The 122,969-nt window shown below is 42.2% G+C and overlaps 5 protein-coding genes across 6 annotated transcripts; all 5 read right to left on the bottom strand.

The window, feature by feature from the left end:
• Window positions 1-10,537: 10,537 nt before the first annotated feature.
• LOC308428034 (granzyme E-like) lies at window positions 10,538-13,269 on the bottom strand (the record flags this gene model as incomplete). The annotated part of the gene is made up of 5 exons (XM_080926322.1): window positions 10,538-10,678; window positions 11,060-11,320; window positions 11,534-11,669; window positions 12,114-12,264; window positions 13,215-13,269. 5 exons carry the CDS (start codon window positions 13,267-13,269, stop codon window positions 10,538-10,540), a joined length of 744 nt encoding a protein of 247 aa, XP_080782448.1.
• A 10,560-nt stretch (window positions 13,270-23,829) lies between these two features.
• LOC308428033 (granzyme E-like) lies at window positions 23,830-45,752 on the bottom strand (the record flags this gene model as incomplete). Its single annotated transcript, XM_080926321.1, has 5 exons — window positions 23,830-23,976; window positions 24,346-24,606; window positions 24,811-24,946; window positions 25,385-25,535; window positions 45,698-45,752. The coding sequence occupies 5 exons, from the start codon at window positions 45,750-45,752 to the stop codon at window positions 23,830-23,832; spliced, it is 750 nt and encodes a 249-aa protein (XP_080782447.1).
• A 12,339-nt stretch (window positions 45,753-58,091) lies between these two features.
• LOC308428031 (granzyme E-like) lies at window positions 58,092-60,908 on the bottom strand (the record flags this gene model as incomplete). The annotated part of the gene is made up of 5 exons (XM_080926319.1): window positions 58,092-58,235; window positions 58,611-58,871; window positions 59,068-59,203; window positions 59,649-59,799; window positions 60,854-60,908. The coding sequence occupies 5 exons, from the start codon at window positions 60,906-60,908 to the stop codon at window positions 58,092-58,094; spliced, it is 747 nt and encodes a 248-aa protein (XP_080782445.1).
• An 8,161-nt stretch (window positions 60,909-69,069) lies between these two features.
• On the bottom strand, window positions 69,070-100,016 carry LOC308428248 (granzyme F-like; the record flags this gene model as incomplete). 2 transcript variants are annotated; one of them, XM_080926660.1, is made up of 5 exons in its annotated part: window positions 69,070-69,213; window positions 69,561-69,821; window positions 98,728-98,863; window positions 99,311-99,461; window positions 99,962-100,016. In XM_080926660.1, 5 exons carry the CDS (start codon window positions 100,014-100,016, stop codon window positions 69,070-69,072), a joined length of 747 nt encoding a protein of 248 aa, XP_080782786.1. The 2 variants fall into 2 exon arrangements, with proteins under 2 accessions (XP_080782786.1, XP_080782787.1); XM_080926661.1 differs by lacking the exons at window positions 98,728-98,863; window positions 99,311-99,461; window positions 99,962-100,016 and adding exons at window positions 70,028-70,163; window positions 70,789-70,939; window positions 76,284-76,338.
• An 11,772-nt stretch (window positions 100,017-111,788) lies between these two features.
• LOC308428486 (granzyme B) lies at window positions 111,789-114,501 on the bottom strand (the record flags this gene model as incomplete). Its single annotated transcript, XM_080926960.1, has 5 exons — window positions 111,789-111,932; window positions 112,569-112,829; window positions 112,968-113,103; window positions 113,478-113,625; window positions 114,447-114,501. The coding sequence occupies 5 exons, from the start codon at window positions 114,499-114,501 to the stop codon at window positions 111,789-111,791; spliced, it is 744 nt and encodes a 247-aa protein (XP_080783086.1).
• Window positions 114,502-122,969: the final 8,468 nt, after the last annotated feature.

Genomic DNA, 122,969 nt, shown 5'->3' with positions numbered 1-122,969 from the left:
CAGGGAGATCCAAGCACAAGAATCTCTAGTCTGGACCACACTGCTGGATGTATCAGTGTCAGGTCAGGAACACAGGCCCAATACAGCTTCCCTGTCACCATTGTCAGGGCACTCAGCAAGCTCACGGTCAACATTATGTTTTGTCCCATAATCATGTATCACCAATCACTCTGGCAGCTACCACACTTCTTCAGCATCCTGCAGAGAAAACACAAGCATGTCCTCCTTCCCACATTAATATCTGATCTGAATCATGCTATATGCTCATAAATAGGTCCTTCCATTTCACCTTGGTATAAGTATGTCCAGTTGTAGGGTGCCATTGACATTCAGAAGAGGGTTCCTTGATATCCAAATTTTTTAAAGATTTAAATAAATTTGTGGTGTAACAGGGACATAAATGTCTCTTCATTTTATAAGGATATTGTAATTTTGGGAAGCAAAACCAATTTTAACAGTGTAAACAATCTATTCTTTCTAAAATCAATATAAAATTTATTACTTTTATGTTAGAAAGTTTGGCTGCCAGTTTTTATATATGAATGGATGATGGGGCAGCTTTTAACACATCATTAGAAAACATTGTTTTAAATCCTATCTCTTAGATGTCTGATTTCTAGGACAAAAAATATCCCAATTTAGAGATATCTTCAAAGACCTGTTTCCCTGGGATGATTCATACCATGTGTTGTGTCTAGAATTACTCCAAACCCAAGTTACCAGTTTTAAGCCAACTTTTTTGTTACCAATGCTACAATTTTTTAACCACATTCAATAACTTATAAGACAATAATCTATTACCAAGACATGCAGAACATATTTACATATTTAAACAAACATAAAGTGGCCACACATTTACTTATTTAGACTAGAGAAAATTTTCTTACTAGCTGTAATTCCAAGGGAAGAGCACCTTGTCACCTGCTGAACCCAATAGTCATAGTCACAGAGATTTTCTAGGAGACACAACTATCAGCTCCCTTACCACAGAAGCTGAGAAGCTGATGGCTCCTTTAAGAGCAGCAGATGCAGACAATCAGCCCCTGGCAGGGCATGCCCAGCTGCGCTAGGCTCCTAGGTGCAGGGTTCCAAAGTTAATCAGTTTTTGTCGTGCTGAATGAGACTTAAAAAAATGCGTTAAAACTAGAACTTCTGTTCCCACCCGGAGAGGACTTCAGGACGCAGAGCAGAGCCTGGCCCAACCACCAGCCGGAAAGGCGGCTCGTACAGGCTGAGCAACTGTGACTGGGAACAGATCTTAGGAACTTCTGTTCCCACCCGGAGAGGACTTCAGGACGCAGAGCAGAGCCTGGCCCAACCACCAGCCGGAAAGGCGGCTCGTACAGGCTGAGCAACTGGTGAGTGGGAGACCTAGGCTGCGGGGGAGCAGAGGGATCTCTGCGGAGTGCACACGGAAAGGGCACCCCCTGCCCTGACCTGCCCTGTCCTCCCCGATCCAGTGACCGGGAACAGATCTTAGGAACTTCTGTTCCCACCCGGAGAGGACTTCAGGACGCAGAGCAGAGCCTGGCCCAACCACCAGCCGGAAAGGCGGCTCGTACAGGCTGAGCTACTGTGACCTGGAACAGATCTTAGGAACTTCTGTTCCCACCCGGAGAGGACTTCAGGACACAGAGCAGAGCCTGGCCCAACCACCAGCCGGAAAGACGGCTTGTACAGGCTGAGCAACTGGTGAGTGGGAGACCTAGGCTGCGGGGGAGCAGAGGGATCTCTGCGGAGTGCACACAGAAAGGGCACCCCCTGCCCTGACCTGCCCTGTCCTCCCAGATCCAGTGACCGGGAACAGATCTTAGGAACTTCTGTTCCCACCCGGAGACGACTTCAGGACGCAGAGCAGAGCCTGGCCCAACCACCAGCCGGAAAGGCGGCTCGTACAGGCTGAGCTACTGTGACCAGGAACAGATCTTAGGAATATCTGTTCCCACCCGGGGGCGACTTCAGGACGCAGAGCAGAGCCTGTCCCAGCTGCCACCCGGAACCTGGGCTGCTGGGGAGTAGAGAGATCTCTGAGGAGTGCACACGGAAAGTGTACCAGGGACACAGACCAGATACAAGGGAAAGGCAAGAACATATCACTGACAACAAAATGGCAAGAGGAAAGAGAAAGAGTATATCCCAAGGAAACCAAGACAATCTAGCAACACCAGAACCCAGCTCTCCGATAGTAGCAAACATAGGAATTCCAAACACTCCAGAGAAAGAAGACACAGACCTGAAAACATGCCTCAAGACGCTGATAGAGTTACTTAAACAAGAAAGGAAGGAAAAGCAAAAAGATTCAGAAGCTTTTAAAGAAGAAACAAGAAAAACACTCAAAGAACTCAAAGAACGAGACGAAAACAGAACCAAAGAAATAAAGGAATGGAAGAGGGAAATTAAAACAGAAATTGACACAATAAAGAAAGCGCTAAAAGAGATAACCCTAGAGTCAGAACACCAAAAAAAGAAATCAGGAGTCACAGAAGCAAGCATTTCCAACAGATTACAAGAGATCAAGGAGAGAATCTCGGGGGCAGAAGACAACATTGCAAACATAGACAAACCAGCCAGAGAAGATGCAAAAAACAAAAAGCTCCTAACCCAAAATGTCCAGGTAATACAAGACACAATGAGAAGACCGAACCTAAGGATAATAGGAATAGAAGAGGAAGAAGAGTATCAACTAAGAGGCACAGTAAATATCTTCAACAAAATCATAGAAGAAAACTTCCCTACCCTCAAGAATGAGATGACCACGAGCATAAAAGAAGCCTTCAGAACTCCAAATAGGTTGGATCAGAAAAGAAATACCTCCCGACACATAATAGTAAAAACATCAAGTGCCCAAAGTAAAGAAAGAATACTAAAAGCAGTAAGGGAAAAAGGTCAGGTAACATATAAGGGCAGACCAATCAGACTCACACCCGATTTCTCAACAGAGACTATGAAAGCTAGAAGAGCCTGGACAGACATCATGCACTCCTTAAGAGAGCACAAGTGCCAGCCCAAGCTGCTATACCCAGCAAAACTATCAATCACCATCGATGGAGAGACAAAGATATTTCAAGACAAATCAAAATTCACACAATATCTGACCACAAACCCAGCACTACAACAAATTATAGGTGGAAAACCCAATACAAGGAGGGAAAATACAGCCTAGTAAAAACAAGAAAACTCCTAAACAAGAAAACTAAAGAAAAAAACACAGACACAACTCAACCCAAAAAAGCAAAAATGGCAGGAAACAGAAACAATTATTCCTTGATATCTATTAACATAAATGGTCTCAACTCCCCAATAAAGAGACATAGACTATCAGACTGGATACATAAAGAAAATCCAGCCTTTTGCTGCATACAGGAAACTCATCTCAGAGACAGAGACAGACACTATCTCAGAGTAAAAGGGTGGGAAAAAACTTCCAAGCAAACAGCTCCAAGAAGCAAGCTGGAGTGGCTATTCTAATATCGAATAAAGTAAATTTCCAACCAAAAGGTATCAAAAAAGATAAAGAAGGACACTTTTTACTCATTACCGGGGAAATCTGTCAGGAGGAACTCTCAATCCTTAACATATATGCTCCAAATAAAAAATCACCCACATTCATAAAAGAAACTCTACTAAAGCTCAAAAAATACATTTCACCCCACACAATAATAGTGGGAGACTTTAACACCCCACTCTCACCAATGGACAGATCAGGGAAACAGAAACTGAACAAGGACACTGCAAAACTAGCAGAGACTTTGAACCAACTAGAATTAATAGATATATACAGAACATACTATCCTAAAGTAAAAGAATACACCTTCTTCTCACCACCCCATGGCACCTTCTCGAAAATTGACCACATAATTGGACACAGAACGAGCCTTCATCGATATAAGAAGATTGAAATACTCCCATGCATCCTCTCAGATCACCATGGTCTACGGCTGGTCTTTAACAACAACAAAGACAACAAAATGCCCACATACACATGGAAACTAAACAACACTCTGTTAAAGATAGCAGGGTCAAAGAAGAAATAAAGAAAGAAATTAAGGATTTTCTAGAATTCAACGAAAACGAAAACACAACATACCCAAACCTATGGGATGCAATGAAAGCAGTATTGAGAGGAAAACTCATTGCCCTAAGTGCTTCCAAGAAGAAACTGGAGAGAGCTCACATCAGCAACCTGACAGCACAGCTAAAAGCACTAGAACAAAAGGAAGCAGATATACCCAAAAAGAGTAGACGGCAAGAAATAATCAAAATTAGGGCAGAAATAGACCAAATAGAAACAAAAAAAAAAACCATTGAAAAAATCAACAAAACAAAGAGTTGGTTCTTTGAGAAAATCAACAAGATTGATAAACCCCTAGCCAGACTAACTAAAGGGCAAAGAGAGAGTATCCAAATTAACAAAATCAGAAAGGAAAGTGGTGACATAACAACTGAAACTAAGGAAATTCAAGAAATCATCAGATCCTACTACAAAAACTTATACTCCACAAAATTGGAAAATCTGGAGGAAATGGACGAATTCCTAGACAGATACAAGGTCCCAAAGTTAAACCAGGACTAAGTAAATTATCTAAATAACCCTATAACACCTAAAGAAATAGAAGAAGTCATCAAAAGCCTCCCAACCAAAAAAAGCCCAGGTCCAGACGGGTTCAGTGCAGAATTTTATCAGACATTTATTGGGGATATAACACCAATATTCGCCAAACTATTCCAAAAGATAGAATCAGATGGAATATTACCCAACTCATTTTTTGAGGCTACAATAACCCTCGTACCTAAGCCACACAAAGACCCTACAAGGAAAGAGAACTTCAGACCAATCTCACTTATGAACATTGATGCAAAAATACTCAACAAAATCCTTGCAAACCGAATCCAAGAACACATCAAAACCATCATTCATCATGACCAAGTAGGCTTCATCCCTGAGATGCAGGGATGGTTTAACATAAGGAAATCCATCAATGTAATCCACCATATAAACAAACTTAAAGACCAAAATCACATGGTCATCTCACTAGATGCTGAGAAAGCATTCGACAAAATCCAACACCCCTTCATGTTAAAAGTCCTGATAAGAACAGGAATCCAAGGCCCATATTTAAACATAATAAAAGCAATATACAGCAAACCAACAGCCAACATCAAACTTAATGGCGAGAAACTTGAAGCAATCCCACTAAAATCAGGGACTCGACAAGGCTGCCCACTCTCTCCCTACCTATTCAACAGAGTACTGGAAGTCCTGGCTGGAGCAATTAGACAGCAAAAGGAGATCAAGGGGATACAAATCGGAAAGGAAGAGATAAAAACATCACTCTTTGCCGATGACATGATAGTGTACTTGAGTGACCCCAAAAATTCCACCAGAGAACTCCTACAGCTGATAAACAAGTTCAGCAAAGTGGCCGGATACAAAATTAACTCAAACAAATCAGTAGCCTTCCTATACTCAAAGGACAAACATGTGGCGAAAGAAATTAGGGAAAAGGTAACCTTCACAATAGTTACAAAAACTATGAAATACCTTGGTGTGACTCTAACTAAGGAAGTAAAGGACCTGTATGACAAGAACTTCAAACCTCTAAAGAAAGAAATTGAGGAGGATCTCAGAAAATGGAAAGATCTCCCATGCTCATGGATTGGAAAGATCAACATCTTAAAAATGGCCATCCTACCAAAAGCAATCTACAGATTCAATGCAATCCCCATCAAAATTCCAACCCAGTTCTTCATGGAATTGGAAAGATCAATGTGCAATTTCATATGGAATAACAAAAGACCTAGAATAGCGAAATCCATCCTCAACAACAAAAAAACATCTGCGGGAATCACTATCCCTGACCTCAAGCTATATTACAAGGCAATTGTGCTGAAAACTGCATGGTACTGGTACAGAAATAGGCAAGTGGATCAATGGAATAGAATAGAAGATCCAGAAATGAGCCCTCATGTATATGGTCACCTGATTTTTGACAAAGGAGTAGTAAACATTCAATGGAAAAAGGACAGCCTATTCAACAAATGGTGCTGGTCCAACTGGCACTCAACATGCAAAAGAATGAAAATAGACCCGTTCTTATCTCCTTGTACAAAGCTCAAGTGTAAGTGGATTAAAGATCTCCACATTAAACCAGATACACTGGAACTATTAGATGAGAAAGTAGGGAAAACCTTAGAACACATAGGCACAGGAGAAAATTTCCTGAACAAAACACCAATGGCTCAAGCTCTAAGGTCAAAGATTAACAAATGGGACTTAATGAGATTGCAAAGTTTCTGTAAGGCTAAGGACATAGTCAAGAAAACAAAACGGCAACCAACAGAATGGGAAAAGATCTTTACCAACACCACATCAGATAGAGGCCTAATATCCAAGGTGTACAAGGAACTCAAAAAGCTAGACACCAGAGAATCAAATAACCCTATTAAAAATGGGGTACAGAGCTAAACAAATCATTTTCAGTTGAGGAACACCGAATGGCCGAGAAACATCTGAGGAAGTGCTCGACATCCTTAGCCATCAGGGAAATGCAAATCAAAACAACCCTAAGATTCCACCTCACACCAGTCAGATTGGCCAAGATCCAAAACTCAGATGACAGCAGATGCTGGCGAGGCTGCGGAGAAATAGGAACACTTCTTCACTGTTGGTGGGGTTGCAAGCTAATACAACCACTCTGAAAATCTGTCTGGCGATACCTCAGAAAATTGGATATAGTACTACCTGAAGACCCAGCTATTCCACTTCTGGGCATATACCCCAGAGACACTTTAATACACAACAAAGATATATGCACCACAATGTTCATAGCGGCTCTATTTATAATAGCCATAAGCTGGAAGGAACCCAGATGTCCTTCAGAAGACGAATGGATACAAAAATTGTGGTACATATACACAATGGAATACTACTCAGCCACCAGAAACAATGACTTAACCAAATTCTTAAGAAAATGGCTGCATCTAGAGAAGATCATCCTGAGTGAGATAACCCAGTCACAAAAGAACAGACATAATATGCAGTCACTGATAGTGGGATGCTAACCTCAGAGGCTTGCACTCCCCCAGAAACAACTCACAGACTGTATGAAGTCCAAGAAATAAAGAAAACAAAAACTATACATATATTCACAAAACAAGAAGACTTTGATTATTTCCATGTTGCGTTTTGTTTTGCATGTACTTTACGCTTATTGCAACTAGTACGTTTTCAATGCATACTGTCAAGCCCTTGAAAAAAATCAAGTACTGACTAAAAAAAAAAAAAAAAAAAACTAAATCAAGAGGTGTATAGGCAGAGATAACGTTTTAACCATTTTTTCTTCTGAACACAAAACACAGAGAAACAACCATGCAGCAAAGCAGAACACAGACATAAACCAACAGACATGGGCAGACTGGCACCAAGGACAGACAGTAGACAGGGAGGGAAGAGAAGATGTGCCAAAGGGACCTAGAACCATAACTAAGCATTCCCCCAGTAGGAGCCACAGAGGAAGCAGGAAGTCTCCTGACCTCCTTCTGTCTCTAGGAGAGCTCAGAAGCAGCTTACGTTCATTTTTCTTCTCTTTCACCAAAATGTCCCGGACATAGGGGACAGCTGCTCTTCTGAAACCCATTCTCTCTGTCATGGAAACTATTTCTAACCAGGATCCAACAACTAAGAGCATCTATGAAAATTATCTTTGCTCCTCTGTATTCTTACACAGCTTTAAACACACACAGAATATGTTCTACCATTACTTTGTCCTGTTCTTACAAAGTTTCTTCAAAATCTGCTTGATTTATCTTTTTCTTTCATTTACATTCTCCCATTATCTTGTCTCTTTTTACAAAGTTCATTACTGCTGGCCCAAATGTTTCATTTTCCCGTACCTTTGATTTTTGTTTGTGAGTGCTCCTCTCTCGGGGTTGTCCTACACTGTACCCTGCTTACTTGAGCCCAACACTCAGGTACCATCTGACCAAGCCAGCTCAGTCAGTCACAGCGTCTCAAGCCAGGGAGTGAGGATTGAAAAAGAAAAACAATCACACAAAATTAGAACATGACCCCAGCCAGTTCTGAAGCTGGCTTATCCTTCTCCAGCCTGCTTTTATACCATTCTAGGTACATTCAAAAAACATGGCCAGTTCTCAGATCAAAGATGAAGTAATCGAAGTAGTAAACAAGAAGATTACATAAGATAGTAATTAAGTAGAGTAGAAAGCAAAGAGATCACATAAGGTGTGATTCAGCAAAGCTGTAAACAAATCCCCATGGTCTGTGCTTCTGATATTCTTGTCTGAATCATCTCCCCTGTCTGAGCCCAGTGACAAATGCCAAATCCCCCAAAGCTATACCAAAAGCTCTCAACAGATATCTATATGTAGAAGAATGAAAATCAGTCCATATCTATCACCCTTCCCAAAACATGAGAGCAAGGGGACCAAAGACCTCAGCAGGAATTCACGCACACTGAACCTGATAGAAAATGAAGTGGGAGCAGTCTTGAGCGCATTGGCTCAGGAGACAAATTTCTGCACAGAGCACGGACAGTGCAGGCTCTAAGACCAACAGTTTACAATTGGGACTTGATGAGAGTGATGAGCTCCTGTAAGGCAAAGGAAGCTGTCAGACAAAAATGGCAACCTGGGAAAAGATTTTCCTCAACTTCAAAAATGGCTCTCAACAAACACAAGTCCTCGCATGGCAAACATGGTGCCCACAGACTTTGACTTTTACCCTAACCTCCTTGCTAAAAACTGTTGGATTTCATTTTAAAGATAGTCCCCATGGTCCCTTACCCCATTTGTCCACTGACTCACTCTGAACGGCAATGGGGTAAAAGTGGATCTGAGGGAGATGAAAGGTTAGAGGTACTTTGAGAAATGGAGGGAGGGTAGACTGTAGTCAGGAAGTAATGCATGACAGAAGAAGAAAAACTAGAATTCACCAGTGCTGCTGTGGGCAGAACTTGAATAGGGTCCCCTGGGTTATCATGAGCTGTCTTATTCTTCAGCTGGAGCAGCTGAATTTATGATTCGAATGTCAAAGAAGTTAAACCTCTCTGTTTGCCTTTCTCCTGTTCAAGTGTTATGGTAGAGGGTCTGCAAGAGGTACATTGAAAACCACAGGGCTGGAGAGTTTCCAGCTTCCTACCAATTCCACACACTGCATTCTGAACTCAAGGAGGCCATGCACATGGAACTGCTAGAAGACAGAGAATTGAAGCATTCTTAAACATATTTTTTGTGCATTTCAGATACAGATCCATGTGTATCCATTGTCCTGTCTAGACAAACACGAGTATGAAGATGAACAAAGGATCTACTGTGTGCCTGATACAAACCAGAGTCTTACAACTGTTGATTCATGATGCCAAGAGATTCTGATAGCCTAGTACACAAACTGCCATATCCCCATGTGGCCAGCAGGGGGAGGCCGAGGTTCCAGGCTGAGCCAGGGTAGATGACAAACTGGAGGTCTTGGCTGAGCCTCTGTCTGTGGAACTCATTAGCCTGGCATAGGTGGGAGTGGTGCCTGGTGACTGGAATTTGAAGTGGAGGAGACTCCACACTTCTGGAACTTATAGGTAGAGGAGTGTAAGACTGGTGTAAACCAAGCCTGGGTGAGGTAGGGATGCAGTAGGAAGTTCTGGTAGCTAGATGAGTTCAGGTGGAAAACATTAGAATGCCAACGAGGGGGACAGAAGTGACTGAGTTCTGCTGTACTGAGAAATGAGACCCAGGTTTGTCTGGGTCCATCAATGGGATGTGTCCATACTGGAGACTGCAGACAGTTGAGGTGGTGAGAGTCCCCTGCCCTGGGACTGGGGACAGGAAACTGACTGGGTAGCATGACCTATGGCCTTTTGAATTCGCAAAGACAAATCTCCTTCCACCCAAATGCCTTGTTTCACTATCTTACATAGTTGAGCTGGATGAGGAGGCTCAGCAGTGTAGGAATTTCCTAGGCCCAGAAGACCCATGTCTGGAGGACTGAGTATGAACGAGTGACTGAGCACAGGGCACCGCAGTACTGCTGCAACTCCTGACGACTGTGCTGTGAGAAAGCCGACCTTGCAGACTTGAACATTAAACATGGGCATGGCTGGAGGCCATGGCACACACCTTCAGTCCTAGCACTGGGGAAGCAGAGAGGGGCAGATCTCTGTGAGTTGAAGGCCAGGCAGGTTTCCATAGCAACTCCATGCAGCCAGAGGTACTCAGTGAGGGCCTGTCTCAAAAATGAAAACAAGAAAACAACTCCTTACCACCACCATGTAAACGTGTGGGATCTGTGTAGCCTGAATTTCCAGTAGGAGGAAGGGAGAGGAGGAGGAAGCAAAGCCAGAAGTGCCCGGGGAGGTCTGCCTGGGCCAGCGAGGTGCACATACAATGAAGGGGCTCAAACAGCAAAGAACTCAGTTATATGCACACTGGAGGTCATTTATTATGAATTTTCAGCCTTTGCTGCTGACTCCACGTGGTTCTTGTCTGAGGTCAGACAGGCTGGTTGGCACAGGTGCTTTAACACCTCTTAGGGGAGCTTCAGGTTTCTCTTTATCCAGGGCAGGAAATGCACAACCTTGGTGAAGACTCCTGAAGAGATCTTGGATTTTACATAAGACAAGATTCCATAAACCTTGTTGTTACACATGAGGGGTCCCCCAGAGCCACCCTGTGGGCAGAGAAAGAAAGAACTGAGCCTGATTCACCCTGGTTCTATTCTACACTTTCCTCTGGCAATGCTAACTCTTAGATCAGGGCAAGGACAGGTTCCAGCCTCCCTCAGTACCAGAACTCCAGGGAGGCCCAACTTTCTTCTAGACCCTTCCTAGGCTTTTCTTGCAGTCCTCAGGGAGACTCAGATAATTTATCCTTTTCTGAATGACAGGTTTTCTAGGCTTACAGTCTTGCTACACCCACATAGGATACCAACCCTGGATTTTTAGGCTTTTCCTTCTCTGTGCTGAGGCTTGAGGGTTTTTTCTTCTCATACGTTGTCTTCTCTCAGTTGCCCCTTACCCTGATTTTTGTCTGTAAAATGCTGGAACCCTACCTCGGAAGGAGCCTCTATTTGGTTTGGGTCTCTAGCACAAATCTCCGTGGTCTTGGAATAGTGTCGGAAGAGTTGTTTGCATTTATGATCCTCCTGAACGATCAGCTCAGCCTCTTCTAAGAGAGCAGATCCTTCACTGGCATCAATGGACGTTATCCTCCAGCCAGCCACACCACAAACATCCCCTGAATTCACCTGGTCCTTGGGTCCAGGCAACTTGAGGGGCCTCACAGCTCTAGTCCTTTTGGCCTTACTAGCCAGCTTGTAGGAAAGAGGGAGGAGAGTCCAGTTCAGCTAGGATCCTGTTAGCCTGAGACTCCTTGAAAGGCAGGATGGCAGAGAGGGAAGAAGCAGGATCAGAGCAGGAGCGAGGGGCTAGCCTTGAACCAAGCAGAGCACAGGAACACTCTGAGAGATGGGGGTTGGGTTGAGGGGTAGGCAGAGGAATGTGGATGAGAAGGTGGCAGGCTTCACCTTTAATAGCATGATGTCACTGAAGTGGTACAGAGGATTATAGTCTGGGTGAGGGATGACTCTTTCCACAGGGATGATCTGCTGAGTCTGCTCCTGTGCATGGAGGTTGTGGGCCCCCAGTGTGACTGTCATTGAGCTGTGGAGAGAGCAGAGTGGAGAGGAGAGATGTGGAGTCAGAGAGGATGCAGTTCAGGAGCTGTGAGAGGCAGGGCAGGGTGGGGCTCTAGCTGAGGGGACTTGACACAGGAGAGTCTCAGGGTCAGACCTCATGCTCTCTGCTTCTCAAGGATGCGGAGCTTCTGGGGGCTCCTTCTTGTATCTAGGCAGTATTCCATAGCTTGCACCGACTTTTAATGTGAATGTTAAACCTCATCCACTGCTTTAGTTTGTCTAGTGCAGTTGATCAACTCAAGTGTGCTGCTGGCTCTGACCTCTTACAGTTTGATCTCAAATTTACCTCTCATCCGAGTCCCATTTTCACAGTCCTTCCTTCAAGAGAGCTCACAGGGGAACATCCACAACAGAAGACAGTAGGTCCTGTGGGATTCTCAGAAGATGTGGGTTAGCTGCTTCTCCTCACCTTCCAGTGCAGTGAGCAGCGGTCAGCACAAAGTAGTCTTGAACCAGGAAGCCTCCGCAGAAACTTCTATTCCCATTAACTGTCAGAAATGCAACTAATGCCATGTAGGGCCGGGAGTGGGGCTTGGCCTCATGGCCCCCGATGACGTCCACTGGGGAAAAAAAGCAAGAATATTGGGTGTCTGGGAGCAGAAGGTAAGGTCCTCTGGGAAGGTCAAGGAATGGAATGATTACAGGTCAGATCTGTATTTTCCCAATCCTCTTGCAGACAGGATACTTCACATATGGAGTAACACACTGACTCTGATGTCTGAGACTCATGTTCTGGGAAATACTACAACCCTTGAAGTATTGGCTGGTGTAATTTTCTCACACTTTACCCCCAAGCCCTATAGAGATAGATTGTCTAATGTTATCCTTGTTTTGTGCCTAACACATCTTGGGGTCTCAGTAAATACTTTTTGGTGCATCAATGGGTGACTTCTAGTTATCGGGGGGGTCTGGTGGGGTCTAGTTATCAGTGCTGGTGGAATTCAGGGACATACTGGTGTAGTTAATGTGCTGCCCCAAATGGGGATAGCTTGGACCTTCAGAAAGCATTGGAGAGTCCAACTAACACTAGACTGCAAAGTTACTGGAGTGTGCAGTGCAGGATCTGTCAGCCTGGGCCTCTTTCTTCTGCAGGGATAAGGGTGGACTTAACCAGTGACGCTAATATTCTTGAGCTGGTGGATTCGCTTCCTTGCAGTCTGGACATTAAAGCTGCCTTTCCCTCAGCAGAAGTCAAGCTAATGATGTACTCTTGTATCTTTGCATTATCTGCTGCATCTCTTTCTATGGATGATTTACAGTCTCCAGTTGATTTAAAAAAAAAAAAAAACTGGGAGAAGCTAGTGCTTACTAATTTTTCTGAGAATACCTCCCTTCCTGAGACCTTGTTGAGCGTGTAGCTAGTGTCCGATTTTCAAGTCTGGTTTGGTATGGGACCCGATGTTCAGAAAGCTTCTGGTTTAAGTGCCAGGAAAATTCCTGACTATTGCTGGTCAGAAAGTCAGCTGAAGTGTAATGGAACAGCACCTCTGCCATAGGGGTGGTCACTCACCTGCTCCAGCTCCAAGAGGCAGAAGTAGGGTCAGGAGAATCAGGACTGGTGACATCTTTTCAGTAAGGCTGCTCAGGAAGGAGGAGGGCAGAGTAGACACAGCCCTTGGAAGGGGAGGAAGGATGTGTGAGCTCAGGGGCCTCACAGGCATTTTAAACCTAGGGCACCTCTGCTTCTGATTGATGTCACATTACTTAAGGAAGTTTTTTACTTTAGGTAAAAATGACACTGTTATCACATTGACATCCCATGAGCTAAGCTGGTAAATGTCCAAAAATGTAGATGGCTCGAGGCTGCCGATGAGGAGGTCTGAGACCCCAGGAAGTCCACAGTGACTGCACCGAGACACAAGTGTGTCCTTTACACTTTGCATCCTGGCTAGATGTGTTTGGACTTTTTCTTCTTCTTCTTCCTCCTCCTCCTTTCTTCTTTTCAAAATAATACTGAGAGCCAGTTTATCCTAACAACAATTACAGCACACACACACACACACACACACACACACACACACACACACAGTGTTATACAGTACTCAGTTAGCCTTGACGCCAAGGCCTGACAGTATTGCAATACTTCATCTCACTAACCTTTGGGACAACTGACCAGATTATGGAACAATCTGTTTAAATATTCTGATGTGCTAATCAAAGCTCACTCTGACTCTCCTGAAGCTGTTAGAAGTCAGAGAGAAACCACAAAAGCAGGTGTTTGCCCTGATAGTCATGAGCAATGTCATACACAGTTAAATGTAGTATGGGATGACAGATGACAGGTTTACTGTTTACCTGTTTACTACAGACAAACTAGGACTGTGAATAGATCTTGAATGATTACTGAACTGGTGCATCCAGGAGTGAGAGCGACAGGGCTGCAGCTCTTGAAGTGTCTGATCTTGACTGGAGGGAGCGGAGAGCCTGGGCTTAGAGCAGTAGATGGTGAGGGCTTGTGAGATCACAGTGGGAGTGTAGACAGGCTGTTCTTGCCCTGAGCACGGGTGTGTGTGTGTGTGTGTGTGTGTGTGTGTGTGACTGTGTGTATGTGTGTGAGTGAGTGTGTGTTTGAGTGTGTGTGTATGAGTGTGTGTATGAGTATGTGTGAGTGTGTATATGTATGTTTGTGTGTGTGTGTGTGTGTGTGTGTGTGTGTGTGTGTGTATTTGCACACATCCAGAAAACCCTCAGAGCTACCTGGATCCTGCTTTTCCATTATTACTTCGTGGACTTCAAATACTTAAATTTTTTATTTTATTTTGGGACCATAGGAGGCTTTCTTGTCTTAGTTGTGAACTAAAGTCCAGATATTAATTGGTTAAAATTAGTTATATAGTCCATGGGACTGCAACCTTTTAGCTTCTATTGGCTACCTCGAAGGGATAACTCTTTCTGGTTACATATTATTTATACAAGCTAGAATGAGCAAAAATAATCTCCCCTGAAATGGACTATGCATAATGTGTGCACAGACAGATCAGCAACCAAGTCTCTACAGAACAGGAGAATCCTCATTGTATGGGTGACCACATAGAGATAACCTATTAAAAAGCTACCACGTTTGTTTTGCCATCAGTCAGTGGGATGCAATAAGCCACTGAGTGTTTGTGTGTGGGAGCTGGCCCTGTACTCCATTTCCCAAGGGTTGTCATGGGAGAGATCCCGTTCCTCACTATCTCCTCACCTCCTGAGGCAGGCACATGAGCTGGCCTGAGGTCCTGAGACCTGGAGAACCGGCCCCATCCAGCCAAGGCTCAGCACTGGGGAGAGAGAGCAGGCCCTACACTGGCCGGGACAGCACAGTAGAGCTGGTCCTCATGTTGAAGGCACCAAGGAGCCAGCTAAAGGATGTGATAACCGAACAGCTAACCCTGCTCCTTGGTGTGTGCACCATTGGATGAGCTAGCCAGGGAAGTGCTGGAGTGCTAGCCCTGGTAGACTGGGTATAGGACTCCTGGTGGGCTGACCATCCCAGAACCAGATGCAAGGCTTTGAGTTGGCCCGTCCCAACATATACCCCATCTACAAACTGCTGGAGCTTGTGAAGAGGCCCAGTCTTACAGATCCATACCCACAGGATGTCCATGACCCAGGGCAACAACACAATATCTGAGAGGAGTTCCTGTGAGAATTCAGTATGGATTGTGCAGCAGAAGTCAGAAGCCTTGACACAGGCCAATGATTCATCTCAACGAACATTGCAAGTAAAGACATGTGGACAAAAGGGCAGAGTGTGTGACACACTGTGACACGCTACTGCTTCCATGACAAGATTTTAAAAATCCTATCTTATTTTATCTTATTTTCCTGGAAGGAGGTTGCATGGCAGAAGGAAGGTAGGGAGGGCTGAAGAGGTGAGTGGAATTGAGGTCATAGTCAGTAAGGTTAAAAACGAGAAATAACAATTAGTTTAACATCCTCTTTCATATCTCATGTCCCTCACCATCTTCAACCTCCCACAGTGCCTTATGTTTACCTTTTCTTCCTCTTTCCTTACATTATTGTTAATTATTATAATAAATATATTATACCATATTCTCATGTTTACTTGTTCATGTATATGTCATATTATTATATTCACTCTGTTGTTGTTTACTTCTCTCCAAAGTTTTAAGTTACTACAAAAGGGAATCACAGTAAATGACTCATGGTGGAAAAAATATTTCCTATCCCTGCACAGGCAGAACCAATATTGTGAAAGAAAACCAATACTGGGAAATTAACATGCAGAATCAATGCAAAGCACATCAAAATCCTCCTGTTATATTTCACAGGCTTTGCCAAGAGTCAAAGAAAGGTGTAAAATTGCCAAAAGTAAGCAATTTTTGTCACCCCACCAATCCCTGCACTCCCCGATGACACACTTTCTTGCCTGCCTCAGTTTACCTTGTGTTGGCAGGCTGGGTACCGGAAGTAGATATTAGCTAAGTAAATGACAATCATGCTATAATCCACAGACCCAGAGATGAGAAATGAAAAGGAGTGATCTAGGGAATCATGGGAAAGGGAAATAGAATAGATTTGCTGATGGACTTGAGTGGATGGGATGTGAAAAGGAAGAATCAGGCAGAGAGAGGGCAGAATGAAGGGAGGGTGTACTGTGAAGAATATTGTAACTGGAGTATTTGTGGGGTGATGTGGAAACCCAGTGCACTAGAAACCTCCTGGCATCTATGAGGGTCACTCTAGAGAAGAATCCAAGATATGGAATCTGAACCCGGCATCTTCTGTAGCCAAGCAAGTCTTCCACTGGTAGGACTTGAGCACCAACACAGCCACAAAACCTTTGATGGACAACTTGTCCTGACTACAAAATGTGCTAGAGTAAAGTGGTACAGAAATTGTCCAGTGCCCAACAAAGACTTGTCCGCCATGAGGCTCATACCATGAGAGGACACCAATGCCTTATGCTGCCTGGATGGTTAGGAGCCAGAGGTGAGAATGCCCAGAGAACTAGGTTAGAACCAAACACAACTGGTCACATGGAGAAGTCAGTGGGTGATTCCTAATGATATTCTGCCATATGGATATTTGGATGCCTAGCCCAGTTATCATCAGAGAGGCTTCACCCAGCAACTGATGGGAACAGTTGCATAGACTCACAGTCAAACATTAGGTGGAACATAGGGGAATACCCTCTGAAAGGGGGCAGGGAGGATTTTTTCTTTTATTGGATATTTTTTATATTTACATTTCAAATTTTATCCCCCTTTCCAGTTTCCCCTCCAGAACGACCCTTCCCAACCCCCCTCCTCCTGCTTCTATGAGGGTGCCCCCACATACCAACTCCCTCCCACCTCCCTACACTAACATTCCCCTACTCTGGGGCATTGAGCCTTGACAGGACTAAGGGTCTCTCCTTCCATTGATACCTGACAATTCTCTGCTACATATGTGGCTGGAGCCATGGGTTTCCTCATGTGTACTCTTTGGATGGTGGTTTTGTTCCTGGAAGTTTTGGGTGGGTGGGTGGGTTCTGGTTGTATGATATTGTTGTTCTTCCTATGGGGTTGCAAACTTTTTCAACTAGGCAGGAAAGATTCTAGGAGCCCAAGGGGTCAAGAACATCAGGAGAACATGGCCCAAAGAAACATCTAAGCAGGGCTCACAGTGACTGAAATGACAACCGGGGGGCATGGATGGATAGATCTGAGCTAGGTTCTGAGTATGTGTTATGGGTGTGCAGTGTTGTGTTTTCATAGGACTCCTAATAGTAGGAATAGACATTTTTTTCTGACATTTTCACCTGCTCATGGATCCGTTTCTTTCTACTGGTTTGCCTTGTCTAGTCTTGATATGAAGGTTTGTGCCCAGTCTTATTGTAACTTGTTAAACTGTGTTCAGTTGATATCCTTGGCAAGCTTGCCTTTTTCTGAAAGGAAATAGGAGATCTAGAGAGATGGGGTGGGCACCGTGAAACATGGAGAGAGGGAAACTGTGATTGGGATGTAATGTATGGGAGGGAGAAGGAAAAAAGTATAATTTACCAGTAGTGCTGTGTGAGGGACTTTACAGGGTCACACTGGTCACCATGTACTGTCTTATACTTCAACAGGGTCAGCAGGGTCTGTGGTTTGAATGTCAAGCAAGATAAAACCTCTCTGCTTGTCTTTCTCCTGCTCACCTCTTTTAATAAAGGCTCCACATGAGGTGCATTGAGAAACTCAGAGTTGGAGAGTTTCTAACTTTCTCCCAATTCTACACTCTGCATTCTGAACCAGAGACCGTGCATGTGGCACTGTTGGAGTACAGTAAATTCAATCACATTTTATTTTTGTGCATTCCAAATATAGAGCCATTTGTGCTATGCTGACATGTCTAGAGAAACAAGAGTATGAGGGTGAAGAAGGAATCTATTGTGTACCTGATAAAAAATCAGAGACCTACAACTGTTGGTTAATGATTTCAAGAGATACTTCTAGCCTAGCATCCCTTGGATCTCTAAATACACAAACTGCCATATCCCCATGTGGTCAGCAGGGGGAGACCGAGGTTCCAGGCTGAGCCAGGGTTGTTGAGAGACTGCAGGTCGTGGATCACCCTCTATCTGTATGAAAGACTTGGGCTGAAAAAGGGCTCAACCAGCCAGGCTTACTTGGAAGCGGTGAGCATCAGGTGACTCGCAGCACAGGACTATCTTGAATATAAGGCAGAGCCGACTCTACAGTCCTTCGGACTTATAGATAGAGGAGTGAAAGGCTGGCTTAAGTCAGGCCTTGGGAGGTGGAACTGAATGTGAGACTGGTGTCTAGTGGAAGTTGGATAGAAAATACAGGAAGGCAAACAAGGGGTACAGAAGTTGACGAGCTCTGAGCTGCGCTGGGAAACAGGACCGAGTTGGTCCTGGGGCCATCCGAAGGATGTCTCAGCCTTCTAGACTGCAGACTGCAGAGGGAGTCTCTTGTGTAATGTATGAAAGCTTCATTTGTCAATAATAAAGCTTATGGGCCATGAACTTGGGCAGTAAACGGGAGGTGGGAATTCAGGTATATTTCTGGGTTAGAGAGAGAGGCACGGGAAGGATTCATGCAGGAAGGCTGAGGAAGAGATTCGTGAACCTGGGAGGAGGTAACAAGCCACGTGGTAGGACCTAGAATAACCTGGGAGGTTCTCCTAGGTTCCAGGCCAGAAGTCAGGTAGTTGTGAGCTATCTGGACAGGAGGCCTGGCCTTTTAAGAAAACAAAGCCGCAGAGCCAGCAGAGGGTACAGGAAGGGGCTTCACTCTGCAGTCTCTCTTGGAGTTGAGAGCCCGAGGTCACACAGTGTCTGTGGCTCTCCTAAGCCTGGCATGGTTTCAGAGAAAGATCGATAAATGGGATAAAGAGAGGTAGTGACCCAGTTTGGATCTACTTAGGAAAAGCCCAGAGAAATGGACCAACCCAAGGGGGGAGAAGCTTTAGGAAACCAGCAATGGCAGCTTCATTAGAACGAGGTGAGGGGGGCAGAGTTAGCCACCACAGACACATGCTGGCCTGAGGAGCCTGCGGATTTTATTGGAGCTGCAATGGGTCTAAAAAGCCCCAAACTTCTGAAGTGGTTTGAAAACAATAAGAGAGAAACTAAACTGGGGATAAAAATTCATAGGAAAAGTTCTTTAAAAATAAGAAAGCAAAGTCTCTCTAAAGAAAAGAGTTTTCAAAAGAAAACTATTTGTTGAGCTGAATATGGAGAGATCCACAAAGACACGATGCATCTGGATCCCTTATGACTTTGTTTCTCTTATAAGCATCGAATAATTGTGTTTTCAATAATAATTGCAATTTTGTATATCATCTCTAAGAGAGATCAGAATAAACAGACTTACATTAGGAGAACATTGAAAGAAGGAATCCTAGATGGGAAATCATAGAGCAGAGGTTAGAGGATCCTTTAAATCAGAATAAAGAACCTTCAGAAGAATCCAATATGGAACCTGAAATAACAGCAAAAAATGTAGTTCCAAATTAAAAAAAAAAAAAAAAAACCTCACAAAGGCTTGAGGGACTAGAATGGCAACTCAGAGATACAGTATTTTGAGTTAAGAATCTAGAGCCTACTTTGCGATACTGTCTTAGAGCAGTATCATACAACAGATATATATTTCATTCTATAATGGAGAATTAGGATATGTACACATGCTGATATACCATACTATTAACACACATTCAGAATCTCAAGGGCTTTTGCCCTTGAGAAGAATGATTCTGAGACTACATATATGAGAGATGATGTTATCTTAGAGATGCCTTTACAGATTGGAGCTGGTGATGCCCAGGCATATGTACCCAACAGGATACAACAATATTTTAAACATTATGTTATGAAACACGTTACAGATTTATATTACAATCCTACAGGTCAAGCAATTGCAGAGAGAGGTCTAAGAGGACTTTAAAAGCAGTGCTCGCAGAACAGAAGGGGGATTTGAAATTTTCCAGAGGTAGGTTGAACAGTGTTTTATTGACTTTTAGTTTTTTTTTTTTAATCAATGAGACAGATAACACAGCTGCTAAGAAGCACTGGGATTTGGAAGAAATTAGTGAATTAGATCAGCCCATATATAGGATAGTCCTGGAGTGGAGGGCAAGACATATGTTGCATTAGGGAGGAGAGCTTGCCTTTATTTCAACAGGAGAGAAAGGTTGTTGAGTCATCCAAACTGAGGAAAATCAGATCCGAGTATGGGAGAACCTCAGAAGATCTTGACTACAAAAAGGAAGAAAGAAGAAAAAAAAGAGAAAGAGACAAAATCAATATAATCTGACCCCTCCACATGGGAATAGCTCTGAGACTGGCTGACAGTGTCCCAGCCAGAACTTCACCTATGTATAGCCAATAAGTCATGTTGGCTACAAAGTCTTTAGGTCTTATCATAGCATCCTTTCAAATAGCATAGATAAAAATCTAGATTTCAGTTTGTTTATATAATCTAAACTAACTTATGAGAGCAAGACATGTACTGTGCCTGCTCAAACAGAGAATCTTCTTAATTCTTTACACTGAACATTTCATACCTATATCAATGAGGAAATGTTTAATAGCTTTGAAAGTTTATATGAACCAGACACCAAAGAGGATAAGTAGCCCAGGTGATCCATCTTAGATTGCCTTAATATGTGCTTAATCAAAACCTGCTTCCAGGACAGCTTCAAAGAAAGATGCCACCTAGTTGTTCCAGCCTTTCAGACTGTTTCCAGTCAGGCCTTTATGTACACCTGCATTTTCACAGCATTCAGAGACTGGACAACAAATGCTATAGCTAGCTCTCCTAAAATTGACCAACATTCTTTTTTAGGGAGCCCCCAAAAGGAAAATGACACCCTAAATCAGCAATGAACGATTTTAAGAGGGCAACATTCCCATTCCCAAGAGGTGGGATGGATGGGTTTTGACCTTTCAATGGGTGATGGATGCTGTCTTAGGGGTTTACTGCTGCGAACAAACACCATGATCAAGGCAACTCTTATAAAGGACAACATATAATTGGGGTTGGTTTATGAGTTCAGAGGTTCAAACCACTATCATCAAGGTGGGAGCATGGCAACATCTTCATCTGAAATCAGTTAGTGGAAGATTCAATCCTAGATAGCCAGGAGTAGGGTCTTAAAGCCCACGCCCACAATTACACAAGGCTACACCTCCAAATAGTGCCACTTCCTGGGTCAAGCATATATAAACCATCACAGTTGTTAAAGAGGGCTTAGTCACAAATTTAATATGGTCTCTCAGGGAGGAGACAGAGTATAGACGGTTAGAATCAGGAATTTCTTTTTCTTTTTCTTTTTCTTTCCTGTATCCTGTTTTCTCTCTTATCTAGTGTTATATGGAAAGGGGATCAGAAGGAATAAAGAGGGGGATATAGTAAAAATAAACAGTAGATTATTAAATCTATTCTTAAACTGTAGAGCTACCTGTTTCAAAACTATGGAAAGAACATGTGGGATTTTATTTTTAGAGTATATAGGAAAAGGATCCACTATTGTGAAGGTAAGCAGTGTAAGATAGACACCCAAGATCTTGGTCAGTTTTCAGGTAGCATTGCAGTATCTTGAAGTTAAATTTGTCACAAACAAATTTCTGGGAACACAGTTTTCCAACTCCAAACTTGATCAGCTTCTCATTGCAAACATTATTTGAGGATCTTTGAAACAATTAAAAAGTAATATACTTTTTATTGTCTTAATTATGGCTTGAAATGTAAATAACTTACTGTGATACCTCACTTGAGTATGGGATTTTTTTGTTACTTTTTCATCTTTAATGATAATTGTTCTAGACCAAATAGTAAACATGTATTTCTTGTTGATCATTTCTAATGAGTATTTTACAGAGAAAATACTCTAACGAAGCTCAAGATATAGGCAGACACCACAACCATTAAATATTTCCTATAACGTAGTAAGTACAATTATTGTTAAATAAAATCTTATTTGATAATTAAAAAAAACTATAGAGCTACTATTAGCCAAAAATTTTACATTGGTACAGGTCTTTGTATAATGATAAAAATTTAGGGTTACATTTAGTTACAACATACTATGTATCAACTTTTTAAAAAAGGTATTGTACCTATATAATTCTTTAAAATTCAGTGTTAATTTCTAGTTCTTTTGAAAACTGCTATTGAAAACTGTTCAGGATGATTAATAAATGTTAGCAGTTAGACAATCAAATTCATGGTTTTGCTGGATAATAATTTAGTTAACAACAGAAATGTGCTTTCTAGGTTGAACAAAGTAAATAGCTAGAAATAATTCATAAATAATATATATCGAAATGGACTTCAAAAACCTCAAAAAGCTAAAAAATATGGCATTTAAAGATGTTTTACTAACATCTTTAATAATCTTTTTGACAGTGAGATAGCTCTGCTCCTGGTAGCATCCCCATTCTACTTCGAAGAAGACGATTAACACCAAAGAATCTCCTTATGGAGTTTGGCTCCAAACATGGCAAGTTAGCCACTGGGCAAGAAACTTCCCTTGTTTCAACTTCTGACAACATGCTGTCCAAACTGGACAAGTAAGATGTAGGGACGTTGGCTGCTGAGTCTTGCTTACCAAGGCAGGTTAAGCAGTTCTTCATATTTCTTGCTTCACAAAATAATCTCTCAGATACTCTGGGCCAGAAGGCTGAAGATGCCACATAGAAATTGGGGAAACTATCCAGGATGTCAGATTTTTCTGCCATTTATAATGCTTTGGAAGTTGCTTGACTACATTTCCTTCTCACTCAGGTGATATTCCTTCTCAGGTCTCTGATGAGGTTGAAGACTAGACAGTTATAGTCTCAGAATTAAGCTTAAGTTGTTTAGGACTTAATAAAATGTTACTAAGTCTAAGAAGAGGTTTTAAGTTGGTGATGCAAGTTATGATAGAGATTTATTTAGGTAACAACTCTGGACTTAACAAGAGAAGATAGATAGTAGAATACTAGCTCTAAGGTTGCCAAATACATATTAACATTGTGAATATAATCTTGCCTGATAGCTTGTTTTTTAAAAAATGTTGTTATTGTATATTATTTATTGTAATAAGAGAAAGAGCCCTTTATTGGACCGAAAGGAAAGAAGTGTAGAGGGAATTCCTAGTTGGGGCACAGACCCAAGCTTTTGGTTTAAGCATTTATTCATCCATAAATTAGTTTTAGAGGTGCTATTTTGGGAAGCATAGCCAGGTAGAAAAGCTCATTGCTGCAGCATATTCAGGTGGAGAGAGTCCCCGGCCTTAACAGAGATGGGGAGGTCCAGGAAACAGGAAGCTAAATGGGTGGCAGGACCCAAAGCCTTTTGAATTCTCAGAATCAAATCATCCTTCACCAATGCCTTGTTCAACTCTCTGCCAAATGCCAAAGAAACAACACCCTAACTCCCACCATGTATGGATGATAAATATGAGGGGAATTGTGTAGCCTGAAGTTCCAGTAGGAGGACAGGAGGAGGAGGAGGAAGCAAAGCCAGAAGTGCCCGGGGAGGTCTGCCTGGGCCAGCGAGGTGCACATACAATGAAGGGGCTCAAACAGCAAAGAACTCAGTTATATGCACACTGGAGGTCATTTATTATGAATTTTCAGCCTTTGCTGCCCACTCCTCGTGGTTCTTATCTGAGGTCAGACAGGCTGGTTGGAACAGGTGCTTTAACACCTCTTAGAGGAGCTTCTTCATGTTTCTGCTTATCCAGGGCAGGAAGTGTACAACCTTGGTGAAGACTCCTGGGAAAATTCTCCTTGTTTTCTTATAGGCCACAACTCCAAAAGCTTTGTTGTCACACACAAGGGGTCCCCCAGAGTCACCCTGTAAGCAGAAAAAGGAAGAACTAAGCCTGGCTCTTTCTGGTTCTGCTCTTCCTACCTCTTCCCGGACATGCTAATTCTTAGATCAGGGCCAGGACAAGTTTTCCAACTTCCTTCCTTACTAGAGCTTCAGGGAGGCCCACTTTTTCCTTCTATCTCAGTCCAAAACCTTCCCTGAAGTCCTCAGGTATACTCTAAGGTAATTTGTTCTGCTTTGGGAAGACAAATGTTTCTCCTCTTCCTTTCTTGCTATATCCATGCAAAGGACTAAAAGCTGAACTTTGGAGTTGTTTCTTCTCTGAGGTAGTGTTGAGGATTTTCACATGTGGGCCTCGGTCTGCATTTTGTCTGTTAAATGCTAGAACCCTACCTTGATACAATCCTGTATTTTATTTGGGCCTCCAGCACAAATCTCCGTGATATTGGAATAGTAACAGAAATATTTTTTGCATTCCTGGTCCTCCTGGATGATCAGTTCAGCCTCGTGTAGGACGTCAGATAGTTGAGTGACATTGAGAGTCACTAATCCCCAGCCAGCCACTTGACACAGAGTCCCCGGCTTCACATGTTCATGGTGCATGGGCAGACTGAGGAGCCTCACAGCTCTAGTCTCCTTTGCCTTTCTTGCCATCTGATTGGGAAAAGATAGGAAGGAACAGCTAAGCATCTCTCTAGTCTGGTATATTTTGAAAGTCAAAATAGAAGGAAAGAAGAAGCAGGATCAGAGCAGGAAGGAGGAACAAGCCCTGCACCAAGAAAAGCACAGACAGCAGGGTAGGGACTGGGGGCTGAAGGGTGGGTGGAGCTATGTGGGTGGGATGGTGGCAGGTCTCACCTTTAATAGCATGATGTCATTGATGTGAAGTGTAGAATTATGGGCTGGGTGGGGAATAGCTTTATCCACAGGGATGATCTGCTGGGTCCTCTCCTGTGTACTGATGTTGTGGGCCCCCGGAGTGACTGTCATTGAGCTGTGGAGAGAGCAGAGTGGAGAGGAGAGATGTGGAGTCAGAGAGGATGCAGTTCAGGAGCTGTAAGAGGCAGGGCAGGGTGGGGCACTAGCTACGAGGACTTGAGGACACAGGAGGTTCTCACTGTCAGACAGACATACTGCTCTCTGCTTCTCAAGGACATGAAACTTCTGAGGGTTCCCTCTTGCATCTAATCAGTATTCAAAAGTTTGCATTGTGCTTTAGTGTGAGCTTTCAACACCAACCACTGCTTTAGTTTGTCGAGTGCAGCTGACCAAGTGTGCTGCTGGCTCTTAACTCTCATTCTTTGATCTCAAATGTACTGCTTAGCTGATTTCAATTCTGCCTTCTAATGAGTGAGCACTCAGGGGGAACATTCACAGAGGACAGAAGCTCCCGTGGGTATCTCAGAAAACGTGGCTGGCTGCTTCTTCTCACCTTCCCTTGCAGTGAGCAGCTGTCAGCACGAACCTATATTGAATCAGGAAGCCTCCACAATAACTCTTATTCCCACTTTTACCCACAGATGTAATTAAGGCCATGTAAGGGCGGGAGTGGGGCTTGGCCTCATGTCCCCCGATGATCTCCTCTGAAAGAAAAGGCAAGAATATGGGATTTGTGGGAGCCACAGATGAGGTCAGGAGGGAAGATGTAGAAAGGGTGTAACTAGGGATGTGATCTGCATTCTTCCAAAATTGTTGCAGAGAGAAATCCTTGCACATAGAATAATCTTTGATGACTCATGAGTCTCAGAGAGATGCTCTGAGAATGGGTGGGGAGCCGTTATCTTCCAGCCTCTGCTTTACAGATACCTGGAAGCATAAGCTATGTTTTCATGTCTCTATCACGTTATGGGCCAAAGGGACCCTAGGTAGGTCACCATTGGTCTGTCTTTTTTGATAGTGAGGTGCCCTAACCCCTATAATGTTGATTGGTGTTATTTACTCATCATTTGCCTCCAAAAGATGGTGGTGGATTTTCCAATGTTCTGCTCTTCTGTTGACGACACATTTTAGGTTCTCAGCAAATGCTTTTTGATGCATGAATGAGTAGCTTCTAGTGAACCGGAAGGCTGGTGGGCCAGTGCTGGTGGGATTCAGAGCCAGAGAGATATCGAAGCAGTTAATGTGATGGACCAGATGGAAATAGCTGAGGATGTGCAGAAAAATCTGGAGAGGCCAACTAGAACTAGACTGCAAACCAGGCGGTGTGTGCAGTGTAGGATCTGTCAGCCTGGACCTCCTTCTGCAGGGATAAGGGTGGACTTAACCAATGATGCTAACATTATTGAGCTGGTGGCCTCACCCCATTGCAGGCTGGACATTGAAGTTGCCTTTCCCGTGGATGAAGTCAAGTTAATGATGCACTCTTTGTATCTTTGCGTTGTCTGCCGCATCTCTTTCTAAGGCTAATAAAGTCTCCAGGTGATGGGAAAAAAAAAAAAAACCTGGGAGATGATAGCGACTAATAAACTTCTGAGAACAACTCCTTTCCTCAGACCTTGTTGAGAATATAAACAATTTCAGATTTCCAAATAATAATTCCTGACCACCGCTTGGCAGAAAGAGAGCAGAGGTGTCATAGGATGGCATCTCTGCCACAGGCGTGGTCACTTTTCTGCTCCAGCTCCTAGAGGCAGAAGTAGGGTCAGGAGAATCAGGACTGGTGACATCTTTTCAGTAAGGCTGCTCAGGAAGGAGGAGGGCAGAGTAGACACAGCCCTTGGAAGGGGAGGAAGGATGTGTGAGCTCAGGGGCCTCACAGGCATTTTAAACCTATGGCACCTCAGCTTCAGATTGACGTCACATTATTTAAGGAAGTTTTCTGGTTTGGGTAAAAATGACACTGTTACCACACTGACCTTCTGAAGTAAGCTAAATTAGGGTAAAGATCAAGAAAGTAGAGGATGTAGAGGCTGTGGTTGAGGGGGCCTGAGAACCCAGAAAATCCACAGTGGCTGCACTGACACACAAGAGTGTCTTTTTCTAAGTTCTATACACTTTTACATCCTGGTAAGATTTTTTTTTTTGTTTCTTTGAAGTCCTTCCTTCCTTCCTTCCTTCCTTCCTTCCTTTCTTTCTTTTCTTTGTCTCTTTCCTTCCTGCCTTCCCCCCTTTCTGTCTGTCTGTCTCTCTGTCTCTCTCTTTTTCTTTCTTTCCTTCTTATACTGACAAGTAATTTCTCCTAACAACAATTATAGTATACTACATATATACCCACATAGTTAAACAATATTTAGAGAGTTGATACTGAGGTATATTTATCTGGGTAGTATTGCAATATGTCATTTCTCTCACTAATCTTTGGGATGACTGATCATACTGTGGAACAATCTGAATATCCTGATGAATTAATTTTCACTCACTGACTCTCCTGAAACTGCTAGGAAGTCACTGAGAAATCTCAAAAGCAAGTGTTACATACACAGTTAAGTGTAGTAAAGAATCACAAATAACAGGTATAGTTTACCTCTGTATTATCTAGGTATTGTCATCTCTATGGCAAGAGCTTCAGGATTGAATTTAATGACTATTAAGATTAGATCAGCATTGGCTTCCTGGCTGATGACTCCAATGGTATATTCTACAACTTTGCCTAGAGTTTTCTATAGACAATCAAGAACTGCTATTAGACCTTGCATGATTATTTGATAGGCCACATCCCTGGGTGAGCAAGACAGGAATTCAACCTTTGAAAAGGTTGATCTTGGCTAATAGTCTCACCATTGGTTCCAGCACCATGCTGGGCATATTATCTGATTACTGTGTCCAGTATAAGAAAGATAAGGTAACTTTTTTTTAAGGGTATTAGATACCTATTGTACGAGACATACATCAAATCCTCATGAATGGAATCGCTTAGTGTGCAACATAAGCAAATGAAATATTCATGCTGCTCCCAACCCCTGCCCCACAGGATGAGGCAACACTTAAAATCTGAACCTAAAATTTGGGTGGTTTGTATAAAAATCTAAAAGCAGTATTTACTATCTTGTTAAAAGGTGGAAGCAATTCAGAAATTTCTTGATGCTTTGGACCCCGTGGTACTGTGTCTTGCCACAAACTGAATGTAGTTCATAAGGAGACACATCTTCTGTGTTCAGAGAAGTTTTGTAAACTTTCTAACAGTTCAGATTCTTCTGTGCTAACCCGCATTCGGTGTATATAGTTTTAGCTTTTTCTTTTTCTTTTTCTTTTTTTTTTTTTACAGTTCTAGGGATTGGAAAATAAATATTGCGGGGTTGTTTCATTCTTTATTACTAAATATAAGTACTCTTGCTTTGACATTATAAACTTTTTTTTGTTTTTGTATTTGACAAAGCACTACATCTGTAGAACATACTGCAAAATCCTTCCAATTTTTTGTTTACATCTTAACATGTAAAAATTAAGTTTTTTGCCATTTAACACAGTAATATTATATCCTCTGGATTCATCTAAACATGTATAGAAGTTCAGTTGCTTGACCACAGGCTATCCCTTTGCGAGATGGGTTTTCCATTTGTATAAACTGTTGGGCAGGATGAGACTGGTTCTGTAATGGCTGTGGTGCTGTGGGTTTTGCCTGGATTCTGTCTTGTATTGCTTGCACCGGCTCAACTCTGAAAGCAACAATCAACTGTTTTACGTTCACATCAGCCTTAGAAGTGGAACAATGTTCATTGAATGTTGAAAATAAGTTTTCTTTATTAAAATCAAAACTCTCTAAAAAACAAAAAAGAAAGATAAGGCCGGCCTTGCCAAGCAGTGTGTGGGCTAAAGATGGGAGAACATACTCAGTCCTCGCCATCAGGCTAAATGCCAATTTTCCGCCGGTATGCAAACATCTGCCAGCGGAATGGCATGTACCGACTGTGGAGCCTAAAATTTCCCGATTGGGGACTATGACTTGAAACCCTCTCCGTATGGAACAGAAAAGGCACTGGCAGCTGTGTACACGGCCCTGAGTGAGTACCTTGTCCGTCTGGAAGGCACACTGCTGACACTCAACATGATCACACCAGGCCATGCTTGCGGCCCAAGATTTTCCAGTGAGGAGAATGTCATGGCAACTGTCATAACACTTAGTCACAAAGTGCCCCCCTCTGTCCTTTCACATTTACGTCTAGAGGTCAGAGTGCGAAAGAGGAGACCATAAACCCCATGCTATCCACAAGCACACCCCCTGCTAGAGCCATGGTCTGAACTTTCTCCTATGGGTGAGACCATTAGGCCCCTGCTCTAAAGGCCTAAGGTAGGAAGAAGGACATGAAGACCACACAGGAAGTAGTGCTTCAAGTGTGCCCTGGCCAAAAGCCTGGGTTGTTGGAAAGGTGTACCCCAAGAGGTCAGTCTGGAGCTGCAGCCAGTGAGTCTCTCCTCATGTCTAATCAATGCCTACTAACCAGAGGTGATCTAAGGCTGCTCTGTGGATACTCTAGGCCATGCCCACCCATTTGCTATTGAAGACAGGCCTTCAGGGTCTTTCCCATCGCTCTTGCTGCCCAAGTGACTGGCGTGTGATATTGTCTGTGAATGGTAAATTTGCCATCCCTTCCAGCTTACTGCCAAGAAACAACTGGGGTCAGGGGAAGGAGCTGGGAGCCTCTGCTGAGACCACCAGATGGCGAGAGCCGTGTGAGATCCTCTGGGAGATGAGACAGGTGTGTGTGTGTGTGTGTGTGTGTGTAGAAAACCTGCAGAGCTACATGGTTACTGCTTTTCCATCACTGCCTCATGGATTTCTGACACTTTTGCATTTTCTCCTCTCATACTTTGGGACCAAGAGAGGCTTTCTTGTCTCAGTTGTGAACTAAGGTCTTTAGTTAAACTAAAATCTTTAGTCTTTATGCAATTACAGTATTAATTGCGTAAAAATTTATCACCTCTCCACGGGTTTGGCTTTTGGCTTTTCTGGAGCACATTGAAGGGTAGCTGTTTTGGGCTATATATTACTTATATAAGCTATAATGAACATTGATAATTTCCTGTGAAAGTGACATTGTATAAATGTCATGGTAAATGCACACACAGATAAGCTAAAAATCCCCTTCTTACAAGATATATTAATCTTAGTTATGTGGGTGCCTATTTGGCAAGAATTTTTTAAAATTTAATTAATTTTTTATTGTATATTCTCTGTATTTACATTTCAAATGTTTATCTCCCTTCCCCCCCCTTCTTTTGCTTCCATGAAGGTGCTCCCTCTCCCAACCACCCTCTCCACCTTAAAGCTTTGGCGTTCCCCTACTCTGGAAAAACACAACTTCGCTGGACCAAAGGCCTCTTCTTCCATTAATGCCAGTAAATGCTATCCTCTGCTACATATGCAGCTGGAGCCATGGGTCTCTCTATGTGAACTCACTGGTTTATTCCCTGGGAGTTCTGGAGAGCTTGGTTGGTTGATAATGTTGTTCTTCACATGGGGTTGCAAATCCTTTCAGCTCCTTCAGACCTTTCTCTTCCTCCTTAATTGGGGTCACCATGTTCAATTCGATGGTTAGATGCAAACATCCTCAAATGTACTTGCATAACTCTGTCAGAGCCTCTGAGGAGCATCCATATTTGGCTCCTGCCAGTAAGCACTTCTTGGCATCAGCAATAGTGACTGGGTTTGGTCGCTGCATATGGGGTAGATCGCCAGTTGAGGCAGTCTCTGGGTGATCTTTTCTTCAACCCCTGCTCCTCTATTTGTCCCTGTATTACCTCTTATGAGTGTTTTTGTTCTCCCCCCTGAAAAGGACTGAGGTATCCATATTCTGGCCTTCCTTCTTTTTGAGCTTTATAAGGTCTGTGAATTGTTTCTTGGGTATTTCGAGCTTTTGGGGCTACTATCCAGTTATCAGTGAGTGTATACTATATGTGTTCTTTTGTGACTGGGTTACCTCACTCAGGATTATTGCTTCTAGTTCCATCCATTTGCCTAGGAACTTCATAAAGTTATTGTTTCTAATAGCTGAGTAGTACTCCATTGTGTAAATGTACTACAATTTCTGTATTCATTCCTCTGTTGAAGGAAATTTGGGTTCTTTTCAGCTTCTGCTATTACAAATAAGGCTGCCATGAACATGGTAGAGCATGTGTTCTTGTTAGATGTTGGAATGTCTTTTGGGTATATGCCCAAGAGTGATATAGGTAAATCCTCAGGTAGTAATATGACCAATTTTCTAGGAACCACCAGACTGAATTCCAGAGTGGTTGTACCAGCCTGCAATCCCCCCACCAATGGAGGAGTGTTCCTTTTTCTCCACATCCTCACCAGCATCTGCTGTCATCTGAGTTTTTATCTTAGCCATTCAGACTGGTGTGAGGTGGAATCTCATGGTTGTTTTGATTTGCATTTCTCTATGACTAGGGATGTTGAGCATTTCTTTAGGTGCTCCTCAGCCATTCAATATTCCTCAGTTGAAAATTCATTGTTTAGCTCTGTCCTCCATTTTTAATAGGATTATTTGAATCTCTGGAATCTAACTTCTTGAGTTTTTTGTATATATTGAATATTAGTCCTCTATCAGATATATGATTAGTAAAGATCCTTTCCCAATCTGTTGTTCTCATCATACAGATTTTTGCACTTGCTTGGTCACACCAAGGTATTTTATATTATTTGTGATTATTGTGAATGATGTCATTTCCCTAATTTTTTTCTCAGCACGTTTATTCTTTGAGTAGAGAAAGGCTACTGATTTTTTTGAGTTAATCTTATATCTAGCTACTTTGCTGTAGTTGTTTATAAGCTGTAGGAATTCTCTGGTGGAGTTTTTGTGGCCTCTTAACTATACTATCATATCATCTGCAAATAGTGATATTTTGACTTCTTTCTTTCTGATTTGTATCCCTTCAACCTTCCTTTTTATTTCTGTCTAATTCCTCTGGATAAAACGTCAATCACTATATTGAATAGGTAGGGAGAGAGTGGGTACCTTGTTTAGTTTCTAATTTAAGTGGGATTGCTTTAAGTTTTTCACCATTTAGTTTGAAGTTAGCTACTGTTTGCTGTATGTTGCTTTTACTATGTTTAGGTATGGGTCTTGAATTCCTGATCTTTTCAAGACATTTAACATGTAGGGATGTTAAAATTTGTCAAATGATTTTTTTTTTCAGCATCTAATTACATGATCATGTGTTTTTTTCTTTGAGTTTGTTTATATATTGGATTATGTTGACAAATTTCCATATATCAAACTATCCCTACATACCTGGAATGAAGCCTACTTGGTCATGGCGAATGATTCTTTTGGTGTGCTCTTGGATTCAGTTTGCATAAATTATATTAAGTATTTTTGCATTGGTATTCATAAGAAAAATTGATCTGAAGTTCTCTTTCTTTGTAGGGTCTTTGTGTGGTGTAGGTTTGAGCATAATTGTGGCTTTGAAGAATGAGTTGGATAGTGTCCCGCGAAACCGTCTCGCCTGCAAGAACGACGCGGCACACGAAATAGAATCCTTCTGCGGTAAACTTTATTGCTCTCGAAAACCAGTACTTGCTTCACGTAACGAAAAGACGAAGAAGACGGAGAAAACCAAAAGACGAACAAGACGAACAAGACGGACGAGCCCACGAACCAGACCACGAACGGGAACACCGGGAGAGGGACCAACGAGAGGGGAAGAGAGCGGAACTATCTAGCCCGTCCCCTTATAAAGGGATTAGTCCTTGCCTTGGACGCGGAGCCCCCTGATTGGTTGAAACTCATCAGGCCCTATGACGCCACGGAAGAGGCGGAGCTCAAGAAGTGGAAAGTTACCCAGCACGTGCGCACATGGCTTGTTTACTGCTAACTCCAGCTGGATATCAGCGCCATCTTGTAATGGAGAATGTGTGGGAATGTGTGGGCGGCGCCCCACAGGATAGGGTTTCTTCTGTTTTTATTTTGTGGAATAGTTTGAAAAGTATCGGTATTAGGTCGTCTATGAACCCATCTGGTCTTTTTTTTTTTTGGTTGGGTGACTTTTGATGACTGCTTCTACTTCTTTAGGGGTTATGGGACTGTTTAGATGGTTTATATGATTCTGATTATCTCTGGTATCTGGTCTAGATTTTCCTGTTTTGTTGAGTATAGGCTTTTGTAGTAGGATCTGATGATTTCTTGATTTTCCTCAGTTTCTCTTGTGATTATTCCCCTTTCATTTCTGATTTTTTTTTTTTCAAAAAACCAGCTCCTGTTTTTGTTGATTTTTTTGTATAATTCTTTTTGTTTTTACTTGGTTGATTTCTGCTCTCAGTTTGATTATTTCCTGCCTTCTACCCTCTTGAGTGTATTTGCTTTCTTTTGTTCTAGAGCTTTTAGATGTACTGTCAAGCTGCGAATGTATGATTTCTTTAGTTTCTTTTTGTAGGCACTCAGAGCTTTGAGTTTTTCTCTTAGCACTGTTTACATTGTGTCCTATTAGTTGGTGTATGTTTTGCCTTCATTTTCAATAAGTTCTAAAAAGTCTTTAATTTTTTTTCTTGACCAAGTTATCATTGAGTAGAGCAGTGTTCAGCTTCCATGTGTATGTGGGATTTCTGTCATTTTTATTGTTATTGAAGACCAGTTTTAGTCCATGGTGAACTGATAGAATGCATGGGATTATTTCATTTTTCTTGTATCTTGGAGGCTTGTTTCCTGACTGATTATATAGTTTTGGAGAAGGTAACATGAAGTGCTGAGAAGAAGTTCAATTCTTTTGATTTAGCATGAAATGTTCTATAGATAGCTGTTAAATCCATTTGGTTCATAACTTTTATTTGTTTCATTTTGTCTTTGTTTAGTTTCTGTTTTCATGATCTGTCCATTGATGAGAGTGAGGTGTTGAAGTCTCCCACTATTATTGTGTGCGGTGCAATGTGTTCTTTGAGTTTTAGTAAGGTTTCTTTTTAAAAGTAGGTGCCCTTGCATTTGGAGAATAGATATTCAGAATTGATGTTTCATCTTGGTGGCTTTTTCCTTTGAGGTGTATGAAGTGTCCTTTCTTATCTTTTTTGATAACTTTTGGTTGAAAGTCGATTTTATTCGATATTAAAATGGCTACTCCAGTTTGTTTCTTAGGACCATTTGCTTAGAAAATTGTTTTTCAGACTTTTACACTGAGGTAGTGCTGTTTTTGTTGTTAAGGTGTGTTTTCTGTATGCAGCAAAATGTTGGGTCCTCTTTTTGTATTCAGTCTGTTAATCTATGTTTTTTTATTGGGGGATTTAATCCATTGATTTTGAGAGATATTAGGGACCAATGATTATTGTTTCCTGGTATTTTTGCTGCTACATGTGGAATTATGTTTGTATGGTTCTTGTCTTTTGGGTTGATTGCAAGAAGAGTATTTTCTTGCTTTTCCTAGGATGTAGTTCTTTTCCTTGTGTTGGAGTTTTCCATCTCTTATTTTTTGTTGGGCTTAAAGAAAAGATATCTTTTTTGGAAAGATATGTGTAAATTTGGTTTTGTCATGGATTGTCTTGGTTTCTCCATCTATGGTTATTGAGACTTTTGCTGGATATAGCATTTTTGTTTTCTTAGGATCTGTATGACATCTGTCCAGGAGCTTCTAGCTTTCACAGTCTCTCTTGAGAACTCTGGTGTAATTCTGATCAGTCTGCCTTTATATGTTACTTGACCTTTTATTTTTCTGTTTTTTTAAACTGCTTTTTATATTCTTTCCTTGTTTTGTTTATTTGGTGATTTAACTGTTATGTGATGGGAGAAATTTCTTTTCTGGTCCAATTTATTTGAAGTTTTTAAGGCTTCTTATATGTTCATGGTCATATCTTTCTTTAGGTTAGGGAAATTTTCTTCTATAATTTTGTTGAAGATATTTACTGGGCCTTTCACTCTCTTCTATACCTATTATCCTTAGGTTTGATTTTATCAATGTGTCTAGGAATTTTTGGATGTTTTGGGTTAGGAGATTTTTGCATTTTGCATTTTCTTTGACTATTGTTTCAATGTTTTCTATGGTATCTTCTGTCCCCGAGATTCTCTCTTCTATTTCTTTATTCTGTTGGTAATGTTTGTGTATATGACTCCTAATCTCTTTCCCAGGTTTTCTATCTCCAGGGTTGTCTACTTTTGTGATTACTTTATCGATTCTATTTCCAATTTTAGATCCTGAATGATTTTGTTCAGTTCCTTCACCTGTTTGTTTCCTCTTTAAGGTTATCTTTTTACTAGTGTTTTCTTGTATTTCTTTAAGGAAAAAATTTTATGACCTTCTTAAAGTCCTCTAACATCATCATACATTGTGATTTTAAATCAGAATTTTGTTTTTCCAGTGTTTTGGTATATTCAAGACTTTCTGTGGTGGGGCAACTGGCTTCTGAATATGCCAAGTGACCTTGATTTCTGTTGCTTTGGTTTTTGGACTTGCCTCTTACCATCTGCTTTCTCATGTTAGCTGGTCTTGCTGATTCTGACATTATCTTGACCCTCCTATAAGCCTGTGTGTCAGCACTACTTGAGAACCAGCTCTTACCCAGTGGGGTCTGGGTACAGAGAACTGTGGCACAGGGTCAGCACAGGGAACAGACAGACACCGGAAGGATCCTGTCCCAAACTGCTTCTCAATTCCTGTGTCCTGAACGTTCCAGATAGGTCTCTCATTGCAATAGTGGTGGTTTTACCTGTGCTCTCAGGTGTTTCAACACTTCTGGGGGACCAGCTCTCTCCCAGCGGGGTCTGGGTACAGAGAGCTGTGTCACAGGCCATCCTCACTCTTTATATCTGAATAGTATCCCATTGAGTAAATAAACCACCTTTTCTGTATCCATTCTTTGTTTGTGGGACATCTGGGTTGTTTACAGCTTCTGTCTACTACAATAGTGGAGCATGTGTCCCTGTGGTATGGTGGAACATCTTTTGGGTATATGCCCAAGAGTGGTATATCTGCTTTTAAATTCTCATGTTAAATATAAAATCAAGGTTACATCACTGTTCCCAAAACTGCATTAATATGTTTTTGAATACATGAAATTATTTGATTTGATTTGAACTCAATGTAATTCTACCTTCACCTGGACACTCATGGTTTAAAACATGATATTAACAAATTGGTTTTCTTCTTAATTTCACTAAAATGTTCAGTGGGTAAGTAAGGTTTCAATGTAAAGACTGGCACAAATTCTGTTTATGTCATGGTAAGTACCTGATAATGTGACTTTAATATCCTCAGCCTGGCCATCCTTCTCCTGAAATGAGAATGATGTCACCAGAGAATGATGTCACAGACACTCTTTAGGAATTCCTGGCATGGGAGATAACTTAATCCTATGGTCCTTATGAAATTCAGTCCCGATGTTGATTTATATTATGCTACCCATTTTAGTGCCTTTAAATTACATTTTGTTTTAAAGTTTGTTTTATTTTTGACAACTTCATACATGTGTTCAGTGTGTTTTGGCCATTTGTACCTACCCTTGTCCTTTCTCATCCTGATCCAGTTCCCACTGAAATTTTCCTTTTAGTACATAAAAATAAATTGATACCCTCTGAAAAGACACATGAGTTTAATATGGAGATAAATCTATGAGTTCCTCTGTCTTTTATTTAGTTTCCTAAGACAGGGTTTCTCTGTGTATCCCCAGATGTCCTGGAATATGCTCTGTAGATCAGGCAGGGCTTCAACTCAGAGATCTCCCTGCCTCTGCTCCCCAGTGCTGGATATTAAAGGCATTGCACTATCATCACCAATAGCCTTTTCTTTCTTTTTTTGAGATCCGTTTTCTTTTATGATGGAAGGCAAGCTGTGATTAAAATTAATAATAGATAAAGAACTGTATTTACTTTTATTTTGAAAACTGACAAGGAAATAGGCAGCAAGGCTTGAGAATGTCAATGTCTCAGCTGCTGATGCAGTGCCGAGTGACAGCTGATTGTTAGGATGGTGGGTGAGGGGTGTGTGTGAGGCATGGCAGAGGTGTGTGAGCTCCTAATGACCAAAACAGGATGCTTAATTGGTCTCCAGTTGCCATTAAACACCCATAATGTTCAATGGCAGGACTAAGCATTATTGGTAAACTGTGCATTTTATTTACTAGGAGCACATGCAAATCTGATGGTGTCAGTTCAACTGTCTGCAGGTGGAAGATAAAATGCTGGACACCTCACGTGCCATCAGTCTGGACTCAGGCATGTGTGACAATAGCAAGAGCATCATATGTTCACTTTGTAGGACACTGGAACATGTCATCCACAAAGTTCCTGCTTAATAGTCACACAATATAGTTACACCATCATCACAGTATAGCTTATGTTTTCAGTGAGCTTGTGATTTTCTGTTGGACTGTATTTATAGCCATTTTGGGGCACATGCAGTTCACAGGTTACCAGTTAGAAGCCCTGAACTAGTCTATAAAAGCTGAGAGGCTTCTGTCATTTACTTCTTTTTGAAAATGTTTAAATTGAAAATTTATTTTTAATACACTATATCCTCATCAGGGTTTTTCTCTTCGTATATCCTCTCAGTTCCACCCATTTCCCCATCCATAAACCTTGTTATTAAGAAAATTTTATACATAAATTTTAAAAAGACACCAAAATTAGTCACACACCCCCAGTTGGTACTGTTCAGTGAACATAATTACAGTTAGAATCAGCACTCAGAATTTAAACTGTGATGCATCACATCCAATTTTACACTTTCAACAGAATATATTTTATGGGCTTATCCACCACCAAGACAAAAATATCTGTGACAGAATTAGAGCACAAATAACAGTGAACCAGTGACACTGTCCCAGGGAGGCTAGAAGAAAGACACCCGAACATCTGCCTTGGGTTTCACTATGACGCACTAATGTGTGATGGAGAGATGGGAACGATGGAGAAGTAAGTGGAGAGATGGAGAGACGGCAAAGCCAAGGGATTCATACACTGTGGAGAACTGAGGAACTGGAGATTTGATAGCAGTAAGGAACAGGCAGATATAAGGAGGCCATGCTGAGGTTCTAGCCCAGGCTGCTGCCAGTGTCCATGTCTGGTTCTATGGTCCTGTTGCAGCTGGGGTCGGTATCAATGTCTGTGGTCGGCATTATCACCAAAGGCAAAGAGGATGTCTGTGGTCTGGGCTATCACTGGAGAGCATGTGAATATCTGAGGGTCGTGTTGCTGTGGGGTTGAGGGTGCTGAACTGAGTAGCCTTCTCTTCCATCTGAAGCCATTAGGATATCTAGATCCAGACTATTGCCAGGGGCCATGTCTGGATTCATGGTTCCTTGGCAGCTGGTGTCTCTGTTGGTGCCTCAGGCCAGGGTTTCCACTAAAGGCCATGCAGATGCTCCTGGTGTGGATTGCCACCTGAGGAAATGCTGAGCTGTGCCACCCCTTACCTAAGTGGCACAGATGACCCGATCCATCCTGGTACTGGTGGAACAAGTGGACAAGGTGAGCATGAGGGTGGGAAGGATGCCCCACCCCTGGATTGCTTTGGGTGAGGGAGAAATTCCCTCCTTTTCCTTTTACCCTCACCAACTGTGGCCAATAGGAAGCTTGCCCAGATGGGGTCATGAGAGCAGGAGAGCCTTCCCTGCCCCTCACCTGCAGCAGCACGTGGGCAGCACAGAAGAGTTGACCCTGGTGGCGAAATGCAGGTGAGCCAGCTGGGAAACAAGGGAGCAGGAAAGCTGACCTTGACAGCAGCATCATTGGATGAGCTAGCAGGGACGGTGGAGGAGAGCGCCCTCTGGTGGTGATGGCGCAGGACTTCTGGAGGGCTGACCAACCCAGCTGCCTTCCAGGGCTTTGAGTTGGCCAGGCCCATCATCTCCTCCAACTATGAACTGCTGGAAGGGGCCCAGTCTTACAGAATCATAGCCACAGGATCTTCATGACCCAGGGCAGCAACACAGTGTTTGAGAGGTACTTCCCTTAATATGCAGTATAGATAGTGCAGCAGAAGCCAGAGGCCTCATTGCAGTGAACATATGCAAGTAAAGATACATGGAGAAAAAGGCATATATACTGTATGACACACTACAGCTTCCATGACAAGATTTTTTATTATATTATATTTTTATTTTCTTTGGAGAGGGAGGTTGCAAGGATGGAGGACAGATAAAAAGGGACAGAAATAGGGGGATTTAGGTGCATGATGTGACACCCACAAAGAATCAATTAAAAAGTTAAATAAAAAAGAAATACAAATACATGCTTCCACAGGCCCTTAACTTCACCTTTCTTGTTATTTTCCCTCATATTATTAATCCATTAGTATAACAAATACACTATTGTGTATTTGTTTATACATTCTATATTATTGAATATATTTAACATGTGAGACAGAACCCGTGGTTTACTTCTCTGTAGAATTTGAAGATATTTCAAGGAGAAATCACAGAAGATGCTACAAGGTGGAATGTGATTCTCGATTCTAGCATAGGCCGAATGAGCACTGTGAAAAATAATCGGTGCTACAAAATTAACCCAGAGAATTCATTAATGCATATAAAACTCCCATGCCATATTTCACAGGCTTAGAAAAGTAACCAAAGAATTCATATGGAACCACAAAAGACCACGAATATCAAGGTATAAGAACACTGAGAGAAATGTGACAATACCTCACCTTAAATTATACCACAAAACTGTAGTGATGAGGCAGCCTGGTACTGGTGCAAATCCAGACAGGATGACCAACAGAATAGAACAGAGGTCCTGGACGTGAAGAGGCAAAGCAAAAACCACTTAATTGTTGACAAGGAGGCAAGAATATTTTGTTTAAGGTTCAACAAATAGTGCTGGCAAAAGTGGATATCCACCAGAAGAATGAAACTAGAGTTTTACATTTCACTTTATACAAAAATTATTCCAAAATGGACTAAAGGCCTTATGTTGAAACTAGAAACATAAACTCTCGGAAGAAAACATGGGTGCCATGCGTCAAAATATTGGGAAAAGCAAGAGTTTTTAGAACAGAACACCAAAGGCAGAAGAACAGCTGGGATGTCCTTCAGATGAAGAACAGATAAAGAAAATATGGTCCATCGCTACAATGGATAGTTCTCAGCCATTGGGGCGGAGGAAATCACAACATGAAAGGAAGTAGAAGAAAGTCCTGAGTAAGGTAACCCAGATCCAGAAAGACATACACGTCACATACTCACTTGTAAGTGGATTTTATCTGGAGGAGAGGATAACCAGGCTGCAACCTGCAGACCCAGACAGGCTAAGTGACAAGGAGAGGTCAAAGGGGGAGGGGTGGATCATGGAATTCCCTGAGAAGGTGAAGTGGAATGGATTGTGCAGATGGAAAGGGCTCGGTGGGGTTGTGAACAGGAAGAATCAGGTGAGGGAGGGAGCAATGAAGGAGAGTGTACTGAGATGACCGGAGTCGGAGCATTTGGGGACGATGTGGAAACCTATTGCACCAGAAAAATCCCTGTGATCTATGAGGGTGACCCTAGAGATGTCCACAAGCATTGGAAGATACCGAGTTGAACAGGTCATCTTTTGAAACCAGGCAAGACGTCCAGTGATGGTACTGGGACACCAACCTAGCCAAAAAAGATTTGATCTACAATTTGCCCTGTCTATAAGATGTGCTGTGGTGTAGGTGGCACAGAAATTGTGGAGTGGAAAACCAATGATCAATCCAACCCGAAACTCAAGCCAGGAGAGGGATCCCATACCAGACGATTCCTGGATGGTCAGAAAGCAGAGGCGAGAATGCCCAGAGCCAAGAATAGAACCAAACACAACTGGCCATTCGGAGAAGTCAGTGGAGTGATTGCTCCTGATATTCTACCATATGGATATTTGGATGCCTAGCCCAATTGTCATCAGAGAGGCTTCACCCAGCTGATAAAACAGTTGCAGAGACTCACAGCCAAAGATTAGGTAGAGCTTGGGGGAAGCCCACTGAAAAAGGATCAGGAAGGATTTTAGGAGCTAAAGGAGTCAAGAACACCACACAATCTATTAGGCAGAGTTCATAGGGACTCACAGAGGCTAAAATGACAGTCATGGAGACTCAGTAAACCTGAGATAGAACCTCTGCTTCCCTGTTACAGTTGTGTTGCTTTGTGCTCTTGTGGGATTACTAACAGTGGAGTGCACATGTCTCTGAATCTTTCATCTGCTCTGGGAGCTTTTTCCTCCTACTGGTTTGCCTTGTCCAATCTTGATATGCAGGTTTGTGCCCAGTCTTATTGTACCTTGTTAAGCTGTGTTCAGTTGATCCAGAAGAAGTCTGAACATTTTTTTTTGTAGGAAATGGGGGAGGAGTGAAAATAAAAGAGCTGAGGGGTGGGGTGCTGGGAGAAGTGTGGAGAGGGTAGACTCTGGTCCAGGTGGAATGGATGACAGACTAAAATAAAAACCATAATTCACCAGGGCTGCTGTGTGAGGAGTGTCAGAAGGGTCACCATGTCCTATACTTCACCTGGAGTGTCAGAGTCTATGATTTGAATGTCAAGCAAGATAAATAAAGCCTTTCCGCTTGCTTTCTCTTGCCTACTTATATTAATGGGGGCTCCACATGAGGTACATTGAAAACCACAAGGCTGGAGGGTTTCAGCTTCATTCCAATTCCTCAAACTCTGTTCAGAACCAATGAAGACCAATTCATGTTAGAATACAGAAAATTTAATAATATTTTAAAATGTGTGTGTGTGTGTGAATTCCAAATATAGATCCATTTATGCCACACTGAGCTTCCTAGTGAAACAAAAGGATGAAAGTAAAAAGGAGTCTCCTGTGTACCTTATACAAAACGACAGACTTTCAAGTTTTGGTTAATGATGTAAAAAAGATACGTCTAGCCTAGCATCTCTTGCATCCCTAGGATTCAGAAACTGTTATATACCCATGTTGCCAGCAGGGGGAGGCTAAGTGTCAAGGCTGAACCAGTGCTGTTGAGAAACTGGAGGTGTGACTGAGCCTCTTTCTGAAGGATTTGGATTGGAACAGCACTCAACCAGCCAGCCTAGGTGGGAGGGGTGAGCCCAGGTGACTAGGTGGGAGGGGTGAGCCCAGGTGACTAGGTGGGAGGGGTGAGCCCAGGTGACTGGCAGCCCACACCTGGCTGGAATGTGAAGTAGAGGAGACTCCACAATTTTGGAACTTTCAAGGGTGAAGTAGGGGTGGAGTAGCAAGTTCTGGTAGCTAGAGGAGAGCAGATGGAAAACAGTGAGAGGTCACAATGCAGACTGACTGAGTTCTGTGCTGTGCTGGGAAATGAACCCCAGATGAGTCTGGGTCCATTGGAGGGATGCGTCCATATTCCAGACTGTAGACAGAACAGGTGGAGAGAGCTGCCCGCTCAGTTATAGAGGGGAACTAGAAACAGGAACCTGACTGGGTTGCATGGCCTATAGCCTTCTAAATTCCCAAAGACAAATCTCCTTCCTCCCAAATGCCTTGTTTCACTATCTTACATTGTTGAGCTGGATGAGGAGGCTCAGCAGTGTAGGAATTTCCTAGGCCCAGAAGACCCATGTCTGGAGGACTGAGTATGAACGGGTGACTGAGCACAGGGCACCGCAGTACTGCTGCAACTCCTGACGACTGTGCTGTGAGAAAGCCGACCTTGCAGACTTGAACATTAAACATGGGCATGGCTGGAGGCCATGGCACACACCTTCAGTCCTAGCACTGGGGAAGCAGAGAGGGGCAGATCTCTGTGAGTTGAAGGCCAGGCAGGTTTCCATAGCAACTCCATGCAGCCAGAGGTATGCAGTGAGGGTCTATCTCAAAAATGAAAACAACAACAACAAAAAAACACCCGACCTCCCAACATGCATGGGTGATAGACATTTGGAAATCGTGTAGCCTGAAGTTCCAGTAGGAGGACGGGCTGGGGAAGGAGGAGGAAGCAAAGCCAGAAGTGCCCGGGGAGGTCTGCCTGGGCCAGCGAGGTGCACATACAATGAAGGGGCTCAAACAGCAAACAACACAGTTTATGCACACTGGAGGTTATTTATTATGAATAATAATACCTTTGCTGCTGACTCCACGTGCTTCTTGCCCGAGGTCAGACAGGCTGGTTGGCACAGGTGAACATCTCTTAGAGGAGCTTCAGGTTTTCCCTTATCCACGGCAGGAAGTAGGAGATTTTAGTGAAGACTCCTGGAGGAGTGCCAGCAGCAGCTCCAAAGGACACAACTCCATAAGCTCTGTTGTCACACAAGAGGGATCACCCAGAGTCACCCTGAGGGCAGAGAAAGGAAGAACTGAACCTGGTTCCCACTGGCTCTATTCTACCCCCTCCTCTGGCAATGCTAACTCTTAGATCAGGGCCAGGACTGGTTTTCCAGCTTCTCAATATGAGAGCTACAGACAGGCTCAACCTTTCCTCTTCCTCAGTCTAGACTTTCCCCAAGGCCCTCAGGAATTCTCTGAGATAATTTATGCTGCTTTAGAATGGTGGATATCTTCCCACCTTACACACTTGCTACACCCACACAAGAGATTAATGATTAACTTTTGGGCTGTGCCTTCTCTGAGCTGAGGTTTGAGGGTTTGGTCCTTCTCACATTCAGGTCTCTCTCACCCTACATTTTGTCTGTTAAATAGTTGATTCTCACCATTAATGCAGCCTGTATGTTCTCTGGGTCTCCAGCACAAATCTCCCTGGTCTTGGAGTACTGACGGAAGCAGTTTTTTTTTTCTCCCCATTTCTGGTTCTCATGGACGATCAGTTCAGCTTCTTGTAGGAGAGAAGCTCCTGCAGAGGCATTGATCGAAGTATCCCCCCATCCGGCCACATCACACATACACCCTGAACTCACCTGAGTATTGGGCTTGGACAACTTGAAGGGTTTCACTGCTCTAGTCCTCTTGGCCTTACTCTCCAACTGACAAGGAAGATAGAGGAGAGACCAACTCAGCTAGGATCCTGTTAGCCTGAGACTCTTAAAGTCAGGATAGAAGAGAGGGAAGAAACAGGTTCCCAGCAGGAGATAAGGGCTTACCCTACACCAAGGAAGTAGAGCCCAGGCACACTGTGAAAGATGGGGATGAGGCAGGCTTTGGGAGAGGAGTGTAGGTGGGAGGACTGCAGGTCTCACCTTTGACAGAGTGATATCACTGGAAAATTCAGTGCTATTATTCTCTGGATGGGGGATGGCTCTTGCCACACAGATGATCTGCTGAGTCTGCTCCTGTGCACGGAGGTTGTGGGCCCCCAGTGTGACTGTCATTGAGCTGTGGAGAGAGCAGAGTGGAGAGGAGAGATGTGGAGTCAGAGAGGATGCAGTTCAGGAGCTGTGAGAGGCAGGGGAGGCAGGCTGGGGCTCTACCTGAGGGGAATTGAGAGTCTCAGTGTCAGACCTAAAGTTCTCTGCTTCTCAAGGACATGGAACTCCTGGGGGCCCTCTCTGGCATCTAGGCAATGTGCCACAGTTTGTCTTTACTCTCAGTGTGAATGTTCAACTTCAACCACTGCTTTAGGTTTGCCAGCATAGTTGATCAGCTCAAGTGTGCTACTGGTTCTGATCTCTAGCCTTTAATCTCAAATTTCCAGATTAGCAGACTCCAGTCTTCACAGTCCTTCCTTTCAGAGATCTCTCAGGGTAGTATTCACATTAGAGGTCAGAAGCTCCTTGGGAAGGTCTCAGAAGACGTGGGCTAGCTGCTTCTCCTCACCTTCCTCTGCAGTGAGCAGCTGTCAGTATGAAGTTGTCTTGAACCAGGAAGCCTCCGCAGTCACAGTAATTCCCATCATCACTCAGAACTTTAATATAAGCCATATAAGGGCAGGAATGGGGTCTAACCTCATGCCCTCCGATGATCTCCTCTGGGGGGGGGGAGAAGGCTAGAATATGGGGTGTCTGGGAGAAACAGATAGGGTGAGCAGGGAGATCTAGAAAGGGAGTGATTGGGGTCAGGTCTGCAGTCCCCAAAGCCTACTGCAGACAGGATTCTTTGCACACGGAATACTCTCTGCTGAGACTTAGGCCTCGGAACTCTGCTCTAAGAAGGTTGCATAGTACTCGTCTTCGAGCCCCTGCTTTACAAAGACATGGAGGGCTAAGTTCTCTCTTCATGATGCTGGAGGCTATGGGAATCCTGCAAGTATCAGTACTGTTCTTTAGAAGTGAGCCGTCCTAATCCCCCCATACTGCCTTGTGTCATTTTCTCACCTTCTACCCCTAAGTAGGACAGAGATGGATTTTCTAAAATTCTCCTTTTCTGGTGCCCAATACATCTTAGGTGCTCAATAAATACTTTTTGCTACATCAGTGAGTGGCTTCTAGTTAAGGGAGGGCTGGTGTGTCAGTGATGGTGGGATTCAGAGCCAGGGACATACTGGAGTGGTTACTGTGCTGTCCAGGATGAGAGTAAATGGGAACCTGCAGAAAGCAGTGGAGAGTCCAACTAACACTAGACTGCACAGCTAGTGGAGTGTGCAGTGCAGGATCTGTCAGCCTGGGCCTCTTTCTTCTGCAGGGATAAGGGTGGACTTAACCAGTGATGCTAATATTCTTGAGCTGGTGGCCTCACCCCATTGCAGGCTGGACATTAAAGCTGCCTTTCCCTCAGCGGAAGTCAAGTTAATGATGTACTTTGTGTCTTTGTGTTGTCTGCCTCATCTCTTTCTAAGGATGATTCACAGTCTCCAGTTGACTTTAAAAAAAAAAAAAAAAAAAGGCTTGGAGAAGCTAGTGTCTACTAACTTTCTACGAAAACATCTCTTCCTCAGACCTTGTTGAGAATCCAGTCAATGTTTGCTTTCCAAGTCTAGGTTTGGTACCTGAGTTTCAGAAATCTCCTGGGTTCAGTGCCAGGACAATTCCTGACTATTGCTGGGCAGAAAGTCAGCTGAAGTGTAATGGGGCAACACCTCTGGCACAGGCGTGGTCACTCACCTGCTCCAGCTCCAAGAGGTAGGGGAAAGATCAGGAGAATCAGGACTGGTGGCATCTTCCCAGGAAGGCTGCTCAGGAAGGAGGAGGGCAGAGTAGACAGTCTGTGGTAAGGGGAGGAAGGATGTGTGTGCTCAGGGGCCTCACATTTTAAACCTATGCACCTCTCCTTCTGATTGACATCACCTGACTTAAGGGAATATTCTGGTTTGGGTAAAATGACACTGTTACCACATTGACCTCCACTAAGCTGATCACAGACAAACCCCAAGAACATAGATACCTGCTGTGGTTGAGGGGGCCTGAGACCCCAGGAAGTCCACAGTGACTGCACTGACACACAAGTATGACCTTTTCTAACCCTTACACCTGTTTGCATTCTAGTAAGATCTCCTTTGCTTTCCTGTTTTTATAATGTTTCTTTTCTTTCTGTTTTCTAATGCAAATCAAAATGAGCCAGTGATTCCACCTCCCACCAGGCAGACTGGCTAATGTCAAAAACTCAGGTTATAGCAGATGGTGGTGAGGAGGTGGAGAAAGAGGACCACTCCTCCATTGCTGGTGGAATTGCAAGCTGATGCACCCATTCTGGAAATCATTCTAGAGGTTTCTCAGAAAATTGGACATAGTACTACTTGAGGACCCAGTTGTTCCACTTCTGGGCATATGCACAAAGATGCTCTCACATATAACAAGGACACAAGCTCCACTATGTTCACATCATCCTTATTTGTAATAGCCAGAAGCTGGAAACAACACCGATATCTGCCAACTGAAGAATGGATACAGAAAATGTGGTACATTTACATAATGGAGTACTACTCAGCTATTAAAAACCATGACTGCATGAAATTCACAGGCAAATGGATAGAACTAGAAAATAACATTCTGAGTAAGAGTGAGGTAACCCAGACACAAAAAATACACATGATCTTTCCTCTTTGATAATTGCATATTAGTCCAAAAGCTCAGACTATCCACTCTACCACCCCCAAACCATGTGGAGTTTAAGGAGAAAGACCAAAGTATGGATGCTTCATTGCTACATAGAAAGGGATCAAAATAATCATAGGAGGTAAACGAAGAGGAAACCTGAGAGGAAGAGAGGAGGGGAGGGAAAGGGGGGCAGGATCCCGTATTGGAAGGGACAGGAGGGAAGTACAGAGGGCCAGGAAACAGAATAGAAATATATAGCAGTGGGGGATGGGGAACTGGGGGTATCCACTAGAAAGTCCCAGAGCCCAGGGAAGAGAGGCTTCCAGGACCCAATAGGAATGAGTTTAGCCGAAATGTGTACAAAGGGAAACCTGCAGAGACCACCTACAGATAAGCAGGACCTCCAGCTGAGGGATGGGACCACCCACCCACCTCAAAAATCTTTAACCCAGAAATGCTCCAGAAAAGGAAAGACAAGGACAACAAAAATGGAACAGAGACTGAAGAAAGGCCACCTAGATGACACCACCTACGGATCTGCTGACACTATTGCTGATGCCAAGAAGCACTTTCTGAAAGAAGCCTGGTATGGCTGTTCCCTGAGAGGCTCTACAAGTACCTGACCAATACAGTTGAGCATACTCACAGCCAACCATAGGACTGAGCCTGGGATCCAATGTGAGAGCTAGGGGGAAGGACCGAAGGAGCTGAAGGGGACTGCAACCCTATAGGAAGAACAGTATCAATGAACTAGACTCAAGAGCACCCAGAGCTTCCAGGAACTAAACCATCAACCAAAGAATATACATGAAGGTCCACGTCTCCAGATACATATGAGGAACAGGATGGCCTTATCTGACATCAATGGGAGGGGGGGCTCTTGGTTCTGTGGACACTTGATGTCCCAGCATAGGAGATGCTAGAGCTATGAGGCAGAGGTGGGTGAGTGTGTGGAGGAACACCCACAGAGAGACAAAGGGGAAGGGGAGGCAGGATGAGATGAGGGTGTTGTAGAAATGTAACATGGAAGGAAGATATCATTTGTAATGTAAACATATAAATTGATTAATAAAAATGATAATACTGACAACCAGTTTATCCTAACAACAATACAGCTAGTCTGGCCCTCCCCTGACCATAGTTGTGTGTGTGTGTGTGTGTGTGTGTGTGTGTGTGTGTATGTGTATGTCCAGAAAACCAGAGCTAGCTGGTCCCGCTTTCCCAATAGTGCTTCGTGGATTTCAGATACTTTTGAATTTTCTCGTGTCATGTTTTGGGACAGGGGGAGGCTTTTATTTTTTAGTTGTAACCTAAAGTTCTGATATTAATTAGATCAAAATTTACCCTGTAGTTTTTTGGTATGGAACCCTTTGCTTTTTCTGGGCCACACTGTAGGGTTAGCTATTTTGTCTACACATTACTTACACAGGCTATAATGAACATTGATAATTTCACCTGAAAAGGGAGTTTGTGTAAATGACATGGTATGTATGCACACAAAAAAGTTACAAAATATTTACAGCATATACTAATCTTAGTTATATGGTTGGCCATTTGGGAAAAAAACTTTTAGAATCAGGAAGCAGAGTCTATGCGATATCTAATAAATAAATTGAACTCATATACATAGTAAAAATTGTTCTGTATTCTTTTATCATAAAAGAATAAATCTTGGTGGAAGTTAAACGTGGCTTTTGAGAAGGGAGAGTTTCAACCTCAGGCTTGGAAGACACAGCTCCGACCTCAGTGAATTTCTAAAGCACTGCTGGGATACTTTGCTTCTAACCTTACTGTTAAGTGTGCTTAACATTTAAAATCGAAAGAAAAACTAACCTTACATCCCCAATAACCAACCCTCCTACCTCTTTCATGGCTCTTCATACCTGTCAGATTCATGGCATCTCATTGTAAATTATTATTTTCTCTTAAATGCTTAGGAGGAAATAAAATATAAACCATAAATAAAATATAAATACAAAGATGCTTTAATGTTCCTTGAGTGCATAATTCTTTCAGGACAGACCACATGGAATTTGATAACCACTATGGCGCTCACCTTTGGGGAAGACTAATTCCCCATCTCTCAGCAGTTTATATTCTCACGTAGCTCGTCATCCACAGGATGAGGGCCCCTGGCTACCTCCCCATCCATTTTGATGATCAACTGGTGTTGTCACTGTTCAGATCCTGTTTGAGCAGGCATATTGTTGAGATTTCTTGGGTTAGTTTGCTCATCAAATAGAAAACACACAGCTAAAAGATGTTTAACTGTTGACTGTGTGTCTGTGTTTGGATGAGTACACATGAGTCCATGTGCCCTTGGAGGCCAGAGGAGCTGAGGTTACAAGTAGTGATGAGCTATTCAACATGGCTGCTGTGAATTGAACTTGGGTGCTTGGCAAGAACACTGTATACCAAGACTTCTGAGATATCTCTACAGTCTGGGGTGCTGGGTTCTTGAAACTAGTTGCTCACAAATGCAGATGCTGTGAACAGGTTGTGGAGTGAATATGGAATGAGTGTACAGTATGAGCATTCATCACTGAAAAGGGCCCATAAAAGGCCCATAAAATCATGAAGGGACATGATCAATAATATTTTTAATTTGAATGGAAGATTGAAGCTCTATGCATTCCATCTGGACATGGTCAGGTACCACGCTTATACTTCCCCAAACTGCTCTTGTGCAAAGACTGAACTGGCGACAATATTTTTACATCTTCAAGTCTGTTTTTAAGTTTTCGTGTCAGATGACAAAGCGTGGCTCTGCCACTCTTCACAGACCTGCCTTCAGCTGGGTTGGAAATCAGGGAGATGTTTGCTTTGAGCCGAGCTCAACCTAATTCTACCTTTTCCTGGTACACCAAGGGTTGGGAACACAGCGCTGACAAGCTGGTTCGCACCTTAGAAATGAATTGTGCGGTTAAATCCAATAAAAGGTGCAGTGGGTGAGTGCGATTTAATGACACATTCTGGCAGATGTATTTATGTCACAGTTAGTAACTTGCTAATGAGGTTCTACTGTCCTACATTGGGCCATCTTACTTCTGAAATGAGAATGGTGTCACCAGAGACAGCATGAACACTCTTTAGGACTCCTGGCGTGGGAGATGATTTAATCCCCTGACCTTTCTGTAATCCAATCCAGATAACAACTTATATAATGCTACTATTTTTAATGTTTTTGCCTTAAATTTTCTATTTAAACTTGGCTTTTATTCCTTGATGACTTCATACATCTATTCAATGCATATTGGCCATGTTTATCCTCAATTATTTCCTCTCCTTAACAGTTCCCACTGAGATGAGACCTTATCTGTGCATAATTCTTTTTTGTATATTCTACAAAAAAAAGATGGTCTGTGATACAATTAGAACAAAAATAACAATAAACACACCTGTCGAGCCAGCCCAGGGAGGCCAGAGAAAAGACACCAAACATGTGCCGCAGGTGTCACTGCAGTTGACAAACATGTGACTGAGAGATGGGAAAGAGGGAGTGTGCTGTGAGGAGACAGAAAAGTAAGCAAAACCAGGCGGTGTTCAAACTGTGGACAATGATGGAACTGGAGACTCAACGGCAGCGAGGAACAGGCAGATATAAGGAGGTTGTGGTGAAGTCCCGGCCCAGGCTGCTGACAATGGCCATGTCTGGTTCTATGGTCCTGCTGCCTCTGGGTTCTGTGTCAATGTCTGTGGCCCGAGTTCACACCAAACACAAAGCTGTTGTCTGTGGTCTGGGCTGCCACTGGAGAGCATGTAGATAAATGGGGGTCGTGTTATTTAGGGGAACCATGCTGAACTGAGTGGCCTTCTCTTTCTCTGAGACCATCAGGCGACTGCTAGTGACCATGTCTGGGGTTTGTGGTCTATGGCCCCTGAAATGTCTGTCTGTTGATGTGTCAAGCGGTGTTACCACCAAAGGCCAGGCAAATGTCTCTGGTCTGGATTGCAGCCTGAGTCACTGTACTGAGCTGTATAGACCCTTGCATGAGTGGCACTCACGAGAGAGCTGATGCTGATGGTGCAGTGACAGGTGAGTGGGCAGGCAGGGTGTGACTGTGACCCCGGGAAGCCTGATCTGCCCCTAGAAAGATCCCCTCCCCTCCCTCTGTCCATGCTACCTGCAGCATGTAGGAAAGCTGTCCCTGATGGGATTATGAGAGCAGGAGCGGTGTCCTGCCCCTTACGGGCTGCAGCACCCTGGAGGCCTGGCCCACCACCTCATCTTGGCAACAGAGTAGAGCTGGCCCTGATTGTAGGATGCAGGTAAGCCACTGAAAGTATTAGAGTAGGAAAGCTGGCCCTGCCACTCAGTTACCAAGGGTCAGCATGGCAGAGATGCCCCCCCTTCACTCTACCCTCACCACTGGAGACAGCTAGGTGAGCTGGCCTGAGATGCTGAGACCTGGAGAGCCTGTCTAGTCACCACAGGCTCAGCACTGTTAAGAGCTGGCGTGGGCTGCACAGGAGAGCTGGCCCTCAGGTTGAAGGAACCTGTGAACCAGCTGAGAGGACATGAGACAGAACAGGTAACCTTGCCCCTTGATACTTGCAGTAGTGGGTGAACTAGCCAGGGATGTTCTGGAAAATTCGCTTTGGTTGTGTGGGTTGTTGGTGGGCCCACCATCTGAGCTCCCTTCCAGAACCAGATGCAGGTCTTTGAGTTGGTCCATTTTAAGATGACCCACCCTATCTATGATCTCCTGAAGCATGTGAAGGGTCACGGGTGGCAGATCTAAACCTGCAGAATCTCCAAGACCCAGGGCAACAACAGGATATCTGAGAGGAGTTCCCATGAGGATCAAGTACAGATCATGCTGCAGAAGCCAGAGGCTGTGAAACAGACCAATGACTCATTTTAATGAATATTTGCAAGTATAGATATGTGGACAAAGGGTAGATGGTATGACATACTACAGCTTCCATGAGAAGATTTAAAACACATTTTCTATATTATTTTTTCTTGGGTTGGGGGGAGTGCATGAACTCAGGACAAAAATGAAGGGATGGGGTGATGAGTGGGCACATAATGTGAAATGCACAAGCACCAATAAAAAGTTTTAAAAGCAAATACAATATATATATATATATATATATATGTATGTATGTATGACACCCTCTTCCATATCTCATGGCCATCACATGTCTTCATGTTTCCACAGGCCCTGACTTTTACCTTTCTTACTATCTTTCCTTACATCATACCATAGTCATACGTGCATTTGTTTACACATGTGCCAAATTATTAGCTATATCCCACATGTGGTTTACTTCTTCCAAAGTTTCAAGATATTTCAAAAGAAAATCACAGAAGACTATACATGATGGAAATATATTCCCTGTTTCTGCACAGGCCGAACCAACACTGTGGAACAGTATACTACCAAATCAATATAAAAATTAAATCAATGCATATAAAATTGTCATGTCATATTTCACAAGCATAGAAAATAATAAAAAATTATATGGAACTAAAACAGTCCACAAATTCCAAAGCAGTTTTATGGAATAAGAACACAGCTGGAAATATGACAATATCCCACATTACATTATATCACAGAGCCAAAGTCAAGAGGCAGCTGGGTACTAGTGCAAAAAAACAGGCATAGAGACCAATAGAGAGGTCCTAGACATGAAGAGCAAAACAAAGACCACTTAATTGTTGACAAGGAAAAAAAATATCATTTAAAAAACAGGTTCAACAAATAGTCCTGGTAAAAAAGAATATCCACCTACAGAGAAAGGAAATTAGATTCTTAACTTTCATCTTCTACAAAGATAATTTCAGAATAAATTAAAGGTCTTAGGTTAAAATTAGAAACAAAAACTTTTAGAAGAAAACTCCAAGAAATTCTTCAAGTCATTAGAAAAATGAGAATTTATAGAACAGAACACCAAAGGCTGAAGAACTAACTCAGCATCAACAGGTGGGAGTACCTGAAGACAAAGATGCTGTGTAGCAAAAGAAGCAGCCATGGCTGACTCCAGACAGGAAGCCCAGGATCCAGTTGTTCTGTCCACAACCAGATGTCTGCTGTCCCAGTCTGCTGTTGAGGATTCCTAGGGGTCTGTTGGTGTCGTCTGTGATGGAGTCCTGAAGAAGTGGGGTCTCCAACCAAGGAAAAAAACCTCAGCAACAGGGTAGATGGAGCCAGAAAGCATGGGACAAGCAGGCAACAGCAAGCCTTCCTTTTTCCATGTCCTTTGTGTGGGCTGCCCCAAGAAGAGGTGGCCCAGACTTTGGGTCAGTTTTCAACCTCAAATACTCTAATTAAGAAAATCCCTCCCAGGTGTGCCCAGATGCTTGGATTTAGTTATTTCTAAATGCAGTCAAGTTGACAACCAAAATTAGACATCACAGACTTATCCAAAATAGACAAAGAATTTCAGAAACCAAATACTAAGGAAGTTAGACTCCCAAGGGAAAAAATGGGCAAGTGAAGTGAATAGACTTTTTGAAGGAAAAAGAACCAATAAATAATCAATGATTATTTTTGAAAGTGTTCAATATCCATCTTGAGTTTTGGAGGTCTACTAGTGACTTTAGTGCCTAGTACTGTTGTAAAAACCAGACATATTAATCAATTGAACTGAATGGAAGACTTAGATTTAAATCTATACATATGTGGACACCTGATTTTTTTATTTTAAAAAAGCAATAAATACACAATTGAAAAAAGAAAGCATTTTTAACAAATGTTGCTGGTCTAACTGGATGTGTGCCTCTAGAAGAATGCAAATAGGTCAGTGTCATCACCCTGTACAAAGCTCAAGTACAAGTGGATCAAAGACCCCAACATAAAACCAGACACACTATCCCTGATAGAAGAGAACATGGAAAGCAGCCTTGAACACACTGGCACAGGAGACAGCATTTGAACAGAACACAGATAATGCAGGCTCTAAGACCAACAGTTTAGAAATGGGACTTCATAAAACTGAAAACCTTCTTAAGGCAAAAGAAACTGTCAGTGGGACAAAAGAACAGTCTCCAGACAGGGATAGGATTTCCACCAATGTCATGAATGGCTCTTGTAGGCCTGGGCTTGGCAAAGACAAGTCCTAGCATGGCAACATGGTGCCTACAGGGTCTGACTTTTACCCTCTCCCCTTGCTAAAACCTGTTTGTATTCTTAAAGATAGCCCCCAAGGTCCATTCCCTTATTGTATACTGGCTTGTTCCTCAAACTAAACACCAAGGTCCAATGAACAAAACTCATTATTTGACTAAAATGTTGTGGTTTGAATAGGTTTGACCTAGGGCCTGCCACTATTTGGAGCTGGGGCCTTGTTGGAGTAGGTGTGTCACTGTAGGTTGGCTTTAAGACTCTGGACCTAACTCCCTTAAGCCAGTCTTCTCTCTAGAGGCCTTCAGATGAAGATGTACAACTCTCAGGTCCTCCTTCCCCATACCTGCCTGGATGCTGCCATGTTTCCACCTTGATGATAATGAACTTAACCTCTGAACCTGTAAGCCATCTTCAATTAAATATGAGAGTAGCCTTGGTCATGATGTCTACTCATGGCAGTAAAACCCTAACTAAGGCACATGACCAATTATGATTTACCAACAAACCCCAGGACACACCCTCATTTCCTCTTAAAAACTCTACACCTTCAGAAACACCTGATTTCTCTTGCCCTTCTTTCCTCTCTTGCCCCTCTTGCCTCTCTTGCCTCTCTTGCCCCTCTTGCCCCTCTTGCCTCTCTTGCCTCTCTTGCCTCTCTTGCCCTTCTTGCCCTTCTTGCCTCTCTTGCCCCTCTTGCCTTTCTCACTTCTCATGCTTCTTTGAACTTTCTCCTGTTGCTGCCTTTGCAGTCTTCTTTCTCCCGCTTACACCTTTGGATAATACATCCACCCTGTACTGAGAATTTGGTGTCTGGGTATGTCCTGTACTGTTTTTGGGTGGAAGGACTTCCCTTACCATCCAGACCTGACAGTAGGCTAATATGCTATTTATGGTAATATACATCAACAAACCAATTAATCCAATGAAAATAATGGGTTACAGATTTACAGAGAGTATTAACAATAGTGGGATCTCAAATAGCTGAGAAACACTTTTAAAAAACTGTTCACCATCCTTTGCCATCAGGGGAACGCCATTAAACTGTCTTACACTTGTCAGAATGAACAAGATCAACAGCACATGTGACAGTTCATGCTGCCAGGGAAGAGGAGCAGATTGCCTCCTCCATTGCTGGTAGGCAGGCAAACATGAGCAAACATTATGCAAATAAATGTGGCAGTTTCCTCAGAAAAATTGGGACTCAATCTAACCCAAGGCTAAATTTTGGGTATTGGCAACAACTGGGCATATACACAAATGGGGTTACATCCTACCCAAAGAAATTTGCTCAGCTGTGTTCATAGTAGCTTTATTCATAATATCCAAAAAAATGGAAACAGTGTAGATGTCTCTCAGCAAAGAAGATGCAGAAAATATGGTACATTTATACAATAAGTTATTATTCAGCTTTGAAATAAAATAACAACATGAAATTTGCAGGCAAATGAGTGGACCTACAAAACAAAAGTCATCCTGAGTGAGATCATGTAGGCCCCAAAAGACAAACGACGTGTGTACTCACTTCTAAGTGGATATTAGCTGTTAAGTAAAAGATAATCATGCTATAATCCATGGACCCAGGGATGATAAATGAAAAGGAGTGATCTAGGGGATCATGGATTCCCTGGGAAGGGGAAATAGAATATATTTTGCAGACAGATTGGGGTAGGGGAAGACTTGGTCAGAAACAATCAGGTAGAGGGGAGAGAATGAAGGGAGGGTGTACTGTGAAGAATACTGGAACTGGAGTATTTGTGGGGTGATTCCAGTGCATTAGAAATCCCCTGGCATCTATGGGAGTCACTCTAGAGAAAACTCCATGTAATGGAGGATATGGAATCTGAACCCGGCATCCTCTGTAGCCAGGCAAGTCTTCCACTGGTAGGACTTGAGCACCAACACAGCCACAAAACCTTTGATGGACAACTTGTCCTGACTACAAAATGTGCTAGAGTAAAGTGGTACAGAAATTGTCCAATGCCCAACAAAGACTTGTCCGCCATGAGGCTCATACCATGAGAGGACACCAATGCCTTATGCTGCCTGGATGGTTAGGAGCCAGAGGTGAGAATGCCCAGAGAACTAGGTTAGAACCAAACACAACTGGTCACATGGAGAAGTCAGTGGGTGATTCCTAATGATATTCTGCCATATGGATATTTGGATGCCTAGCCCAGTTATCATCAGAGAGGCTTCACCCAGCAACTGATGGGAACAGTTGCAAAGACTCACAGTCAAGCATTAGATAGGGCTCAGTGGAGGCTCCTCTAAAAGGATCAGGAAGGATTTTTAGGAGCTAAAGGAGTCAAGAACACCAGAAGAACATTGCCCACATAATCAATTAGGCAGAGCTCATAGGGACTAATAGGGGCTAAAATGACATTCAGGGAGCCTAATGTAACTGAGCTATATCTTCTGCATATGTGATATGGTTTTGTATCTTTTTGTTTTTGTGGGATTACTAACAGTGACAGTGAACCTGTCTCTGGACCTTTTACCTGCCCTTGGATCCCTTTTCTCCCACTAGATAGCCTTGTCTTCTCTAGATTTGAGAGTATGTGTCATCTGATTGTAATTTATTAAGCTGTGTTCAGTTGTTATCCTTGGGAACCTTGCATTTTTCTGAAGGGAAATGGGGCTGGAGTAGATCTGGGAGAGGAGAGATGAGAGTCAGCATGGTTCTGGGTGAAGTGGAGAGACGAGAAACTGTGGTCAGGAAGTAATGGGTGGGGGAAGGGAGAAAAGTATAATTCACCAGTGCTGCTGTGTTAGGGATTTGGATAGGGTCACACTGGACACTATGTACTGATTTATACTTCAGCTGGATTGGTGAGTCTATAGTTTGAATGTCAAGCAAGCTAAAACTGCTCAACTTGCCTTTCTCCTGCCCACATATACTGATGAGGGCTCCATGTGAGGTGTGCTGAGAAGCACAGGGTTGAGGGGTTCACAGCTTTCTCCCAATAATGGGCATGACATTCTGAACCAAAGAATGGCACACATGTGATGCTGTTAAATATAGAGAATGTGACCATCTGTTAAAACATGTTTCCTTTTGTTTTTCTGTATTCCAAATAAATATCCATCCATACCACATTGAGACTTCCAGAGAATCAAGACAATGGCAGTAAAGAAGGAGTAATTAATATAAAACCAGAGACTTTTGTGATTTGGTTAATATAAAAAAGATACTTCCAGATTAGCATTTCTTGGATCCCTAGAATTCCAAAACTACCATATCCTCATGGTGCCAGCAAGAAAGGTCTAAGGGTCAAGGCAGAGCCAGTGCTGTTTCAAGACTAGAGGTCATGTGAGATTCTTTCTTCATGAAAGACTTGGGTTGAAATAGGACTCGATCAGCCAGCCTAGTTGGGAGGGATGAGCAGCAGGTGACAGGCAGCCCATGTCTGGCTAGAATGTGAGGTGGAGAAGACCCAATGCCTCTGGAACATAGCTAGAGAAGTAAAAGGCTAGTGTAAATCACAACTGGGTGAAGTATGAATGAAGCAGAAATGTCTTGTAGTTAGAGGAGGTCATCTACAAGGCCACAAAGGGGGACAGAACTTGGAGCTTTGTGCTGGGGAATGAGACCCAGTCGGGTCCATCAGATGAACGTCTCAGTTTTCTGGACTGCAGACAGCTGAGGTGGTGAGAGTCCCCTGCCCTGCTAGAGATGGGGACTGGGGACAGGAACCTGACTGGGTAGCATGAACTATAGCCTGAATCCCCAAAGACAAATCTCCTTCCTCCCAAATGCCTTGTTTTACTATCTTACATTGTTGAGCTGGATGAGGAGGCTCAGCAGTGTAGGAATTTCCTAGGCCCAGAAGACCCATGTCTGGAGGACTGAGTATGAACGGGTGACTGAGCACAGGGCCCCGCAGTACTGCTGCAACTCCTGACGACTGTGCTGTGAGAAAGCCGACCTTGCAGACTTGAACATTAAACATGGGCATGGCTGGAGGCCATGGCACACACCTTCAGTCCTAGCACTGGGGAAGCAAAGAGGGGCAGATCTCTGTGAGTTGAAGGCCAGGCAGGTTTCCATAGCAACTCCCTGCAGCCAGAGGTATTCAGTGAGGGCCTGTCTCAAAAATGAAAACAGGGAAACAACTCCCTGCCACCACCATGTAAACGTGTGGGAACTGTGTAGCCTGAAGTTCCAGTAGGAGGACAGGAGGAGGAGGAGGAAGCAAAGTCAGAAGTGCCCGGGGAGGTCTGCCTGGGCCAGTGAGGTGCACATACAATGAAGGGGCTCAAACAGCAAAGAACTCAGTTATATGCACATTGGAGGTCATTTATTATGAATTTTCAGCCTTTGCTGCCGACTCCACGAGGTTCTTGCCCGAGGTCAGACAGGCTGGTTGGCAGAGATGGTTTAACACCTGTTAGTGGCGCTTCATGTTTTTGCTTATCCAGGGCAGGAAGTGTACAACCTTGGTGAAGACTCCTGAAGTGATTGTCTTGATTTTCGAATAGGATACAATTCCATAAGCTCTGTTGTCACACACCAGGGGTCCCCCAGAATCACCCTGAGGGCAGAGAAAGGAGGAACTGAGCCTGGCTCTCTCTGGCTCTGTTCTCCTCCCTCCCCTGGCAATGCTAACTCTTAGATCAGGGCCAGGACAGGGTCCAGCCTCCTTCAGCTCCAGGGAGGCCCAACTTTTCCTTCTAGCCTAGGTTTTCCCTGCTGTCCCCAGGGAGACTCTGAGACAATGGATGCTGTACTGGGATGACAGAGGTTTCCTCACCCCAAACTCTTGCTACACCCACACAACAGACCAAAGCTGACATTTGGGGCTGTCCTTCCTCTGAGCTGAGGCTTGAGGGTTTGGCCTTTCTCACACACAGGCCCCTCCCAGGTCCCTCTTACCAATCATTTCTTCTGTTAAGTGTTTAAGACCCACCTTGAATGCAGCCTGTTTGTTCTTTGGGTCTCCAGCACAAATCTCTATGGTGTTGAAATAGTGATGGAAGAGTCGTTTGCATTCCTTGTCCTTCTGGATGATCAGTTCTGTCTCTCGTAGGCAGGAAGATGTTCTAGTGGCATTGATGGATGTCCTCCCCCAGCCAGCCACACGGCACACATCCCCTGGCTTCACCTGGGCATTGGGCTCAGGCAACCTGAGGGGGCTCACAGCTCTAGTCATGTTGGCCTTTCTAGCCAGCTGGTAGGAAAGAGGGAGGAGAGATCAGTTCAGCTATGATCCTGCTACTCTGAGACTCTTTGAAATTTAGGATGGAAGAGAGGGAAGAAGAACCAGCATCAGAAAAGGAGGCAGGTTCTAGCCTTGCACAAAGAAGAACCAATAAGGGTCAGTGAGGGGTAAGGAAAGTTTGTGGTTGGAAGATGGCCAGTCTCACCTTTAACAGCATGATATCACTGGAGAACACAGTATCCTTATAGTCTGGATGGGGAATGGCTTTTGCCACAGAGATGTTCTGCTGAGTCTCCTCGTTTGCCTTGACATTGTGGGCCCCCAGTTTGACTGTCATTTTCCTGTGGGGTGATCAGAGTGGAGAGGAGAGATGTGGAGTCAGAGAGGATGCTGTTGAGCTGTGGAAGGCATGGATGTCAGGGTGGGGCTCTTGTTGAGGGGACCTGAGGAAGCAGGAGAGCCTCAGTGTCAAACCTAATGCTCTAATTCCAAGGACATGGGACTCCTGGGGACTCCCTCTTGTATAAGGGCAATATGTCAGATTTCTGCATTGACTTTTATTGTAAACTTTCAACCTCACCCACTGCTTTAGTTTGCCCAGTGCAGTTGATCAACTCAAGTGTGCTGCTGGCTCTGACCTCTCTCCCTCTGACCTAAAAATTACCTCTTATCAGACTCCCATTATCATAGTCAGCCTTCTAATGAGCTCTCAGGGGATCATCCAACCTAGAGGATAGAAGCTCTCGTGCGGTGGTCTGAAAATGTGGGCTGACTGCTTCTCCTCACCTTCCTTTGCAGTGAGCAGCTGTCAGCACAAAGTAGTCTTGTACCAGGAAGCCTCCGCAGTAACTGGTTTTCCCATTTTCTTTTATAGACTCAATAAATGCCATGTAGGGGCGGGAGTAGCGCTTGGCCTCTTTGCCCCCGATTATCTTATCTGAAAATTTTAAAAAAAGTCTTGAATATGGGGTGTCTGAGGGAAGCAACTGGGTGAGCAGGGAGATCAATGAAGGCGGTGATTGGGGGTCAGATCTGCATAGCCCAGGCCTGCTGCAGACAGGGTTTCTTTCACATGGAATAATCTTTGCTGACTCATGGCTCAGTGCCATTCTGTGAGAAGTGGTGGGTAGCCCTGACTTCCAGCCCCTGCTGTTAAAATACATAAGCTCGGTCTTCATCATGTTAGTGAGTCATCATAACTCCTGTACTATTGACCAGTGTCATTTTCTCACATTTTACCTCTAAGCCCTAGGGGTGAATTTTATAACACTTTCCAATTTTGGTGCCTAACACATCTTGGGCGCTCAGTTTATACTTTTTCCTGTATCAGTGGTGGCGTGTAGTTAACTGAAGATCTGGCAAAGTCAGTGCTGGTGGGATCAGAGCCAGGGACATACTGGAGTAGTTACTGTGCTGTCCACGATGGGAGTAGATGGGGACCTGCAGAAGAAGTAAGAGTCCAACTAAAGCTAGACTGCAAAGCTAGTGCAGTGTGCAGTGCAGGATCTGTCAGCCTGGGCCTCTTTCTTCCTCAGGGCTGGGAATGGACTTAACCAATGATGCTAATATTATTGAGCTGGTGGCCTCACCCCATTGCAGGCTGGTCATTAAGTCTGCCTTGTCCCTTGGCTAACATCAATGTACAGTTTTGTGCTTAGAATTCTATGCCATATCTCTAAGAGTGATCCAGTGTCCAGGTAATGAAATACTACTACTACTACTACTACTACTACTACTACTACTACTAATAATAATAATAATAATAATAGCCTAGGACAATTTAGTGGCCGCTAACATTCTGAGAACACCTTTCATCCTCAGAACTTGTTGAGAATCTAGCCAATGTCAGGTTTCCAATTCTTGGTTTGCAGTGGGACCTGAGATTCAAAAAGCTCCTGGGTTTGCTGCCAGGACAGTTTCTGACCACTGCTGAGCAGAAAGTCAGCAATGAGTCATAGGATGGCATCTCTGCCACAGGGATGTTCACTCACCTGCTCCAGCTCCAAGAGGCAGAAGTAGGGTCAGGAGAATCAGGACTGGTGGCATCTTCCCAGGAAGGCTGCTCAGGAAGGAGGAGGGCAAAGTAGACACAGTCTGTAGAAAGGGAGGAAGGATGTGTGAGCTGAGGGGGTCTCACAGGCATTTTAAATCTATGCAGCTCTCCTTTCAATTGATGTCACATTACTTAAGGAAGTTTTCTGGTTTGGGTAAAAATGACACTTTTACCACACTGACCTCCTATGAACTAAGCTGGGTTAAATTTCAAGAATTTAGATGATTGAGGAGAGCTAAGACCCCAGGAAGTCCACAGTGACTGCACTGAGACACAAGTGTGTCCTTTTCTATGGCTTGCACATTTTTATGGCTTGCACATTTTTTTTTTGTATTCTGGTAATATCTCTTTGGGTTTCTTTTTTCTTTTTTTCCCTCTCCTTTGTTTTTCCAACAATAATACTGGCAATTACAAATACACTCACAAAGCTACACAGAACTGTGTGACAATTCATACTGTACTATACTTATATGCCTGGGTAGTATTGCAGTGTGTCATGTCTTTAATCTTTGGATGTATGATCATCCTGTGTAATAATCTGAATATTCTGGTGAATTAATCTGAACTCACTCTGACTCTTGAGAAGCTCACAGAGAAGGAGGTCACAGAGAAGTCTCAAAAGCAAATGTTTGCCTTGTATTCAACGGTGATGTGTTTTACTTTTATTCATTATTCATGTATTACTGCCATACATAGTTAAGAGTAATCACATATCACATATGACAGGCACACTTTATCTGTTTACTAGGTATTGTTATTTATTTGTGGGGCAAGAGCTTCAGGACTGGATTCAATGGTCAGTAAGATCAAAACAGCATTGGCTTCCCTGCTGATGGCTCCGGTGGTAATTAGTATAAGGTTGCATACCATTTCCTATAGACAAACAAGAACTGTGAATAGATGTGGAATGATTACTGAACTGGTACATCCAGGAGTGAGAGCGACAGGGCTGCAGCTCTTGAAGTGTCTGATCTTGACTGGAGGGAGCCGAGAGCCTGGGCTTAGAGCAGTAGATGGTGAGGGCTTGTGAGATCACAGTGGGAGTGTAGACAGGCTGTTCTTGCCCTGAGCACGTGTGTGTGTGTGTGTGTGTGTGTGTGTGTGTGTGTGTATGTGTGTGACTGTGTGTGTGTGACTGTGTGTGTATGTGTGTGAGTGAGTGTGTATGAGAGAGTATGTTTGAGTGTGTGTGTATGAGTATGTGTGAATGTGTATATGTATGTTTGTGTGTGTGTGTACATCTAGAAAACCACAGAGCTACCCATATCCTCTTTTCCCATCACTGCTTCATGGCTTTCAAATACTTTTGAAATTTCTCAATTCATATTTTTTGGGACTGAGCAAAAAGTTCTTATCTTCATTTAGAACTAAAGTTGAGAGAATATTTGGATTAAAATTAGCTGTCCAGTCCACTCTTATGTAAGCTTTTAGCTTTTCTGGGCCACCTTGAAGGGACAAACCTTTTGGGCTACATTACTCGCAGGAACTGTAAGGAGCATTTCTGTTTTCCCCTGAAAGGGACCTCGTATAGAAGACATGATGTCTGCACAGACAGATCAGCAACCAAACCCTTACACACAGAAGAATCCTAATCATATCGGTGACCACAGAGAAAAAATTTTAAAACCATGAAAGAGAGTTCATGTTTGTGATATCCAATGAGGAAATTGTACACATGTAAGTAATAAAATTTTTTCTGGTATTCTTCTATCATAAATATGTGAATCTGGGTGAATATTCAGCATGGATTTTGGGAAATAATGTCTCACCACCTGACTTGGTGGACACAGCTCTGACCTCAGTGGATTCCTAAGGCACTGCTGAGAGGTTTTGTTTCTAATCGTACTGTTACTAAAGCCTTACATCGTTTACCATTATCCCTCTTCCCCCTTCCATGTGTCTCTCATACCCTTCAGACTCATGGCCCCTAATTCTTTAATTATCATTTTCGCTCTCACACATGAGGGAATGAAATATAAATTCAACCTACAGAGTCAGTGTACTATTGCTTGAATGCAAACTTCTTCAGGTCAGACCATGTAGACTGCAGAACGGTTATGGCGCTTACCTTTGGAAAAGCCTGATTCTCCCTCTCAGCAGTTTATAATTGTGTTGCTCTTCATCTCGTGAGGGCCCCTGGCTACCTCCCCATCCACTTTGATGATCAACTGCTGTTGCCACTGTTCAGGTCTTGTTTGAGCAGGCATATTGTTGAGATTTCTTCTATGTAGTTTGCTTGCCAAAGCTAGAGGACATGTAGCTAAAGATGTTTAACCGTTGATTATGTGTCTGTGTTTGGATGTGTGCACATGGGTATAGGTGCCCTTGGAGACCAGGGGAGCAAAATCACAAGTGGTGATGAGCTATTCAGCACAGCTGCTCAGAATTGAACTTGAGTGCTTGGTGAGAGCAGTGTGTGCTGTTAAGACTTCTGAGCCATCTCTGCTGTTGGGTGTGCTCAAGTCTTGATACTAGTTGCTCATAAGTGTAGGTGCTGTGAAAATGGTGGGGAGAATACAGTGTGATTGCAAACTGTGGGCATTTGTCTCTGAAAGGACCAATAAAAAAAGACCTGGAAAGGTTGTTAAGGGGAATTTTTAGTTTAAACACTTCATTCCAGTTCTATGAATCCTTTTCTATTTATTTGAAAATTGGCAGGTGTCATATCTATGCTGATGATAAATGAATTTGATTGTATCAAAGTAGTGACAAGATTTCTGGAGGTCTTGGAATCTACTTTCAAATGCTTGTGTAAACTCTCCAAGCACATGACTGCTCAGAAAAGTGTATTCAGCTGGGTTGAAATGCAGTGACTTTATTTGCTTTAATGTGAGATTTCCAGAATGCCCCCTTCACTGCAACACTCACTGTTTGAACCTTGGTACCAACAGTTGGTTTTCTTTTTAAAGATAAAGTGATCAGTAGAATCCACAAAATATCCAATTGGTCAGACTGATTCAATTGTAGCATTCTGGAGGATACTTTGTTTCAAATTTTATTCATGGCATGATATCTAACTTGATAATGTTACTCTAGTATCCTTAGTTTAGTCAACTTACTTCTGAAATAGAATGATGTCCCCAGAGTCAATATTAATGCTTTAGGAATTTCTGGCACGGACGATCATTTAATCCTATGACACTTATGAAATTCAGTCCTGATGATTATTTATGTGGTGCTACCAAAATTTAATGCTCTTGCCCCTATTTTCCTTTATAAACCTAGTTTTTATTCTTTGACACCATCACACATGTATTCAGTGCATTTTGGAAATTCTTACCCATGATTGTCCCCTGTACTACCCGACCAATATCAAAAGAGACATTCTTCTCTGTGCATAAGTTTTTTATTTATTTTTTGATGTTTTGTGCACACAGCCTTCATTTAACATAAATGTAGTGTGATGATAGCATGATCCACTGTTTATGAGGCCCCATGTTTTTTTTTTTTTAAATGTTATTAGAGAGAGGGTTTCTCTGTGTAGTCCAGGCTGTACTGGAACATGCATTTTAGACCAGGGAGGGCTTGAACTCAGAGATCCAGCTGCCTCTGTGCCACAGTGCTAGGTTTAAAGAAAGGCATGTGTCACCACTCACAGATTTCTCTTTATTTGTCTTTCTTCCTTTTTCTTCTCTTCTCTTCTCTTTCTTAATTTCTTTCTTTCTTTCTTTCTTCCTGTTTTTTTGTCTTCCGAGATCACCTTTCTTCTATGATGGAATAGAAATCATGCTGTGATTAAAAATAATAATAGATAAGGAACTGTATTTATGTTTATTATGAAAATTGACAAGGAAACCGGAAGCCGGGCTCGAGAATGTCAACGTCTCGGCTGCTGATGCAGTGCAGAGTGACAAGATGGGGAAGATGGTGGGCTGTGTGTGAGGCACAGCTGGGTGTGAGAGCTCCTAATGAGCAAAGCAGGATGCTTACTTTAATTCCAATTGCCATTAAATACCTATTATCTACAAAAGCAGCATCATTGGCAAATCTCTGATTTCATTTACTGCATCTTTAGGAGCACAAGAAAATCTGATGGTGTCAGTTCAACTGTCTACAGGTGGAAGATAAAATATTGGCAGCTTCACGTGCCATAAGTCTGAATTCAGGCATGTGTGACAATAGCAAGGGCATCATAAATTCAATTTTCAGGACATTGGAACATGTTGTCATCTACACAATTCATGCTCAAGGTTCACACAATATAGTAACGTAAAACATCACAAAACAGGTCATGTTTTTAGTGAGCTTGTGATTTTATGTTGGGCTGTATTTATAGCCATTCTGTGCCATGCTAGGAAGAGAATAATACTTTCACTTTGTAGAACAATGAAACATGTCATCTACACAACTCATGCTCGAGAGCCGCACACTATAGTTACTCCTTCATCACAAAATACCTGTCTACAGCTAGAGTCAGCATTCAGAACTGAAGCTGTGAAGCTTCACATCAAATTCTTCACTTTCAGTAGGGAATATATTTTATGTTCTTATCTACCACCAGGAAAAAAATCTGTGAGAAAATTAGAACAAAAATGACAATAAATGTACCAGCAAGCTGGTCTGAGAAGGCCAGAAAAGAGACAGATCCAAAATTAATACACAGAATTGGTGCAATGCATAGTGAAATCCCCACACCATATTCCACATGCTAAGAAAAAAATTAGAAAACATTCATATAAACATGACAAAAGTCCACCAACACCAAAGCAGTGCCAAGGAATAAGAACCCTGCTAAAAATGTGGCAGTACCTCCCCTTAAAGTACACCAAGAGCCAGAGTGATGCGGCAGCCTGGCATCTGTGCACATAGACAGGAAGAGCAACGAAGTGAACAGGGGTCATGGATGTGAAGTGGCAAAGCAAAGGCCACTTAATTGTTAACGAGCAGGGAGGGAAATTATCTTCCATAAACAGGTTCAACAAACAGTGCTGGTGAAACTGAATATCCACCTGCAGAGCAAGGAAATAAGATTCTCAACTCTTACCTTTTACAAAAATTATTTCCAAACTGATTAAAGATCTTTGGTTATAATTAGAAACAAAAACTTTTAGAAGAAAATACAGAAAATTCTTCAAGGTATTGAGAGAAGCAAGGATGTTTAGAACAGAACCCTAAGGCTGAAGAACTAACTCGGCATCACCAGATGGGAGTACCTAAGGACAAAGATGCTGTGTAGCAAAAGAAGAAGCCATGGCTGACTCCAGACAGGAAGCCCAGGATCCAGTTGTTCTGTCCACAACCAGATGTCTGCTGTTCCAGTCTGCTGCTGAGGATTCCTAGGGGTCTGCTGCTGTCATCTGTGATGGAATCCTGAAGAAGTGGGGTCTCCAATCAAGGAAGGAAACCTCAGCAACAGGGCAGATGGAGCCAGAAAGCATGAGACAAGCAGGCAACAGCAAGCCTTCGTTTCTCCATGTCCTTTGTGTGGGCTGCCCCAAGAAGAGGTGGACCATAGTTAGGGTCTATTTTCCATGTCAACAAAATTAGTCAAGAGAGTCTCTCATAGGTATGATGGGATGCTTGGTTTTGGTTATTTCCAAATGGAGTCAAGGTAAGAACCACAATTAGTTATAACAGGCTGTTCTCCAAAATAAATTTAAAAAATTTAGAAATAAAATACCAGGAAAGTAAAACTGCTCATCAACAAATAGATAATTAAAGGAAATAGACATTTTAAACTAAGAGGAAAAGAATGATGGAAATAAATTTAATAACTGATTTTTAACTGTTCAATATTCACCCCTGAATTTAAGCACTACTATTGAGCTTTAGTAACACATAGTGTATGTTATTGTCACAAAATCAAACAAGTCGATCAACAGAATTCCATGGAAGTGTTGAGTTTTGAATGCACAGACCTACAGACAAGTAATTTTAGAGAATGGAAAAATATCTTCAACAAATGGTCCTGGTCTAACTGGATATTTACACGTAGAAGAATGCAAATAGATCCATATCTATTATCCTTCAAAAAACATGAGAGCAAGGGGACCAAAGACCTCAGCAGGAATTCACACACACTGAACCTGGTAGAAAATGAAGTAGGAGCAGTCTTGAGCGCATTGGCTCAGGAGACAAATTTCTGAACAGAGCACGGAGAGTGCAGGCTCTAAGACCAACAGTTTACAATTGGGACTTGATGAGAGTGATGAGCTCCTGTAAGGCAAAGGAAGCTGTCAGATAAAAATGGCAACCTGGGAAAAGATTTTCCTCAGCTTCATGAATGGCTTTAGCAGGCCTGTGTATGGCAATCCTTTGCACACAGGTTTTGACTTTAAACTAACCCCCTTTCTAGAAACTGTTGGATTTACTTCTTAAAGATCCCAAGGTCCATTTTTTAAAAATTTAGCCACTGACTAATTCCGAAGGGAAATGGGGTAGGAATAGATCTCAGAGAAATGAGAGGTTGGGGGTAGTGGGGGAAATGGAGGGAGGGTAGACTGTGTCAGGAAGTAATGTACAAGAGAAGAAGAAAAGCTATAATTCACCAGTGCTGCTGTGGGCAGGACTTGAATAGGTCACAGGGGTCACCATGAGCTGTCTTATTCTTCAGATGTAGTGGTGAGTTCATGATTTGAATGTCAAAGAAGGTAAACCTCTCTGCTAGGCTTTCTCCTGCTCAAGTTATGGTAGAGGGTTTGTGTGAGGTACATTGAAAACCACAGGGCTGGAGAGTTTCCAGCTTCCTCCCAATTCCACACACTGCATTCTGAACCCAAGAAATCCATGTGCATGGAACTTCTAGAATACACAGAATTAAAACATTTTTTTCAACATCTTTCTGTGCATTTCAGATACAGGTCCATGTGTGTCCATTGTCCTGTATAGACAAACAAGAGGATGAAGGTGAAGAAAGAGTCTACTGTGTACCCGATACAAAATTAGAGACCTACAACTTTTGGTTAATGATGTCAAGAGATACTTCTAACCTAGCACCCCTTGGATCTCTAAGTAAACAAACTGCCATATCCCCATGTGGCCAGCAGGAGAATCCTGAGGTTCCAGGCTGAGCCAGGGTTGTTGGGAGATTGCAGGTCATGACTCAGCCTGTCTGTCAATGGAACTCTTGGGTTGGGACAGGGATCATTAGCCTGGCTTAGGTAGGAAGGATGAGCATCAGGTGACAGGCAGCCCAATTCTGTCTAGAATGTGAGGTGGAGAAATCTCCACATTTTTGGAACTTATAGGTAGAGGAGTGTAAGGCTGGTATAAATCAGGTCTGGGTGAGTTAGGGATGGAGTAGAAAGTTCTGGTAGTTAAAGGAGGTCAGGTGGTTAATATTAGAAGGCCAGCTAGGGAGACAGAAATTGACTGAAATCTGTGCTGTGCTGAGAAATGAGAGCCAGGTTTGTCTGGGTCCATCAGTGGGATGTGTCCATACTGGAGACTACAGACAGTTGAGGTGGTGAGAGTCCCCTGCCCTGCTAGAGATGGGGACTGGGGACAGGAACCTGACTGGGTAGCATGACCTATAGCCTTTTGAATTCCCAAAGACAAATCTCCTTCCACCCAAATGCCTTGTTTCACTATCTTACATAGTTGAGCTGGATGAGGAGGCTCAGCAGTGTAGGAATTTCCTAGGCCCAGAAGACCCATGTCTGGAGGACTGAGTATGAACGGGTGACTGAGCACAGGGCCCCGCAGTACTGCTGCAACTCCTGACGACTGTGCTGTGAGAAAGCCGACCTTGCAGACTTGAACATTAAACATGGGCATGGCTGGAGGCCATGGCACACACCTTCAGTCCTAGCACTGGGGAAGCAGAGAGGGGCAGATCTCTGTGAGTTGAAGGCCAGGCAGGTTTCCATAGCAACTCCATGCAGCCAGAGGTATGCAGTGAGGGCCTGTCTCAAAAATGAAAACAGGGAAACAACTCCCTGCCACCACCATGTAAACGTGTGGGAACTGTGTAGCCTGAATTTCCAGTAGGAGGACAGGAGGAGGAGGAGGAAGAGGAAGCAAAGTCAGAAGTGCCCGGGGAGGTCTGCCTGGGCCATCGAGGTGCACATACAATGAAGGGGCTCAAACAGCAAAGCACTCAGTTATATGCACATTAGAGGTCATTTATTATGAATTTTCAGCCTTTGCTGCCCACTCCACGTGGTTCTTGCCCGAGGTCAGACAGGCTGGTTGGCACAGGTGCTTTAACACCTCTTAGAGAAGGTTCAGGTTTCTCTTTATCCAGGGCAGGAAATGGACAACCTTGGTGTAGACTCCTGCAGAGATTGTCCTGTTTTTTGCATAGGCTAGAACTCCATAAGCTCTGTTGTCACACACGAGGGGTCCCCCAGAGTCACCCTGAGGGCAGAGAAAGGAAGAACTGAGTCTGGCTCCCTCTGGCTCTGTTCTCCCTGCTCCTTTGGCAATGCTAACTCTTAGATCAGGGCCAGGACAGGTTCCTGCCTCCCTCAGTACTAAAGCTCCAGGGAGGCCCAGCTTTTGGATACTCTGAGATATGGGTGCTGCCCTGGAATGACAGAGGTTTCCCCAACTTACATATTTGCTGTACCCACCGAACAGACAAAAGCTACACTTTGGGGCTGTCTCCTCCCTGAGCTAAGATCTGAGGTTTTGACTATTCTTACACTTTGGCGTCTCCCAGGTTTTCCTCACCCTACATTGTCTGTTTTCTGCTTGAACTTCACCTTGCCCGTAGCCTGTATGTTCTTTGGATCTCCAGCACAAATCTCTGTGGTCTTGGAAAAGTGAAAGAAGCGGTCTTTGCATTCCTCGTCCTTCTGGATGATCAGTTGAATCTCTCTTAGGCAGGTAGATCCTTCAGTGACATTGATAGATGTTCTTCCCCAGCCAGCCACATGACACACACGACCTGGCCTCATCTGGGCATTGGGCCTGGGCAACTTGAGGGGTCTCACAGCTGCAGTCCTCTTGGCCTTACTCTCCAACTGATAAGAAAGATGGAGGAGAGACCAGCTCAGCTAAGACCTTGCTAGCCTGGGACTTGTTTAAAGTCAGGATGGAAGAGAGGGAAGAAGCAGGATCACAGCAGGAGGGAAGGGTTCACCCTATACCAAGGAAGTAGAGCCCAGGTTCAAGGTGAGAGGAGTGAGGGTGGGCCAAAGAATGTGGGAGGGATGGTGGAAATAGTCACCTTCAATAGCATGATGTCACTGGTGTGGTCTGTAGGATTATAAGCAGTGTGAGGGATGGCTCTTTCCACACGGATGATCTGCTGAGTCTCCTCCTTAGTGCTGATGTTGTGGGCCCCCAGTGTGACTGTCATTGAGCTGTGGAGAGAGCAGAGTGGAGAGGAGAGATGTGGAGTCAGAGAGGATGCTATTGATCTGTGGAAGGCATGGGAGGCAGGGTGAGGCTCTAGCTGAGGGGACTTGACACAGGAGGACCGTGTCAGACCTTAAGCTCTCTGCTTCTCAAGGACATGAGAATCCTGTGAGCTCACTGCTGCATCTAGGCATTATTCTGAAATTTGCATCCACTTTTAATGTGAACTTACAATCTCAACCTCTACTTTTGTTTGGCCAGTGCAGTCAATCAACTCAAGCATACTGCTATCTCTAAACTCTCACACTTTTATCTTAAATGTTCTTCTTGTCAGACACACTGCTCTCTGATTCTCAAGGACATGAGTTTCCTGGGGACTCCCTCATGCATCTAGGCAAATGTGCCAAATTTTACATTGTGATTCACAGTGAATTTTCCATCTCAACTACCGCTTTAATTTGACAGTATGCTGCTGGCTCTGACCTCTCACCTTCTACCTACATTTATCTCTCATCTGACTTTAATTTTCACAGTCCTTCCTTCAAGAGAGTTCAAACGGGAACATCCACAGTAGAAGACAGAAGCTACTTTGGGGTTCTCAGAAAATGTGGACCAGCTGCTTCTCCTCACCTTCCATTGCAATGAGCAGCTGTCAGCACAAAGTAGTCTCGAACCAGGAATCCTCCGCAGGTACTTCTATTCCCATTAACTCCCACAAATTTTACATGTGCCATGTAAGGGTAAGAGTGGGGATTGACCTCATGGCCCCCGATTACCTCCTCTGAAAGTTAAAAAGAAGGCTAGATTATTGGGTGTCTAGGGGAAGCAGATAGTGTTAGCAGGGGAGATCAAGAATGGGAATGATTGGGGGTCAGATCTGTGGTTCCCTAAGCCTGTTGCAGACAGGACTCCTTGCACAGGGAATAATAATCTTTGCTGTCTTTTAAACCTCAGAATCCTGCTCTGAGAAGAGATGGGTAGCACTTGTCTTCCAGCCCCTGCTTTACAAATACATGGAAGGATAACTGTATCTCCACCATGTTACAGACAAGAAGATCCCAGGCAGATCGCCATTGGTCTTTCTTTGATAGTGAGGCATCCTGACCCCTATAATATTGATTGGTGTCATTTTCTCACCTTTTTCCCCAAGCCACCTTCACTAGCTCCAAGCAGCAGAAGTAAGGCCAGGAAAATAGTGCTGGTGGCATCCTCCCAGGAAGGCTGCTCACGTTGGAAAAGGTCAGAGTAGTCATTGCCGTTGGAAAGGAAGGGGTGTGGACTCAGGATGCTCATAGTCATTTTAAACCTATGCACCTCTGCTTCTCATTGACATCACATTACTTAAGGAAGTTTTCTGGTTTGGGTAAAATGATGCTGTTATTACACCGACCTCCTATGAGCTAAGCTCAGACAAACCCCAAGAACTTATAGGGTTGGAGGCTGTGGTTGAGGAGGTCTGAGACCCCAGGAAACCCACAGTGACTGCACTGAGACACAAGTGTGTTCTTTGCTAAGGCTTACACCCTTTTGCATACTGGTAAAATCTCTTTTGATTTCTTTCTTTTTCAACTTTCCTTTTCTTCTTATTTTTATCTCTAATTTAAAAAATAGCATTGACAACCATTTTTATCCTAACAACATTATAGCGCTACCAATAACTCACAAAGTTACACAGTATTTAGTGGGAGTTGATACCACATTACAGTTTACTAGTCCTGAGGATGCCAAAAGAGAGACAGAACCAAATTTAATATATAGAATCAATTGCAATGCATATCAAAGTTCTCATGCCATATTTCATAGGCTTAGAAAAATAACAGCTACCTGAAGACCCAGCTATTCCACTCCTGGGCATATACCCAAAACACACTCTAATATATAACAAGGACAAATGCTCCACCATGTTCATTGAAGCCTTATTTGTAATTGCTAGAAGCTAGAAAGAATTCACCGATAAGCAGATACTAGCCCCCAAAAGCTCTGAATACCCAAGAAACAATTCACAAACTTTATGAAGCTCAAAGAGAAAGAAGGCCAAAATGTGGATGCCTCAGTCCTTCTTAGAAGGGAGAACCAAACCCTCATGGGAGGAAGCACAGAGACAAATAGAGGAGAAGGAATTGAAGAAAAGATCATTCAGAGACTGCCTCATCTGGGGATCCACCCCATATTTAGCCACCAAACCCAAGCGTTATTGCTGATGCCAAGAAATGCTTATTGGCAGGAGCCAGATATGAATGACTCTTTAGAGGCTATACCAGAGTCATACAGATAGAGTTGTGGATGCTTACAGCTAACCATCAGACTGAACATGGAGACCCCAATGAAAGAGCTAGAGAAAGGACTGAAGGACATGAATGTGTTTGCAACCCCAGGGGAAGAACAACATTATCAACCAACCAAACCCTCCAGAACTCCCATGAACTAAAACACTAACCAATGAGCACAAATGGAAAGACCCATGGCCCCAGTTACATATGTAGCAGATGATAGCATGGTCTGGCATCAATGGGAGGAGAGGCCCTTGGTCCAGTAAAGGCTTGTTTTCCCAGAGTAAAGGAAGGCCAAGACACTGAGATGGAGAGGGTGATTAGGAGAGGGAGCACCTTCATGAAAGCAAGTGGAGGGGGAGGGGGATGGGAGTGGGGGGAAAAGGGATAACATTTGAAATGTAAATACAGAGAATATCCAATTAAAAAAGGAAAAAGAAAAATAACAGAAGAATTCATATGGAACCACAAATAAAACCATAAATATGAAATCAGCTTCAAGGAATAAGAACATTTCTGGAAATAACAATGTCTTACTTTAAATTATACTGCAGAGCCATAGTAATAAGGCAGCCTGGCACTTGTGTAAATATAAACAATAAGACCACTGGAATAGAACAAAGGTTGTGGATATAAAGAGGCAAAGAAATGCTGACCTAAATGTTGTCAAGGAGGAAAATAACAAACAAACAAGCAAAAAAAAAATCTTTAAAAAGTCTCTGACAAATGGTGCTGGCAAATTAAATATCCACCTGCAAAGGAATAAATTTACGGTCTTATTCTTCACCTTGTGTAAAAAGAGTAGGCACAATGTTATTGTACACTATGTAAAGCTGATTTTTGTATTATTCAAATTCTGATATCTGTGCCCCAGATCTGGTTGAAATCATTATTCTGAGAATGTCCTGTCTCAATGCTGTATAAACAATGCTTCCCTGAACATTCCCTGATTTATCAATTAAGATGGCTGGTCATCCTTTGAAGTAGCAGAGAAGAGAATGGTGCTGGATTTCCCACATTGCCAGGGGAAGTGGAAAGAGACAGGGGAGGGAGTGGAAATTCTCCAGGAAGAGAGAATTTAGGAGACAATGCCTTGAGCTCACAGAGCCAGATCAGTACTAAAATGCAAGTATCCAGATTAGCTTAGAATATTAGAATAGGTTAATATTGTTCAGTTGTTGTACCTTAATGCCTGTTAAATAAATTAATAGTCTCTTTCTCAATTATTTAGGAGCTTCCCAGGATTTTAAAATGCCACTTACATTTTAAATTTATACTAACACACACACACACAGACACACACACACACACACACACACACACACGAAATTTCAAAATGGATTACAGGCCTTAGTTTAAAATCGGGTGCACAACATTTAAGTAGAAAACACAGAGGAACCCTTTTAAGATATTAGGAAAGTGAAGTATTTTTAAAATAGAACACCAAATGCAGAAAAATGACCCCAATTATCAACAGATGGGATGACACAAAAATAAAGATGCTGTGTGGCAAAAGAAACAACCATGGCTGCCTCCAAGGACCAGATGTCTCAACTGTCCCAACTGGATGCTCACATTTCTAGGGATTCCTAGAGATCTGCTGCTCTCATCTGTGATGGAGTCCTAAAGAAGTAGAATCTCCCACCAAGGAAGAAAACCTCAGCAACAGGATACATGGAGCCAGAAAGCATGAGATGAGTAGGCAAAAGCAAGCCCTCCTTTCTCTATGCCTTTTATGTGGGCTGCAGCTAGGAGATGAGGCCCAGATTTGGGGTCCATTTTCTACCTCAAATAACCTAATTAAGTAAATTAATCATGGGGGAACAGCTGCTTGGGATTCATTACTTACAAATGCTGTCTAGACAACAACAAAGATCAATCATCACAGGCTATTATGAAAAACTTATGAAGAATTTCAGAAAATAGACATAAAGAATAAAACTGACAACTGGCAATGGGCAAGTGAGTGAAATAGAAAATGCAAAAGGAGGAGGAGATGGAGAAGGAGATGGAGGAGGAGGAAGAGGAGGAAGAGAAGGAGAAGAAGGAGGAGGAGGAAGAAACATTTTTTCTTAAAAATACACAATAACTCTAGAAATTACTTAAATGCAAATAATACTAAGTTGAGATGCCATCTAACCCCACTTAGAACATCTATCAAAAAGCCTGAGAACAAATGTTAGAGAATTATATATCTATATATATATCTATATATATATATATATAGATATATATATATATATAATTAGTTATTATATATCAGTTATTATATATGATATCAGTTATTCACTGATGGTGGGAATACAGATAAATACAGACACTGTATAAATCAATTTGGAGATTTGTCAAAATAGAAAAACTTGAAATGCCGTAGAACCCAGTGATCTTATTCTTAGGAATATACCCAGATATTTCAGTATCCTGTATCATAAAGATATTTGCACCCTGTATTTAATGATGCTTTACTCACTACAGCAACTAATTGAAATCCACCTTGTTGTCCATCAACATATTAGTGGATATAAAAAACACAGGTGTTTTGTGTGTGTGTGTGTGTGTGTGTGTGTGTGTGTGTTTGTGTGTGTATGCATGTGTACATATGTGTTTGTGAGAGTGTATGTGTATGTGTGTGTTTGTGTGAGTGCATATGTGTGTGTGTTTGTGTGTGTGTGTGTATGTATTACCTCTAAAGAAAAAATAAAGCTAAAAAAAGGTAAATGAATGAACTTTAGATGTATAATATTAAGATTCATTAATTTTATGTATATGGGTGTTTTGGTTGCACGTATGTCTACATATCAAATAAGAAATCAGATCCCACAGGTTTACAGTTATAATGGTTGTGACTTGCCATGCAAGGAGTATGGAAACCAGAACTCATTGGGATCTTCTTGCCTCTGTCTTACAAGTGCTGGATTACAGGTAAGCACTCCAAGCATGTCAGCTCGGACATTTTAGCAATGAGAATCCAACACAAGGAGAATTGTGTTTTACACAAAGGCACACATTCTTCCTACAGTTTCATGCCAAGAGATGCCTAACATAGAGAGAAGCCCAGAACATCTTGCACACTGTGAACACAGGAGTTACTACAAATTTCTAAAGAGAAAAGCTAGAGGCTGAGGGAATCCTGGATGTCTCGCCATATATCTTTCTTTGTTAGTGTGTCTCCCCAACCACTATAATCTTGATGGGTGCCATTTTCTCAATTTTTAACTACAAGCCATATGGAATTGGATTTTCTAACAACCTCACATTCTTGTACCCAACATATCTTGAATTTTTAGTAACTTTTTGGCTGCATGTATGAGTGATTGCTACTTAGTTAGAGGAGTTGGTGGGTCAGTGTGAGTTGAATTCAGAGCTAGGAAGATATTGGAATAGTGTGTTGCTCAGATGAGAATAGCTGGGGACCTACAGAAAGAAGTCAACTAAAATTAGACAGCAAAGCTAGTGGAGTGTGGAGTGTAAAATCTTGTCAGGCTGGGCCTCTATCTTCTGTAGAGCTGAGGGTGGATTTAATAAATGATGCTAATATTTTGAGGTGGTGACCTTGTTGTAGGCTTGTTAATAGAACTGCCTTTTTTCTCTGCCACATTCTTTCTAAGAATTATCCAGTCTTCAGAAGGAGAAAAAACCTGAGAGAAGCTAGTGCCTACTACCTTTCTGAGAACACTTCCCTAACTCAGACCTTGTTGAGAACCTAAATGATGTGAGCTTTCCAAGTCTAGGTTTGGTACCTGAGGTTCAGAAAGCTCCTGGATTCAGTGCCAGGACAATTCCTGACCACCGCTGAGAAGAAAGTCAACAAAGATGTCATGGGATGGCATCACCACCATAGAGGTGGTCACTTACCTGCTCCAACTCCAAGAGGCAGAAGTAGGGTCAGGAGAATCAGGACTGATGGCATCTTCCCAGGAAGGCTGCTCAGGAAGGAGGAGGGCAGAGTAGACACAGCCCTAGAAAGGGGAGGAAGGATGTGTGTGCTCAGGGGCCTCACAGGCATTTTAAACCTAGGGCACCTCTGCTTCAGATTGACGTCACATTATTTAAGGAAGTTTTCTGGTTTGGTTAAAAATGACACTGTTGCCACACTGACATTCTATGAGCTAAAATGGGATAAAGGCCAAGAATGTAGAAGGTTGGAGTCTGTGGTTGAGGAGGCCTGAGACCCCAGGAAGTCCATAGTGACTGCACTGAGACACAACTGTGTCCTTTTCTATGGCTTAGACACTTTTGCATCCTGGTAAGATCTCTTCTATTATTTAAAGAAAAAATACCGACAACTAACTTATTTTAACAGTTATAGTTCATTGAAAACAGACTCACAAAGTTACTCAGGACATAGTGACAACTGATACTGTGCCATATCTGCTGGGTGGTATTGCAGTGCATCATGTCATTAATCTTTGGGACAACTGATTATACTGTGGAATGATCTGTTTAAATATTCTGGTTAGTTAATCTTAACGTACTCTGACTCTCCTGAATCTGCTAGGGAGTCATGGAGAAATCTCAAAGCAAGTCTTTTTTTCATATCCACTGGTCACGTGTTACTGTCATACATAGTTAAGTGTAATGACAAATCACAAATGACATGTATAGTTTACTAGGTATTGCCATTTATCACTGAGGGAAGAGCTTTAGGACTGAGTTCAAAGGTCAGTAAGATGAGATCACTATTAGATTCCATGCTGTTGACTCCAATGGTATTTTCTACCACTTTGCCTAGCATTTTCTATAAAGAAACAAAGTCCAAGATTAGGTCTCGACTGTTATTTATGGCTTAATCCAGGAGTGAGAGAGACATGGCTGCAGCTCTTGAAGTGTCTGATCTTGACGGAAGGGAGCTGAGATCCTGTGCTTGGAGCACTAGATGGTGAGAGCTTGTGAGATTATTCTGAATGTGAAACAGGTTGGCCCTGCCCTGAGCACATGTCTGTGTGTGTGTGTGTGTGTGTGTGTGCGCACGCGCGCTCGCATCTGCATGCTTGCACATCCAAAAGAAAAAAAAAAAAACACAGAGCTACCCGGGTCCTCCTTTCCCATCACTGCTTCATGAATTTCAGATACTTTTGAATTTTCTCCTCTCATATTTTGCAACCAAGCCAGGCTTTGTTCTGTTAGTTGTGAAATAAATCCTGATTAGTTGGACAAAAATTAACAAATTAGTTGAATCAAAATGAACCCTCTAGCTTCCTGGTATGCAACCTCCTGACTTTTCTCAGTTACATTAAAAATTAACTGTTTTTGGCATACACATTACTCACAGGAGCCATAATGAATGTTGACCACTCTCTCTGAAAAGGGCTGTGTACAAATGGCACAATATATGCACACACAGATGAGCTACAAAAGTCTCCAGAATAATACCACATGCTTTATATGGGTTACCAAGTAGAGAAAGTCTGTTCAAACCATGGAACGCAGTGGATGTTTGTAAGATCTAATGCATAAATCAAACAGAGGTAAGTAATAGCATTAATCATGTCTGCTGCCCTCCTAAAAGTAAAGGAGGACAACGTGAGTCTGGGATGATATGCTGCATAGATTTCAGAAATGGAAGTTTCACTCTATGGCTTGAGGGACACGGCTCTGAGCTCTGAATTCCTAAGGCACTGCTGGGATATTTTGGTTCTAATCTTACTGATGGTGTGCTGAAGAACAACAATGGTGTTGACCTTTGGAGAAGTCTAGTTCTCTCTCTCAGTGTATGACTCTTGGCCAGGCCACCTAGGGACAAGTTGCAGTTGCCCCCGTCACTGGGAATTTCCAAAACACCCAATAATGTCATGAGGTTCTTAGCCAGGTTAACTTGCCCCTGTTCTGAGGCTTTTTCAAAACACCCAGTTTTGAGAAAGTAAACAAGGACAAAATGTACTAGCTGAAAGCCACAAGGTCTCATAGAAAAGTACAAATATGCATCATCAGCCTAAACCCCCTCATCCAATGAATCTAAGGGTCACTGTAACCCAACAATGAGATGCTACCACCCCATGCTGTTGCTGAAATCTGCCCTCAGAACTATATAAAAATTGTGTACTTTGAAACCTCGAGATTGTCTCTGTCCTGCTTGCAGAAAGACCCCAGTACACTGGACTTATCAATTAAAACTTTTGCTTATTGTATCTGTCTCAGTCTATCTGTGTCTCTGTGGGAGTGAACATTCCAATCGTTAGGGCATGCGGGTTCAACATCAGCAGTTTGTATTTGCATGTTGCCATTCATGTAGTGAGGGCTCCTGGCTACCTCCCCATCCACTTTGATGGTCAACTGGTGTTGCCATTGATCCTATTTGAGCAGGCATATTGTTGAGATTTCCTGGGTCAGTTTTCTGGTCAAGTAGAAGACATAGCTAAAAGATGTCTAACTGTTGATTTTGTATCTGTGTTTGAATGTGTGCACATGAGTACATGTGCCCTTGGAGACCAGAGTCACAAGTGGAGATGAGCTATTCAACATGTCCGCTGTGAATTGAACTTGAGTGCTTGGCAAGAGCAGTGTGTGCTGTTAAGATTTCTGAGCCCTCTCTGCAGTTGGACATGCTCAGTTCTTGAAACTCGTTGCTCACAAATGTAGGTGTTGTGAAAAAGTGATGGGGTGAATACCATGTCATTGTAAAGTGTGAACATTTATCTCTGAGAATAGCACATAAAAGCTCTGAAAAGGGCTTGATGGGACACGATCAAGAATATTTTTAAACAAAAGATTCTAATTCTAGAACAATTAAACAACAAAAAGAAATAGAAGGGAAACAAATCAGAAGGGAAGAAGTAAAAATATCACTATTTGCCGATGACATGATTGTATACTTAAATGATCCCAAAAATTCCACAAGAGAACTTTTACAACTGATAAACAACTTCAGCAAAGTGGCTGGATATAAAATTAACTCAAATAAATCAGTAGCCTTCTTCTACTCAAAGAATAGACATGCTGAGAAAGAAATTAGGGAGAAAATAATATTCATAATAGTCACAAAAATATGAAATACCTTGGTGTGACCCTAACTAAGCAAGTGAAAGACCTGTGTGACAAGAACTTCAAACCTCTAAAGAAGGAAATTGAAGAATATCTCAGAAGATGGAAAGATCTTCCATGTTCATGGATTGGAAGGATCCACATTGTAAAAATGGCCATCTTACCAAAAGCAATTCACAAATTCAATGCAATCCCCATCAAAATTCCAACTCAATTCTTCCTAGAGTTGGAAAGAGCAATTTGTAAATTAATCTGGAACAACAAAAACCTAGAATAGTGAAATCTATTCTCAACAACAAGAAAACTTCTGCAGGAATTACCATCCCTGACCTCAAGCTATATTACAAAGCAATTGTGTTAAAAACCACATGGTACTGATACAGAGATAGGCAGGTAGATCAATGGAACAGAATAGAAGATTGAGAAATGAACTCTCATACATATGATCACTTGATTTTGACAAAGGAGCTGAAAATATTCAATGGAAAAAGGACAGCATCTTCAACAAATGGTGTTGGTTCAACTGGCACTCAGCTTGCAGAAAAATACAAATTGAACCGTTCTTATCTTTTTGTACAAAGCTCAAATGCAAATGGATCAAAAATCTCCACATAAAACCAGATACACTGACACTATTAAAAAAGAAAGTGGGGAAAACCTTAGAACACAGGTTTCCTGAACAGAACACCAATGGCTTATGCTTTAAAATCAAGAATCAATTAATGAGACTTCTTGAGATTGCAAAGTTTCTGTAAGGCTAAGGGCACTGTCAAGAAAATAAAACGGCAGCCAACAGACTGGGAAATGTTCTTTAACAATTTCATATCTGATAGGGGCCTAAAATCCAATATATACAAAGAACTCAAGAAGTTAGACTCCAGAGAATCAAACAATTTTATTAAAAGTGGGGTATAGAGGTGAACAAAGAATTCTCAACTGAGAAATATAGATTGACTGAGAAGCACATAAAGAAATGCTCAACATCCCTAGTCATCAGGGAAATGCAAATTAAGACAACCCTGAGATTCCTTCTCACACTAGTCAGAATTGCTAAGATCAAAACTCAGATGACAGCTGATGCTGGCAGGGCTGTGGAGAAAAAGGAACACTCCTCCACTGTTGGTGGAGTTGTAAGCTGGTACAACCACTATGGAAATCTGTCTGGTGAGTCCTCAGAAAATTGGATATAGTACCACCTGAAGACCCAGTTATTCCAAAGATTGTCCAACATATAATAAGGACACAGGATCCACAATGTTCATAGCAGCCTTATTTATAATAGCCAGAAGCTGGAAGGAACCCAGATGTCCTTCAGTAGATGAATGGATACAGAAATTGTGGTCTATCTACACAATGGGGTACTACTCAGCTTTAGAAACAACGACTTCATGAATTTCCAGGCAAATGGATGGAACTAGAGAATATTATCCTGAGTGAGATAACCCAGTTACAAAAGAACAGACATAATATGCAATCATTAATAATTGGATACTAACCCCAGAAAGCTCTGAATACCTAAGAAACAACTCACAGACCATATGAAGCTCAAAAAGAAGGAAGGCCAAAATGTGGAAGCCTCAGTCCTTTTTAGAAAAAAAAGTGTACAACACCCTCTCTGAGTGTGGTACACCTAGACCTTAAATCATTAATAATTCAAGAGCTAAGAATGCAGCCTTGTGGCAATCAGTGGCATTTAAAAATCATCATGTTTTGTCTATACACACCAAGAAAATTTTGACTATTTTCTTGTTACATTTTGTTCTATAAGTACTTTATGCTTATTGTAACTAGTAAGTTTTCAATGCATATTATCAAACCGTTAAAAAAATCAACTACTGACTAAAAAATATATTAAAATAGTTTTTTTAAAAAATCTTTTAAAATCTCTAAATTTATCTGTATTTTTAAAAATAAATTAGTTTAATTAAAAAAAATCAACAAGTACTATATAATGAGAAATGACCTTTGAGTGTACCAAACTAATAAAAATATTTCTGGAGATCTTGAAATCTGTTTTCAAATCCTCACATCAAATGTTCCATCAAGGCTACATTAGTGTTCACACAACTATACTTCACTGGGTTGAAATGCAGTGAGTATTTAATTTGAACTCCCCATAATTCTCCCTGCCTTAATTAGGATTTTACTGCTGTGAGCAGACACCATGACCAAGGCACATTTAATTGGGGCTGGCTTACAGGTTCAGAGGCTCAGTCCAGTATCATCAAGGTAGGAACATGGCAACATCCAGACAGGCATGATATAGGAGGAGCGGAGAGTCCTACATCTTCTTCTGAAGGCTGCTAGCAGAACACTGCCTTCCAGGCAGTTAGAATAAATAGGGTCTTATTGTCCTCAGTGATGCTGGTCTCTACTTAATCACCACTAATTTCTTAGCTCCAGCTCACCAGCATCAATTGTCCCAGTTGTCTCTTCTATTCTGAACTTTAAAGCCAGAGCCACATTGCCAAAGCTGCAAAGTTGTGCTGATTGCTTGGGCTGGAACATAGTTCCCTTATTTTATTACATTTCCATTAGCTTTCTATTTTCCAACTCCTTCACCTCCTAAGCTTTGCTGTCCTGGATCTTGCTTTGTAGATTGACCTTGAACTCAGAGATCTACATGCCTGTTTCCTGGGATTAATGGTATGTACTATCATGCCTAGATTTTAGCTTTTCTTTACCTAGAACTTGCTCTGTGCCAGTCTGGCCTTGAACTCAGAGATCTGTTTGGCTTTATCCATTGGGATCTAAATTTAGCTGGGTATCATCTTGCCCCAAAGTCCCACTCCTTTAATCTGTTATCTCCTAGAACAGGATTCAGCTCCACTTGACTTCCTGGTACCCCTTTAATACTCAAACCATATATTTCATATTTTTTCTTTCTAAGCTTGCTTAAAAAATTCTCCACTAAAACCTCTCGGGCCAGGTCTGCATAATTCAAATCACTCTTAATAACTCATCATCAATATTCCATATTCCTCCTATGATAGCCCATTAAGCCACATTTAAAGCAGTACATTGCTTTCAAAATCCAAAGTCCCCAAATATACATTCTTCTGAACAAAAGCATGGTCACAGCAATACCCCAGTCCCTGGTACCAACTTCTGTCTTAATTAGGGTTTTACTGCTGTGAACAGGCACCGTGACCAAGGCAAGTCTTATAAGGACAACATTTATTGGTGCTGGCTTACAGGGTCAGTAGTTCAGTCTAGTATCACCAAACGGAAAATGACAGCATCCAGGCAGGCATGGTATAGGAGGAGCTGAGAGTTCTACATTTTATTTTTAAAACAGTATTTTAAAAACAGAACACCAAAGGCAGAAAAACTTAACTCAGCATCAGTAGGTGGAACAACTTGAAAATAAAGATGCTGTGTAGCAAAAGAAACGATCACGGCTGACTTCTGATAGAAAGCCAAGAAGCCAGTTGTTCTGTCCACAGGACTGAATGTATTAACTGTACCAATCTGGTGCTTGGGGGGGGGGGGGGTTTCCCAATGATTCCTAGAGATCTGCTGCTCTCATTTGTGATGGAGTCCTGAAGAAGTAGATTCTCCAACCAAGAAAGGAAACCTCAGCAACAGGATAGATGGCGTAAGAAAGGATGGGATGCGCAGGCAAAAGAAAGACTTCCTTCCTTCCTGTCCTTTTATGTAAGCTGCTACCAAAATGGCTAACCCAAGTTTAGGGTCTATCTCCCATGTCAAATAACCTAATCAAAAAATCCCTCACTAGTGTACCAAGTTGCTTAGGGTTGGCTACTTCCAAATGCAGTTAAGTTGACAACCAAGATGAGCCACTGCAGGCTATTCTCCAGAACTTACAAAGACTTCCAGAAATTAAACACCAAAGAAATAAAACTGCCAGTTCACAAATGGGCACATGATTGAAATAGAAAATTTTAAGAGGACGAAAGAAAAGAAAAAATGAAAGAGGTCAAAAACTATTTTTAAAAACTTATTAAATATCTCTAGAAATGCAAATAAATTCTACTTTGAAATTATATATGGAGAGAGAGACAAAGAGACAGAGAGAGACACACAGAGAGACACACAGAGAGAGGAACAGCTATTTACTGGTGGTGGGAGTACAGATCAATATTGACACTGTGGAAATTAATTTGGAGAGTTGTCAAAATATCAAAATTTAAAATGCCATAGGACCCGAAGATTTTATTCCTAGGAATATACCTAGAGATCTCAGTACCCTACTTCAGAGATATTTGCACCTCAATATTTATTGATGCATTATTCACTACATCAAATAATTGGAATCCACCTAGCTTAATAATCGTTATATTAAAGGTTAATGAAAATTGAATACACCCACAGGTGTGTGTGGATGTGTAGATGTGTGTGTGTGTGTGTGTGTGTGTGTGTGTGTGTGAATATTACTTGGCTCTAAAGATAAAATGAAGTAAAAACAACTTTACAGGTAAATAAATAGATTTAGAATGTATAATATTAAGATCTATTGAGTATTTTTGCACCTATGTCCATAAGAAAAATTAGCCTGAGGTTTACTTTCTTTGTTGAGTGTCTGTGTGATTTAGGTATAAGAGTGACTATGGCTTCACAGAATGAGTTTAGCAGTGTTCCTTTTGTTTCTATTTTGGGGAACATTTTGAAGAGTATTGGAAGTATCTCTTCTTTGAGAATCTGCTAGAATTCTGCACTAAAATTATCTGGCACCGGGCCTTTTTTTTTTTTTTTTTGGTTGGGAGACTTTTTGATTCTTGTTTCTATTTCTCTAGAGGTTATAGGGTTGCTTACATAGTTTACCTGGTTTGTTTAACTGTGGTATGTGATGTCTGTCAAGTAAATTGTTATTATGTTAAGATCTTCCAATATTGTAGAGTACTGGCTTTTGAAGTAAGATCTAATGATTCTTTCCTCAGATTCTGTTGTTATGTCTTCCTTTTCATTTCTGATTTTGTTTATTTGGATACTGTCCATCTGTCTTTTGGTTAGTCTGGCTAAGCATTTTTGTATCTTGTTGATTTTCTCAAAGAACCAGCTCTTGGTTTCCTTGATTCTTTGTATTGTTTCCTTTGTTTCCAACTGATTGATTTCAGCCCCGATTCTGACTATTTCTTTCTGTCTACTCCTGTTTGGTGTGCTTGCTTCTTGTTTATTTCTAGAGCTTTCAACTGTACATAGAAATCACTTGTATGAGAACATTCTAACTCCTTTGTGGAGATACTTAGTTCTATCAACTTTCTTTTTGGAACTGCTTTCATTGTATTCCATAAATTTGGGTATGTGGTGCCTTAATTTTCATTGAATTCTAGAAAGTCTTTAATTTATTTCTTCCATGACCTAGAGACCATTGTGTAGAGTTGTTCACTTTCAGTGAGTGTGTAGGCTTCCTGATGTTTCTGTTTTTCAAGTCCAGATTTAACCCATGGTGGTCTGAAGAATGGATAAAGAAAATATGGTTCAACTACACAATGGAATACTATTCAACCATTAGAAACAAAGACATTATGAATTTTGCTGGCAAATGGATGGAATTTGAGAATATCATACAAAGTCATATAACCCAGTCTCAAAATGGCATGCATGGTATTACTCACTTATAAGTGTATATTAACCATAAAATAGAAGCTATTCATTCTACACTCCACAGACCCAAGGAAGATAAGCAAGAAGGAAGGCACAGTGAGGAAGCTTGAATATCAGTTAAAAGGGGGAATGAATTAGTCATAAGAGGCAGATGGAGGGAGGGAACTGGATAAGAGAGTGAATGGGCATAGAAATTTCTGGGGTCAGAATTAGTTGTGGTAGGGACAGAAGAGGTGGCCAGATGGCCATGGAAATGAATGGAAATCTGCAACCAGCGGGACTGGAGAAGGAGGGGTCATCTTCAGGACATGGCAGAGACATGGGATAAGGGAGGTGACCAAGAATCAGTGGCTTAGCTGTGCTGAACAGCACTGGGGATATGGAACCTAAAGAAGCTATTTAAGGTAGGCAGGCAAGAACCCCAGGGGAACAATAGGGACACTAACAAGATTTCTAACTCAAAATAAATCTGTCTATAAAAAATCCGTGGATGGGGGATGGAGCAGAGACGGAGGTAATGGCTAACTAATAGCTGAAAATAACTTGAAATCTATCTGTTGAGGTCTGGTCTTGCTGTTTATTGTAATGTTAATCGTGAGTTCCTGAGACCTGGAGTCTGCATGTAGACCTGTGGCCCCGCCTCTGAGTTATTTTGAGTGGTAAATCAAGATGCCAACACCCAGTAGCTAGCCAGAAGGGACATAGGTGGGGTTTAGTTTTCCCTGGCTTGGGGTCAAATGAGAACCATGAGAAGAAGAAGATGCAAGGGGAGGAAGGAGACACTGCCATGTGTTAGGAGTTAAGAAAGCATGGCTCTGAAGGCTGGTCAGTTGGAGCTAAGTGCAGCCTTGATGGAGTATTGTAATAACTCAGGGTTATTGGTAGAAAAGTAGATTCTAATAGCATAGAGTGTAGGTATATGTCCAGCTCTTGTGCCATTTAATGCTTACTGTAAATGTAAAAGTTGTATGTGTCTTTTACCCAGGCACTGAACAGTGAAAGGTGGGGTATAAACTTTTGACAGGATCAAAATTTTCTATAACCTATTGGTGCCTCAACGTCTGGCAAATTCACTTTTTACACTTGATCTTAGCCAAAAGGTTGAGAAGCGATAAAATTCAATTTTAAAAACAAATCAATTTCAGATTCCCAAATGGAAAACACACGCTGTCCCTTTAAGACTAGGAGGCAAGGAGAATTGGTTCTTTGACTACATGGTTTTTGGCCAACTCCAAGGGACTTCAGGACTAGGGCAAAATAAGTACTACACAACTGCATTCCCCAAACCAAGCCAAACAACACACCAAGTGTCAGGCTCAAACTTCAGCCTGAGGTGTTATTAAATGATGTTCCACGTTAAGGATAATTTTGAAGGTCTATCCTCCTATCTCAGCCCAAGAAGAGTTAGAATGGCAGGCTAATATTATGTACCTAGCTCAAAAGCCAAAACAATTGAATGCAATCATTTTTAGTGGATAATTTGTTTGCACACACCTTTAATTTGGAAACCATGGACTGCAGTTGTTGGGGAAACATGTTTGACATAAAAGATAAACTACTTCAAGCAGGCCAGCAGTTTGGTCCTGCAGAAGTTGTCATTTTGCTGTTGCTCTTTTCCTCCTAGGCTGTTTCATAATTCCTTCAGGTCAGCCAGTCCTTAGCAATATGGCAAACAGACTCATTCCTGCATGTCTATTCTGACCATGTTGGGTGAAAGTATATGATTTCTTACCTTGGTGTTTCTGGATTAAAAAAAAACTATGATGAAGGCAACTTCTATGAGATTGTCCAGGATTCATGGCTCCAAAGGAATATGAATTAATCTCAGGGGCATGGCAAAATGTGTCAGACATAGAGCAAGAAGCTGAGGGCTCAAACCATTTACTGTAAACACACACACACACATACAGATATGTATATAGATATAGATGATATAGATAGATACAGAGACATAGACATAGACATAGATATAGATATTAATATAGGTATAAAACCTCAAAGCCCCAGCAATATTCTACAAGGTCACATTTCCTAAACCTCTCCAAACAGCACTCACATCTGGGAACCAATTGTTCAAATACATTAACCTATGAGAGACAAACTCATTAAAATATCCATCACATAAAGGTAGGTTGAGACAAAAGCAGAGACTGGAAACTGTAATATCTAAGTCCACAGAAAATGGTGCTTGCAGATGATGAACTGGGGATAGAACAAAGGAAGAAGAGCAGTACATTATTTTGCAGTGTGAACCAGGAACACCTGGAGTAGTTTTGCATCTAGACTGTGTCCCTCAGGGGTATCGCATAGTCCTCTCTTGCTGTGATGGGACGGCAATGGCCTGGAGGAGCAGAGAATTTGGGTCTTGATCAGTTGAACCATTTCTCTCCTAGGTTCAGCAGTATTAGTACAGAGTCATTAAGTGAGGACAGTGTGCTCTTTTCCAATGGTAAGGATGGAGAGATACTTCTAAGGAGCAGCGGAATCTGAAGCAGACTGTGTTTGAGGCATTCACCTGCGTCTGAGCCCACTCAAGTGTGTGCTCATGGGCATCAAAGCAAGCTGGCTTTGGTTCACTTTAAACATGCAGCTGTGGGAGGAAACAGGAGTCTGAGCATGGACTCATCTTATATGTGGAATGCCAGGAAGTTACTGACTACACCATAGATGACACTGAAGGTCACTGTGCCTCAGTGGCCAGGGAATCCTAGGTTCAGCTCAGGTTCTGTCCTATACTGTTTGATGTTGGGGTCAGCTGTTGGCTCAACTTTTTGTAGAAATATTTTATCTCCTTCTTAAGGATATACGATTGTGATTTTCAAGTTATTTTAAGCCATAGGACCACAGCCTCAAAGTAATAAAGCACGTACATTGGTCCATATTTGTCTGTATGACTTTCAAACGTGCATTGTTCTGTAATCCTGCACTCTGCTTTTGTTATCTACAAAGGAGCTAGGTCCTTAGTGTGTCTGTAGGGCAGGGCTCATTAACAGTTTCCTTACAGAGGCTGTGTGACACTAACTTCTCCTCCTACATACATGCATGCCTTCGGAGGTTATGGAGTTCAGAGGGAATTTTTACTTCATCTCACAAAAGAATGTATCACTGTGAACACTTGAACACAGAAACAAGTCATGTCATCTCTGAAATTTCTGATGATATAACATTCTCAAGCCAGAGTTTTTCATTTCCATTTCATTTCATTCATGCTTGGGGTTTTCGTTTTGCTTAAGTTAATTCAAGCAAGTTTTAGTGGACTAGCGGGGATCTGCTTGCTTCTGACTTCCAAGTGCTGGATTATAGGTGTGAGCCCCCGAGCCTGGCAGCTGGGACTCCTTAGCAATGTGAATCCAATGAAGAAAGACATTTTTTAAAACACAAAGGCACACATTCTTTCTACAGTCTCAAGCCCAGGACATCTTGCACGTTATGGACACAGTAGTCACTGTAAATTCTAAAAAGTAGACTTGCTTCTCCATACCAGGCTTACACTTCTTTAACTGGCTCCTTGATTCACACTCATTTTTGTTTCTGAGTTATGCCTCTGCATATAGAAATCTCTTATGGCTTACACCTGCACAGTTATCTTTAAAATAAACATACTAAGGCTGTCCCAGCTGTGTTGTTCTCCAAACAATTGCTCCCTCCCCTGGGCAAAACCACTGCTTTCTTCTCTAGGTTCCCGCTAGAAGCTAAGTGACTGAAGTCATTTCCAACCCTCATGCTCTTCTGTGTTGACTCAGGAAGTAGAAGTTTTTAGTGTTTTCACACTTTGGGATATAAAAGATGAATATAGACCAGGTGACCAGCAGGGAGTCTTAGTCTGGAGGTAGCGATGACTGAGATGAACAAGCTCAGAGGGGCTCCTGCAGCTGAGTGACCCTGCCGCTATATATGCTGAGCCCATGAGAGGGAACAGAGCTGGTTGGGATGAGCTACCTTAGGCCTGAGCATCTGGGAGTTGGGGTACAGTGTTTGGGGGATGGATAGTGACAGCCCTGTCCTCCATGGACCCTCTGTGATCCCACTTCTGGTTTGGATCTTTGGGAGAACCCTCTCTAAGAGGGGACGATTTGGTCTGTCAATACAAGGCTGAGGCCCTAGTGGACTGACCACATGCTTCATGGAGTGGCCTTGGTAGGAGGTAAGAGGTAGGATTGTGCTCAGACTCCCCGCCCCCTGATTTTAAATCAAAGAAGTTGCTAGACTTATCTGACTACAGAAGAAAGAGATGGAGGTGGAGCTGTGAGGCTGGAGAAAGCCTAGCCCTTTTTCCAAAGGATAGGGAAACTATTCCTAAATGAGAAACAGGGTTTACTGCAAGAGCTGTTCCCTTAATGATGAAGCTGTGGGAGAGAGACATCCTGCCTAGTAAGGCACACCGATCATTGACCTCAGCTCACTCCTGTGCTTCTCAAAGACACTTGTGCTTTCACTCTCCAGTCTTCTATATGACACAGAGGAGGCAGCAGGTGTCCCTGACCCCAAGACATGAGACACCCAACTTTTCTCTTGATGGTGTTCACTTTAGGCCTGACAGAAGGGCAGGCCCTGGAGAGACTGGGACAAGTAAATATGAGCTGAGCATTGGTCTTGCCTGGGCTTTGCAGAGATGTGTGTGTGGAGCTGGGGTGAGCAGAAAGCAGCATTCCTTTGACCTCCCTATCACAGAGTTGGTCCCTGAGACTGGACATGAAGCTATTCTTTCCAGTCCAGAAAAAGTCCTTTATTCAGTTGCTGCCATCTGACCTAGGGGAATCCTGGACTCAGCTATAGGGAAGGTGGCTAGTCAGGAAATGATCCTCGATCCTTCTTGTAGTTAGCTGCTTTTCATAGTTTTCTTATCCAGGATAGGAAACTCGAGACTGGGTGAAGATTTCTGGACTTCAGTTCCCAATGGAGACGGTGCCGGCAGCTGCCTTTTTACACACAAGAGGTCCTCCAGAGTCCCCCTGTGAATTGAGGGGTACAGGACACTGAGATGTTGTTCACCCTAGTCCCAACCTCCCTCTCATGTTAAGGCTCCTCCCAGAGAAGCAGAGCTTTTAAGCTCTGCTTATAGGAAGCCAGAGGGCAGGCCTGGGGACCCTGACCTTCCCAGCTCTGACTGTGGCTATGGTTAGGGCTGCACCTCCCTCCTGAGGCCAGCCCCTGCCCTTTGCCCAAGTGTGTGATTCACTCTCTATGTGGGACTCTTGTCTCCAGGCTGTTGTTTAAGGACATGGGGACAGTGAGTGGGCCTGATGTGAGCATGAAGGGGAAGCCCATTGACAGAGTGTGTGTCTGCTCAGAGGAGACACCTGGCTGTGGTTATGACACACTCAGGGATCCCAGTCTTTCTAAAGCCTGGGTCTAGAGACAGGCATTGTGTTGCACACACCTTTGTACAAGCTGTCTTCAAGAGAAGCTCCTTGGGAACTCAAGGGGCACTAATTACTTACTGATACCACTGTTCCCTAGGAGAAAGATTACAACCAGTGAAACCAGAATTACTTTCTGATTAGCTTTCTAGGTCTGACATTTCTTTCCACTCCCGCTGAGTGCAGAGGAAACTGAAACCCAACTTACCTTAAGGGTAGCACGTTTGATATTTGGGTCCCCCACACATATCTCATTGGCATTGTTGTAAGATCCTTGAAGTAGAACTCACACACCCAATCCTTCTGTACTAAGCTCAGCCTCTTGCAGTATGTTTGATAATTTCCCATCTGGCACCATTTGTTCCCAACCAGCCACAGAGCACACATTTCCTGGCTTCACGTGTGCATTGCACCTGGGCAGGTTGAGGAGTCTCACAGCTCTAGTCCTCTTGGCCTTACTCTCCAGCTGTTGGGAAGGAATCAAGAGTCCAGCTCATGGCCTGCTGAGCTGAGACACCATAATACCAGGAGGGAAGGGAGGGAATTAAGAGGAATGAGAGGAGGAGAGACAGTTTGTGAACCAAGATGGGGGCGGGTATCACCTTTAATAGCATGATATCATTGGAGTGATCCACACTATCATAATCTGGATAGGAAATGGCTTTTGCCACAGAGATGATCTGCTGTGTCTCCTCCTTTGCTGTGATGTTATGGGTTTCCAGTGTGACTGTCATTGAGCTGTGGAGAGAGCAGAGTGGAGAGGAGAGATGTGGAGTCAGAGAGGATGCAGTTCAGGAACTGTGAGAGGCAGTGTAGGCAGGCTGGGCCTCTAGAAGATGGAACTTGAAGACACAGAGGGACTAAGTATTTGACCTCCTGCTCCCTGCTTCTCAAAGACATGAGACTCCCAGGGCTCCCACTTCCTTTTAGTCAAGACCTCAAAGTTTGCACTGACTCTTAATGTAAGCTTCCAACCTCAACCACTGCTTCAGTTTGGTCAGTGCAGTTGGTCAACTCAAGTGTGCTGCTGCTTCAGATCGCTCACACTCTGACCCCAAATTTATCTCTTATCAGACTCCTGTCTTCACAGTCCTGCCTTCTAGTGAGCTCTCAGGGGATCATCCACCCTAGAGGACAGAAAATTGGGCTTGCTGTTTTGACTTACCTTCCTGTGCAGTGAACAGCTGTCAGCACGAAGTTGTCTCGACTAAGAAAGCCTCCACCGTAACTGATATTCCCATCATTTTTCTCATACTTAATAAATGCCATGTAGGGGCGAGAGTGGGGCTTGAGTTCATGGCCCCTGAAAAATCTCTTCTGAAAGGAAAGGCTAGAAAATGTGGGGTCTAGGAGCAGCATTTGAGATCACAAGCATAGATACAGGTATCAGGGGACTGAGAGTGGGAGCTGCAGTTCCTCACGTCTTTTGCAGAAAGAATTCCTTGCACATAGAATAATCTTTGCTGAATCTGAAGCCACAGAGTCCTACTCTGAGAACTAGTAGGTGGTCCTTGTCTTCTAACCCCTGCATTACAAATACATGGGGGGTAAGTTCTCTCTTCATAATGCTAGAGGCTGGGGGATCTGAGGGCCATTACCATGCATCTTTCTTTGTTAGTTAGTCTCCTTAACTACTCAAATCTTGATTGATGCTGTTTCCTCAGTTTTTACCTACAAGCCCGATGGAGGTGGATTTTTCTAAAAATCACCCATTCTTGTACCCAACATATTTTGAGTTTTTAGTAAATGTTTGGCTTCATGTATGAATGACTTCTACTCAGACAGAGGGGCTGGTGGATCAGTGCTAGTTGGATTCAGAGCCAGGAAGATATTGAAATAGTGTGCTGTTCAGATGAGAAGAGCTGGGAACCTGCAGAAAGAAGTGTGCAGGTGAATTAAAACTAGACTGCAAAGCTTGTGACATATGTAGCCTGGGCCTCATTCTTATCCAGGGCTGAGGGTTGACTTAAAAATAATGCTAATAGTATCGAGCTGGTGGAATCACCATGTTGTAGACTTGTGGCCAAAGCTATCTTTATTCTCTGTCACATTCTTTCTAAAGATGATCCAGTTTCCAGAAGGTGACAAAAATCTGAGAGATGCTAGTTACTACTAACTTTCTAAGACTATATTCCTTACTAAGAACTTGTTGAGAATCTAACCAATGTCAGCTTTCCAAGACTAGGTTTGGTGCCTGAGGATCAGAAAGCTCCTGGATTCAGTGCTGTGAAATTCCTGACCACTGCTGGGCATAAAGTCAGCAAAGATGTCATGGGATGGCACTTCTGCCTCAGAGGTGGTCACTTTCCTGTTCCAGCTCCAAGAGGCAGAATAAATATCAGGAGAATCAGGACTGGTGGCATCTTCCCAGGAAGGCTGCTCAGAATGGAGGAGGGCAGAGTAGACACAGCCCTTGGAAGGGGAGGAAGGATGTGTGAGCTCAGGGCCTCACAGGCATTTTAAACCTATGGTACCTCTGCTTCTGATTGATGTCACATTACTTAAGGAAGTTTTCTGGTTTAGATAAAAATAACATTGTTGCCACACTGACATCCTATGAGCTAAACTAGGATAAAGGTGAAGAATGTAGGGGGTTGGAGTCTGTGGTTGAGGAGGCCTGAGACCTCAGGAAGTCCAGAGTGACTGTACTGAGACACAACTGTGTCCTTTTCTAAGGCTTAGACACTTTTGTATTCTGATAAGGTCATTTTTAATCTCTCTTTATTCATTTCTATCCTTCTCTTTCTTTGCTTATTTAAAGGATAATACTGAAAAGTAACTTATTTTAGCAGTTATAGCACACTAAAAACAGACTCACAAAGTTACTCAGGACATAGTGACAATTGATACTGTGCCATATCTGCTGGGCAGTATTGCAGTGCATCATGTCATTCATTTTTGGGACAACTGATCATTCTGACACGATTTATTCCCCATGCCTCTTATGAAATCCAATCCAGATAATGACTTATATGATGCTACTATTTTTAATGTTTTTGCATCATTTTTTTAAAATTTAAACTTGGCTTTTATTCTTTGGTGACTTCATACATTTATTAAATGTATTTTGGCCATCTTTACCCACAATTATTTCCTCTCTCTCCTTACCAGTTTCAACCGAGACCTTCTCTGTGCATTTTTTTTTTTTTTTTTTGTATTCTCTACAAAGATCCAGCAGTAATCATTAGTTTAGCGTTGTGATGTTTGTTGTTGATTCTTTGATTCTGTATCTTTTCTAACTTTTTTCAATTGATTTTTTTACATATCCCTGAGTGTCCTGTGATTTACTCTGTATACAAGACAGGCCTTGAACTCAAAGATCAGCCTGTCACTGTTCCCCAGTGCTGGGACTAAAGAGAGGAGCCACTACTGATAGCTTCTCTGTTCCCCAAGATTCCTTTTCTTCTATGATGGTATAGAAGCCATGCTACATTTAAAAAGAATAATAGACAAGGAACTGTACAGATTGACATAATGGTGAAGATGATGGGTCTTTTTTTTAATATTTAAAAATTTAAAATAGATTTTTTGTACAATATATCCTAATTATATTTTTACTCCAAATCTCCTCTCACATCTACCTATTACCCTACTTATAAACCTTACTAGTAAGAAATTCTTATAAATTAATAAAAACAAAACAAAACTTACTCAGCCGCTAACTCGGTACTATCCCATAAATTTCTTTAATGTTAGAATGGCATTTGGAATGGAAGGTTTAAAACTTGGCATTAAAGTGCACTTTAATATGGAATGTGTTCTTTGTGGTTATTTATTACCATGACAAAAAAAGATGGTTCATGATACAATTAGGAAAAAAAAAAACATAATGAACACACCTGCCATACCAGCCCAGGGAGGCGAGAGGAAGGACACCAAACACATGCCACAGGTACACTTGTGAAATGTGGCATAAGAATTTTATATGCATTGATTTAACTTTTTGTATTGAGTTTTATAGTATCTTGTTCCACAATGTTGGTTCTGCCTATGCAGAGGCAAGAAATAGTTTTCCATAATATATAACCTTCTATGATTTCCTTAAGTAATATCTTGAAACTTTGGAAGAAGTAAACCACATGTAGGATATAGCTAATAATATGGCACATGTGTAAACAAATGCACGTATGACTATGGTATGATATGAGGAAAGATAATAAGAAAGGTAAAAGACATGGCCTGTGGAAACATGAAGACGTGTGATGGCCATGAGATATGGAAGAGTGTAAGCAACTCATTGTTTTATTTTTTAATTCCTTTTAAAACTTTTTATTGAGTCTTTGTGAATTTCACACAGTGTGTCCCAAACTCACTCATCACTCCATCCTTTCATGTCTACCCCGAGTTCATGCACCTTCTCCACCACTAAGAAAAAGAAATTAATATATATTTATATTTAAAAAGTCTTGTCACGGCTGACTCCAGACAGGAAGCCTAGGATCCAGTTGTTCTGTCCACAACCAGATGTCTGCTGTCCCAGTCTGCTGCTGAGGATTCCTAGGGATCTGCTGCTCTCATCTGTGATGGAGTCCTGAAGAAGTGGGGTCTCCAACCAAGGAAGGAAACCTCAGCAACAGGGTAGATGGAGCCAGAAAGCAGAAAGCATGGGACAAACAGGCAACAGCAAGCCTTCCTTTCCCTATGTTCTTTGTGTGGGCTGCCCCAAGAAGGGGTGGCCCAGACTTTGGGTCAGTTTTTCACCTCAAATACTCTAATCAAGAAAATCTCTCCCAGGTGTGCCCAGATGCTTGGATTTAGTTATTTCTAAATGCAGTCAAGTTGACAACTAAAATTAGACATCACAGACTTATCCAAAATAGACAAAGAATTTCAGAAACTAAATACTAAGGAAGTTAGACTCCCAAGGGAAAAAAATGGGCAAATGAAGGGAATAGACGTTTTTAAGGAAAAAGAACAAATCAAAGGTATACTAGTGAGTTTTAGTGCATAGTATTGGTGTAAAAACAGACATGTTAATCAACTGTATCCAGTGGAAGACCTAGATTTAAATCCACATACATGTAGACACCTGATATTTTATTTTAAAAAGCCAGAAATACACAATGGACAAAAGAAAAAAAACTTCAATAAATGGTGCTGGTCTAACTGGATGTGTGCCAGTAGAAGAATGCAAATAGATTCTTGTCTGTCACCATCTACAAAGCTCAAGTACATGTGGATCAAAGACCCCAACATAAAATCGGACACACTAACCCTGATAGAAGAGAAAGGGGGGAGCAGCCTTGAACACATTAGCACAGGAGACAGCTTTCTGAACAGAACACAGATAATGCAGGCTCTTAGACCAACAGTTTAGAAATGGGACTTCATAGAACTGAAAAGCTCTTTAAGGCAAAAGAAACTGTCAGTGGGAGAAAAGAACAGCCTCCAGAAAAGGAAACGATTTCCACCAACATCATGAATGGCTCTAGCAGGCCGGGGCTTGGCAAAGACAAGACCTAGCATGGAAGCATGGTGCCTACAGAGTTTGACTTCTACCCTCTACCAGGTTTTAACCTGTTAGATTCTGAAGGATAACCTTCAAGATCCATTCCCTTATTTGAACAGTGTCTTGTTCCTCACACTGAACACCAATGTCTAGCAATTCAAACTCATTATTTGACTAAAGTATTGTGGTGGTTTGAGTATGTTTGGCTGAGCGTGTGGCACTATTTGGACCTGTGTTTTTGTTGGAGTAGGTGTGTCACTGTGGGCAGTGGCTCTAAGACCCTTGTCCTAACTTATGCCTGCAAGCCAGTCTTCTCTCTAGAGGCAATCAGATAAAGATGTAAAACTCTCAGGTCCTCCTGCCCATACCTGCCTGGATGCTGCCATGTTTCCACCTTGATGATAATGGATTTTACCTCTGAACCTGTAAGCTATCTTCCATTAAATGTGAAAGTTGCCTTGGCCATGGTGTCTATTCATGGCAGTAAAAGGTTAACTAGGTCATATGTTCAATCATTATTTAACAGCACACCCTAGCAATATTCTCCTTTCCCTTTGAAAACCCCACTCCTGCAGAAACACCTACTTATTCTTGCCCCTATTGCCTCTCTTTCCCCTCTTGCCCCTTGTGCCCCTTGTGCCACTCTTGTCCCTCTTGCCTTTCTTACTTCTCTTGCTTCCCTGAGATTTCTGCTGTGGCTGCCTTTGCAGCCTCCTTTTCCTGGTGACCAGCAGAGAGTTAGTCTAGTGGTAGCAGTGACTGAGATGAACAAGCCAGAGGGGCCCATGCTGCTGAGAGGCTCAGCTGCTATGGATGCTGAGCACACAGGAGGGAATAGAGTTAATTGGGATGGGTTTTCTTAGGTCTTCCCACTAGTGGAAATTTGGTTACAGGATTTTGGGGAGAGAAACTGACAGTCCTGGTCTTCATGGACCCTCTGTGATCCTACTTCTGGGAGAACCCTCTCCAAGAGGGAAGATTTGGTCTGTCAATACAGGGCTAAGTCCCTAATGGACTGAACCACATGCTGTTGAGTGTCCTGGGTAGGGGGAAGAGATAGGATTATATTAAGAAACACATGGGCTTTAAAGCACAGAATTACTTAACTCACTGGGAATAAAAGAACTGGGGATGGAGCTGTGAGGGTAGAGAAAGACTGGTCCTGTTTGCAGGGGAGAATAGGGAAACTATTCCTAGATGAGAAACAATGTTTACTACAGGAGCTTTCTCCTTACCGGTGAAGCTATGGGAGATAGACATCCTGCCCACTATGGATGACTTGAATTATCTCTTCTGTGTCTCATGGACAATGGTTCTTTCCCTCTCCTGTCTTCCATATGACAGAGAAGAAGTAGCATTTGACCTTGAGCCCCAAGGCATTAGACACCCAACTTTCCTTTTGATGGTGCTCACTTTAGGCCTGTCAGAAGGGCAGGCACTGGAGAGACTGGGACAAGTAAATATGAGCTATGTGTTGGACTTGCCTGGGCTTTGAGTAGATGTATGTATGGAAATGGGGCAAGCAGAAAGCAGAAGTGTGCTGTTGGTCTCCCTAACAGAGTTGATCCCTGTGAGTGGACACAAAACCAGCCTTTCAAGACAACAAAAAGTTCTTTATTCAGTTGTTACCATCTGTCAAGAGCAATTCCAGACTCAGTTATAGGAAAGAGGGATAGTCAGAACAGAATCTAATTTGTTTCTCGTAGTTAGCCATGTTTCATTGTTTTCTTTATCCAGGATAAAAAACTCAAAACTCTTGTAAAGACCTGTGGAGCTGATCCACCAGTTTGCCCATAGGAGACAATTCCGGCAGCTGCCTTTTTACACACAAGAGGCCCTCCAGAATCTTCCTGTGAATTGAGGAGCACAGGACACTGAGATGTTGTTCACCCTAATTCCAATCTCCCTCTCATATCAAGGCTCCTTCCAGAGAAGCAGAGCTTTTAATCTCTGCTTATAGGAAGCCAGAGGGCAGGCCTGGGGACCCTGACCTTCCCAGCTCTGACTGTGGCTATGGTTAGGGCTGCACCTCCCTCCTGAGGCCAGCCCCTGCCCTTTGCCCAGGTGTGTGATTCACTCTCTATGAAGGTGTGTGGGACTCTTGTCTCCAGGCTGTTGTTTAAAGACATGGGGACAGTGAGTGGGCCTGTTGTGAGCATGGAGAGGAAGCCCATTGACAGAGTGTGTTTCTGCTCAGAGGAGACACCTGGCTGTGGTTATGACACACTCGGGGAGCCCAGCTTTCTAAATCCTGGGTCTGCAGACAGGTATTGTGTTGTGAACACCTCCCTTTATACAAGCTACCTTCAGAGACCCTCCTGCTCAGCTCTGGAGGCCCTACTTAGTTACTGGTTCCTGCTGTTCCCAGGAGAATGATCACAGCCAGTGTTCACAGAAGTCCTTTGATTTTTGGGTCTCTAGGTCCCAGATTCCTTTCCCCTCCCACTGAGCCCAGAGTTTAAGTCAATCCAACTTACCTCAAAGGAAGCTCTCTTGGTCTTTGAATCTCCCACACATATCTCATTTGCTTTGTTATAAGAACGTTTGAACTGGGATTCACACATCTGATCCTTCTGTACTGTCAGCTGAACCTCTTGCAGTGTGTTTGGGAATTCCCCCTTTGGAGTTATCTTTCCCCAACCAGCCATGTAGCATACATCTCCTGGCTTCACATGAGCATTACGCCTGGGCAGGTTGAGGGGCCTTACAGCTCTCGTCCTCTTGGCATTTTTCACCAGCTGATAGGGAAGAGACAGAAAAAATCAGCTCAGCCAAGAGGCTAGTGGTCTGGTTCACATTGAAATTCATAATGGAAAGAAAGGAAGAAGCAAGGTCAGAGAAGAAAGGCAGGGAGAAGCAGTCAACAGGAAGCAAGAGTGGGATGAGAGGTGGGAACTGAAGGGTAGGTGGAGGTTGTGAGTGAAAGTATGGAAGGTCTCACCTTTAATAGCATAATGTCATTGGAACGGTCATCAGGATTATAGTCTGGATGTGGAATGGCTTTTCCCACTCGGATGATTTGCTGAGTCTCCTCCTTAGTCTTTATGTTGTGGGCCCCCAGTGTGACTGTCATTGAGCTGTGAAGAGAGCAGAGTGGAGAGGAAATATGTGGTGTCTGAGAGGATGCAGTCCAAGACCTGTGAAAAGCAGGGTAGGCAGGGTGGTTCTCTACCTTAGGGAACTTGAGAACACAGGAGGCCTCAGGCTCAGACCTTAACCTCTCTGCTTCTCGAGGACATGAGATTCCTGAGGGCTCACTGTTACATTTAGGCATTATTCTGTAGTTTGCATTGATTTTTAATGTGAACTTTCAATCTCAACCACTACTTTTATTTGGCCAGTGCAGTTGATCAATTCCAGAATGCTGCTGGCTCTGACCTCTCACCATTTTACCTCACATGTACCTCTTGTCAGACATTAATTTTCACAGTCCTACCTTCCACTGAATACTCAGAGGAGCTTCCACAGATGACAGAAATTTCTGTGTGTGTCTCAGAAAATGTTAGTTAGCTGCTTCTCCTCACCTTCCTCTGCAGTGAGCAGCTGTCAGCACGAAGTTGTCTCGAACCAGGAAGCCTCCGCAGAACATCTTTTTCCCATTACCATTCAGAAACTCAAAATATGCCATGTAGGGGCGGGAATGTGGACTGACCTCATTGCCTCCAATGATCTCCTCTGAAAGAAAAACCTAGAACACTTGGTGTCTTGGAGTAATATTTGAAATCAGAAGGGTAGATCTAGGGAGGGGTAATTGAGAGTGGAATCTGCAGTTTCCCAAGGTTGTTGAAGACAAGATTTTGTATATAAAATAATCCTGGCCAAATCTTAAGCATCATTAAAACTCCCCTTTCCCTAGGCTAAAACAAAGTTAATGACGTACATTTTTATATCTTTGCATTCTATGCCATGTCTATTTCTAAGGATGATCCAGTATCCAGGTGATGAAAAAAATGTTGGGAGAACCTAATGCCTACTAAGTTTTCTGAAAACATCTCCTTTCTTCAGACCTTGTTGAAAATCAGGCTAGTGTCTGATTTCCAAGTCTTGGTCTGGTATGGGACTTGACATTCAGAATTCTCTTGGGTTCAATGCTGGGACAATTCCTGACCACTTCTGGACAGAAGACAGCATAGTTGTCATGGAATGGCACCTCTGAGATAGGGATGGTCACTCACCTGCTCCAGCTCCAAGAGGCAGAAGTAGGGTCAGGAGAATCAGGACTGGTAACATTCTCCCAGAAAGGCTGCTTAGGTTAGAGGAGGGCAGAGTAGACACAGCTCTTGGAAGGGGATGAAGGTTGTGTGGACTCAGGGGCCTCAGAGGCATTTTAAACCTGCGTATCTCTGCTTCTGATCAGCATCACTTAAGGAAGTTTTCTGGTTTGGTTAAAAGTGATACTGTCACCACATTGGCATCCTATGAACTAAACTTGAATAAAGACCAAAATGTACAAGGTTGGAGTCTGTGGTTGAGGAGGCCTGAGACCCCAGGAAGTCCATCTCGACTTCAAAGAGACACCAGTGTATTCTTTTCTAACTCCTACACTGTTTTGTATTTTGATAAGATCTCTCTTGTTCTATTTTCTTTATTCCTTTTTACTCTTTCTTTCTTTTCTTAAAACAACACTGACAGCCAATTCATCTTAACAGCAGTTATGGTACTGTCATTATTCACTGTTAAACTCACAGTTACCCAGTGCTTAGTAGAGTTCATAATGTGTTTCAGAACATCATCTCCTTAATTTTTGGGGCTATTGATTATACTGTGGAACAATGTCTCTGAATATTCTTATGAATTCATCTTAACTCTAACTCTCCTGAAACTGCTAGGAAGTCACAAGAGAAATCTTGAAGGCAAGAGTTTGCTCCATATCCCATGACATGTGTTACTGTCATACATAGTTAAGTGTAATAAGGAATCACAAATGACATGTGTATTGCCATTTATCTTTGAGGCAAGAGCTTTAGGACTAAATCCAAAGCTCAGTAAGATTAGATCAGCACTGGCTTTCCTAATATTGACTGCAATTGTGTTTTCTATAAACAAGATTTAAGATTAAATCTTGATTGTTATTTAATGAGCTATATTCAAGAGTGATAGAAAGAAGGATGCAACTCTTGAAATGTCTGATCTTGACTGGAGAGAGCTGAGAGCCTGTGCTTAGAGCACTAGGTGGTAAGAGCTTGTGAGATCACTCTGGGAGGTAAGAAATGTTGGCTTTTCCCTGAACATGTGTGGTGTGTGTGTGTGTGTGTGTGTGTGTGTGTGTGTGTGTGTGTGTGTGTAGAAAACCTGCAGAGCTACATGGTTACTGCTTTTCCATCACTACCTCATTGATTTCTGAAACTTTTACATTTTCTCCTCTCATACTTTGGGACCAAGAGAGGCTTTCTTGTCTCAGTTGTGAACTAGGGTCTTTAGTTAAACTAAAATCTTTAGTCTTTATGCAATTACAGTATTAATTGCGTAAAAATTTATCATCTTTCCACTGATTTGGCTTTTGGCTTTTCTGGGGCACATTGAAGGGATAGCTGTTTTGGGCTCCCTGGCTTGATGAACATGGCTCTGATCACAGTGAATTCTTAAGCCAGATGAGCAGATGTTACATGTGAGTAGCTATTCAATGTCGCTGCTCAGAATTGAATTTGAGTTCTCAGCAAGTACAGTGTATACTGTTAGGACTTCTGAGACCTGTGTGCCCAATTCTTGAAACTAGTTGCTCACAAGTATAGGTGCTGTGAAAAAGTGGCAGCGTGAATACAGTGTGATACTAGTGTGTGGGCATTTGTGCCTGAGAAGAACCCATAAAAGCCCTGTAAAAGTCATTGAATGGGCATGAGCAAAAATATCTTTAATTTGAATGAAGAATTATAGTTCTATGCATTCCATTTGAAGGACAAAAAATGAATATGTGAAAATAACAAACTAGTGACAATATTTCTGGACATCTTGAAATATGGTTTTAAGTTCTCATGTTAAATGCCAAAGCAAGGCTACATCACCATTCAGAAACCTCCATTCTGCTGCATTGAAATGCATACATTTAATTAGGTTTAATTTGAGCTCACCATAATTCCTTCTTCACCTGGAACATTCAAGGTTTGAAACATGTTATTGACAAGTTGATTTTCACCTTAATGTTAAATACACTGGAAAGTTAAAGTGGTAATTCAGTTTTGACTGTGAAATTCGTCCCAACTTTTGTTTATTTTTCAGTAAGTAGCTTGATAATGTTGCTAGAGTGTCCTCAGTTTGGCCTACTTCTCAAATGAGAATGATATCATTAGAGTCAGCACAGTCACCCTTTAAGAATTCTTTCATGAGATATAATTTAATCCTATAAACTTTATAAAATGTCGACTACTTTTTGCATGTTTTCAATATATTTTGATTATCTTTACCCACAAATGCTCCCTCTCATGCTGTTCTAATTCCCACTGAAGACTTCCATGTGCTTTTTTGATGTCCTGTGCAAAGACCCTTCTGACTACATCTCCAAACTCCAGCACCCCTTGCATTTAACCAGCTTCAGGTGCCTCAAACCCACCATTCAATCTCTTTTAACTAAATGGATGCTACATCCTACCTCTTCACCTACCATACTCCCATAGTCAGTCAAAAACCTAAGTGAAACTTCCACTTATCCTCTGCTCCATCAACACTGCCTGTGTCCCTCTTCACATATCATTATCTTTTATACCATCACTGGAAACACTACTCACTTCTCAATCCTAGACCTCCAATGTGCTTCCCCCATCAATATCCCTGGATGTTCATTCTTAGTATTTTTTTTTTTTTTGCCTTTACATGAACAGACCCTTATACTCACTGATTCCAACAACTGACCTAGACTCTTTCCCCCAGGCTTCAGACACAGCTCGTCCCTTTTCTGGCCAGGTAGTCACTAAGGTTTTAACCTGCTTTCCCCCCTTACCCCTTCTGCCTGCTAAAGTATGTGGATGACCAACTGTGTTAGAGTATGTAGATGACTTCCTGCCTGCTATACTAAGAGTATGACCAACTGTATGCTACAGTATGTGAATGACCTCCTGCCTGCTACAGTATGTGGATAGCCTCCTACTTTGTAGTCCTTCCTTCTCTGACAACCAACCTTATACTGCCTCACTCATCACATTCTTCAGCTTCAGGAGTTTCAAATATCAACTCTCCTTAAGTCACATACCTTGAAATTTTTCTCACCCTAACCCATAAACACCTTGCCCATCTTTACTCCTTATCTCTACCCTCAACAAAATCTGAAGAGCTTTCCTTAGGAAAGGGAGCCAAGTTCTTCTACTCATGGGCCTGGATACTCACTTCTACATCCTCTATTCCAAGTTGTGTCTGCACCTTTCCACAAGCTTCTCTTGATAAGCAATTCTTTAAACAAACAAACAAAAATCTCTTTTCAGCCCTGACCCTCAGCCTCCCATAACTATGCAGAGCTTTCCATCTTTACATTTCCACAAAGCAATGTCCTGTAAGTCTTGGCACACTTTCTAGTACTGACATTTGCCCCGATAACTTACTTCTTAATAGCTTAAGAAACATTATCCTAGGCTGGCATCCCTGTCTAAGGGCTCTTGCCACAGATCTCTGCTCATCTCTGAATCAAATAAGCTAACTATGGGATTCCCCCCCACACACACACATACAGTGTATTGTCACCTTTCTCCCTTTCCCTCACCTCTCTCTCTCCCCATCTTTCTTTCTCACCCCCTCTCCCTCTCCTCCCCTCTCATCTGCTAACTTACAAAGGACTCCAAGCCCTCCCATCACCTCAGATTCTATCCCTTCAAGCTTCTCTTATCAAAAACGTATCACCCTCATTTCCTACCTGTCCTCCCCTCAATCCCTTCATGTCTTCCTTTATCCCAACATTTCCTAGACCCTCTTAAGTCCCATTTAGAGACTCCAAAAGATATTCTCTCTCATCTCTCTCACATAAATAGGATACTCTGGTAATTTCTGCTTACACTTTTAATACAGATGCCACTCCCTCCTGCAAAGAGTTCACAAAGTTGCAGGATATACAGGGGTTCCAAATGATGCCAACATCAAAGTGGCCTCCTTAACCCACACACACTACGAATCAAGAGGCATAATTAATAACCCTCACCAAAGCCTTTTAAATTGCCCAAAATATATTATTATTGAAATATATAGACTCCATATATGTTTTTCTTAACTTGCTAACACACTTGGCCATCTGGAGGGAACAAGAACTTCAAACACAAAAGACAAATTAATTACTAATTCTTCATATACACATGACCTCATCAAGGACTCACTTTTATTTTCTCAAATTGGCTTGGTTCATTGCAAGGCACATGAGACAGACCCCCTTTATAATTAGTAAAGGCAATAATCACACCAACATGGTGCCTATCAAGCTACCTTTTTATCCCTTAAAACTCGCCACAATTCCCTCCAGACCACCCTACTATATAACCCAGAAAACAATGTAGCTAGCCCTCCTTCAACAAAAAACATTATCTGCTACTTACACCAACTATTTCACTCTATTACTAAATAATTTCTATCTTTTCCTCAAATCACATACTTTCATTTCATCAGATAAGCCTTTAAAAAAACAAAATCTAAACCAAACCTGCAATGTATATCAGCAAACTAATACCACCTCATCAGCATATGATGAGTTTTCCTACTCACCAAGTTATAAAGAGTTAAAGTTATGAAAGTCTAAAAAATATCCAAGGTATGTAAATGCAAGTTGTAAAGATCCAAGAATATAAAAGCTAAGCTATGAGAATCTGTAAAGAAAGTATTTTAAGGTCTGAGGTTGTGGGAGATTAAGTAAACTGTGAGAGTTTAGAAAAGTTATTTATGGGTCTGGAAAAGTGATTTAAGATAGATAAAAAGTTGTTTCAGAATTCTTTCTCTCTATCTATGCTATTGTTCAAGTCCCCAAACTTTTACTATAACACAAAGATATAAATCTACTGGTATTTCTATAATACTAATTTCATTAAAGATTACAAACAATGGTAAATTTTTATCTTCTTTTATAAACTTAATAATTCTCATAAATTTACTTAAATCTAACTCATACAGGTCAAATAAACTCCAAATTGACTTATGTTAATCAACAGCCTAAAATTTCCCAACTGTCTATTTCCAAGGGTAGGATCTCTTCCCCCTTTATTGGTCCTCTCCCCATGTCTATGGTATTGGGACTCCCCTCCCTAACCACCAGAACCATAGGCCTCAAAATTTCACAGGTACACCCAAGATAAAAAATAGTGCCCTGCTTGCTGCACATAGAGTCATTGTAGATGTGGCTGCTGTATCACATGTGCATCAGTAGGTGGCAGAGAGGGAGAAGTTATGTCCACACTCAGTATTCTGACCTATGAATATCTAAATGATTAATGTAACATACCTCGGAGAAAGCAAGTCTAAGATCACCTAGTCCAGCACCAAGGGTTCATACAGGGAGATAGCCTGAGTTGAACACCAGTCTGGCAACATGCAGGCCTAAAAGGGGGCAGATTATACACTTGATGACCCATGTCTGGCACCATAATGCATGAGCAGAGCACAGCACTCCTGAGAGTACTACTGGATGATCCCAGACACTCAGACACCATGGGCACCACTAAGTAAATAAGTGAGTAGTGGAGAAATGGAAAAGAAAGAGAAAGAGAAGGGTGTGGGCACAGTGAGGAAAGGCAAAACTGGAGACTCAAAGGTAGTAGAAAACAGCCTGATGTACGTGTCTGATGATGCTACCTGAGACCATGGTGAGGTCCTGCCATGTGCTGCCACTGGGGGCCATACTTGGGTTCATGGCCCTGCAGGAGCAGATTTCTTTTACCATCAAATGCCAGGTGAATGTCCCTGGAAAGAGCCATTTGCAAATTCATTTGGAATAAGAAAAAAAACCCGTGATAGTGATAATTATTCTCAACAACAAAAGAAGAACTTCTGGGCAAATCACCATCACTGACCTCAAGCTGTATTACAGAGCAACTGTGGTTTTAAAAAACTGTATGGTATTGGTACAGAGTCAGAAAGGTAGATCAATGGAATAGAATTGAAGAGCCAGGAATACACCCACACACCTATGGTCACTTGATCTTTGAAAAAGAAGCTAAAGTCATGTAGTGAAAAAAAGATAGCATTTTCAACAGATGGTGCTGGTTCAACTTGTGGTCACCATGTAGAAGAATGTAAATTGATCCATTCTTATTGAACCAGACAAAGGTCAAGTTCAAGTAGATTAAGGACCTCCACATAAAATCAGGTACACTGAAACTAATAGAAGAGAGAGTAGGGAAAAGCTTTGAATACATGGGCACTGAAGGAAATTTCCTGAACAGAACACCAAGAGTTTATGCTCTAAGATCAAGAATAGACAAATGAGACCTCATAAAACTGCAATGCTTCCATAAAGCAAGGGACACTGTGATTAGGACAAAAAGACAACCAACAGAATATAAAAAAATCTTTGCCAATACTACATCTGATAGATGGCTAATATCCAATATATACAAAGAACTCAAGAAGTTAGACTCCATAGAGTCAAATAACTCTATTAAAATGGGACAGAACTAAAGAAAGAATTCTCAACTGAGAAATATTGAATGGCTAAGAAGCACCTAAAGATATGTTCAACATCTTTAGTCATCAGGCAAATGCAAGTCAAAGTAGTCCTGAGATTCCACTTCACACCAAACCAGCCAAGACAAAAAAAAAAAAAAAAAAAAAAAAAAAAAAACCTCAGGTGAAAGCAGGTGAAAGCAGATGTTGTCAATGTAAAGAAAGAAGAACACCCCTCAATTTTTGTGGGATTTCAAGCTGGTACATTAGTCTAGAGGTTCCTCAGAAAAGTTGACATAGAACTACCTGAGGGCCCAGCGATACCACTCCTAGATATATACCCAAAAGATGTTCCAACATATAACAAGGACACATGCTCCACTATGTCCCTAGTAGTCTTATTTATAATAGCCAGAAGCTGGAAATAACCTAGATGTCCTTCAACAGAGGAATAAATTCAGAAAATGTAGTACATTTACACAATGAAGTACTACTCAGCAATTAAAAACAATTAGTTCATGAAATTCTTAGGCAAATGGATGAATCTAGAAAATATCATCCTGAGTAACCCAATCACACAAAAACACATATGGTATGCATTCACTGATAAGTGGATATTAGCCCCAACACTCAGATTACCCTAGATATAATTCACAGACAACATGAAGCTCAAGAAGAAGAAAGACCAAAATGCAGATGTTTCAGTCCTTCTTAGAAGGGGGAACAAAAATATTTACGGGAGAAAATAAGGAGACAAAGTTTGAAGCAGAGACCAAAGTAAAAGGCCATTTAGAGACTGCCCCACCTGGAGATCCAGTCTATACACAGCCACCAAACACAGACTATATTGTTGATGCCAAGAAGAACTTGCTTAGAGGAGCTTAATATAGCTGTCTCCTGAGAGGCTCTGCCAGATCATATCTGAGGCAGACGCTCAGAGCCAACCATTGAACCGAGAATGGGATCCCCAATAAAGGAGTTAGAGAAAGGATTAAATGAGTCGAAGGGGTTTACAACCCCATAAGAACAACAATACCAACCAACCATAGCTCCCAGGGACTAATCCAGTATCCAAAGAGTACACATGGACAGACCCATGGCTTTAGCTGCATATGTAGCAGAGGATGGCCTTTCTGGGCATCAGTGGGAAGAGAAGCCCTTGGTCCTGTCACAGCTTGATGTCCCAGTGTAGGGGAATGTGAGGGCAGGGAGGCAGGAGGCAGTGTTTGTGTGTGTAGGGGGTACCCTCAGTAGGAGGGGTACCCTCAGTGGGAAGCAGTGAGAGGTGGTATAGGGGGTTATGGAGAGGAAACCTGGAAAGGAGATATATTTTAAATGTAAATAAAATATATCCAATAAAAGAGAAAATGAAAACGAAAAAAGTAATGATGTGCAGGAATTACTCCATCATCTGAGAGCTTCTGTCATAAGATCTATAACACTGCCACTTGACAAGAGATCTGCTCTTCTGAAATCATCTGCATCCCTTGCTGACTAGCCTTTCTCCTAATGGCTCAGCTGAACCTGCAGACCTAGCTGGACCAGAGATTTCCATATGAGGCCTTCAGAACACAGGCTCACAGCCCTTCCTCTTGGCTGCTGGGCAGTGGTGCTGGTGAGGGACATATACCTTTCTCTTCTCCCTCAACCCTCACCATCTATTGACAGACCAAAGATCTGGCCATATCCTCTATCCTAAATTGCAGCAACATGCAGGGGAGCAAGCACTGTATCTCACCTGGGCAGCAGGATAAAGCTGGCCCTAATTACATGAATTGCAAGTGAGTTGGCCTGAAGGGCATGAAAGCTGAGAGCTACCATGCTGACCCTCTCAGATACCTCTCAGGTCCAGATTCAGGGCTTTGAATTGACCTTTCCCAGCATCAATAAACTGCTTACATACATGAAGAGGCTGGTCCTACAGATCCAAAACTATAGGATCTCCATGGCATAGGGCAACAACAGAATATCTGAATGATGTCCCAGTGACTTTCCAGTATTATTAGAGTAGAAGAAGCCAGAGACTTCATAGCAGACCAATGAGTCATTACAATGAACGTTTGCAAGAAAAGAAGTGTGGACAAAAGGGTAGACTGTGGAACACACTGTGGCACACTACAGATTCCACAACAAGATACCTTTTTCTCTGTTGAGGGACAAGGGTTGCAAAATGGAGGGTGGGAATAAGGGATGGGAGAGGTTCATTGCATGAGGCCACCTCAGGCTAGGTACTCTCTGAAGCAGCCGAATGGGAAGATCTTCAGCAGGGGGCAAGAGTTGGTCGGATAAAAAGTAGGGTTGCTTTCTATAACATACCTATCTTGAATCTAAGTTACTCTGAGGCCAGAAGCTGCAAGCCTCTGGATCTACTGATATTTGTATCTAACAGTGGTGATTAGGTAAAGGATTTATTGCTATTGCTTCCTTTTATGGCCAGGTAGCCACAAGCCCTTCATTGGCATGGCTAGTTAACTCTTTGTGAACCCGAGAAAAAGGAATGGAAAAGAATGTAGATGCTGCATAGAGGCAGTATAAAGTCCGCAGACACATATACATTCATACATACATTTTTATTTAGATTCTCATTTACACATTTTTGTTTGGCCCAACTACCTGTCTTATACATTCCACAAGTATTCATGCATGCTTACATATGTACATATAGACAAACAGACATATACATTTGGATGGATGGATGGATGAAGCAGAGCTCCCCAAGCCAAACTACTCAACCAACAACTTTATTTCTTTTCAATGGCCTTTTTATACCTTCTTAGGTATAAAAATATTCTTTAGAAATTACTTCAGAGATTAAGTGTTACATAAAATGAGAGTTACAGAAAGATGTTGATATTAAGTTTAAAGCAGTGTTTCATTCTAATATACTCATTAAAAGTTCAAAGCAACAGTTTTCACATGGTCTCGCCCTATAGTGCACAACTATGGTTATATCATTGGACCTAAAAGTTTTCCTCAAATACAGATTTGTCCGAAGCCTATTTCTCCATTTAGTGTGATTATGAAAGCTCATTGCATTTCTTATTATGTGGCCTTTATTTACTACTGTGAGGAGTGGGCACATTTTATTCTTGATTCTACTTTATTGCATCTTTATAGCAACAACTAAGACCATATCTTAAAGCTTTCTTCTTAAGCCCCTATCCTAGCAGAAACCTGAATTTCCAGGTACTTCTCTGGGCCCCCATCTGCTCAGAAGAAGGGGAGAAAGGTTGAGGAAAGGGTACTAGGAGGGGGTGGCCAGGAGGGGACAGTGAGTGGGATGTAAAGTGAACAAATAAAAAAGTAACATTAAACTTAAAAAAAAAAAAAGTCCTATACTTGTTTGAATCAAATCAGGAATTGTATAAAACCATTAGTTTATCTAAATAATGTTAACTCATGAAAGTTCATCTTTACATTGATCGTCAAGAAATCTGATCAATAGGTTGGACTGATACCCAGAGATTTTTAAATTAATTTAATAATGACAGGAAGGGCATAGCAGCTGCAAAAAGCAACCCTGAGATGAAGTCTCCTTGGAAACTTGTCATCGAGCTCACCCATCACTGAGCACGAAAAAATAGTGGGTCACCACCAAGAGAGGTCTCAGCCTCTCCAAAATGGATTCTGACAGTGCAGTGCATGATGTGAAGTTCACAAAGAACTAATAAAATGTTTTTTTTAATTTTCCCCTAAATTCCTTAACTTTACTTTCTATCACTAGTCTATCAGTCCCAACAGGTTTCAAATCAATTACGTTATACTCCAGCACCTCAGAGTTCCCAAATATTCCCTCAGAATTTGAATTTCTGAAAATTCCAAAGCAGCTAGCCCCATATGGTCCCGCAGAGCCTGGAAATCAAACGACTCAGCCTGTATTCCCCAACCTTGACTCAGCCTGTATTCCCCAACCTTGACTCAGCCTGTATTCCCCAACCTTGACTCAGCCTGTATTCCCCAACCTTGACTCAGCCTGTATTCCCCAACCTTGACTCAGCCTGTATTCCCCAACCTTGACCAGCATTCATTCATCCTAGCACAGACTTCCCTTAAGAACCACTTTTGGAGCAACACCTGCTGCTGCCTTTGTCCAATACAAAGGTAGCAGCCTCCCTGGCCCCAATCCTGCTTGTCCCTCCTTGGTAATAAGTCTCTTTTGTATTGAGAAGTTGGTGTCTGGGTATGCTCTCCCAGGTCCCCTACACCTGTACTCCCATGCTTATGTAACATTTTCCCAACAGTTAAAGGTTGACCCATGTCCATCAATGAATGGGAACTTAGAAACAATGTGGCATATATACAAGGTATGCACTATCGAGAAATTAAATTTAAATTTATGTATGGAAATATTTGTACATGCAGTGTGTGTGTGTGTGTGTGTGTGTGTGTGTGTGTGTGTGTGTGTGTGTGCTTCTCTGGAGGTTAGAGTTAAGATTGTTCTGAGACATTGTGTGGATTCTGGGAATTGACCCTGAGTCCTCTGTTAGAGCAACAAGTTTTCTAAACTGTTGAACCATCTCTTTAGCTCATTATCCAGACATTAAGATGATAAAATTCTCTACAATGATACAGATGACACTGAGACATGATCCCAAGCCAAATAAGTTAAACATACTAGAAGAAAATAATGCATGATCCTACTTGTGTTTAAAATGTAAAACAATGAAAACTTGTAGAAGTAAAGAGAATAGTAGTTACTGGAGTCTGGATAGATTAGAATTGGGAATTGTTGATCAAATACTACAGAATTTCAATTAGAGGACATGAGTAACTTTTTGGGATCTACTGCACAACAGGTAGTTAATAATGCCTTGTACATTTCAAAACTTCCATCAAACAAATTTATGTTCTCCCTTCAAAATTAAAGGTATTTAAATTAATGGATATGTTCATTAGTTTTATTTAATCATTTTACATACATACAAGATCAGGTTGTACCTTGAAAATAAGCAATTAATGTACAAATTTAGAGATTTCATTTGATAAGAAAATTAGCTTCATCAAACATACAAATCTTGGTATTGGGGGAAAATATCCCAGAGAAGCAAGAGAAATTTTATTTATTCACTTCTTGCTCTATTCCAGAGAATACATCAGCAACTTCAGTGAAACTATATGAAAATACTGTATTAGCAATGAGTTACATTAAATGTTTTAATAACTCTGAGGGGGAAGCAGTACATGCCTGGGTCAAGTGCAAATATTCTACTTCATTTGTTGAGATGGAAAACTACCACAGGAAGGTGTCATCTGGGTTGTCACAGTATGGTGGTAGAAGTGTTTCAGAACAGAGTTGGTCCCTGTGACTGGACATGAAACCATTCTTTTCAGTCAGGAAAAAGTCCTTTATTCAGTTGCTGCCATCTGACCTAGGGGAATCGTGGACTCAGCTATAGGGAAGATGGCTAGTCAGGAAATAATCCTCGATCCTTCTTGTAGTTAGCTGCTTTTCATAGTTTTCTTTATCCAGGATAGGAAACTGGAGACTCTGGTGAAGGCCCGTGGAGTTGTACCATCTTTATGTCCATAAGAGACGATGCCGGCAGCTGCCTTTTTACACACAAGAGGCCCTCCAGAGTCCCCCTGTGAATTGAGGGGCACAGGACACTGAGATGTTGTTCACCCTAGTCCCAACCTCCCTTTCATGTTAAGGCTCCTCCCAGAGAAGCAGAGCTTTTAAGCTCTGCTTATAGGAAGCCAGAGGGCAGGCCTGGGGACCCTGACCTTCCCAGCTCTGACTGTGGCTATGGTTAGGGCTGCACCTCCCTCCTGGGGCCAGCCCCTGCCCTTTGCCCAAGTGTGTGATCCACTCTCTATGAAGCTGTGTGAGACTCTTTTCTCCAGGCTGTTGTTTAAGGACATGGGGACAGTGAGTGCGCCTGATGTGAGCATGGAGGACAAGCCCATTGACAGAGTGTGTCTGCTCAGAGGAGACACCTGGCTGTGGTTATGACACACTCAGGGAGTCTATCTCTCTAAAGTCTGGACCTGGAGACAGGCATTGTGTTGTGAATACTTCCTTTTATGCAAATTACCTTCAGCTCAGCCTCCTAGTCAGCTTTTTTTTTTTTTTTTTTTTTTTTTTTACTGGTTCCTACTTTTCCCAGGGAGTAAGATTACAGCCAATGTGCAAAGGAGTCCCTTGATGTTTGAGTCTCTAGGTCCCAGATTCCTTTTTTCCCTCCCACTGAGCCCAGAGGGAACTGCAACCCAACTTACCCGAAAGGAAGCACGTTTGATATTTGGGTCCCCCACACATATCTCATTGGCATTGTTGTAATAATTTTTCAAGTAGGACTCACACTCCTCATCCTTCTGTACTGTCAGTTTAACCTCTTGTAGTGTATTTGAATATTTGCCCACTGGGGCCATCTTTCCCCATCCAGCCACAGAACACACATCTCCTGGCTTCACTTTGACATCACGCCTGGGAAGATTGAGGGGTCTCACAGCACTAGTCCTCTTAGCCTTACTCTTCAACTGTTGGGGAGGAAGCAAAAAGTCCAGCTCATGGCCTGCTGAGCTGAGACACCCTGAAGGCCAGGAGGGAAGGGAGGGAATTTAGAGGGATGAGAGCGGGAAAGACAGTTTGTGGACCAATATGGAGGTATGTCTTACCTTTAATAGCATGATGTCATTAAAGAATTTCTTAGAATTATAGGCTGGGTGGGGAATGATTTTCACCACAGGAATGACTTGCTGAGTCTTCTCCTGTTCTTTGATGTTGTGGGCCCCCAATGTGACATTTATTGTGCTGCAGAAGGAGCAGAATGAGAGGAGAGATGTGGAATCAGAGAGGATGCAGCCCAGGAGTTATGAAGGACAGGCAGGACTGCAGGGCTGGGGCTCCAGCTGAGGAAAGTTAAGGGCTAATTTGAAACACCTCTTGCAGCAGTAGAGGTGCTCAGGAGCCAGTCAGCCCTAAGAAGGTAAGCTGCCTTGTTCATCTCATATTTTAATGCTAACCCTGGTTAAAATGGGTGTGACCCCTTATCAGTGAGTCTGGTGCCAGACTGTTTCTTCCTCGTGAGACTTGCTGGGCCCTCTCCCATCTCAAGCTGCTTAGGATAAAGGCAGAACCTCCATGGAATCTGCCCAGGAGGGTATTGACTGTGTTTTGCTCCTCACCTTCCTGAACAGTGAGCTGCAGTCAGCACAAAGTCCTCTCGTATAAGGAAGCCACCACACTTCTTCACAGAATACTGATCCATGATCTGAAGATAGGCCATGTAGGGTCGAGAGTGGGGCTTGGCTTCATGTCCCCCGATGATCTCCCCTGAAGGGAAAGCCAACCTTTTAGTGGGCACCTACTAGTCCACTAGTTGGGTTTTGTGTGTAGGTTCCGGACTTGCTAGGCATTTGGGATCCTAGGAGGTCTGGGATTGGAGGGGACTTGGGAGAAGTATGCTCACGTTCCCCTTCTTAAAAAGGAGAAGAATATAGGTCTTGGTCTCCTTCCACACAGTTAGAGGGCAAGCATAATACTCTGGAAAAGGAACTCCTAAGGATTCAGTTTGTCTGTCTTCTGACTTCTGGTCCCAGAGAGTTTCTAAGACCTCCTCTCCCTTACTTCCAGCCCTGTGATGGCCAGAATGCTGCTGCTTCCTAGGGACCAAGGCTTTGGTTCACACTTTGCTGCATCTGATTTCTTCAGGCCTCCTCACTGGCTTTCATTCCTAGATGCAGGTGCTGAAATCCCAGAAAACACAGTGCCCGGTGGCTCATACCTGAATACCAGGGAACTACCAGAAGTGTGTGAAGTTAGAGGAAAGGACCAAGTGGCTTGTGTCAAACAAAATCTTTTGTTCTGAGGACAGAAATTCCATTTACTTGGGTCTCTAGGCTTCTTTAATGAGTTTCTGGTGAGGGGAAGGCCTGTGTATCATCATAGATGCAGAAGCCAGGCCCATTCTATCTGCTCCAGGAGAACATAATGTTTTCTGATCTGTAGGTCCCTACCTTTTATCACTTTCCAGATGATAGGGGTATGGCTCAGGGAGGGAGTAGCACTCAGTGGCTCTTCCTGAGAAAGATCTTTACCCCCCTACTACTGGTGACAGTGGGGTTAGCCACTAAACAGAGGTGTTGCTCACTCACCTGCCTTTGTCCTGGGGGCCAGAGAGAAGGTCAACAGGAGCAAGAAGAGCTTCATCTTCCCTAGACGGCTGCCTAGATCCCGGTGTCAAGAGTGTTGTCCTTGTTCTCTTTTATCCTCTAGGAGAGGAAGAAGACAGAGTGATCTCTGTGACCTTGTACCCCCTCTCTACTTTTATGATGCTTTATCACATGCTTTCTAAGAAAACTTCTGCTCTACTGCCTCTGCCTGATGACGTCTTCTGAGTGCTTGTGTGAGAATCATAAAGTAACCACAGCAGAACCCACAAGTAATGACTCAGAGAACCACTACTTACAGCCCATGGCAGGAACACAAGGGCATAGGGTGGGGTTCATAGCCTATGGGTCAGAAATCTAAGTTCCCAATGGTGGAGCATCAGTGCTTTTGATGCCACCCTGCTGAGTTCATAGGGACAGATGTTTTGGTTTATCTCTTGAACCAGGACCAAGCATGACTATCTAGTGAAGGTAATCAGGAGCATCCATCACCAATGTACAGTTTGGGGAATGCAATGGTAGAGTGGCTTTCTCTAGCAAAAAGTAGAAAGGCATGGTCTTTCACTTAGCTTGGTGATTATGCTAAACTGGCTGGCCAGAGAACCTCACAAATCTGCCTCTATCTCTCAGAACCTGGATTGTAAGTGTTATCAGCATACCAAGCTTCATCACATAGGCTCTAGGAATGGAATCCAGATCCTCATACTTGCATGGAAACACCTGGCTGCTTCTCCAGCTTTCCCTTAGAGTCTAAAGAATTCCATGTAGCTATTCTTACTTAGTATCCAGAGAATGAAAAATATTTATTTAGTATAAATGAATTCCTTTATATTCACTATCAGTAGATATTCATTATTTTCTACAAGTCAGCCTGTAATAACGAAGAGACCTTAGAATCAAAATATCACCTCATAATAATATAAAAGTAAATCAATTTATTCCAATGTTAAAGAAAGTAATGACACAACAAAAACATATCAAAAAATTCATCATTTCAACTCATCTGTATCACAATAGACAATGGTTTTGAGTCATACTATGAACATTCTCAACAATCTCATCTTTATCAAGTCACAGAGACTGCAAAGTCACATCATCATAAAATTTAAAACTTATTCCCTTGTTTTTATTCACAATTACTGTTAATGAATGAAACAAATCTTGCAAAGTCAAAGGTGATTTAAGTAGATATTTCCTAAAAGAAAAACAACATAATCAGATTTTAGTGAAGAAACTCTTCCCTCATGCAATGAGTTTCCTAGCAGAAAAAATAAAATAAAATTTTTGAACACATCATGTACTTTTGAATCATGACTTGGAGGACTCAAGCTGGAACCAACCTGTGCCTCTCTTTGAGGACTAGCTCTCAAAATATCTAATGGTGCTATGCCAAAGCAAAAGGCAATTAATAGTCATACCTTGCTGCAAAACCACAACAATGACCAGCATAGCAATATATACCCAAAAATGTAATAGTGGCACCTACACACTGGAGGTAACCAACAGCTTTCTAATTAGATCTATGGCCCACTAAGTAAGAGAGAATTCTTGTGTGATACCAGAAACCTAGCCAACTACCTATGGCTGTGAGGTCATGGACCCAAGTAGAGGAGATCCTACAATTGACACTTTTCTAAAACAGTGGAATCACCAACTATGCTTTACCTCACTTCTGATCAAAGAAATCTTGTTCTCGGCAGATGAAGACCATTACAGACATCCATACACTTGTCAAAATGCGGAGAACAACAGACTGTGGAGATCCCACCCCCCAGTGGTTGTACTCATAACACAATTCCTATACATAAGTTTCCTAAAACATCACAGGAAAGGGATCAGAAAGATTGTAAGAACCAGAGGTCTAGGATGTCTGCTGAAAGACAGTGTCTTCTAGACATAGCAGGAATACTGCATCCATAGAATCTAAACAACATGGCTGCCTAAACAAGACCTGCACAATGACAACACCAATTGAAATTCCAGTGTGAATGGGGGCACAAGGCTCCACTCCTAGATAAATAATTACAGTGAATTAATGACTAATAAGTGAGAATCAATTTTCTGTGGGAATAAACCTCCTGACAGGTTATCCACAAGCAATACTAAGTGGACTCTCAAGCTGTATTTACTTATGTGCGTGTATAATATGTGTACGAGGGGCTGTTATAACTAAAGAAGAAGTCACAAATTTGAGATGGAGTGAGGTGGACATAGGAGGGGTTTTAGGAGGAAGAGTATGGGGGCAAAAACTATGTAAGCACTGTGCTTGAATATTTAAGGATATTCTGCAATGTTGACTTTAGTTTGTATTTATCTTGTACTTATTATTCCATTGATTTTTAAGAAGTAACTTTGCTGGTGATAATAATCTTTGTTGACAGTTATCTGCTCTTATGGTTTGAAATATACACACTCTGTTCTGCCATATCCTTTATGGATTCTGCTGAAGGGTCTGAGGTTATAGTAAGTTCCTGCTTTTCTCCTTCAGCTTTTAGTGTCTTTCTTTTGTAGTGTTCACATTTGTATAAAATGTGTTGTGGAGAGAGTGTTTTCTGTCCCTTTCTCTCTGGGTTTCTAAATGAATTCTGTGTTTAGATGTCCACTTCTTTACATGGATTTGGAAATTTTTATTTTTATTTTTGTAATTTTATGGGCTAGGTCTTCTATGCCTTTAAGGTTTCCTTTTAATCTCAGCTTGTTCTTCTATCCCATGAATTCTTAGGTTTTCTTGATCACATCATAGAATTTTTAACAAATTATGATCATGCCTCATTCTTTGTTGTGTCTGAATATCACACGCATCAGGTTTGTCTCCCAACTTAGATAATTTCTTCTGCTTGAGCTAGTCTATTGGTGATGCATCAACACTGTGATCCTTAAAAAGAAAAAAAATATTTTTATTTTAATTACTTTCAAAGGCAAGCATTGTGTGTATGAGTGCATGTACATGATGAGGTGCCCATGGAAGACAGAAAAGGGTATTGGATTCTCTGAATCCAGAATTACAGGCCGTTGTGAGTCACATAATATGAATGCTCAGTAGTAAGCATTCTTAACTGCTGACCGATATCTCCCTAATTTTTTCCTCTGTTCCAATTTGCTGTTGAATCTCATTAGTGAGGCTTTCATCTTGGTTATTGTCCTTTTCAGTGTTGAGAATTTGATGTGTTTATGAATATTTTTTACTTTTTTATGTGCTCTTACTGATTCCCTTTAGTTCCTTCTCAAAGTTTCCCTTAGCTCTGAATACTTTTAAGAAACTAATTACCTTTGTAAACTTTATAACATTTAAGATCACTTAAAAATACTTAATGTAAAATGTCTCCTTTATAATTAACTAGGTCATTCTTTACTCCTTCTTTGTCTGTTTTCTCTGTAATTTTGTGTTAAAAACTGAAGCTTTTGGATTTTGCCCATCAGTTCTTCTCTTAAAGGTAGTCTGTTTCTATAAATGGGAAGATTGAACTCACATCTTAAAGATGGGCTCTTCCCATCATTTCTCACAGGGTCTCGTGCTGTGAACCCTCTGACCACATCTTCTTAGGATGTGGCAAATAGTTTGGTTTGAGGCAGGTAAGATGAATGTTGCTGAATCACTTACAAGAAGCATGGGTTTGTAACTGCAAAACCTGTGGGTTTTGCTCTCTCATTTGACTCATGCCTAATAATTCTTGTGTCTTATCACTTATCATCCAGTCTTCATGAGATGGCTCAGTTGTCAATAACTCTGATATTTAGTTTCTCTGTTTCTGACCAAATAATTCACAAGAGAACTATGAAATACACATAATCACAGTAGAGAAACTGGGCCAAGTCTTCTCTATGAGAAACTATGTATTGCAGAAACCTGTCTCTGGGAACTGTGTGTGCACAGCACAGTAACATTCCTTTACCTTGCCACTGGAAATACTTGAGAATTAGTGATAACACTGTTCTGACCACATTTTTGTTGTGAATCACTTATTAGAGCCTCTGATATATTTAGAAACTCTACATATTTTAATTATTTTCCCATTTTAAGTTTATAAGTATGAAAGGATGAGGATCAGTTGCTAGGCCATGGTCAAGTTACTAAAGCACTGAATATTTCCTAAGGGCTTTAAGAAATCCTGCATTTAATTCACTTTGGGGTCATATACTAAAGATCTGCCTCTATAGCTAAGAGTCTAATAACATCTACACAAGTTACTCAGTAACTCTTGGGACACAGTGGTCATAATGGGGTCAAATGTTAGTACATGCTTTTAGCTTCCTTTATAAACAGAAATGTCACCTTTGGCCCAGTCTAGTCTTCACAGAGAGATGGAGGATGGATGTTTTTATTTCCCCATTGAGGGGACTTATAAGAGTTAAGAAGGACACAGAAAGCATTTTCCCAACAAGATGTTTATCCTGGTGTCTCTTAGGTGTCTCTGAAAAGTGTCTTGAATGTCTATCAATCTACTTATATATGTAAAGAAAAGATGAAATTGGAGCAGCACATATCATAGGTATCTGAAAAACTTGTGTGTGTGTGTGTGTGTGTGTGTGTGTGTGTGTGTGTGTGTGCCCACGTACACAGGCATGTATAAAGGCCAAAAACTGATGTTGGTATGTCACTGACATTGCTCTTCAGCCTACTTTTGGAGAGCATTTCTTCACTGAACACAAAACGTACTGTTAGCTTGACTGGTTGGTCAGTGAGGTTCCGGGATGTACCTGACTCTGCCTCCCAGGGCTAGGGCTACACATATCTGAGGCAATTCATACACCTATAATTTTTTAAATTTTTTTCAAAGACCTGGCTGGTCTAGTGTTTGCTCTGTGATCCAGGCTGCCCTTGAACTCATAGATAACTGCCTGCCTCTGTCTCCAGAGTTCTGGGAACTAGGGATCCAAACTCATGTCCAGCAAGCATATTACCCACTGAGCCACCTCCCTAACCTGAAACAGTTTGAGGCTGTTATTTAGTAGCAGAGTTTGTTTGAATGCAAATACAGTGAGAGGGAAGTGTGAGAAGAAAGGAAGCAAATGGCACGGAGATTAATTTATACCTTAAAGAGTTTTGAAGCTTGTATGCATGGGGGTTTCATGTGCTGCCTCACTCTGTGGGGAAGTGATCAACTGTCAGATTCTAAAACCAAAGAGACTCAACGTCAAGCAATATACCCAAAGGTCACAGGGTTTCATAAACATGTGAACATAGATATGTAAAACATGTGCCTATCACCGTGAAATTTTCTTCTTTACCTCTTCTCAAAGTAGTAGAAGCTACAGGGGGCAGATTTCAGTAGAGAAATGTGTTCTTAATACTTGGAGATTATTTGAGAATGTTTGCTCTGGGGAGGCCAAGTGCTTTCTCTCCAGTGAACTATAGAGATTGGAGAACATCTCAGCCTTCCTTCTGGGAGGTGACCATGAGTGTGAGCCCAAATCACTCTGAGTATCTCTCAACTGGAAAAAACTTGTTCTGAGGCTTTGGGGTCATGATTTCCTCTTCAGTTATGAAGCTTGATTGCCAAATTCTAAGCTGTATGATCTTTATCTACCAAAAGATAGTGTTGACCACGATATAGGATTAAACATTTAAACTGTGCGAGAATTTTCTCAAATAAATTATGTATATAAATGTACAAAAATTATATATAAAATATATGAATATATATGATTCAAGGTATCATTTGATATCATATATATATATTCTACTTTTCTCCATGACTAAACTATACTATATCTATACTTTTTACATATGTATTTATATAATGCATATACTAAGATACATATATATATAATTTTATAATGTGGTTATGTGTGTGTGTGTGTTTGTGCATCCTATTGCTGCTAAAATGTTCTGTTTGTATCCTTTCATTTACTCTTTGCAAGCATAATCTTGGTGCATGTTTTCTTAAAAGTACTTTCAAGCACTCAGATGATTCAAAGTTAACTACTCTCCCTCATTATGAAGGTTGGCTAGTTTACTAAGATAGTCTGCTGTGAAGGTATTTGTGGACAAGACATGCTGGTTATGGGAACCAAAGGAAGAAATTTCTACCATGTGAAGATAAGTTTTGTATAAATTCTCTCTTTCCCTCTTCCTCTCCCTCTGTCCCCTCTCTCTCTCTCCTTCTCCCTCTCTTCCCCTCCCTCCCTTCCTCCCTCTCCCCCTCCGTGTGTGTGTGTGTGTATGTGTGTGTGTGTGTGTGTGTGTGTGTGTGTAAGGAGGTATTCACACACAACTAGGATTAGACGTAATTCCAAAGCAGTCACCCTGGTTGGCATCAAGTCTTTTAAAGAATGGCTGCCGTTCATGTCTTGCTAGAATTTCCAAAATACAGTGGGCCCTGGTAACAATGGTAGCGCTAGGCAAGGAATCCAAGGGTTACATGTGGGCTTGTAAACTAACCATGATGGCTTGTGAATTAGGGCCTGTCTTTCCCTTTTTATCTGGTACTATGTGAATACCCTCAAATCTGGTGTTATTTAAGGAAGATGAAGATGGATGGCATTTATTCTATGTCACAGTTTGTAGTGGTTTTTACACCCTATAGAATGTACTAGATATGTATGCTTCTCCTGGTTGCATTTTGTTCCGCGAAGGATAACTTCCATGGTTGTGTTTTTCTCCCTGCATCATTTCCTTACTCAGAGGCAAGGCTCTATTGAGTATAGAGTTGGAAACCTCCTGCCAGAAGGTTTCCATGCTATTTCCAACTGATGTTTTGGGCTCAGATATGACAATACACATATAAACTGTAGGTTATGAGACAAATGCCTTTATTAACAAGCAATATGCATTTCATCTGAGTGGGTTTCCCACCTGTGACCATTCTGAAGACACCCTTGCTTTTGAATATCCAATACCTAGTACTTTGTAGATGTTCAATATCTGTTTATTTGGTGATTAATTCCCTTTCTGGTTCTGCTGTGCCAAGTTTCTTTCTTACTCAGTTGGTATCTAGAGCCTCAGAGGGAAGAGAACCACATTGCAAATTGTGATTAAAATTAAAGTTCCGTCCAGTGAACTTTGATCTCACAGGGGACTGAGGTTCTCAACTATGCAGAAGCGAGGGGGGACTGAATGTTGAAGGGTTTTCCTGGCTGTTCTCTATGACTGTTCTGGAGCCAGAAGTGTTAGTCTTTCAAAGCTTGTCAGGCAAGGCATGAGACAGAAGGGTATCCTGTTTGATTCCTAGTTCACTGGAAAGGTTCCAGTAGAACAAACACAGCTCAGAAAGAATGGGGGACACTGACTCAGAGAAAGGTCAACTGCATGGGCTGAAAGTAGGACTGGGAGCCATGGAGGTCATCATTAAGTGTCAAACAGAGCTGAAAAAGAAACCTGAGACGGCTTGGGGTCAGGGCATCCCCAAGGGCTAGGAGTGAGCAGCCCCCCTACTTTCTGGCTCTCCACAACCCTGGCTGCATTCACCAGAGAAATCATGCCCACTCTTCTAGGGCTTCTACATTTCCCCAGTTCAGAGGAGGTAGAAAAATTAAAATAGATTATATTTACACAAAAGATTTTGTTAATTATGCATGACTCAAGAAATGTCCATCCATGTCACATTTTTGTTTTATTTTTGGTGTTTTGAGACATGGTCTAATATAACATAGTCTAGCTCCAGAACTCAGAATGTAGTCAAGGATGGCCTTGAACTCCTGATTTTCTGAGTTCTGGGTATTCAAGTGTGCACCAGCACACCATATTTACTTGTGAGTAGAAATTAACTCAGTGTTTCATGCATAATAGGCAAACATTATACCATCATTGTGCTGATAGGTGTGTGTGTATGTGTGTGTGAGTATCTCTGTTTGTAGTTGTGTGTGTGTGTTGGGACCTGTCTTTAGAATATATTCTCAGTAGAATCATTGTAACGTAATATTTATTTAAGTAATTATTTAAGTCTCTCTCTTTATTGCTGCAAAACTTACTAAAGAAGAAAGACATCCACGAGTCCTGCTGTATCCAATAACCTCTAATATTGGAGTCATTATTGCTTGTGACGCTCTTTTGTTAATACAGATTGACAAGGCCAGGGCCTCACCAGACGCTAATATTCATGGGAAGGAGTAAAAGCCTTAATTCCTATTCCTGTTCATAAGGAGCAAGAGCCAGCAGGGATTGCCCTCCTCTTTGCTCTAACATGGGACCTTTATCTTTGCTCAGGACACTTCCTCTGGTATGTCCTTAGTCTCACTCCATTTGCACTTCCATTGCTTGTTGTCTGACCACCAAATGGTGACCTGAAATGGGATTTCTAGACTTTGAGATCCTGTTGCCCTGACCCATGAGACTACCTCTCCTTTATCTTTACAGGACTCCCCTTTTAAGAGCAACAAACTAGAAATAACCAGCAAATTAATAAGAAAATATACCAACAGGAATGAGAGTCAGCAAAAAGAACTTTAGAGTAGATGGATCAGCAAGTGCTTGAGAGTTTGGAATTGCCTGAGCTATATCATCACAAAACTGTAGATAATTGGAGGGAACAGAAATTTATAAAATGTCTTAATGTTCTTTAAAAAATA

The sequence above is a fragment of the Micromys minutus genome, assembly GCF_963924665.1.
Source record: "Micromys minutus genome assembly, chromosome: 12".
Lineage (NCBI taxonomy): Eukaryota > Metazoa > Chordata > Mammalia > Rodentia > Muridae > Micromys > Micromys minutus.
This window is presented reverse-complemented; position numbering and strand designations above follow the sequence as displayed.